The following is a 141,348-nucleotide window of genomic DNA, read 5'->3' as shown; positions in this document are numbered from 1 at the left end:
TTTTAAATCCACTAACTAATTTTTCTATAATATAAATATAATTACATAAAAAAAAATCTAGATAATTGGATCACTATCCATTGAGCACATTCTGACTAGGTTAGCACCTGCCCAAAATATCAATCATTTACAATAATCTTTACACTTGTAAAAAAATTACAAAAATTATTCACCAATCGCACCATCTTGTGCCACACATTCTTCATATTCTTGTATCAGAACATCAGTATAATTTAGTTGTTTATATTTGAAATCATCCCAATCCTTCAAGCATATTAGTGCTTCTACGATATCTTCATGTAACCGGTTATTTCGATCACTAAAAACTTCTTTGCATGCCCTAAAACTAGACTCTGATGCAACTGTAGATGCAGGAGGCGTTAGTAAATCATGCTCCATCATTCGAACGATTGAATATATTCAACCATTTTAAATAAATATCAAGCTCTTTAACTTCGATACTTCATGAAGAGGATTGTAATCGATCTCTATCTCTACGCTCAATTACAAGTTTCCTCCAAGGGCTTATTGGTTCATTTGATGAAGGGACACTAAATTGAGCATTATACATTTCTTCATAATGAGAAAACAAATCAAATATTTGGTTAGTAACAAGATCATACAAGTCATTTGGGACGGAAAGATCAAGATTTTGATAAATATGTGTTAGTAAAATAACAGTCCCTTCAACTCTTTTCCTTGGATCCAAACATGAACCTAAAGTATATAAGGGTGAAACTTCTTGCCAATATTTTCTGAATATTATTTCCATATGATGTAATATATTTTCATAAATTTCCGGCGACCTACATGTGACAAATGCTTGAGACATGGTATAAAATTCGTGTAGTAAAATAGATATAGGATGGTAAATGTCCGCAAACACTCTAATAGATTTATAAAAGGTTTCTAAGAAATCTACAAATACATTACATTTACCGAAATCGCGTTTTTCTAAATTAAAATCATTTGATGCATTTAAAAATCAAGAATAGGCAATTCATAACCTCTATATGACTTTAACATTAAATAGGTTGAGATCCAACTAGTAGGTTCATCTATCATAAATTTCCTCGGTTTTAAATTATAGCCTTGACATATGTTCTCGTAATGTTGCCATCTAGAGCCACAAGTCATAATATTAGCAAGAGCATTCGGAAATTTTCCAATAAACCCCAATTCTGGGTCTCTCGCGATAGTGTCAATACCATTTTCCACAACTACATTAATAATATGACATGCACATTTAACATGCAATGGTGGTCCATTATGAGAATTTTTCATACCACAAGTGTTAAATAGTTCTATTGCACTTGTATTAGAAGTAGTATCATGGAAAGTAATGCACTTAAAGTAAGTTGATATATTTGATTACCTTTAAGAGGATGTTCGCACAAACTAAGAGCAATAATTCTATTGCATATTGACCAAGAACTATAGGATCAATATAATGTGCTGTAAGACATAAATAACGATATTCGTTGCAACCTAACCATATATTCGAAGTAAAACCAATTCCGCCTTTGACGTTTTTAAGTTCATTAATCACATCAATTTTTTGCTTGCGAAATTGATTCACACAATCTTGCCTAGCGGTATTTTGACTAACCTTACAAAATAAAGGTTGAACATAAAATTTTAATCCAATATTCTAGTCTACGATCTTCGGCAAATGTAAGAGATTGTATATAAATGGCTAACCTTTCCCTCATTCTACATTGGTTATAGCTAAATTTCTTTAAGTTACATTCAGCTAAATGTCTTCTTAAAAGAGTATTTCCTCCGAAAGAGTTCGAAAAATCTTTTCTACCATCATTACAAAATGCTCTCATTTGTTTTACTCCATCAATAGTTTTTTCTTCTAACGTAAAATAATTCCATACTTCCAATGCGTTTAACTTTCTTTTTTTAATAGAAGCTGCATCAGGATTATCTACATTTACCCCCGATGGCTCATCGTGTGTTATAGATATAAAATCATCACTTTCAGAATCTCTAACATTCTCAACATCTAAATTTTCATCCATATTAAATCTAGTAAAAAAAAGGAGAGTAAAAGTAGAGAATGTGATAAATACCTCGACCACCGGTAATCAAAATGGATTTAGAAAAGGGAGATTTTATAAGCAATGCCTTTTATTGTTAAAGGCAATGTATTTTACTAGTTTGACTTGGTCAATTCATCACGACCAAATGTAGTTAAAGGCAATGCCAACTTTGAAGGTTAATCTCACCGTCTCACCAAAAAGTTGTCGGCAGGTAATCTATCTTCTTTCTTATTCTTCATCTTCATCCTTTCTTCTACTGCATCTTCCTCCTTCCCAATGGTCTAATGAGTAATATGAGTATATGACGAAGAATTGATTCCAAGTTCAACCATTACTCGGGACAAAAAAGTTGAAAGAACCAAAACCTAAAATCTCCTAAAACATGAAGTATAGTAACCTAGTAAGGATCATATTAGCTTCTTCTTCTTCCTTCCCAACTGTATAATGAGTAATATGAGGAAGAATTGATTCGAAGTTGAACCATTATTCGGCTCAAAAAAGTTGAAAGAACCAAAACCTAAAATCTTGTAAAACAGATCTAGGTAACATTTTCTTAATATTCTTATATAGACATAGTTGGCATAAACAAGTCTGCGGTCTGACATTAAACTTGAAGCTAATCAAAACAGAGTACAAGTTGGGTTTTGAAGCAAAGTTTATGAAAAGTCATTTGTGCAGGAAAACCCTAGAAGTAAACGTATCCAAACTTCTGTATACACTCAAGGGCTTGCCTAAATCAAGCAAACTTATGTTCTATGATTCGAAGAAACCATCCGACAAAAGAATTCATCAACAAATTACATGTAATAGAAGAGTAGATTCCCCTCAGACAACCGACAATTCAGGAGTTGAGGCATTGCCTTTTAAACACACATTGCCTTTAATTAAGATAGGAATTGCCTTTAGCGAGATTGCCTATATCAACTATGGGCATTGCCTATAAAATTTCCCTTTAGAAAAAACAAATTGGATTAGAACACTTGAAACTCTTGTAGAAAAGTTAAAACACTTGGGAAGTTGGATGGGTAAGAACACTTAGAATCTTGAAATCCTCTTGGAATTGTTGGAACACTTGTAATATAATGGGTGAAAACTACAATTTTAACAGCCATAAAAAGGCTACTTTTTTTTTTTGGAAGTCGACTACGATGTACGTATGTCGTTACATTTGGCACTTGATACATCATAGATGTGATAAGCTCGATAACCGCCCACTCAAACACTAACAGAACCGGACCTATAGCCCAACAAGACATGGCATAAAGCCCAACAACATTATTTATACTTTAATAACCCCAATTCAAATAACCAAAGGCTACTTAGAGGGGTAAAATTAGTAAAAGTTGGCCCAGCTAGCCATTGGGAACATCCAAACGGCTAAATGCTAAACGGGTCAACTGGGCCAGGCCGGTCCGGGCTGTTAAAAGGCTCTACGGGCCGGCCTGCAAAACATTTGTAATGACCCGTTTAAGTGGCCAGACGACCCGGCTCTTGTCTCAATGATTCCAGGAAATAAAAAAGAGAAAAATTCATATTCTGATCTAAAAGATATCAAGAATTTCTTTAATCGGACGGTTACAAATTGCACATGACCCACGGTTAAGCAAAATTTCCCTTGAACAAACCCTACAAAAAGTGTGGCCACATGGAATAAATGCTGCACCCAGTTTTCTCTCCATACACACGCAGCACACTGTATCATTACCACCTACATTACTTTTCCTCTCTTTTTCCTTCTCACAATCTACACCGTCCGTTTCTTGTATCAATTTCATCAACGAATTTCTCAACGGTGTAGACGGAGTACTGGTAGTTAATACTGACCCGCCACCACCTCCCACCGCTCGGATATTACGTTCAGCGGCCAATGCCGTTCCCAAATTCATACCGGACGCCACCACCGGAAACTCACGAAATCCACAAACTAGGTTTGGACTGTTCTCTACCGATACCGGGATCTCACCCACTGTCATAGACCTAAGAGTTGAAGTGGTTTCGGAACCCCAGTTGGCTCCACAACATCCAATCATCCCTTTAAACCCTAATTTTTCTTTCAGATTCTTCCACACTCTTCCTCCAGTTCTTCTTCCTTCGCTACCCATTTCTACTTTTTCTTCTTCACTCAAATGATTCAACTGAGTTATTGTTTTCCTTTCTCTCTCTAGAAATGCCTACAAATTAACACACAAAGATCGAAACGACAAAAACAGGGATAAAGAGAGATTTGAGGAGAACGGAAAATCTAAACAGAGAAAGTGAAAATGAAGAAGAACCCATTAAAGATGATGAGAAATCTGAAAATGGGTTGAAGACTTGAAGATGATTGAAACTGTAAAAAAAAAAAGTCTAAAAATGATTTCTCTTTCTTTTTCTTGCCAGCTCTGTCTTGGACAGAACAACGTTTTGAATTGTAGTCCTTTGAAGAGCGCAAAAATCAAAAACAAAAGCTGAACAATAAGATATACAAATTGGAGCTCTCTTTACAGGACAATTCATAATTTAATAGTAATATTTTGACCTTTTAATGTAATTTTTAATTCTATCGAGAAGTATTTGGATCATTAGTGTCACTTGGATTATGAATAGCCTTAGCTAAGGGAAGTTGCCCCCTTGCCCCCTTCACATTTTGTTAATATAACAGGTCACGATTACTGCCGAATACAAACTCTTACAACAACGGGCCTACAATCCAACTAAACTATGACCTAAAGCCCAACTAAACTACGGCCTAAAGCCCAACAACATTATTTATGCCCTTCTCTGAGGACCGAACCGGGACCGCCAGGGACCTTTGGAGTATATGTCAACACATTGGACCACTTGGCCAATCAATTTTTGACTTTTTGTTGGGCTTTTTAGTTCTACTAATATGAATTATTTCCAGTTGTCCTGATTTATGACCAACTAAAACATTTGGTGTATGTATTTATCTAAGGGGTTATTTCCCAAATAGTCCCCAACTTTGTGACCTGCTTCCTGTCTTGCCCCCTACTTTATAAAAAATACCCAGACGACCTCCTTTTTCAATTACCGTTATAACACCGTTAACCAGTCATCTTTTGTCTCTCCTCCATCTCATCACCTCTCTCGGCCACTTCATCTTCTCGCCACCTCATCGTCTTCACCAACGAAGGTCGTCGGCCGACCAATTTTCTGGTCGACGACCTTCAAACATAAAAAAAAATATTTTTTTTCTCTTCCCCTCTCTCTCTCTAAAAAAACTTTTTATTTTTTTAAAAACCTCACCTCTCTCTAGATGAGGTTTTAAAAAAAATTATGTTTGAAGGTCGCCGGTGAAAACGATGAGGTGGCGAGAAGATGAAGTGGGAGAGAGAGGTGATGAGATGGAGGAGAGATAAAAGATGACTGGTTAACGGTGTTATAACGGTAATTGAAAAATGAGGTCATCTGGATATTTTTGATAAAGTAGAGGACTAGGCAAGAAGCTGGTTACAAAGTTGGTGGCTATTTGGGAAATAACCCTTATCTAAATATCTTAACTTCACCTACGAGACCGTGGTTCAGTTAGTCAAAATCAACTGTTAATAATTTCTTTCCATTTTTAATTTTTTTTTTTTTAAATTTTCTTTCGTGTTTTCTCTTTCTTAATCGTTGTATACATCTTCCAGAATAAGTCGCCGACAACAATTAGACGCCACCTTCATAAAAACTTTTTCTCTCTTTATTTTTCTTTAACTTAATTACTAACCTGATTGAAAGCTTGAAACACCGAAGCTTCATGTTTCGAAAGCTTCAAATTGAAGTTTCAAATACAACTTCCTACCAAAGCTTCACTAGAAGCTCTGCTCTGAAGCTTTAATCGAAGAAGCTTCAGAGAGCTACCATTAAAGCTTCAAACCAGACTTCTGTTGTGAAGCTTCAATCAAAACTTAGAGAGAGAGAGATGACTATGGTGGTGGTGAGAGGAAGAGGCGGAAGAAGAGAGAGATAATAAAACATAATAATTGAAGATCGCTGGAAGGATCGATCGTGGTCGGCGACTTATTTCTACAATTTTATTCGACGACTAAGAATGAGAAAGTTCATGAACAAAATCCTTTTCAAACTAAGGGTAAAGATGAAAAGAAACCGTTTGACTAACAAAATCATAGTTTTAAAACCCAAATCAAAATGTTGGACAAATATGGAGGTCGAATATTGCAGTTGGTCACAAATTCGTGGTTAAATTAAAAGTAACCCTTCATTAGTATATCAAAAAGAAAGTTGGCCAAAGGCTCAATTCCCTTTTGTTAACAATATTATTTTCTTAAAAATATTTGTTTTAGGGCACTATTAGAACATTTCAAAATATTCTTCACATCCAAATTTATTATAGAGTCCATTTTTGGAGTGTTTGGACACCTGTTGTGACGCCCCGTGTCCCAAAATAGACACGACCACGCCCCGGCAATTCACAGACGAGACAAAAATCCGGCAGAGTCTCCTCTGTAAATCGAACCGGTCGTACCTGTAAAACCTGTCATGCAAACCATACATTCGCATATACAAGAAAAATAAACTAAAGCGGAAGCTAAACAAACTCATCTCAGTTACGGGTCGAAAGCCGAACCACAAAAAGAACTATAAAAGCCTCTCACACAATGATACAACCTATAAACAACTCTAAGTGTTATATATATACATTTTAGAGTTTGGTTTCTGCAATAAATACATAACTTGGAAATAACGAAAAACCATATAAAATGACATAACTCCACTAGCCTCGTCAGACAAGATCACCGGCTGGAATATGATGGGTCATGAAAATGTCCCATCGGAGTCGTTTAAATTAGTCGAGTTAGTTCGTTTCGAGTCTTTATTTTAATAAAATGGTTGATTTTCTTGATTAAGTGTCTTTTGCAGAGTTAGGTGTGAAACCGGTTAGAAAAGGATACAAAGGGTATTTTGGTCATTTAGAGTCGAGGATATTTTGGTAATTTGGCGAAGTTAAGTGCATGGATGAAAAGTAGAGGTCGAGACGAGTCCGTAGGAGAAAACAGAAGTCAAATCGGAGTCCGGATGAGTGAAAAATGCAAAGTCAAAGTCAGGTGCATTTGGTCAGCTTTCGGTACAATGTCGGACACTATTCTGGCGCGCGGTACACCAAGGAACACGTGGCGCGTTCCGGAGGTCGTTGCATCTAATTCCCGTATTCTCGCTAAGCAACAAAATGAGACTTAAGAGTGTGATCCAATGCATCCCGTTGCAACTTAGTCCGGTGGTCCCGATCCAACCTTTTAATCTCAGCCTCTCCCTTCCGCGTTTTTGAGATCGGACGGCTGCTGTGTGTCCCGTGCTTTATTGCGTATTCCGTGCACACGAAGCAGTTTAAAGACGGTGATCCGGGACACGTGGCCTTGTATCGTCTCTCCATCTCCGTGTAACCTTCATCCGACGGCCTCTGTGAAAACCGTAACTTTAAACCGTGAACCCGGCTATAGCCCAGCATCCGAATGCCCAACTAACCCTAGCCGCCAGCCCTATTTGAATTATTTTAGGGTTTTGCACTTTAATCCCTAAACACTCCAAAAATGACCCTCTTTTCTCCCACTATTTACCATTTTAACCCAACTAAAAATCCTAACTCTATATAAACACTTTTAGAAGACCAACCAAAGGCCTTCCTCTCCCCTCTTAGCCTCTCTTAGCCTCCTTTTCTCTCTACCTCTTCTCAACTAAAAACCCTAGCCACCATTCTTTTCTCTACCACCTTCATCTTTTCTCTAGATTTTCTTTCTCCTTCTAATTTCTTCTTCTAACCTTCTAATTTCTCCATACCTTCTTCTCTAAAATCTCTTCTTCTTTTATCTCTTTTCTAAATTTCTCTTCTTTTATCTTCTAATAAGCTATTATTTGGAGTTTTGGGCAATATTCTTGATATACTTGGAGCTTAAATAAATTGGACATCAAAATGGAGATACATGGGAGTATGGATTGTGAACATTCTTGGTGATTTCTTTCCATTAATCTTTTGTAATTCCATTTATTTTATGAATTCAATGAATATTATTTTAGATTCCATGAGTAGCTAAATTTTGTATCTAGGGTGTAGAGGAAACCCATATTTGGGCTTATTTTGAGATATGTTATAAATCAGTGAATCCTTATTTTGAGCTTCAATGCCTATTGATTGTCATTTCATGTTGATTCTATAACCTTATTATCATTCATGTATTATAATTAGATATTTCATGCTTTTATTGATTTATTAGATGAGATATGCCTTTTAGATCTTGAATGATAGTGTAGGAAATTAGTTTTATATGGTAGTCAATCATACATTCTTGATTTTGAATTGTGTTATTAAAGAATATATTCCGAAATCTAAATTATTTATTATGTTAGATTTTGAGTTATACATGAGAAAAGGGATTTGTTAATTAATGCATGTTTTAAGTAGTCCATTTATGTGGTGAAATCGAAAACACCCTAGATTCTTCTTCTCATCTTGATTTAATTCTTATTAGTCTATTAGTATTGCTTTCTTTTTTTTTCATAGTAGTTTCCAAATCAAATCAAAAGTTTGAAAGGGGGTTTAATTCGAGATTTAGATAAAATAGCTTGTCCTTTGGAACGAAACTCGACTTATTAGAAATACTATAACTTGACCCCGTATACTTGCGGGAATAGACCTATTTTTAGGCCTATCAGAATACACACTCCGCCTCGAGGCTACGACAAAGCACCTGCACACTGACAACTAGTAGGGGGTCAGAATACTCACCGACACGAGTTATTCTGGTAGAAGACCAATCCAAAACCCATCACGTTTTCAAAAGTTCATTTAATAAGTTGTAAACATCGTGACAAAACGAGTTATCAAACCAGTTACCATATATACTATATACAAAACCGTTTTCCTTAATCTAGCAAGCAATAGCAGTGATTAGCTGCCTACCCATGGTGCGCTCCCAATAAGAGGAGAGTTCCTCAGGAGAACCTAGAGTGCGTTAGATAGTACCAGCCCATTTATGGCACTAGCTAATGCACTACGTCGAAACAAATGTTCATAATGTTTTATGAACCATAATATAATGTTATCTTATTTTATAATACGCTACATAAAAATGGTGAAATCAATTTTTCATGTAAAAGACATCTGAGACATTTTTTTAGTGGCTTGGATATTAGCCTATTTTGGGCTTGCGAATGAATTTAGTTTAGGGTAAGAATTGAACCCAGGAGTCCAAAGCCCAGCTCGGAACGTGCAAGTCCGACGAGCAAATAGACTGCCTGAAGCCTGTAACGGATACTACCCGCCATACTCTTTCTAGAAAAACTTTACCCAAACCATAAACCCGAGTTAAAGGCCCAATCGACGTTACTCGAGTCACAAGGCCTACCCTGAGGGGCAAGTGGGTAAAGTTTCGCTTCGGGCCTCGAGGGGCCAAATGGTCCCACAAGAAGACTAAAACGGAGGAATTAAAGGCCTTGATTTCTTTTAGGATTAATTTCATTTTAGCCCTCAATTTGTGACTAATTGACCGTTTTGGCCCAATATGTGTCCGACAGTTCGTTTTGGCCCCCAATTGTGTCCTACAATTCGTTTTGACCGTCAATTATGTCCGACAGTTCGTTTTGACCCTAATTATTGGCAGACATACCAATTTTACCCTTGTGGCATTTCTGTAAATTTCTATTTTTTTTCTTTTTCCCATTTTCTACTTTCTCCTGTCTTTGATAGTATTAACTCTTTCATGAATATTAAATTTTTAACTCTTCAATTTCTTGTTTTTTTTTCTCTCTCTCTTTTCTCTTTTCCCGTCGGCGACATAACATTCTTCAAATTAAAGCTCACTAGCGAGGAAACCCTTTGTATCAGTGAAGGGTTTTAGATTTGACGAAGAGATTCGTCAAATGACCCTAGTTTATGAAGTGACCCTAGTTTATGATATGATCATCAAGGATTAATTCTTAAAATCTAACCTGAAATGAGCAAAAGAAATTCGAGTCAAATCAGTCAAGGATTGTGGTTTTTAGGCAAAAAATAATTCTAAAGAAGTTTCAAAGCTAAATCTCAAAATTAGGAAATATGAAAAAAAAAAAAAAAAAAAAAAAACTAAACCTTCACATGTAGATATGATTTTGGTGTAATAATCCTTCAACAAATGGGTTACTGTTATATGATGTGGCTGCCCAATTGCAAGAGGTAATGGTTGCCCATAGAATAATATCCTAGTGTATTTAGAAGGTGCCCATAAGATTTCCCTGTGATGTTCTAGTTTGCTTTGAGGTGAAGCAATTTATTTGCCACCTAGAATGAGGTGGGCGATTAACATGCTTCCTCATTCCAACTCACTTATTTCACTCCAGCTCATCTCTTTCCCTCCTTATCCAATTGGAGTATATATATACAAACTCCACTATTGTTTTCTTACTACTTGAGACTTGAGAATCAGAGTGAGTTAACAGTGAGTAATAAAGCTAGTCTTTGGAGGATCATAAGCTTATTTATCTCTTAGTCTTTCTAGTACATTAACTATATAATATAGTTATAGTGTTTCAAATCATTCTTCTCTTTGTCTATTACCTTACTCTACGTTATCAGCACGATAGTCTCTAGTCGTGATACAAAGGAGATTCCATCCAACTCAAGGAGATTATCAAATCCACAGGTAATTCGTAATTTTCAAGTTTAATATGTCGAATCTGACAAGTATTGATTTTGCAGCCCTTGACTTATCGGGAAAGAATTATATCACATGGAAGCTTGAAATCGAAGCACATTTAAAAGCCAAACAACTTGATAAAACAATTTGCGATGGAAATAGTGAACCTCTTTTCAGACGCTCAGCGGCCCTCATTGTAATTCGCCATCATTTATGTGAAGAACTCAAATCCGAATGCTTATATCAGAAAGACCCACTTGTATTATGGAAATGTTTAGAAAATCGATACGGTCATTTAAAAAAGGTTATTTTACCGAAGGCCCAGAATGACTGGATAAACCTGCGGCTACAGGATTTCAAAACAGTTTCTGAATATAATTCTGTCTTAGTTAAAATAACTACAAAATTAGGTCATTGTGGTTACCCAGTTTCAGAGGAACAAATGCTAGAAAAAACGTTTTCTACGTTTCATATATCAAATATGAATCTGCAAGAGCAGTATAGAAACATGAATTTTAAATGTCATTCGGAGTTAATTTCATGTCTTCTTGTAGCAGAACAAAATAGAGAAGTAATCATGAAAAATCAAGAAACCCGTCCAACGGGATATACTAACTTTTCATAAACTTATTCTACATCCGTCTCTACTGAAAGACGGGAACAGAACCATAAGGGTCGTGGTCGTGGCAACTACCACAATAAAAATTTGGAGGAACATGATCGTGGTAACGATCAAAATAAAGATACCAGAAGTGGTGGTTACCATTCTGGGGGGCGCGGTCGTGGCAACGACCGAGGCCGATGGGCAAATAACTCGGGTAACATATACAAGCCGTATAATCGGCAAAATAAAGGAAAGAAGGTGGTAAATGAACCTTCTGAAATGAAGAATCAACCCTGTTTTAAATGTGGTATGACAGGGCATTGGCAAAGAACATGTAGGACTGCTAAACATCTAATAGATCTTTATCAAGCATCCTTGAAGAAACGTACTGCCAATGTAGAAACAAATCATATGGAAATCGATGATTCTTCATATAACACAAGATTAGAGGTATCTGACTATTTCACTGACGATGTTGAAATATATCTTACTGATGTCAGGACCGAGTCAAAAATCACAGATTACGGGATTAATCTGAATACCGGCACATCGTTGTTGCAATACCCCACCGAAGAAAAGGATATCTATGATAATGGATATGAAAATCTTACTAATAATGAATTCGATCAATTACTCGATGATGAGTTTGACGAAATGATTGATCGAATTCGTAACTCTCCTTAATAGTGTTTTTATAATATTTTCAGTTCTTGTAAATTTTGTATTATATTAGTGTTTTATTTTTTTATAGCAATGTAATATATATAAAACTTTACATGTTTTCTATCGGTATCTTATGTTTATTCTCATGTTCATTAAGGTATGGATTCTAGAAGTACATTTTTGAGAGATGATGAAGATATTTGTCTGGCAGACAGTGGAACCACAAATTCCATCTTTCGAAGTAAAAAGTATTTTTTGACTCTGAAATTGTTTAAGGCTAATGCGATTACTATCGCTGGTTCATCTAGTCTCATTGACGGCTCTGGTAGAGCAATTATAATATTACCAAGTGGTACAAAGTTAACCATTGACGATGCATTGTATTCGAACAGATCTTTAAAGAATCTCTTAAGCTTTAAAGACATACGTCGAAATGGTTATCATCTCGAGACTAGAGATGAAAATAATGAAGAATATTTATATATTACTTCAACTGCTTCGGGCCAGAAGCATGATCTCGAGAGATTGGCGACTCTCTCCTCTGGATTGTATATTACAAGGATAAAAACAGTTGAATCTTATGTTGTCATAAACCAGAAGTTTTATGATCCAAGTGTGACAACACTTTGGCATAACCGTTTGGGACACCCAGGATCTACCATGATGAGTAGAATCATTCGAAATTCTCAAGGACACCCACTACAGAAACCAAAGATTCTAATAAGCAAGGATTTTGCTTGTACACCTTGCTCATTGGGGAAATTAATAGTAAGACCATCTCATACAAAAGTTCATATCGAATCTCCTAAATTTCTTGAAAGGATCCAAGGAGATATATGTGGTCCTATTCACCCACCATGTGGACCATTTCGATATTTCATGATATTGATAGACGCCTCTGCTAGATGGTCTTATGTTAATCTTTTGTCTACTCGTAATAATGCATTTGCAAGGTTGCTTGCCCAAATTATTAGATTACGAGCTCATTTCCCTGATTTTCCGATTAAGTCCATACGCCTTGATGGGGCAGGCGAATTTACATCAAAGGCTTTTGATGCGTACTGTATATCAGTTGGTATTGATGTTGAACATCCTGTAGCTTATGTTCATACACAAAATGGTCTAGCAGAATCATTCATAAAACATATACAACTGATTTCACGTCCAATGTTGATGAAAACCAAGTTGCCAGTTTCTGCATGGGGATCTGCAGTATTACATGCTGCTGCTTTGATCCGCCTACGTCCTACTGCGAATGGTCAACATTCTCCTTTGCAACTAGTTTTGGGTCATCAACCAAACATAACGCATTTGCGTATTTTTGGATGTGCGGTACACGTGCCGATTACACCTCCTAAACGAACAAAATTCGGACCTCAGCGGCGTCTGGGGATATATGTTGGTTTTGATTCACCATCTATTATCAGGTATCTAGAACCTACGACAGGTGATACTTTCACCGCAAGATTTGCAGATTGTCATTTTGACGAAACAGTTTTCCCGCCATTAGGGGGAGAAAATTCGTTTACAGTGAATAACAAACAAATTGAATTGTGTTGGAATACACAAAGTTTATCTCATTTTGATCCTTATACAAATCAATCTGAGCTAGAAGTAGAAAGGATAATACATTTGCAAGGCATCGCAAATAATCTACCAGATGCATTTAATGATGCAGCAAGGGTAACAGAATCATATATCCCAGCCGCTAATGCTCGTGCACGAATTAATATTCCTGAAGGACCAGGAGAAACTTCTATAGCGAATGAATCATCTAAAATAAGTCAGAAGCGTGGACGACCAATTGGTTCTAAAGATACTATTCCTAGAAAGAGGAAGAACCAATCACAAAATAATAGTTCTTTAGAAGAGACTATTAATGATACACCCGCACTCTCTGAACAAATACCCCTTGAAGAGGGTAAAGCCCTTGATGAGGCAGAGATACAAAACAGTGAGGAAGTCTCTATAAATTATGGATGCTCGAAAGAAGTATGGGACCGAAATGAAACAATTATCGACGAGGTATTTTCTTTTACAGTGGCAACCTCAATTCTGAAAGAGAATGATGATTATGAACCACGCTCTATTGAGGAATGTCGACAAAGACCTGATTGGTCGAAATGGAAAGATGCAATTCAGGCAGAACTAGATTCACTCAATAAGCATAGTGTTTTTGGACCAGTGGTCCTTACACCCAAGGATGTAAATCCAGTTGGGTTCAAATGGGTTTTTCTAAAAAAGCGAAATGAAAATAATGAAATCGTTCGCTACAAAGCACGACTTGTGGCACAGGGTTTTCTACAAAAACCTGGGATAGATTATGAAGAAACATATTCTCCTGTTATGGATGCCATTACATTTAGATATTTAATCAGTCTAACCGCTCAAGAAGGACTCGATATGCATCTACTAGATGTCGTTACTGCATATCTATATGGCAATCTAGATACTGATATTTATATAAAGGTCCCTGAAGGATTCAAGTTACCTGAAGGAGAACCACGTGTCATGTATTCACTTAAACTTAATAGAGCTTTATATGGTTTAAAGCAATCAGGGCGAATGTGGTACAATCGTCTCAGTGAATACTTGACCAAGGAAGGTTATGTAAATGATCCGATTTGTCCATGTGTGTTCATTAAGAAATCTAATATTGGATTTGCTATCATTGCAATATACGTTGATGATATAAACCTAATTGGGACAGTTGAAGATGTCTCAAAAGCTGCAGAATATTTGAAGAAAGAATTTGAGATGAAAGATCTTGGAAAAACAAAATTCTGCATTGGTTTACAAATTGAGAGAACTACAAATGGTATTCTTATTCATCAAAATTTATATACTGAAAAAGTCTTGAAAAGATTTCACATGGACACTTCATATCCTCTTAGTACTCCAATGGTTGTCAGATCTCTAGATACTATAAAAGATCCTTATCGTCCTAAAGAAGATAATGAAGCACTACTTGGTCCTGAAGTACCATATTTAAGTGCAATCGGTGCTTTATTATATTTGGCTCAATGTACTAGACCTGACATTTCTTTTCCAGTAAATGTATTAGCCAGGTTCAGTTCGGCACCAACAAAAAGACATTGGATGGGTGTGAAACAAATTCTTCGATATCTTCGGGGAACTACTGATATGGGATTATTTTATCCAAAGAGTCCATCCAATGGTTCACAAGTAATAGGATACACTGATGCAGGGTATCTCTCTGATCCACATAAAGGAGTTTCACAAACAGGTTATGTTTTTACTAGTGGCGGTACAGCTTTCTCTTGGCGATCAAGTAAGCAAAGTATGCCTGCTACATCTTCCAACCACTCAGAGATTATTGCTCTTCATGAAGCTACTAGAGAATGTGTATGGCTAAGGTCCATTATTAGCCATATTAGAATATCATGCGATATTTCTGGAATTACAAAGGTACCTACCATTATTTATGAAGACAATGCGGCTTGCATTGCTCAAATCAAGGAAGGATATATTAAAGGTGACAGAACGAAACACATTTCGCCTAAGTTATTTTTCTCGCACCATCTACAAAAGAATGGAGAAATTGATATTCAGAAGATTCAATCATGTGAGAATTATGCCGACTTGTTTACCAAGTCTTTGCCTACTACGACTTTCAGAAAATTAGTACAAGGCATCGGAATGAGAAGCTTGAATAACCAGATGGTGTAAATCTACACCAGTCCATGATATGATTTCCATCAGGGGGAGAATAGTATCACGTAAAGATTTTCAAATCACTAGTACTGGATGTCTACGCTCTGTACTCTTTTTCCTTCGTCCAGTTTTTATCCCAATGGGGTTTTCTGGCAAGGTTTTAATGAGGCAGTATATTCATATCCAGCACTACTCAGAAACTCTTTTTCCTTCATCAAATTTTGTCCCGGAAGATTTTTCTAACAATGTTTTAATGAAGCAATTATTTCGAATATTGGTCATCCAAGGGGGAGTGTTATATGATGTGGCTGCCCAATTGCAAGAGGTAATGGCTGCCCATAGAATAATATCCTAGTGTATTTAGAAGGTGCCCATAAGATTTCCCTGTGATGTTCTAGTTTGCTTTGAGGTGAAGCAATTTATTTGCCACCTAGAATGAGGTGGGCGATTAACATGCTTCCTCATTCCAACTCACTTATTTCACTCCAGCTCATCTCTTTCCCTCCTTATCCAATTGGAGTATATATATACAAACTCCACTATTGTTTTCTTACTACTTGAGACTTGAGAATCAGAGTGAGTTAACAGTGAGTAATAAAGCTAGTCTTTGGAGGATCATAAGCTTATTTATCTCTTAGTCTTTCTAGTACATTAACTATATAATATAGTTATAGTGTTTCAAATCATTCTTCTCTTTGTCTATTACCTTATTCTAGTTACACTTTTTTTGGGGCTTTTCATGGATTTAACAACCTTCAAGAGATTGAGATCTCAAATTAAGGTTTTTTTTAGAGTTAATTCCTATATGGCCCCCTACTTTGTGACCAGCTTCAAATTTGGCCCCCAAAATTCTGTAAATTCAAATATGGCCTCCTATTTTTAAGTTAATGTCCTAACTACCCTTCCTTTAAATCTTTTTTCAAAATTAAAAATAAAAATAAAGTCATAATTCCACCTCATTTCCCTCTCCACCACACATCTCTCTCCATGTCAACTCTCTCTCTCTCTCCACATCACCTCTCTTTCCAACACACCTCTATCTCTCTCCAACTCACCCCTCTCTCTCTCTTTCCAGCTCACCTTCGTCTTCTTCGATTGAAGTCGCCGGTCGGAAAATTTTCCGACCGGCGACCTCAAAAAAAAAAATTCTCTCATCTCTCTCTCTCTAAAAACTCCGGCGAAGGGGTCCCTTCGCCGGAGTTTTTAGAGAGAGAGAGAGATGAGAGAAAAAAAAAATTTGGGAGGTCGCCGGCCGGAAAGTTTTCCGGCTGGCGACTTCAATCGGAGAAGATGAAGGTGAGTTGGAGAGAGAGAGGGGTGAGTTGGAGAGAGAGAGAGGTGAGTTGGAAATGTGGAGAGAGAAAGAAGTGTGGTGGAGAGGGAAATGAGGTGGAATTAAGATTTTATTTTTATTTTTAATTTTGAAAAATGATTTAAAGGAAGGGTAGTTAGGACAATTACATCAAAAAAAGGGGCCATATTTGAATTTACAGAATTTTAGGGGCCATATTTGAAGCTGGTCACAAAGTAGGGGGCCATATAGGAATTAACTCTTTTTTTATAGCTTTAACAACCCTCAACAGATGTGGATCTCAAATTTTTGATGGATAATAAGGGCTATTTCTCGAAAGGCCCCCTACTTTGTGACCAGCTTCCCGCGAAGCCCCATACTTTATCAAAAATATCCTGAAGGCTTTTTTTTCGTTACCATTAAATGCCCGTTATTCTCTCTTCTCCATCTCATCACATCTCTATGCCACGTCATATCCCTCACCACATCATCATCTTCTCCGATAAGGTCGTCGGCAGACCAAAAATTCCGGCGACCTTCATACTTAAACAAAAAAATTCTCTCTCTCTCAACCTCACCTCTCTCTTCTCCGTCGAAGATTGTCAGCCGGAAAACATAGCAGAAATATATATATTTCTCTCCTCACTGTTAAAAAAAAAATATATTTTTCTACTCACAAACATTTAACGGTAACGGACACTTCTACCACCACCAGGGTAACAAAATCTCCACACTGTACCTCCACTACAACCACCACGCCCACCACCATTACTAAAGTTCAACACCACAACCACCACCATGGAATTGTATTTTCTTTATTACATTAGTTGACACTTCTACCACCACCACCACGATTATGAAACCTCCACCATTGTATCTCCACTATCACCACCGCAATTACTAAATATCTACCATTATACCTCAACTACCACCACCATCACCAACCCAATCACCACCATTACTAAACTTCAACCACCACAATCACCATCAAACCAAAACCAACACTATAACCATAAACACCGAAAAAAAAGGATGAAATTTCTTTAAACTATTTTTTCCAGAGAATCGTTTTCTAATATTTTTTGCCTAAAAATAAAGAAATTGAACAACCTACTAATTAGTCGAGTTCCGAACTCGCTGAACCACTTAATCGAGAGGTCGACTAAGGACCGACGAGGGCTCTCCTCAAACCTGAGCCGATTTTCGAGTAACTCAACTAACTCAACCAGATCGTTCGATTCAGACTGCTAGTTGTGAATACAAGTTTCATGTTTAAACCTCACATTATGTGCAAAGAAAATGTAGAAAGTTTTGACATAAATTTTTTTTTATTGTGAAACGCATATAGGTCACATTCTTCAAACTCACATCGGGCCTCCGAAATCTCAGGAACGATCCCGCCGACTCATTAGAATTCTTAGTTAAAGGATTTTAGGTTAGATTTGAGGTTTGTTAAACCTTACCACTTTTTCATCCCCACTTTTTCAGCAACATGGGAGAAAGGGATATGAAGGGAGAGATAAAACAGAGCAAGATAATAAGAGGTAAGCTGTATGAAATCTTTTCAACAAAAAAAAAAAAAAAAACCGTATGAAATCTTTTTTTTTTCTCTATTCAAATCATACATAGTGGTGTTCCTTAAGCGAGACTTCCAGCACAACAACAACGGAAGATATCAGTATCAACATCTATCCGAACGCCCAAACCCAATAACAATCCCACTCCCACATTTAACACCCATGGCCCCAGTCTCAGACTTTAAGAAGGAAAAAGAGCATTTGTCTTTCCTAAAACTAACCCAAATCATTAGTCCATGTACATATTTACTTATATTAGACGTGGTTGATTCATTTCCAACTCATTTCCTGTGTAACCAACAACTAAGGATAGTGGTGTTTAAGAGGTGGGGCCAACCCGGGACCGACCCGGTCCATACGGCCCCGTCGTACGAAAAATGGGCGATGTTGAACCGGGATCCTTCGGGTCCCGGGGTTGACCTCTATTTTGAGCCCGGGGGGCCTGGCCCTGCAAAAACCTGGAGTGTGGCATTTTTAATTTCCTTCTTTTTAAAAAAAAAAACTGTTGGTTTTGAAAAAACTTGTTTTGGTCTCTCTTTCTAAGCAATAGAAATTCTCTAAGTTTAGGAACCATTGAATTAAGATTTCTTTCCAAAAGAAATCATTCCTTGAATTTAAAATTTAAATCATTAAAAAAAAATCCTCAAGATTAGGAACAATTGATTTAAGATCCCAAATACACGTTAACACATGGTTGCCTAAGTGATTTAAAGTGTTGACATAAACTCCAAAAGTTCCTGGAGGTCCTAGGTTCAATCCCTAGAGTGTGAAATCCTTGGGTTATTGAATTTGAAATTATTAGGGTATATATAATGTAGTTGGGCTTTAGGTCATAGTTTGGTTAGGCTTTAGGCATGTTCTTGTTAAATTTGTCAATTCTCATGTTTATCACATCTTTGATGTATCAACACCATTGTAATGCCTTCATCAATTCTCGTGTTTATCACATCTTTGATGTATCAACACCATTGTAATGCCTTCATCAAAAAAAAAAACACCATTGTAATGACTATCGTACATCATAGTCAATTTCCAAAATACAAAAAAAAAAAAAAATCGAAAATATGTGTAAAAAAAATTATCCCTAAAATCATTTCCAAAAAAAAAATCATCCTTAAGCCAATTAATGCCACAAAATCATTCATGAAGTCATTCCCAAAATTTTTAGAGGGATTGGGCCATTGGTCCAAAAAGGGGACCAAAATGAAAATCCCACCCAAAGTTGCCTAAAAATGAAAGGGAGTTCCAATGTGTCAGTTTGGGGGTCAAAATTACGTAAAGGGCCCTTAGAAAATAAAGTATTTACCGTTCATGCCATCGAAAATTACAAAATTGCCATTGAAAATTACAAAATTGCCATCGAAATTTCTCGGGAAAAGATTTTTTTTCTGAAAAATAATCTGACAACCCGTCCATCAGAATGTGTACTGTTTAGAAATTTATGGAACTGCCACCGAAAAATTCCCAGGAAACGAAATTTTTTTCGGGAAATTATTTTATTTACTGGAATTTTTTTTCTGTACTAGACATTTTTGCTGGGCGGGAATTTGAAATTTCGTAAAAAAATTTGAAAATTTGGGCGGGAATTTGAAATTTAGTTTGAAAATTTCAAAACTTCGAAAAAAAGATTTTGTGACCGGGAAATTATTTTATTTACTGGAAATTTTTTTCTGTACTAGACACTTTTGCTGGGCGGGAATTTAAAATTTTCAAAAAAATTTGAAAATTTGGCCGGGAATTTGAAATTTCGTTTGAAAATTTCAAAAAAATATCAAAATTTTCAAAATATCAAAATTTCGAAAAAAATATTTCGTTTGAAAATTTCAAAAAAATTTGAAAATTGGAATTTTTTGTGTACGGGAAATTATTTTATTTACCGAAAAGAGATGGTTTGCTGGGCGGGAATTTGAAATTTCGTTTGAAAATTTCAAATTTTCAAAAAATTTTAAAACTTTGAATTTTTCGTGTACTGGTAAATTATTTTATTTACCAAACATTTTTTTTTTCAGGAAAACGTCAGCATGTCCCGTCCAAGGGCAAGAGGGGAATAAAAAAAAACTGACATTTGGACCTGCAACTAATTTTTGGGCAAGAGTGGATTTTTTTTGGGTTTACCCCCAGATTTTGGACTGTTAACTCAAAAATCTAAATTTTTACCTACATAAAGCATGGGCTATTAATTATTAATCCTAAAAAAAATCTTTCAAAAAAATCATTCTTAAATCATGGATTTATATTTATTAATTATACTTTTTATATTCTAAAACTTAATAGTATAAAAAAATGCAGACTGACTTGGCCCGAGTCAGTTTTCCGTCTCAAGCTGGGCAAAGCCAAAGATATAGCCAACCCGAGTTGAGGTCCGACACCAACACGACCCAGCCTCGGCCCAGTCTGGCATTTTAAACACCACTAGTCTATGGGCTATTAGATCTCCTCTCAACCTCAAAAGTCAAAATTAATCAAGTTTACGTGTCAATTCATTAATCGCGAATTGAGAATTTCATATTTCCAATTTCTGCATTTTCCCCCTAATGTTTAAGTACCAAGAACCAACCAATTCAAGATTCTTTCAACAAAAAAAAAAAAAAAAAAAAAAACCAATTCAAGATTCTCTCAAATTTCATTAACAACAAAACCCTCACTTCTCTTTCTTCACAACCCTAAATTCAACCACCAAATTTAGGATCAAATATGGCCACAATTTCATCTTTCAATTCTTCCCTCACAAAATCATACTACTCAATTTCACCTCCAAATTTCCAATTCTCTTCCAAGAACTCCCTAGTAATTCCAATTCCATCCAAGAAGGTATTTCAGTTTCCAAGATTTTCTGTCTTGGAATTGAACCGTTCACGATTGATTTACCCAATCAGAGCTATTGAGAACGAGGAATCATCAGAACCAGAACAAGAAGATAGTGGAATTGCAACAGTAGTAGCAGAGGAACCAAAGGTGGAGATTAAAGAAGATAAAGAGATTACTGATCTGAAGAAAGCTTTGATTGCTTCACTTTATGGAACTGATCGTGGGTTAAGAGCAAGCAGTGAAACTAGGGCTGAAATTGTCGAACTGATTTCTCAACTGGAGGCTAAGAATCCAAATCCTGCTCCAACTGATGCCTTGCCACTTCTCAATGGAAAATGGATTCTCGCGTAAGTATTACTAGTTCTAGTTCTGGTTCTGGTTCTAATTTCATTTTTTTTCAAGGTTCTCTTACGGAAGAGAAATGCTATTTGGCCCGAAAGCGGAGTCGGCGGGCATTCGTTACTCTGGATGTTTTTCTCTCCACATAGACAGACTAATGGGAGTCGGCCACATCAGCTTTAGGCCTGTAGTTGTCCTCTTTTTCAGACCAAAGGATAGAATATTGAAGTACTGAGAACCAAATCGGATTAGAACTGGAAAATGGTTTCAGATTTAATCAGTTTGGTTTTGAAGTCAATTAGTGATCATTGACACCCTTAGAACAATATGTTATTTTTATGTGAGCTTGAGTTTACTTGTATGTTTGATGTTTATAGGTACACGTCGTTTACTGGATTGTTTCCGTTGATGGCGAGTGGAACACTGCCACTATTGAAGGTGCAGGAGATTTCACAAATTATCGACTCAGAGAATTTCACTGTTCAGAATTCGGTTCAATTTGCAGGACCTTTGACTACAACTTCATTGAGCACCAATGCTAAATTTGAAGTCCGGAGTCCTAAGCGTGTTCAGGTAGAATTTGTGAACCACTTCTATTTTCCATGTGAGCAAAGCCAGACAAGTCTATAACGTAAAGTTTACCCTAGACCTAAACGAGATCAATAGTTTTCATTTTCGGGTTAACTCTCTCACTTTTTTTTATGGACGATTGGTTCTAATTTAGGTTTGGGGTGAGTCTGGTTTTCTTTTTTAGCCTTTTCTACCAGTTCTCTTTCCAAAGTCAATGTTGTTTATAGAAATAAAACTGTATGAAATCCTTTATATGGAGTTCAATCTCACCATCTTTAAGATTTGCTAGAATTTTGTTCAAGTTCCTAAACTGTCGAACTGAACTAGCTTTCTATTTGATTATAACAACTCGGTCCATTGGATCGTTTGGCCCTCAAATTTGCAGTAGTGGCTTGAGCTTACCTTATCCAACCTACCCAAATTGATCTTACATTTCAAAATTTCCTCTATCAAATGTTTTTCATGATCTTTGTTTTCCATCAAATGACTTTTTAAAACAATAGCAGAGTTAGATAATAAACTTTGTTTGCCTATAACTCTCATATATTATTTGTGGTAGGATCGTCTGGAATAGTATTTATAAATTTTGAAGGATATTAATTCTCATTTGTTTAGACTTGGTGTGCAACCGCTTATCCGAAAAAACCCTATTCTAGCCTCCCATAGGTGTAGACTTATTTCAACACAGCATTATTATTTTTTTCTAATATTGAGGAATTCTTTCTTTGCAGATAAAGTTTGAAGAAGGAATAATTGGGACACCCCAATTGACAGACTCTATTGTGTTACCAGAGAATGTAGAGTTTCTTGGACAAAAGATTGATTTTGCCCCTTTCAAGGGTTTAATCACTTCCATCCAAGATACTGCATCATCTGTCATCAAAACCATCTCAAATCAACCTCCATTGAAGATCCCTATCACCTATGACAATGCACAATCGTGGTTGCTCACTACATATCTCGACGATGAGCTACGTATCTCGAGAGGAGATGGTGGAAGTGTATTTGTCCTCATCAAGGAAGGAAGTTCCCTACTTACACCCTAATGATTTACATCTTATGTTTTTGTGAGAACTATACATAAATACTCAATAGGATTTTATCCCATACTAGTTTGCTATAACATGAAGAAATAAGAGGTGTATTTATGCCTAAAAAGTGAGGATTGTCAATGGTGTCATGTACTCATGTTATCCAACCGATGAACAACCCTAATTGTCATGGTGTCATGTTATAATTTTAGGTTTATATTTTCATGCACATTGCTTGCCTTGTGTTTTCATGCACATATATTTCTTTGGGGAAAGGTAAGATAGTTTTATTGAGAATCCAAACAGGGATGGTAGTGCAGGTGGTTATCTATCCCCTGCACATTACAAAAGCAAAGAAACAAAGACTATTCCATGGGGGTTTTAAGCCTAATCATGGCATCCCAATCTCTTGTGAACCAACTAAAATGCGTTTTACAAATCCAATTCTGGTTAGCCCAGTAAATAGCTTTTCCAATTCTTTGTACAATGTCTCCACACTATTATCTTTGAAGAAGTTAAGAGTATTAGATGCCTTCGTTGTTGCATTGAGAAAAGGCGGACAGGTTTTCAGTCTTTTCTCCCCTTCAGCGAGTTCCTTTTCACTGTGAGTAAAATAATAGAAGAATTTAAACCAAGGTTTTTCGCAAACATAAGTCGATAGACCCATCTATTTGTAATTTAGTTTGCAGAACTAGATAATTGCAGAACTAGATAATCTATAGTTTGTTTTTGAGTGGCATCATACGTTCCCAAGTTTTTGAATCCATTCTCATTCATAGTCAGTGAATGTGTTGGATGATTCTTTATATACCCATTCTTTCTCTATAGAAATGTTTAGTAGTGCAATTTGTTCATTCCAATTTTTGGAGAACACTTCAGTGATAAAAGCTCATTCTATCATATTCTATGTTACCTAACTATTTAGGTTAGAATATGGGTTCTTTACCTAACTCCCCTAACACAATTGGTAATTGAACTTACCCGTTGTATTTGTTATTTTGTTACAATTATGTGTGGCTTAGAGGAACAAAATCATAGATTAAATAATTTATAGACAAAATCAATCTCTACTCATCATGTTTTTAACCAAATTAAACAATAAAGTAAAATATAACGGTTACTAGGAATCACATTAAGTTTCCGGATGATCACATTTGTATAATTTCAGACAAATATAATAAGGTCAAAGAATAAGTTTTTTTTGTTGAACTAGTCAAAAGAGTAAGTTAATTACTAACTCTTGAAGTGAATAACAAGATTGTCATTCAATGATAAGGTAAGGTCAACATAATCTTATTTTACTCAAATAAAGAGAAAGAAGAAAAAAATCACCACAAACTAGAAGATTTTGTCAAAAATATACAAGTAGATTCACGTACCAAAACAATTTTCCTGTGATATACAATCTCTTACAAAACTTAAGATCTCTTACCTAAACAAAATCTAATTTTACTACTAAATTGTATCAATTCAATCAAATCCATAAAACATTGGATACCTATGCTAGACTTGTGTATTATTGTACCATATACATCCTAGTTCCTACTATGTTTAGCCCACACCCACACCCACACCCACACCCACACCCACACCGACCCACACTTCAACTATCTCTCTCTCTTGCTCCTCCCTTCAACAGCCAAGTCCCACCACCACCATCCCCTTCCGGCCTTCCCTCCTCCTTTTCCCTCCCTTTTCTCCAACACATAGCCCCCCTATCTCCCTCCATCTCCTCTTTTCCCTCTTCTCTCTCTACTTCTCTGCATACATCTCCTTTCCTTTCAATCCAAGCAAGCAACTCTCTTCCCTCTCTCTCTCTCTCTCTCTCTCTCTCTCTCTCTCTCTCTCTCTCTCTCTCTCTCTCTGTCTCTCTCTCTCTCTCTCTCTCTCTCTCTCTCTCTCTCTCTCTCTCTCTCTCTCTCTCTCTCTCTCTCTCTCTCTCTCTCTCTCTCTCTCTCTCTCTCTCTACCCTCCCTCACTCAACTTTTAATGTATTATTCCAAGAATCATTTCTCCATTCATCTTCCCCTTACAAACTTACTCCATCTCTAGCAAATGCATCCCACCACCACCACTACCACTACTCCTCCATCTTCACCACCACAACCACTAACCCAAACCCTAGACCTCATCAACCACCTTATCTCTCTTCTCCTTCTCTCATCTCTCAACGTTAAATCCTTTATCGGACGGTGGCAATCTCTTCGCTCTAAACTATCTCTTCTCAAATCATCCATATCTGAAATATCTGATTCCCCTCACTGGTCTCAAAACCCTCTCCTACAAGATTTACTCCCTAACCTTCTCTCTTCTCTTCAGAAAACTCATTCTCTCTCTCAACAATGTCAGAACGATCCTTCTTCTTACTCCACCGGAAAACTCCTCATGCAAAGTGACATTGATATGTCCTCCGCCTCTCTATCTGCTCACCTTCATGACATTGATTTGTTGCTCAAATCCGGCGTTCTTCGTCAATCAAACGCTATTGTTCTTTCTCAACCTGGTCCTGGTTCTGGTAAAGATGAATTAGGGTTTTTTATCCGAGACCTCTTCGCTAGACTTCAGATCGGAGGGATTGAGTTCAAGAAAAAAGCTCTTGAATCGTTACTTCAACTTCTTAAAGAAGATGATAAAGCTGCTATTTTGGTTGGAAAAGAAGGAGATGTGAGGTATTTAATTCATTTACTTGATTCAAATCATCATCATTCTCTTCGTGAACAAGCTTCTGTTGCTATTTCTGTTCTTGCTAGTTCTAGTGATTTATCAAGAAAATGTGTTTTTGAAGAAGGTGGATTAGGTCCACTTCTTCGTCTTCTTGAATCTGGATCTTTATGTATGAAAGAAACTGCAGCAATTTCCATTGAAGCAATTACTGCTGATCCTGAAAACGCTTGGGCGATTTCTGCTTACGGTGGCATTCCTGTATTGATTGAAGCTTGTCGATCTGGATCGCCATTGATTCAGACTCATGCCGTTGGAGCTCTGAAAAATGTATCAGCAACTGATGAAATTAGAGTCACTTTGGCTGATGAAGGTGTTGTTCCAGTTTTAGTACAGTTATTGATTTCTAGTTCTAATGATGCTCAAGAAAAAGCAGCTAATTGTTTATGGATTTTAGCTTCAGCTGGTGAAGATTTTAGGGTTTCAATATTACAAGAAGGGGGATTACAAAATCTTCTTCAATTACTTAAAGAAACTTCAAATTCAGATACATTAGAACATATTTTGAGATCAATTTACGCACTTTCTCGATCATCTTCAACTCTAAAAATACTATCTTGTTCAACTTCATTTATTTTACAGCTTTCCGATCTAATCAAGAATGGAACTTTAGTTATCCAACAAATTTCAGCTTCAATCCTCTGTAATCTATCTATAACAGATTTTCAGAAACGATCGATATCAAATTGTATGGGATCATTGGTAAAGATGATGGAATTATCAAAACCAGTTGGATTACAAGAATCATCAGCGCAAGCTTTGATTTCTTTGTTATCAGTTAGATCGAATCGGAAAGAGTTAATTAGAGATGAGAAAAGTGTAATGAGATTAGTTCAGATGTTGGATCCTAAGAAGGAACAAGTTTCTAAGAAGTTTCCGGTGTTAGTGATATCTGCAATTGTTGCTAGAGGTAGTCATCGTTGCCGGAAGAAGTTAATATCAGCCGGAGCTTACTGTCATTTACAGAAACTAGCTGAAGCAGATGTTGCCGGAGCTAAGAAGGCATTGCAAAGACTCGCCGGAAGTCGCCTCAAGAACATCTTTATCAGAACTTGGAAGGAGTAACCAAGAAAGATACTAACCCCACAAGGTAATTTACACATCATTTATGCGAAAATTAGTCGAAACTTCTACTAAAGATTAGGTTTGCACGAGCTCGCATAAAGTAAAGTTGCACAAATTAGCACATATTAGGTTAGAGTTGCACAAAATTTGTACAAATTTGCACAGTTTGAACGATAGGTTTTCACAAGAAACCAAGCGTAAAGAATTATTGACATGACATGTCTTTTTAACTAAAACCGACATGAAATATGATCTTGACCAATTTTTGTTTAGTTTTACATTTTAGTACTCCAATAATCAATATGTTTGGTTGCCGCTTCATCCTTAGTTAAAGGGTTAATTTGATATACCCCCCTAATCACTAATCGCAAAGAGATACTGATGACCCGTCTGTACATTTACACCTCTAAGTCTAACCGAAGAAAGGGTTTGGCCGTCTGGTTGTCGTCAGACATGTCAGTAAACCCTTCATGTGAGGGGTGTATATGTACGTACCGGTGGCCCGTCTGTACATGTAGCATCTCTCTTAACTCTGTCTTTTTATGTGTTTTGTATTTACAGATATTCAGTTTGGACTTCTTTAACTACCACTGCCTAGAGAAGAACCTTCTCCATTCACATCCAATGGCAAAAAAACAAAAAGAAGATGAAAAAACTACACTTTTTTCTATACAACCAAGAGTTTTTATTTTATTTTATATTATCATCACTAGATTACAACCAGAGAGAGAGAAAATGAAGGGATTTCTGGTTATTCTAATGTAATATGAGATTACAGTCTGATTTTTTTGGGTTATTCAATATGAATAATCTTATGACTAAAGCAGTAGCAGACATAGGATGCAGCTTTTTCTGTTTTTTTGGAAGTGTCCACTTTCTTTTCCTTTTCTTTCTTTTTCATTTCAATTGCTTGATAAAAGTTGTAATAGTTTAATGGTTTTTTTTTTTTTTCTTGTTTTTGTTGTTGTGTGAGAATGTAAATGAAAGAACATCTTTACATCTTGTAAAAGATATGTTTTCTTTTTTCATTGGGAAGGTTATTAGGTAGGAAGGAGCTTTTTAGAATGTGTAGTTGTGTGGATCTTTTTGTAATAAAGTTTGACTCAAATTTGTGTGGAATTTTTTTTATATTTTTGTAATCTTATGAGAAAGCTTGAGCCTTGACATTGTTTTTTTTTAATGTTGGTAGGTGGGTGATTCACCCATTAGCAAGTATTTTAGGTAGGGAACTAGTGTAAGAAGAACAAGGCTACTAATCTGATAGGGGGACTCCCCCGCATACTTCCCGGTGTACTATCTCTAACAAGAAAAGTGTTATTTTAGTCTTTCCAAAGACTGAAATACTCCTTGTCTTATTAGTCACCTCAGCAGTGAGGTATGTCAGGGAGTAGACGGGGAAGTACCCCGATCATTTTCAAAACGTTATGTTTTGGTCAATCTTTCAAGCCTCGAACACTTTTAAGAATTAAGAAGTAAATGAAATAGATTATTTGTGGGCACGTAACAATGTTGACCGCTTGGAGAGGAATTCTCTATACGATCTTATGGTTATATGTTCAACTTTGTTTTTATTTGTACTTTTAGGCTTCGAGCTAACCACAATATCCAAAGGTCTAGGCGAATGAAGATACTCAACCTGGAAGTGTGTCTGGTTGTCGGGACTTCAAAGTAATTAATTGCACTTAAACCACGAGGAGAGACATACATATTACCGTTTAACTAAAGTAAACTTCGCAACTTGCTGTTTGTATGGACATGCTATCACTTAACTAAAGTAAACTTCATAACGGGTTGTTTGTTTGAATGGGAAGAAAATCATGGACACACACCCCCTAAACAAAACAATTTGGTATACCAAATGAAGAATCCATGGTGCAGTTGGAGGAAAACACAATTGAATATATAATGATGGCCCCTATAAGAAGAGGACAACAACCTCACATGGGGGGAGATTGGATTGGGCAAGGGCCAGGGAAGGGTAAATGGAGTAATACTTTTGTTTGGTGTGCTTTCTCTCTCCTTCTAATAACTTTCAACCTCTCTCTCTCCCTCTCTACAGTCCATACTTGGTGATGGATTTGGTGTTAGACTTGTAGGCACACTACCTAAAGAGAAGCAACAATAGAGTTTTCTTTTACTCATATATCTTGTACTGAAGAAAAAGGGTTCAAAGGGTTCTTCAAAGCAACTACAAACACAAGCTGTAAAGCTTCCCCACTCTCTTACCAGCCTCAGGCCCTCTGACATAATTGTATCTCCCTTCCATCATTCACTATCCATCACTTTGACAGTTACTCAATAGATGAGAGAATTAAATACTGGAATCTAAACAAACAAACCTGAAAATGACAAGCATGAATTAGGTCATTTAAACCCTAATCATGCTCCCACCAATATTGGAGCTTGTCCATCTGATTGGATAGGGAAGTTGGTTAGTACCTCACTGCCTCACCAAATGAGTAAAAGAAGATCAAATTACATTTGGATATAAGTTCCAATAACAGTCCTCCTCAATATTGGTATGTAAGAATTCTTCTAACTTAATATGTCAACAAATTGATAATTTTCTTTTTGAAACTGATGACGATATACGATAGTCATCTAATTCAAACCATGAAACCCACTTCTGAGAATCTGGGGCATAGTGTTAACATAAACTCCAAAATTCTGGAGGTCCCAAGTTCGATTCTCAAAGGAGGTGAAATCCATGGTTTATTGAACTTAAGCTATTAAAGGTATAAATAATGTAGTTAGATAGGCTTTGGACCAAAAATTTAGTTGGACTTTAGGCCCGTTTATTTCAAAGTTTAATTCGGCGGTGTTCGTGCTTATCACATCTTTGATGTTTGCCATTTGATGACTTTTATAGTCACTTTCTAAAAGAAAATAACACAATTTCACTAATTCATAAATGGAAAGGGTTGAAGGTGCTCAACATTGTTGATACAGGTGCCCTACCACAACTATTTCAGAAGGTAGAACACTTGAAAAGATAACAATATTGTAGGTGCCTAACGATACCCTTCACGGATTCCTACCTCTAGCCATAATGGAATTTATGATCTTGGAGTTTATGGATAAAGGAATTCGTGATGTCCGAATTTACATATAGAAATATAGATACTTCATGGATGGGAAAATGGATCTAAATTCACTTTTATACATATAAAAGTGTATACCCAACATTTATTTTGAGTACGGGTGCTTCTGTAAGCGCCTCTTGTTTTTACTCTTGGGTCACTCTTCTCTTGGCACTCTCAGTGGGTTTCAGACTACTTGCTCTTGGATCGCCTTTCTCTTGGCACTCTCTGTGGGTTCGGACTGAACAATTCGAGACCCACATACAAAACGGTTCGAGAGCATTCCGAAACCTGCAGCTGCAGCCACAAAAAGGGGAGTCTAAGACCCACAAACAAATCCTAGTATGTGTTGTTCTGTCCATTACAGATTCCACCAAGTTAGAGTGCCTTCAGATTGCTATAGGGCGCTAAGAGAAAGGGGTGGCGCAAGAGCAAAAAAAGAGAAGGCGCTTACATAAGCGTCCTTTGAGTTTACCTATTATATCCCCCATCGCCTTTGCTCACTTTGTGTTCCCGCCAAAAAAGAGGAAAAAGAAACGATGAACAACAGTAGCAGTAAGAGGCGCGGAGGAGATGCCCCTCCACCGTCTACTCAGCAACAACCACCGCAGAAGCGTTTCCAGCCACAACAGAACCACCAGTCAACGATGGATGAAGAGGAGATGGACGAAGATGTTTTTTTGGAAGAAACCCTTCTTCTTAAAGACGAAGGAGAAGCTCTCTTACTCCACCAAAATGAAGAAGAACGTCTTCGTTTCCTTTCTTCTCGCATCTCCAAATGGAAGCGACCACCTTTATCTCCGTCTTATCTCTCTCAATCAGAAAACATCAGTTAGTAAAACCCCCTTTCTCTCTCTCTCTCTATTCATCTGCAATTTGATCACTCTAGGGTTTCTCAATTTTTTTCATTTCATAACATTTTCAGTTTTTCAACAATTGGAAATTGATTATGTGATCGGCGAGAGGGATAAAGTGTTGCTCCGTAATTCATCTGGACCTGCTGCCATTCTCAGAATCTTTGGAGTTACTAGAGAAGGTTTGTTATCTCTCCCCCTATCTCTCTGTAGTAGAACTGATTCTTTGTCTTGTATGTGTTTGGCTGGAACTTAAGAAGCTCCTTTGGGTTTTTTTTAGGGCATAGTGTTTGCTGTCACGTTCATGGCTTCGAACCTTATTTTTACATCAGCTGTCCTCCAGGAATGACCCCAGACGATATCTCTATCTTCCAACAAAGTCTTGAGGTATAATTGTTATGATTAACAAATTTTATCTTTTTATTTGGCCAGTCCAAGGAAGTTCTTCTGGCTGGGTGAAATGCATGTTTATCGTGTTACTTGAGTAAACTTAGTTTGCAGTCTCGAATTGGGGGGTTCCCTATTTGTACTTCAAAAATGTGGAGTGAGCGATAATTTGGTCTTTAGAATAACTAACTGAACTGAACTGATGTGTGACATTGTCACCTTTATTAGAGTAGCATCCGCAAGCTCAAAACTCCTATTGAATTGCTCAAGGAAGTGCTTGCAGTGTCTAAAATTTGCACATTCAAGTGTTTGAGTTGAATGTGATTGCTGAGTAATAATATATCATGATCACGTACTTAGACAACTGAGGGAGGGAGTAGAACGTCACTTTGAATCCTTTGTTTTGAATGTATATTGTATTTAAGCTGCTAGATCAGTATGTCAGATGGGAACGCATTTTGGTCCTCTGGCATCTGTTTTGTTTCTTATGCTGTTGTTCATTTAATAAATGTTGAAAAGTTCATTCTACCTTCAGAGCTTAGTCTCTCAGAACCATATATGAACGTGCAAAAAGGGGATTATAGTTTACTTATGATGACTTTTGTCAAGTTATAAAGTAATAGGAGACTTAACATAGCAATAAAAGATTGATTCCCTACAAGCCCATTCCAAAGGTTGTTTTGCTTGGACTTAAAATTTGGTCGAGTTATATCCCTCCTAGAACCAGTTTTATAGTTTGGGCAGCGGTCTTGGGTAAGCTGCCCACGGTAGATAATCTTCATAAGCGAGGGATGCTGATCCCGAACTGGTGTATTAGATGCAAGAAAAGTGGGGAATCTATTAATCATTTGTTCCGCATTGTGAGGAGGCCTCGAAGCTTTGGTCTTTCTTCCTTCGTTCCCGTGATTTCTCTGGCTGTCTCCCTTATTCTTTAGCCCATATCCTGGAGCAGTGGGGAAGGTCCCAGTAAAGAAAGTAAAGCGTGTTTTATGGAACCTGGTTCCTTTTTCCATTTGCTGGTCTATTTGGAAAGCGAGAAATGACGGTATTTTTAAGGACTCAAGTTCGTTGGTTAGGGTGGAGGTGGAAGATGTGCTCGGCGTTCTCTTTTCTTGGAGTAGAAGCATAGGATGGGCTAGGACGTTTCTTATTTTGATTTTGTTTCGAGTTGGGGGGCTATCCTTAGATAATGTAACTTTGTATAGTCCCCTTTTTTTTTTTTTTTTTTCTGTTTTTCTTTTCTATTCTTTTTCCCCTCTTGTATCCCTCCTTTTGCTTTCAATATTAATTCAAAGTTTAAAAAAAAAAAAAAAAACTGAAGTATCTCCTTATCTTGAGAATGATATCCTGGCGCTGTGAGCTATATAGTTCTGTCAGGTTTTCTTGGAATTGTACTAATCGTGCTTGGTGGTGCTTTCAAACAAGGCAAAAATGAGGGAAGTTAGTAGGAACAGTGGTGTCCCCAAATTCGTCCAACGGATCGAAATGGTGCAGAAGAGGAGCATAATGTATTACCAGCAGCTGGAATCTCACCCTTTCCTCAAGATCATAGTTGCTTTGCCAGCAATGGTTGCCACCTGTCGAGGTAAAACTCATTAATTACTCTTTATTATATTTGTCAACGACATGTTATCTTTTGAGAGTTCTATACATGGTCGCTAAAGTCAGTATTTATTCCTTAATATCTTGCTCCTTTTAATATTTGTGCTTGACAGGCATCCTCGAAAGGGGCTTACATATTGATGGTGTTGGTATGAAAAGCTTTATGACATACGAGAGTAATGTTGTTTTTGCTCTTCGTTTCATGATCGATTGCAATATTGTTGGTGGCAATTGGATTGAAGTTCCTGCCGGCAAATATAAGAAAACAACGAGAACAATCTCTTATTGCCAATTGGAAATGGATTGCCTGTATCCTCATGCATTAGGTTTTTAGATGTCATGTCCTTCAGACAAGATACACTAAATAGTATTTTTTTTCTTTTGAGAAACTTTGATACTTTACATCTATTCTAGATATTCAGAATTAATCAGCCATGCACCAGAAGGGGAGTACTCAAAGATGGCTCCATTCCGCATATTGAGTTTTGACATCGAGTGTGCTGGTCGCAAAGGACTTTTTCCTGACCCTAGCAAAGACCCGGTTATTCAGGTTGAAGTCTTTCATTCTTATACAGAATTTATATTTTGATATAATAAATATTTTTTGTATTATATATGTTATCGGTTTTGTGATTATAATCTCACAGTCTATTTCTAGGTAGCAAATCTAGTTACTCTACAAGGAGAAGACCAGCCATTTGTGCGCAACATCATGACCCTTAAGTCATGCTCACCAATTGTAGGTGTTGATGTGATGTCATTTGAGACAGAAAGAGAAGTTTTGCTTGCTTGGAGGGTAAATTTTTTCTCATTGTTCTGTAAATATTAAGGATTATTTGTCATCATGACCATTAAGTCATGCTCTCCAGTTGTAGGTGTTGACATGATCCATTTTCTTCTAAAAGATTTTGTCGAAGTTTCACTAATTTTCTTGCCATGGCAATAAAGTCTACATCATCATCTTTCCCTTTAAAAACAAGGTTATATGTTATTTTGGATGATAAATGACAAGGTCGTTTATTTAAGAGATTGTACAAGAGAAACAAGAACAACGTCATCTTTTTCCCCTTCTCATCCAGTTCACGTGAAGTCGTGAACCTAAAACGCTTAGTTTGGTACTTTGATATAGCAGGATCTAATACTAAACACTGCAGGATCTTATTTGCGAAGTGGACCCTGATATTATCATTGGATACAACATCTGCAAATTTGATTTGCCATATCTTATTGAGGTATTTGTAGTTCTTTTTTCCTTTCCCTATTGAAAAAAGTTTCTATCATGTGGAGCTGGTGTTATTTTTCTCTCATTACATTTTTTTCTGCAAAGATAAGCAAGTATTTGGGATTTGTAATTCTATTTTTACCTGAGCTAATTTAAACAAAATCTTTGATAGAGGGCGGAGGCCTTAAATATACCCGAATTCCCGATACTTGGTCGTATAAGGAACAGCAGGGTTCGTGTCAAGGACACAACCTTTTCCTCAAGGTTAGTCTTCCTAATAATTTTCTTATTGATTGTTAACTCTAGCTTATACAGTTTAGGTCTGGTTTGGCTGTTTCTATTACTTTTTCGGCTACATCAGGCATCAACAACCATGTTCTTAGACTTTAGGGGTTGCAATCAGCAGAATTAGTGGCATATATGTTCTTTTCGGTCTCATTTCATAATTATTGCTTCCACCTCACGCTAAATGGACTTTTATTGGAAAGTTTCTGTGAAGATAGGACTTATATGCAATTGAGGCACGATATCTTATGAAACTTAAACTGGTACTTGTGGTATTGTAGGCAATATGGAACTCGAGAGAGTAAAGAAGTATTAGTGGGAGGGAGAGTTCAATTTGACTTGCTTCAGGTTCAGTTTGCTAAACTCTTCTCCTAAGGTTGTTACCTTTTCATGATGGGACGTACATGTGGTGGCATCTTCCTTTTACTTGTAACCGGAACAACTTACATGATATATTTACTGCAGACTATGCAAAGGGATTATAAGCTAAGTTCATATTCATTGAACTCTGTTTCGGCACACTTTCTTGGAGAACAGGTGATGCTTCGGGCTCAGCCTTATTAATCGCCCAAATTTTGTATATATTTAGATGACAAGTAGCTCCATTTTCAGCATGTTAATTTATGTAATCAATGTTAAACAAAAAAAATGTTTTCCCGCCTCAAGGCGTTTTGCTTTGAGAAAGTGAAACGTGTTCTTGAGGAGCATGCCTCGATAGCAAAAGGCGTGCACTAATTATTTTAGAAAATAGATACCACATTTATGGAAAAGGATAAGAAAATAGTCTTTTTCACTTTACTACAATAATGTTGGTACTCCTTATGTTGTATATACTTAAACAATCATTATACGTTTTTATATGCGTACGCATCGAGGCGTGCCTCGAAGTGTACGCATCTACTGCGTGCCTCGAAGTGTACGCATCTACTGAATTTTAAAACATTGTGGGTAATACTTAGGTTGGCGCAAAGTTCCCAAATACTCTACTGCCCCTTGTGTACCGCGTTTCTGATACCTCTTACCCTTTTTGGGTGGATTCCGGTACCCCAGATTTGGTGTGCTGGAATCTCCAATCATAATTAACCTAATTTCTTAATAAAAGTCTTTAAGCTAAACTAGTTGAGTTGTTAACTAATAGAGTTTTTGTTTAACTAGTTGACATTTCAAGTTTAATAGAGATAAAATGGCAAAGGGTAGATGTATCTATTCCATGTGCACCATAGAAAGTTGATTGTCTAGTAAAAATAGATCAAATCGTACCGGACCCTAAAATCTAGTTACTCGATATTCACATGGTAGCGTATAGCCCTACCGGCACTGGAGCGATCCGCGTACCAGGTGACATTAGGCTGGCATCGTTGTAAAGATCTCTTGTAAATCCACAAATCTTTTTATTCTCCTCCCTCTACTCCTGTTGTACATTACATGGTGTCAGAGCATTTGTTTAATATGACTAGAAGTTATTCTCTCCTGTTTCTAAGTCTTTTGCACATTAGGAACTAAGAACCTGAACACTTATTATGTTGGACAATTACCTTTTCTGTTTTTTTTCCTTTCTTATTCCTTTCATTCTACTATGCTAGTGCTCTACATCACGAGTCGGTGTTTGTGTGGGATAATTTGGAGCATTTCACCAGCTATTCGTTAGAGATATCAAAGATGATCGTCAAATTTCTGTTGGAAGGGATCTTACCCCAATTACAGGCTCGTAGCTTAATTGACTACGATAGAATTTAAGATTACATTGACAATTTATAGCATAAGCATGTAACATGAAACGAAATTTTTAATAATCTATTACCTATACCATTTGTTGTGGTTGCTTTGCTCTACAACGAGTCTTGAAGCACTTTTGTTTTTTTTATTCTTGTGCTTCTCTAATTTATTAAGATCTTGCATATGTGGAACTTATATTTATTTATTATTATCTTCATAAATTTCGTTACTTTCTATGTTGATACATTAATCTGGAGGGCAGAAAGAGGATGTACACCACTCAATAATATCTGATCTTCAAAATGGAAATTCAGAGACTAGGAGGCGACTTGCTGTCTATTGCTTGAAGGTGTGTAAATGATTTTCAATAATATCAATGATCGATTTTCAGTGTTCACAGTTGTTTCAGTGACCGATGATATTATATTTATTGATGTAAACAACACGAAGCAGTGATACAGTTGACCTAAGAAAGTATTTTTAGAAGGAAGATATTCGGTTTTATTAGTTTTGAATTCGATTACATTGTGAACATGTTTTTCTCATTAATGACGAGGAAGTTTTCCTATACAATGAGCACCTTGTGAAAACTTGATGTGTGAAAAAACTAAATGTCGCCGTTGACATTACAAGAGGACGTCATTGGACCTGTAGCCAAAAACAAGTCTATCATCCCAAAGCATGAGAGGCTGCATATTTCTCGTATTTGTTTTTCTATACTGGCATGTCAAGAGTGCATCACAGTTAGCAAAAGAATCCTTGAACGTGAAACTTGAATACTCAGGGAACTGTGATGTCCATAGAAATTGAACCTGTGTTTTTATTAGGACTTCTTTGCTTTCAAATACAAATTATTTATCTTAAAGCCGACTTATTTGCAAGCTGCTATACAATTAAATACCTGTTTGGACTCGTGGTGATGAGTTTTGAGATATGTTGGTCTAATGTAAAAGTATTGGCTAAAAGCATGTCGCATCTATAGATACTTCAGAGACCCATTTGTTAATTTTGTACCAGAGCATTTTTAGAGCTCTAGCATGTTTTCTTTGTTTAAAGTCTGTCTTAGCTGCAAACATTCAATCACGTAGAATACTTAAGTCGCCGCCCCCACTTGATTGACAGGATGCTTATCTTCCTCAACGCCTTTTGGACAAACTGATGCTTATTTACAATTATGTAGAGATGGGTCGAGTAACTGGTGTTCCCATTTCTTTTCTGCTTTCACGAGGGCAAAGCATAAAGGTAACTGTCTTGAGCATATGAAGTAGATTCTTTTGTTGGTGAATTATGAGTTACTTATCTTCTACAAAAATGCAGGTTCTTTCTCAACTACTTAGGAAAGCAAAGCAGAAGAACCTTGTTTTACCTAATGTCAAAAAGCAGGGAGGTGGAGAAGGAACATTTGAGGGCGCAACTGTAAGTCTATAACTACTTCATTTTTGTTGGATACTGTACTTAATTTTTGAATGTACTATCTGCAGTTCCACACCTAGCATCATAGGACAACCCTAATTAACGTCAATTGCCTTCCTCTTGCCCGCACTAATTGTATATCCTTGTCTAGGCATCTTAGGTAAGAATTATCTTTTATCTCTGAGATGTCCACAGAACACTCTGTGAAAAGTCAACAGTTGCTGACTTATTTGTCTAAGAAAAATAGAATACGTTATATAGAATTATCTGGTCAGTTGAATATTCAGAAGAACTTGTTAAGTTAAATTGAAAAATTGATTTTTAGTTATTTGATATTATTAGATCTTGAATTTTGAAGAACTTCATAATTCATATCGTTTGTAGCAATCCAGGAAATAATTAATCAGGATATATGTAGTCTCTTGTGAGCTTGCACCATAGTTAACTCGTTCCTTGCTCTGCCATTTTTGGGTCTTCTTTGTGCGATGTTCCAAAGTTGAATCTATACTAAGGCATCTAAATTCTTGAAACAATCCTATACTTCTGTTTTTACATTATATAGGTTCTTCAACTAATTCGTTCTATGCTAGTCAACACACATTTTCTCGTGATTCATTCTTTTGTCTATAATGTGTAAAGTCGAATCAATACATAATTAACTTGTTTAATGCTTTTAGTACAAATTCCTATCTCCAAGGTAGTTCTTTAAGTTTTTACATTATATAGGTTCACATATTTTGGTCTACCCGATACCTTTACTATTCTAATTTACTTTAAGAAGTCTCTTAAAAATTATTTAGTTGAAGTAGCTGATCTGTAGATTATAATTATCTAGATATATTAGATTAGATATGTAAAGCTATTTGACTATGTGCTATAATCTACTGAGTTCTATATCAGGTTTTGGAGGCGAAGACGGGTTTCTATGATAAGCCCATTGCGACACTGGATTTTGCGTCTTTGTATCCCTCAATCATGATGGCATATAACCTTTGTTACTGCACTCTGGTAAACTTTTCTTTCGACCATTGTAAATACTCTTAACTACCGAATAACAACATTATAAAACTGAAAGATAGATTTGAGTTGAGATTTTAAGTTTACTATCTAAGTTTGTGGACATTGCTATTTTAAGTCAACTTGAGGCTTTATACAACTTTTTTGGACTTAACAGGAACAAATCTATGTCTAATGGTACTAGCTTAGAGATGAAGTTAAAGTTCGGCATCTATGTGTGAAGTTTTATGCTTCTTACATCTTTTGTTTCTTGATTTGTGCCTTCATGAAGGTAACTGCTGAAGATGTTTGCAAACTTAATCTGCCACCAGAGAGTGTAAACAAAACGCCGTCTGGTGAAACATTTGTCAAATCAAATCTACAGAAGGTATAGCCCTGCTGGTGTTTTGTTTTAAAAAAAATTAACGCTAGGAAACTACTGATTTATGTTGTTTCAAATTGCCAATTGCTAGGGCATTCTTCCAGAAATTCTTGAGGAACTATTGGCTGCTCGTAAAAGAGCAAAAGCAGATTTGAAGGTAACTTTTCCTTGATACTAGAACATTTTAACTAATTGGTTAAATAGCGGTTTGATTAATAATAAGGTTTAGGGAGTCATGTCAGATAAATTTGACTTTGCCTGGTTATAGGAAGCAAAGGATCCTCTGGAGAAGGCTGTTTTGGATGGGCGCCAGTTGGCCTTAAAGGTAAAACTTATATAAGCTATTTCTACCTCTATGGATTTTTCCCACTTGTCCCCATGTTCTTTTGTTTGATATAATAGGTTAGGATACAGACTATCTAACCTTCAAACGTACTAGGTTTTATCTATCTAACATAGAATTGTGTGAGTATCAATAACTGATACCTTGAAGAGTGGCCAGAACGGAATACTACTGAACAGTGAACACATACTTTTTCTCGTCTGAGTTATTAGATACGCCCTGTTTTCCTTTAACTTTTGGAAAAGTCATTTGAACATTATAGACAAAAATACGTTAACATGGAGTGCTATTATGCCCTAAGCCATGTAGCAGTGTCGCCAGTAATCGAGCTGAGTTTGGACTGGTGAACTCAGCTGTTCCCTGGTCCTCCTTTTTTTCCTCTTCACATTCTTTTGTGTTGTATATGTAACTCGAGGGCGACAGCAAAAAAATGATTATGTATCAAGAAATTATATTTATGAATATACAAGTATGAATTATGTATGTGTGTGTATGTATATGTATATGCATATTATACGAAATATGCTTTACTTAATTTCTGCCGCCGTGACTTCTGAGGCATTCAACTGCCTTTCGGCATGGTACAAGTGCAAACAAGATATAAATACAAAATCTCATTTGTGCCCATTGACATGACAGTGAGTGTCCATGATAGGGTTTAATACGTTGTTTAATTTTCCAGATAAGTGCAAACTCTGTGTATGGGTTTACTGGAGCTACAGTTGGCCAATTGCCTTGTTTGGAGATATCTTCTAGTGTGACGAGCTACGGTAGATATACTTCCAGTTTAGCATACCAATCTAAAAATGCCTATTGAGTTTTGAGTGGTCTTAAAGTGCATTTTGCTACATCTGAAGGTCGACAGATGATTGAGCACACAAAGAAGCTTGTAGAACAGAAATTCACAACACTTGCTGGCTATGAACACAACGCTGAGGTACATTATCGTCATATTCTTTTTGGTATACAACATTGCTTTGCTTCGTTAGTTGAGTCGTGTGACTAAAATGAAAGCCAAAAAGCTGCCACGACATCTATAAAACTCGCTTAGGCTTAAAGTGCAAAGTTAGGCCTTACAAACTAGAAGAATAATTGATATAGTAGATCAGTAGATTGTTGTCTTGTAGAACAATTCAAGTAACTGTAGAAGAGTGGTTGTTGCGGAAGAGATGATCAGGCTTCTTTGGGGAAGAGTCGAGAGGAAGAGAGAAGATTAGGTTGGTTTCGGTTTAGGGGAGATGATGAGAAAAGATTAGGTTGGTTTCGGTTTAGGGGAGATGATGAGAGAAGATTGCAGAAGAAGAGTGATAGTTTTAAGAGAAGAAAGAATGAGGAGGGAGGTTAGTGGTGGTTATAGGGGTGGGATGGGGGCCGAATACTGAATTATTGGGATAAGGCTTCCTAGCCTAGACTCAATGGATGAGGAATATTCTTAAATCTTAATCCTTAGCTTATGGCTGTGGTGCTTAGACGCTTGAAGTTCATCGGGGTCAGGCAGGACCTGGGTATACGAGATGCGGGTGTCTTAAGCAATGTAACAGGGCTTGTTCGGCAGTATGAGATGTTCGAACAGGCCCATATGGACTCGGTCTTGGATAGAACCTAAGTTCGGCACACTTATATCATCGGGTCGGTCGGGTTGAGTCTGCGGGGCTTCTTGTGCCCCTGGGCTCTTGCAGACTCGGGTACCCATGATGGTTTTCGGGTTTCCCAGCTTTTGCTCCACCCCTACCTTAGCCTAGAGGTTTGGAGGCGCAATATCCTCTTATTGCCTCAAGGCAGGCTTCAGGCGTTCGCCTTGCCTAAAGTGATTTCTTTTGCTGTATCTGAATTTATTAGGGTTAATTCCAATTTGACCCCCTAAAGATGACCAACTGACGAAAATGGCCCCCTAAAGATGACCAACTTCTAATTTGGCCCCCTTTTTTATATTTCCGTCAATCAACTGTTAGTCAACTTTAACACCAGTCTTGCTTTTTCTACCCTTCTATTTAAAACAAATAACCTCTTTGCCTTTATTCACTTTCTTTGCCGGAAAATAGTCGCCAGCGAATGGTGGATGGCGACCATCAAGAAAATAAAATTGTTTTTCTTATCTTTTTTTTGAGCAGTTATCTTCTTATATATACCTCAGATCTGGGATTTTTTCCTATCTCTCTTTTAACTCAGATGGTGATTGAAAATCTTGATTTTACCGTCAGGCACCATATTCAATATGAACAGTTTTCTCGTTCAGATTAATCGTTCTATTAGATACTGCCGATGATTCCCATGTCTTATGCTCTTTGTATCTTCATCAATTCTAAAAAGTTCAAGATTAGATACAAGTTAGCAAACTATATCGATCTTGATATGGCATTGTACAAGTTTACAGATTCATCTTCCACCAGAATGATTCAAAAGTTCGGTTCTTTGAATGAAAAAGAGTTCTTGAATAAACTTGGTTGTAACAAACCCCATAGGAGAAAATTATAAATAAAAAGTTAAGTAAATCAAGACAGAGAGCAATAATCACCTATTTTGCCTTCTTTTTGGATCATTCTTTGAGTTTTTGAGTGTAATGTCCCCAATCATCAAATAGGGAAACCAACAACTCTTCATTGATAATTCTTTTAGCTAAAGCCTTCGTCGCCGCTTTTCTTCGTCGACCAATTCTTACTACTAAAAAATTCAATCAGACAAGGAATCAAATTCTTCATCAAATTACGACCAATAGAAGTTCCATCGATTCCAACAATACTACTGTCAAACCTAACAATGCCAATTTAGGTTTAAAACTTTCACTCTTTAATAATTTCACAAATTTAGGGCAAATCTCTTCAATTCTACTTGTTCTGGATCATCAACAACACCAATCGCAAAACCTAAACAAAGTGATGAAACAATATAAAGATTATAATCTTGTTCGATTAATAGAGGTTTCATGAATTCTCTGATTTAAAAGATGGATAGGCAAATCCTTGATTTGGGATATAGATAGAGAGAGAGAGAGGAAAATCCTTGATCTGGTATATATATATATATATATATATATATATATATATATAATGAAGAGAGAGAGAGGCAAATCCCAGATCTGGACATATTATATATATATAAGAGAGAGAGAGAGAGAGAGAGAGAGAGAGAGAGAGAAAAGGATATAAGAAGATAAGGGAAAAAATTTTATTTTCTTGATGGTCGCCATCCACCATCCGCTGGCGACTATTTTCCGGCAAAGAAAGTGAATAAAGGCAAAGAGGTTATTTGTTTTAAATAGAAGGGTAAAAAAAGAAAAAGCAAGACTGGTGTTAAAGTTGACTAACAGTTGATTGACGGAAATATAGAAAAGGGGGCCAAATTAGAAGCTGGTTCATCTTTAGGGGGCCATTTTGGTCAGTTGGTCATCTTTAGGGGGCCAAAATGGAATTAACCCAATTTATTATTACGTAAAGGCCAGCGCTTTGGGGAAAGCTAAATAGTTTCCGGGGTGTGAAATTTTAAAGGGAATATGTAGAATTTTAGAAATTTTCCGGGGAAATAAAAAAAACACTCCACCTCACCTCACTCTCTCTCCACCTCACCTCACCTCACTCTCCACCTCACCTCTTTGTCTTCTCCGATTAGGTCGCCGGCCGGAAATTTTTTTTTAACTCCGGCGAAGGGAAACACATTCAATTTTTTTTTTAACTCTCTCTCTCTAGAAACTCCGGCGAAGGGGTTTCCCTTCGCCGGAGTTCCGGTTTGTTGAAGAACAAACCGGATCTGGCCTGTTGAAGAACATACCGGATCTGGCCTGTTGAAGAACAGACTGGATCGGTCCGTTCTTCAACAGACCGGAACTGGTATGTTGAAGAACAGACCGGAACTCCGGCGAAGGGAAACTCCTTCGCCGGAGTTTCCAGAGAGAGTGAGTGGAAATTTTTTTTTTCATGGTCGCCGGCCGGAAAATTTTCCGGCCGGCGACCTAATCGGAGAAGAGAGAGAGAGAGAAGATGAGGTGGAGAGAGAAGTGAGGTGGAGAGAGAGAAGTGAGGTGGAGAGAGAGAAGTGAGGTGGAGAGAGAGAGCTGAGGTGGAGAAGCTATTTTGCTTTCCCCCTAAATAAATTTGTCAAACAAAATTGACCAATTTTTGACCAAGTCTTCACACCCCGGAAACTATTTAGCTTTCCCCAAAGCGCTGGCCTATGTAAATTAGTAACTTGGAGTTCAGGTTCAATGTTCTGTATGATCTTTTTATCGGGCACTTTTATCCAAAACATTGTAGCATCGTAACTTCTTGTTATTTACAATAATTTTTGAAATGCTGAATAAAATATTTTCATGCAAGAGTTATCTGTAAAACATATGTTTTACGTTTTCCCCATGTAAATGCTTGATATTGACTCCACTAAATAATCTGAGTTATTTGTTCTTGACGCGCAATATGTTTCTATCTCAGGTTATTTATGGGGATACTGATTCAGTAATGGTGCAATTTGGTGTGCCGACTGTCGAAGCAGCAATGAACTTGGGAAGAGAAGCTGCTGAATACATTAGCGGCACTTTCATCAAGGTATTTTGAAGTGTTTCAATTTCTTTTTTCAAGCAGTTCTCTTCTGATAAATCCAAGGGTGAACAATTATCTAAATGGCTTTGGAGGCTGGCCAAGGAGGATACAGCTTTGTGGAGGAATATTATCGCAGAGAAATATGGTTTGGTGCAAGGGGGTTGGGGTCATAAACCTATCAAGACTTTGTTCGGATGTGGGGTCTGGAAAGGCATTGTGGGGATTGCCAAGGAATTTGAAAAACTTACTAAGTGGAAGCTAGGTGATGGGCGTAACATTAGATTCTGGCATGACATTTGGTGTACCCAAGTACCCCTCAAAGAGAGATACCAAGCTATATACCATATTGCCGTGTCCAAGGAGTCCACAGTACATGATGTGTTCGATTGGGACCATGATACTTGGGACATCAAGGCTAGAAGGAACCTCAATGACTGGGAAATTGAGGTGTTTGCTAACTTGATGGATCTGCTCGAACAGCATAGGCCGAATAATGAGGTTGACACCAAGATTTGGATTACAGAAGACGAGGACGACCTGTCGGTGAAGAATTGTTATCGTAGGATCAAAGCTAAGGGCTCGAGCGACAAAGATTTGGTAAACTTTAAAGGGCTTTGGTCTAATTCTATCCCTCCGAGAGTGAGCTTTGTCCAATGGGCTGCAACCTTGGGGAAATTGCCAACCTTGGATATCTTGCAGAGGTGTGGTATGAATCTCACCAATTGGTGCGCGAGATGCAAATCGAGTGGGGAGTCTATTAATCACCTGTTTATTCATTGTGAGGAGGCTAGAAAGATTTGGGTTTTCTTTATCCAGGCAGCGGAAGTACAGTGGTGCTCTCCTTCTTCGCTGCCTAAGCTGCTAATCCAATGGAGGAAAATACCACACAAGAAGCCTAGGAGGGAGATGTGGGTGATGATCCCCGTAGCAATATGTTGGTCCATTTGGCTAGCTAGGAACTTAGGCATTTTCAATGATTCTCCTAGGAGTCTAGTGGTCGAAGTGGAGGACGTCCTTGGTCTTCTCTTCCATTGGAGTAGAAACAACCAGTTCTTTTGTACATTCTTTTCCCCTTCAATATTAATTCAAACTTTTCAAAAAAAAAGGGTGAACAATTTAAAAATGGGTCCTCATGCATTAGATAGAGAATGCTAAATTTTCTTGATTCCGTTCCCAATCAGATATTCTCGATTCTGAATCGAATTGAACCATCCTATTTGTAGTTATCTCTTCACAGGCTCCTCATATGGCACTCGGACTTCGTTTCTACCATAAGTTTATTCATTTGTTTTGTATCATAAGTCAATTTATTTTCTTTATGTTTATTTTGTTGTATGATTGTTGAGGGACTATCCTTTGTCTGTGTAGCCTATCAAACTGGAATTTGAGAAGGTTTACTATCCATATTTATTGATAAACAAGAAGAGATATGCTGGATTGTATTGGACAAATCCGGATAAGTTTGATAAAATGGACACTAAAGGTGAGCTTCTTAGGATATGAAGCATTTATGCTTCCCTACTTTATTGCTAACATTTTATCCATTTTTTATCTGTTTGCCAGGCATTGAAACAGTCCGTAGGGACAACTGTCTGCTGGTGAAAAACCTAGTAATTGAGTGCCTAAACAAAATACTAATTGAGAAAGACATTCAAGGTGCGATTCAGTATGTCAAGAATACCATCTCTGATCTTCTTATGAATCGCATGGATTTGTCACTATTGGTCATAACTAAGGTGAGACGAGATATCTTGTGCCAAAATTTGATGCAGTTGTGTTCGTTAAACTGTTCAAATTTTGAAATTGGCTACCTGTTTAGCAACTTATTTCATATTACAGGGTCTCACTAAAACAGGAGATGATTATGCCGTGAAAACCGCCCATGTTGAATTAGCTGATCGCATGCGCAAGGTCGGTTTGATTTGAAATTCGTTAATATTCAATTGTTATATATACATAAACACCAATACAAGTTGTATTTGGCAGTTATATGGGTTATAGATTTTTTGAGACTAAATTTGTTTCCGGACAAGTTTCGGTGCGTGAACCAAAGGGGCCCTCAAATCTTAAAATATGAAAAATACCTCTCAAATCCGAGCTCCTATATTCCCTGTAAAGTGGAAAGTCTGACATCCACTTAGAAACTCAAACACATGAAGTTTCAGATGCATCCCTATGGGTACTAGAGGCCTCTCATGTCTCAGTAGCCATGTATATAAGGTATTGGTTGTTAACATACTAAGGTTTCAATTTTCAAAAACTAAATAGTAGACATATTCCAGATCAAAAGTTTGAGGGAGAAAAGGAAAATAAATCAATTTAGCTGCTTCAAGAGTGAATGAGGAACTTGGTTAAGTAATTCGATATTTGAGATCAAAGTTATTGTGATCCAGCAATAACTTTTCTACGATGGATCCTAATTGTACCATCATTATAGATTGGAAATACTGAAAACAATACAATAGTGTAAATGTACTGTAAGTGGACAAACTATATCTGTGGACTCCGATTAAGGAAATTATTTTCTGGTCTTGGTTATTCATGATCTTGCTCCAAGTTGGATTTCATTTATTTTCTGTCTCCGTAACGAACAGCGAGATGCTGCTACCGCGCCTAATGTTGGAGATCGTGTACCCTATGTCATCATTAAAGCTGCCAAAGGTGCTAAGGTAATTGGTTACTTTATGATAATCTCCATCTGTATCGTTTTAAAGCTAGTTTGTAAACTTAATTTACCAACTTAACAGGCTTACGAAAAATCAGAGGATCCCATCTATGTGCTGGAGAATAATATACCAATAGACGCTCAATATTACCTCGAAAATCAACTCAGCAAGGTTAGTTACCTACTTATTCAGCAAGGTTAGATATCCAACAAAAATATCTGATGGCAATCTAAAGTGCTCAACCTTTATGCTGTAAGCAAATGCCATGTTGTAACTTCAATCCTAACTTGACTTGATAAATAAGGAGGGAACTGGAAGGAAGAGAAAAAACAATGGCTGCATTAGAGAATGACTAATCCAATAAACTAGTCCTTCTCTAATTCATTTTGGAAACTGCAAAGGCTGTTACAATTGAAATTTGATGTTAATGCAAGTGGAAAAACAAATAAATTCAATACCTCTTTAAATGAGCAACATGTTCCGTTCGAAGAATAGTAATAAGGAAATTCAATATTTCTTTAATTATTTTGTTCCAAGTTCCATCAGAACTTCACGAGAATGACAAAGAAGCAAATGCCAGTAGAAAATAAAACTGTGAAATAAATCTAGAGAACGTAGAGTAATCATATCTGCTATATCTCTAGAGGAACACTCTTCTTTCAATTTCGTATTCATCTTTAAATTTTATGCATCAGGTAAAAACATAAACTTCAGACTTTCATCACCGTTTTACTTTTGTTAGGCACAAACTACACTTGCACGTCAAGTTCCATGAAATGTTGTGTGAATGGTGGTAATTATTAAAGAAACTGTTGTTACAAAGCTGGCATACAATGATACAATAAATCAAGAATCATATTATCTAATACGAAGTTGTTAATTGTGGTGTATAGAAATGAATGTTAATGGCATTTTGTTAGAAGCCCATGTAAAGATGTAAGAGGTTGTATCAGAATATCATGGTTAAATGTTAATTGACTTTATTTACTAACAAATTTATAGCATGTTTTTAACCCATTCAAGATCGACTCAGTAAGGTAAAGCAATTTTTGAAGTCTTAACAATGACTTATGACAGTCAAACTGTGATTTCCATTTATTAAAAAAAACAGTGATTTCCACCTGTTTACACCCGAACGATCACTGACTTCTCTATGAAGGTGTAAATTCAATGAGAAGGCCTTGACCACCTAAATCCTGCAATCAATTACTGACACTCCTGCTTAAGTGACATACTAAAGAGTGCTGGGGATGCATCCTTCTGAGAAAGAAATCCAGATGATTGGATCTATCATCGATGTAACTGTAAACCTAATTCGAGTACCCAGCTCGGTAATTCCAGCTAGGCACCAAAGTTTAAGGTCCTAGCCTAGCCAATGTGATTAAACTAATATACACGTTGAGGTATTACGAGTAAGAAATTTATGAAGTGGGCACCAACATAAATGATCGTATTTATTGTTCTGTTAACTGTCATTTTCTTTACTTGATTATTCTCATGAGTCATGAACTTCGCATTGCAGCCACTTCTGAGAATATTTGAGCCCATTCTCCCGAATGCGAGCAAGGAACTTCTCCATGGAGATCACACAAGAGCTGTGTTTATACCAACACCTTCAAACAGTGGTATTATGAGGTTTGCGAAGAAGCAACTAAGTTGTCTTGGCTGCAAAGCTGTCATAAGGTTTTATTTCTCCCTCTCTCTCTCTCTGATCACTTTCTCCTTCTATTTCCATCAAAAAATGAACTATAACTTCGCAAAAATGACTTGCTCCCTTTTGTTTTTAATCTTAGGAGCCTTTTAACTGTTAGGCTCTTTTGCTCTCATCCTACTCCATAAAAGATGCCAACGTTTTGCCAAAACATGTTCCGCATAGGTGCCAACTTGGCAACCAAATTTGCGAACACCTTAGGGAGGATATTAGAAACATCAAACACTTCACTGTGTATTCACTTGTCTAATAAAAAACATCTTGACATTTATGGTGTTGTGGGTCTTTTACATACGTCTAAATAAGAGAATTAAGAGTTTGAAATCTGCCTAATACTACTGAACATTGATTAGAATATTGACACTTTGTGTTTGCTACCAGTAATGCCGAACAAACATTGTGCAAACACTGCAAGGGAAGAGAAGCTGAGTTATACTGCAAAACTGTAGCCAATGGTAATGACATCGCATAATCACTATCTCCTCTTTCTTTCTAAAGCACATATTATCTCATAGGAGACGCCCCATTTGGTATCTAAATTCATTTTAATGAAATGTTTTGAGTATGAAACTGTGGTGATTTATTCATGATTTCTATAGTGGTGGATCTGGAGATGCTTTTTGGGAAGCTATGGACACAGTGCCAAGAGTGCCAAGGCTCTCTTCACCAAGATGTGCTATGTACAAGGTAATCATCTTCTTTTCCCTTTTTCTTATTAGCTTGTATTGTGCTTGGTTATGTATATATGCTTAATATTGTGTTTGCAGCCGAGATTGTCCAATATTTTATCGAAGGAAGAAGGCGCAGAAGGACATGGCTGAAGCTAAGCTGCAGTTGGATCGATGGCAATATTAAGATAAAATCCAACTTCATGTCTGTCTGCATATTGGTTTAGAACTCTCAAGTTTGATGGACGTGAAATGGTTCGCCAACAGGCAACTGGTTGGCCCTAGGGAAGCTCGTGTTGCATATCTGTACTTTTGTAATTGAGCAAGTTGTAGTAATAGTAGGTTGGTTTTTCGTCCATGGGTAGGAGAATAGATAGGGGTATTCCTTTGAAAGCAAACAGCCAAGCAGATCTGCTTTTCGATGTTTGGGCTAGGGTTGTGGGTGCTAATTTTCTGAATTGGATTCTGCTGTAAAAAAATCAATCTTTTGATTTGCCATGTCTTAGTTCTCCCTTCAATTTCAATTTCTATCTAATTATAACTTTTATTTTTTCTCCGATTTTAACTTTGATTTCTTTTCTAACTAAGAACATCCAAAACGCTTTAAGGCGTAGACATGAAATAAAGATCACTAAGAACTCGGTCCATATTCTTTAAGACTTGCTTTGTTAATAGAGTTCATATGAACACAAACTAGTTATTTCGTATATGTCTATTGAGACTCACCAATATAAGCAAATTGTTTACCTCTCAATTTCTTTTAAAGGAATCCAACATGCCTAATGGGGATCCCACCTTAGCCCCTCCCTAGGGTAATATGGTTGTTTACAAAGTATGACCATTATGAGCGGCCACTCTCGCGGGTGAATCTCAGCAGGTGGCACCTCTATAAATCTTGTCCAGACACATCACTCGACCAAAAATCCCCTCGGAGAGTGGTCATACATACTATTTCACTTCCGCTCTCTAAATCTCGTTCAATCACATCGCTTCGTCGGGATTCCCCTGGAAGAATGGCGAGACATACTATCTGTGCCGTTTCTTTGCGTTGTAGAGGGGTTGTAGAGAAAGATGGTCGGAGATAAGAAAATTTCATCATGGAATATGAGAAAAGAAAAAAATATTGGTAGCTAGCAATGGCAGTTTGGCCTCCAACAATTTGGCTCAAATTAGAGTGCCCCAAATGTTCTTGCCCCCAACAAAAATGGTATGCCCCAAAGCACCGACCTTATATTTTTATTTTCTTGGTAAAACCTTGAGGTTTACGGTCTTATTTGAAGCAGCTTCAGTCATTCGTCTTCTTTGTTTTCGTCTCTCTCTCTAACTTCGATGTTTTAGCTCTGAATCCAGCAACTTCTTCTTCTCTACTCAACTTTCTCTCTCTAGCTTTCTTCTCAGTTCTAACCAAGCTACTTAAGGTATCTTCTTCACTTTCGCTCTCGAAGTTTACTTCACCATCTTTCTGATTTTAGGTTCTTCTTCTCCACTCTACTTTCTCTCTCTAGTTTTCTTCATCATTTTTCTGTTTTAGGTCTTCTTCCTTATTTCTTCTTATGCATTCTTTTAAATTTCTTTAGAATTATGAAATTATTAATTTCTTTAGTGTCTGAACTAGATGCGTGAAAGAAAGTTTTAGGTTTATTAATGTTTAGGTTGAATTCATAAATGACAATTTCAGAAATTTCCACTTTATAGTTTATAAATGTCTTGTTGTTATATGTGTGAATCTGAATTTCTTGTATTGTAATTGTCAAAATTGCATTTTTATACATATGAAAGTTTATATATGTGATCCAATCAAGGAATTAAATTTCGATTTGTATTGAAATTTCGGTCGGTCCAAAAGTGGAAACGTTTCGTGGAAACGTTTCGGTCTGTGTGGAAATTTTACATATCTTTGAAAATGATAATATTCTTATTAACGTCTATTTAGTATTAAATGTTAATATCGTAGGGGCCTAATATGCAATAAAATAGTTAAGTTGATGGCCTAAATTGAAAATTTCACACCTAATAACCCTAAGACAGTTAAGTTAGGGGGTAATATCCAACAAAACAGTTAATTTAGGGGGTAAATTGCATTATATTTTAACTATTCTGTAAGCTTGGAGGGCTATATTTAGTTAAGAAATTTCTTAGGAGTTAAGTGAAAAAGATCATTTTGGGAAAATAAAAAATCAGTTTGTAGGTTCTAAAAATGCCCCTCCAAAGTATTATTGGCACTCCAACAGGGTAATGGGACAGTGGGGAGAACGGGTGCGCATAATCTTTTGCAGGGGTGGCTTTAGATTTGCTTTTAAGGAGTCAGGAACCCTAGTCATCCCGTACATTCTTCTTCTTCTTCTTCCCGCGACACTCTTTCTCTCTCTAAGGTTTCAAGTCGATCTTGAAATCCTTAAACATTTCATCAAACCTTCATAAATTTCGATGGTGAAGGCGAAAATCATTGAGATCAACAAGAAATTTTGAAGAAATAAATCAGCAAATTTGAAGATTACGGTATCTAATTCTGTTTTTACCATATTCAAGTTTCTGTTTTAGGTTAGTTTTGGATTTCGACCGAAATTCTTTAAATTTCGGCCAAAATCTTGCAAGAAATCTTTGTAGGTTCCCTTTCGTGTCGGCTGTTGCTAAAACCGAAATATTTCGTCAATTTCGATCGAAATATTTCGACATTTTATTCCTTGGATCCAATTAGATCCGACTAGACCTCTATTAAATCCGACTGGTCGCTAGTCCCTTGTTGGCCAACTAGTTCTCGTTTCCGATTTTTCTAGATTAGCAGGTTCTTGGCTGGGAATGCTTGAGTAGGACAAACCGGCCCTGTGGATATGTTTGTCGAAACGAAACAATTAGAATTAGGTTAGGTAAACTGGAATGTGTATTAGCCATATAGGATATCTTCCAATTGAGGAGATCCTTCGACCCGAGACGAAGAGAAAGAGGTATCTATTTTATTTAGTTATTCAGTTAAACCAATGATTTGTTATTGCAGATACCAACAGCCATTTCACTAGGCATGCATTTTTTTTTCTAATGGATTTACATGTTTCATGACTGGATCTTTTTGTTGATGAAGTGAGCAATAGGCTTTGTTTGTTCGCCGTTCAAGAATTCTTGTTTTGACAGTTCATACTTTCATACATAGTCTTTTGATCCAAGATTTTGATTCAGCAATGTTTCATATTATGTTTTTAGAAATAATGTAAATGCGAATTGTCATACGTACGTTGTTGTTGTTGTAATTCCACATTTGGTATACAAGATTTTAGGATCAATTTTGTAAAACGAGTTGTGTTTTACTCCATGCCAAAACGCATTTACACCACACACTTAACTGACTATTCAACTTCTCAACAAAATACCAAACTTTTGACATCATAACTAACTCCCTTAAAGTTTCACACCCCGCGATGATAAGGTTCCAATTTAGCTTTAGTTAATTCAATATGGTGCAGCTTAGGGGTGAGAAAATTGCCCATGGGCCCGAACCCTCCCACGGGCACCCGACCCCAACGAGGATCATAGACTCCCTCGCCCGTCACAGGCACAACCCGCCCGGCCCGTCAAGTTTTGGTGGGCAGGCTCGGGTTAAAACCTCTACCCGAACACCCGCCCATGCCCGCACCCACTAAGCGTCACCCAATGATATCCGACCAAATTACATCAATTTTTTTGGGTTGATGAAGCCCAACATTCCATGTTCACAAGCCTAGTTGAAATGGTAAACAATATATTTAAGGGCAATCATACAAACCCAATGCATTGCTTTGCAATGACCCAAGAGAATTCCTAGTGGGTTAGTGAAGTCGTGTGCTTGGCTTGAAGAGAGCAAGGAGTGGGATAAGTTTGTATTACCACAATCCAGTGAGAATCTTCATTAGGTTTCAATGTGGGATTAAATTCCCAAAAGGAGCAACACAAATAACTTATAGTTTCAGTCTCACATTGGCTCTTTAGAATTAGGGAAGGTGTTTGGAGACTTTATAAAATGAGAGGAAGAAAGTTTTTTCAAGTCATGGGCTTACCAGATCGCCCATACCCGAATTACCTGATATTCTTAATGGGCAAGGTAAATTTCAAAATTGTCCGACCGATTAACCCGCTTATCCTAATAGCCATTGAAGTTTGGTGCCCGACCCGCCCAACCCGATGCTTCAAGTGCCCATGGACACCCACACCCGCCCGATTCCCACCCTACTATAGCTATATGCCTATATCTCCTTTCTTCAAGTGTAATGTTTTTATCATTTGAGTACTTGCATTCTTTCATCCTCGATGAAAGTAAGATATCCTAGAGTTGGATTATGTTGCCAAACTATTTTCTTAACCTTTCGATTTAGCAAAATGTTGTTCGAATAATCAAGTTCCCTTACTCTTTTTTCACCTTTTTAAAGCAAATGAACTTTTACTGGAAGAAATAGTTCTTTACTTTTTGTTGCCAAACAATAACTAAAGGAAGAAAGAATTATGACGAAAAGATCTCTTTTTAGGTTACCTTTGGAGTCAATTAGTGTTGTAAGTTACCCCTCAAAGGTTTTACCTTACCACCCTGAGTTTAAGCTTACCTTGATGCTTGAGCAGGATCCTTAGTAAAAGAAATGGCGCCACTTTTGCCGAGCAGTCAACCTTGGGTAGAGAAATAGTATTTCCTCTCCTCTCTCTCCCTGTCTCTCTTTAATTTCATCGATGACACTGTTTTACGTCCATTAATCTATTCTCATTTGTTTGTTTTGTCAATTTGACAGTCGGCCAAAGCGAGTGAAGGATGTTGCACATCAAGATGAGGTGATCAGAGTCCTCACCAACACTCTGGAAACTACTAATGTACTTCCCTTAAACCTTTTTTAGGGTTTCTTTGACCAAGTTTTGATTTATCATTTATTATCTTTCTTTTTGAAAAGATTTTTCTTCTTAACGTAACAAGGGAAAGTGGTTTTTCCTTTTATATAGTGCCCTCATATGCTCTTCTATGGACCTCCGGGAACCGGCAAAACTACTACTGCCCTCGCTATTGCTCATCAGCTCTTCGGGTACCCACCATCCTTTAAACTATGTATACATATTTATCATTATAGATCGAACTATATTTATATGATTATAAACAAAAGCAGCAAAATTATTGCAATGTACAACAAGTATTTGCATGGAATCAACCTCTATCTCTTTTCTTTCTCTTAAACAAATTTTTTTTGACTTGGGGATCAGCATGGTTTCGGCTTGGTCTACCCACGGTCCTTATCTGATCCACGAGTTAATCAAATGGATTGGGCAATCCCAAACTTGTATTGTTTTAGTAGAGCTTTGAGGAAGTGTCTACTAGCTACCTAGGAAGGGTAAAAGGGTACTCATTTAAGTACTATAAAAACCTTGCCTGTAAAATCAACCCACAATTTTCCCCAATCAAGTTTATTTTTCTGCATACCTTCTCTCGATCTTTCCCTTGGTTTCACCTCAAGAGATCAAGGCTTCAAACACTGTTGAGAGAAGGTATGTATCTATGTAATATGTATATGTTATAGTGCCTCAAAAAGGGTTCAAAGACGTGGAGAAGCATATTGAATAGGTAAACCACTAGTTTATAATATGCTTGAACCATGTATGTCTGCTCAACTTACATTCCATGTGACATCTTCAAATCATGTGTATGAGTTGTTATAAATTTGGTGTATGCTTGTAAAGTTAGAGTTGACCGATTAATGCAAAACTGAAGTATATCTAAAAGTAATTTATTATCAGTAGATATGCTTAATGTTAAAAAGAACAACAGTTATTCACTTACTAGCAATTATTAGAATAAATTGCTCCAACATAAATATATACAGATATTTGCCAAATCGATATGTTAGTACTTCATGGATAAAAGTTGGCCCGAAAGTCTGAAGTCTCAACTCTATCAACATTGACAAACCTTACTAACTCACATGGCATAGCTGTAGTTCTGCAGTTCTAGGATATTATACCTTCTTTCACTCTATATAAAGAGTAACAGTCTTTTTAACATTTCTTCTTTTGCAGACCTGAACTTTACAAATCTAGAGTGCTAGAGCTAAATGCTAGTGATGATCGTGGGATCAATGTAGTGAGAACTAAGATCAAGAATTTTGCGGCTATAGCTGTTGGTTCAGCTGTTCGTCATGGGTAAACCTCAGTTTTCACCTTTTTCAGTAGAAGCTGCTAACTTTGTTTGTGTAGCTCATTTACTTTCCCGTGTCTTCCTTTGTCAAATTTTAGGGGTTATCCTTGTCCGCCGTACAAGATCATTATCCTCGATGAGGCTGATTCAATGACGGAAGATGCTCAGGTATGTTTGGCATATAATGGTTTGTTGGAGTTTGTATGACTAGTCGATTACTTTTAACCCATGCTGTGCAGAATGCCTTGAGACGCACGATGGAAACATACTCGAAGGTGACAAGATTCTTTTTCATTTGTAACTACATCAGCAGGTGCCTTCTCCTCCACCCAACACTGTTTTGTTTGTTGGAAATATTTATAACGTAATCTTGCATCGTAGATTTACAAGTTTTTATTCTATAGGATCATAGAACCTCTTGCTTCTAGATGTGCAAAGTTTAGGTTCAAGCCACTTTCTGAAGAAATCATGACTAGTCGAATCTTACACATATGTAAAGAAGAAGGCCTTAATCTGGACGCTGAGGTGCCATTCTCTTTAATTGTAATCTTAATTTGTGTTAAAGATTACTAGCTTTAACATCATATACTTATTCACATGTCAATGTAGGCTCTATCAATGCTAAGCTCTATCTCTCAAGGTGATCTTCGTCGAGCAATAACACACTTGCAGGTAAGATTTCGTTTTTACTGATCAAGTCTTGAATATTAATTGATAACATATAAAGCTCATGTAGCATTTTCACGTGCTTCCATTGCTTAATTACATGTTTTCGGAAATAGTTCAAACAGAGGCTATGAGTTGCAAACATGGTTTGTCGGAGATTCTGCGTTGTGTTACTGTACGTGAACTCTATTGAAGAGTTTAAGATAATCAAAAGATTACGCTGATCTAAGGCTTATCTTAAGGGTTATCATTAAGGAAGAAGGGGGGTTGTGCAGTGGATGCAAGTAGGGTGGAGGGCAAATATTTTGTCGATATAATCCCCAAAAGATTTTTCTCTTTTCTGTACTCGCATGAGTTTAATTGTACCGTCGACATGACCACTAAACAACTGATGACTATAGGATGAAAAGTAGAAGAGGAAAGATAGATTTTAGAAGCTTATATCGATTTGAAATTTCCCTCTCGATTCTTTAAATTTCATCTATAGAAAGTTTCCGGCCAAAATTTCATTCGCAGCGATCAAATTGTAATATGAACAGGGAGGATATATTTATATAATGGTAAATTTATTATGTATTTCTTTCAAATTTATTGTAAGAACTAACGGTTTCCTTTGTCTTAAGTAGTTAACCATAGCAGAATCTTGAATTTTGATTTTTAGCTCTTTGACTAAGGTTATCATCATTTCTGAACAGTGTAAAACTCATGCTTTTCGATAAATTCCAGGGTGCTGCTCGCTTGTTCGGATCATCTATTTCTGCACAGGACCTAATTAGTGTATCTGGGGTAAGAGTTTTAGACTCTTTATGACTCTCTCGATGCCATTATTAGCTGCCCGTTGAGAATGGTCAGAAAGCGCTATAGTTCAGCTCATTCTATAACCTTCATTTTTATTAGTCGTTATTCTTTATGCTTCTTTACCATGCTTTCTAGTTGTTAAACCTGGCTATAGTGTTAGTTTAACCTCAAGTCTGCCACAATGCTACATCATGTTGTGTTAGAGCATGATTTTTCCAGATCCACCATCTAATGCGGTGGAATTCTTAAGTTATCCATTCTTCTACTACTACAGTGAGATCAGGGAAATTGCTCCACTATAACTGGGCGCCTTCATTATAATTGGGTGTATAACAAGGCTATTGAGGATTGGCCTTTATGCATCTGCCTTCAATATTGCCTTGGTTGATTTTCTTTTTCATTTCCTTATTTAATGGTTGGTTCTTCGGTTTTCTGCTTCTATTATGTTTCGTTCACTGTTCCACATCAAGCTATTGAAAGTAATTAACTTAATCAATGAGGAGCTTTTAGACTGTGGAGCATGAATTACCATTCTGCAGCTTCAAAGTGGCTTTAAACTCAACTCTCTTGAGGCTAGCCTGGAGGCTATTTGAGATATTTTGCCTCAAATACTGAATTAACCTTTTAAGAAACTGATCCGCACACTTGAGGCGCATACTTCTTCCAGCCATATTTGGAAGTTTGGAGAAGGAATGGTATATTGGTATCCCTTAAGAACCTCTCATCCACTTATTGCATTTTCTGTTTTGATGTGATTCTTGTAATTATTAACAAAACAAACTAAATAGCCTCTTCAGATTGATTCTTCTCATATTAGTTTGCTACTTGTCATTATTTCGCTTATAGTTTCCATTTCACTCTTCCTGACGGCATCTTAATATACTAGGTCATTCCACAAGATGTTGTTCAGGCGCTACTGGCAGCATGTAGAAATGGTGATTTTGATTTGGCAAACAAGGAGGTTAATAATGTGATTGCGGAGGGATATCCTGTTTCGCAAATGCTTTCACAGGTTAGGCCTTCTGACTTGTATTTTTTCTCACAGTTTTCCTCTTTGAATATTATTGCAGGCATTGCTGCTAACATATATTAGCTTCAGTTGTTTGAGGTGGTGGTTGAAGCTAAAGACATAACAGATGAACAGAAAGCAAGAATCTGCAAAAAATTTGGTGAAGCAGACAAGGTATGTGCCTTCTACCAGCATCACCAAAACGGGACAGATAATCAATTAATCCTGTGGCCGAAGGCCAAGTACCTCAGCTCCATTTCTTGAAATTATTTTACTGACTTAAATTTATAAACTATTTCGATCAAAATGTTGCTCGGATTAACTATCATGGTAAAATTCTCCGAATAATGGTTCTGATATTCTGCATCATAGCTCTTAACTTGTTTCAGTTCTTTTCATGATTGATCTGCCTGTGTCTTTGTATCATATACCATCAATGTTAGGTTCATTTTACTTCTTATCCCCTTTAACTTTTTTCGTTTACATAGGATCTTTGAGTACACATTTGTTACTAAGCTGAGTGATTTATTGTTTTTCTTTTTGCATAAATGAATTCTTCAGTGTCTAGTTGATGGGGCGGACGAGTATTTGCAGCTGATGGATGTTGCTGGCAATACGATTCGAGCTCTTTGTAACATGCCACAGGAATTTTCTCAAGAATAGCAAGATAAGAGTAAACCTCTTGGTTATATGTCCCTCTTGCCATTCCATCTTTTGAAATGGGAATTTTAGTATATATCAATGATGTAATCTATAGACGTGTTATGAATTTTCTTAAGGCGCATGTCAAGTTTTAGGCGGAGCCGTTACATGGCAAAGGAGTTCCTATTTCAGTTTAAGGATATTTTGGAAGTCTGATATTTGTGTCAGTGGCAGTTGTTTTTAGAAAATGTGTTTCTTATTTTCCATGGGTTCTATTTTATCGGCCACATGGCAGTTATTTGTGATAAAACAAAAAAAAACTCTCGAAAATGACATTTTGGTAACTGGACCGTCTGGCAAGAAAAAGAATAGAATCGAAATTTTATAGGGAAAATTGTTTAAAATCGGTAAAAAGAGTTTGAGAAAAGAGAAAGTAGTGATGAACCATAAATAACATTGAAGAAGAAAAAAGACATACCGTCGATATGACAAAAAATCCGTTCAACGTTCTAAAATAGCCCCCAAATCTATATTTTGTTAGTTAACTTTAACAAGTCACTTCTTTCTTTTATTGCCTTGTTACGTTTTTTTTTTTCATTGAATGGGGTGGACGATAAAAATCATATTAAATCAATCTTTGGGTGATTTTATGATATTGTCGATAATTTTTTTTGAATTGTGAATGTCTCGAACCCTTGACTTCTAAGGTGGAAGGTCAAATTTCTTACCACTCCAACTAAGAGTTGTTGGTATGTCTGATAATTTTTGTTTATAAGACAGTACATGGTTTAAAAACCGTATTAGAAACGATGCTGATAGGGGGACCCCTTGGTACGCTCCCTAGTGTACTCTTAATAAGAAAGGGAGAATTTATAATTTTTTCACAATCTAATAAGAAAGGGAGAATTTATAATTTTTTCACAATCTGAAAAGACTATAAAAATACCAAAATAACCCTTATCTTATTGTCCAACTCAGCTCTGGAGTGTGTGAGTACATCAGATTTTTGTATTAGAAATATGATTTAATGGTTGTCATTATCTAATCTCTAATGAATTATACATTCTACTCTTGATTACGTGAGGTGCCTATTGTCATCGCCAAAATTTCTTTTAGGGTATATGTAGCTAAGTATTACACACTTCGAAAATGGTCGATACCCGTTCTTAAACTTCTTTAGTTCTATATTTTTCTCCTCTGATTTCTTTTACTACTTATTTATGAAAGTCTTAGTGATGGATTTAACTAAAAATAATACAACTACATAAACCATATTAATTGATCCGTTCATCCACTCCTGACATTAAAAGCACACAAAACACAAATAAACTACTCCACTAGATAGAAACCAGAAACACCATCTAAACCTAATACTCATAACCTAGCATTCATTACCTATATATCCTAATAATAGAAAGAAAACAACACCAAGGCCCGACTTGGTTCAAGGGAGGGGAGAAACCCCAGCACCATTGCCACCACTACCACCCAAGCCACCGAGCCCGCTAGCACCACCGAGCCCGCTAGCACCACCGAGCCCGCTGGCACCACCGAGCCCGCTCGCACCACCGAGACCGCCGAGGCCGCTCGCACCACCGAGGCCGCTAGCACCACCAAGGCCACCACCGAGGCCAGCTCCACCAATAACTCCAGCTGCTCCACCTACTCCACCACCAACGCCAACACCACCAAAGGGTATTCCACCAGCAACTCCACTAACACCGCCAAGTCCAGCAAAGCCACCAACTCCTCCATAAGTTATAAAGTTTTTCTCATCCTTAAATTCATGACCAGGGGTTTGTGTACTTGTAGTTGTGGATATTGGCTCACTTTTATGAACTAGTACATCCTCATTGCTAGCATTAGGCACTATTCTTATTGCATTAGTACTTTGAGTACCAACTAACCCAATAAGAACAACCACCAACATGATTATATACCTATCCAGCTTCACCATTCTCTCTCTCTCTCCTCTCTGTTTTCTCTCACTGTAGAAGTGATCACTATACTAATCCCTAACTCTCTTGGATCTCTAGCTACTACAACTAGCATATGTAATATGTACTTGTATATATAATCGATGGGAGTGGTAGCCTGGCTGGTAGGGGACAGTTACAAATATTAACTAGGGAGTTTTAAATGCATGCAAGTCTTCGTGATCTGTATGCATCCTAGAAATGCAGAGAGAGAGAGAGAGAGAGAGAGAGAGAGAGAGAGAGAGAGAGGGTTAAGGGTTAATTAAGTTGTGAACAGAGTTACTGCATTGGAACAGAGCGAAAGATCCAGAACATTCAATCCTATGTACTTATTGAGTTTGCCTTATAGGTACGTAGTCTAAACTAGTCATTAAGTTTGTTGTTTGACCATCTCTGTGACCCAACATTTATTGGTTCAACTGCTTCCTCCCTAAATCAACTTCAAACTATCACTTGGGAATAAAACATCTCCAATATATGGGACGCTATTTGGAGGTTTTGTTAAACAACCGTCTCGAATGATGATCTATTCGGGCTAATCACCCCTCATGATGATTGATCATATCCACGTTTGTTGCCAACTAGTCAATGTATGGGATAGACGACCATGCATATGTGGTCATCATAAAAAACGATGTCTTATCAATCACAACAAGTCCTCAGTCGTGTACTGCTATGGTCATCCAAACTTATATAAGCATATCAGGTTTGCGCTAAAAGGAATTGATTGTCATCTTTTACACCCAAAGTACTTTTGAATCATTTCCTTAAATCTACAAAAAAAGTCACATGATTTGGGTGTTCGAGTGTCTTCTTCATTCTTTGGCAAAGCATATCACACTTTTGAACGTCACAACCACCGATGGATCAACGTGTCGAGTTCCCCCACTATCTTAAGGGGAAGGGTTATTTCCCTAATAGCCCCTAACTTTGTGATCAGCTTCCTTCCTAGCCCCTAATTTTATCAAAAATTTTCAGATGACCCTTTTTTTTTCAGTTACTGTTAGAACACCGTTAACCAGTGATCAACTCTCTCTCCTACATCTCATCACCTCTCTCTGCCACCTCATCTTCTCGCCACCTCATCATCTTCTCCTGCGAAGGTCGCCGACCGGCCAATTTTCCGGCCGGCGACCTTCAAACACTAAATTTTTTTTTTCACTCTTCCCCTCTCTCTCTAACACTCCGGCGAAGGGAAACCTTCACCGGAGGTCTTGTCTGTTCGTGAGAACACATCCGGTCTGTTCTCACGAACATACCTCTTCTGTTCGTGAGAACAGACCGGGTCTGTTTTCAAGAACAGACCGGGTCTGTTTTCAAGAAACCTGCGGCGAAGGTTTCCCTTCGCCAGAGTGTTAGAGAGAGAGAGGAAGAGAGAGAAAAAATTCCTTTTATAAAGTAGGGACTAGGCAGGAAGCTGGTCACAAAGTTAGGGGATATTAGGGAAATAACCCCAAGGGGAATGACAAGATCTTGGTACTCCACCCTACTTCCAAGAACCATTGGGTCTAGCCCAGAACAAAAAAGAATCATTGAAAAACTTCTAGCTTATATTCGGAGATGAGATGAAGCAGACTCTACGTCTGAATGGTAACATCACCAAAACATCTATGAAGAAAGGGGTTTGAACAACAGTTTGATTCATTACATAGCAAAAGAAGAGTCTGCTAATTTGACATAAATGATTGGCAAGGTACAAACTGTTATAGCACCTGAAGAAAGATCATGGGAAACCAAACAAGGGGCACAAACCTCAGCCACAGCAAGATCACTCCAAAAGAAGAGAGAGATTAGAAGTTCAACATCAGACTAATATAGAGTAGTTGAAGCGAACAAGACCGAAGTACAACTAATATACCCCACTAACTAGAAAAAGAAAAGAGATCTTAGAAGTATAATTCGGGGCACTAACCTGAATCAGTGATTTGTGAAACTGAGGCGAGATTCTTCTTTGACCCCGGTACTTGATACAAATCTTCAAGAGTAAAACCTTCGACATTCGAATCAATAACCTTAACACTGAACTAACCTTCTTTTGTTACAGGATGTAATGAATTATCAGTTGTCACAATTACCCGCTTTCACGAATGACGACAAAGATTTGAAAGTAGTGTAGCATCACCAGTAGCATAATGTGAGCAACCTGAATCAACGAACCAGTCCTTTTAAAAAATATATGGTGTTGGTTTTATCGATACTTGTTCCATTTTGGTGCATAATAGAATCCATGTTCTCCGGGTTATTTATAATCTCAATAAAAAAAACAATTATCCCACTCTGGATCATCAACATCAGTGGTTTCTTGTGCTACATTTGCGTCTGATTCTGTAATCTTAACAAGACAATTTGGCATAAAGTGCTCTGGTTCGCTGCACCTTTTACAAAATATTAATACATAGAAAAAACTTGAAATGTAGAACAAACTCTGACTAAGTCGGATTTAAGAGAGGTGATTGCACTAATTTGTAACGTGTATGTGATAAACATGATATCTATAGGTCTTTCTATGTCATTGGAAAATTTTCGATTATATGTGTTCATCCTATGAACTCATTGTATAGGTATACATAGAATTAGAGCATCTCCAATGCAAAACTCAAAAAAACTCTAATTAGGTTATGTGTCAGGTCTCAATTGAAATTTTCTTTCCCATATGACTAACTCAAATCCTTCTCCAATGCAACACTCTAAGAAACTCTAAGAATTACACACGTCACATATACATTTAATAAGAAAAATTAGTTTCATTGGTCGCACAATTTAATTTGATGACTTAAACACTTAATACTGATCTAAAAATTGGAGTTTTCTTAAAATTAATTGTTCCCCGTCTTAAGATTTCAATTGAATTTTCCATAGGAGAGGATATATCTTAAAAAAAAACTCTAAAATCAAGTGTGTTGAGTCTTGCATTGGAGATGCTCCGACGATCAATTAGCTGCTCATATCAACCTCAAGTGTAAGGGTCAGGTTTCTCTCTCTCCCTCTCTCTGTCGAGGGGTTTGATTATGACAGTCTACTGTTTCATAATTCAATTTTATCTCCCTTTGTCATAGGTTAGGCTGGTCTTTCTTTGTGGAAATGATTTAAGTTTCACTAGTTTGGAATATAGATGATTCTTTGTGTATTGGAATTTTGATTCTGAATTTAGAAAGGAAGGGTTAATTCAAACTTTGGATGATTCCCCTGAATAAATGAATTATTGTCATAATCATGCAAATTTTCTGAAGCTTGGACTTGAAAAAAACCCAATAATAGCTACTAGATTGCTCAAAGCCTACTCTAACTCTCGAATTCCTCTGTTACTAACTTATGCCCAACAACTGTTCGACCAATGTCCCATTAAAGATACTTACTTATGGACCTCCATCATCTCAGCCTACACTAGTTCAGGCAACTCTTATGAAGCTCTTCGTCTCTTCTCTCAAATGCTCCTTCAACCCACACAGCCTAATCATTATGTTTATGCCACGGTCGTCCGAGCCTGTGGATCCACTAACCCTTCTTATCTTCACTTTGGAAAATCGGTTCATGGTCGTCTATTTAAAAGTGGGTTTCTTCCTAATATTGTCATCCAGACTTCTCTGGTTGATATGTATGCTAAATGCAGCAAAATACATTATTCGCTTAAAGCGTTTGACGAAATGCCTGAAAGAAATATAGTATCTTGGAATGCAATGATTTCGGCGTATGTGCTCAATGGGATGGAAACTAATGGTTTGGAGCTATTTTATAGGATGAAATGTATTGAATATCAAGTGCCTGATGAGTTTACCGTTTCTACTGCTTTAGCCGCTTGTGCTAGGATTAATGATTTAAAGTTGGGAATTCAGGTTCATGCTTATCTGTTGACAACGGGGTTAGAGGGAGAATGTGATTTTGCAGTAGGTAACATGTACTTCAGGTGTGGGGAAGTTTCATCTGCGGAGAGAGTTTTCGCGGGTATAGAAGAAAATGCTGGTAAAAAGTGTGAACTTCTAATGATTAAAGGGTACATCTTTAACGGCAGACATTATGATGCGTTAAAACTTGTTGCTTCTGGTAGTAACATTTTTGAAGTTTTAATGATGGATTTTACTGTATTTGCATCTATTCTAACTGCCTGTACGGATCTATCGTTGCTTAGGATTGGAAAGCAGGTCCACGGACTTGCAGTTACTCTGCTTGGTTCTTACCAATCAGAGGAGGATGACATTGTTGTCATTGAAAGTGCTTTGATCAATATGTATTGTAAGTGCTCTAGTGTCAGAGAAGCGCGAAGTGTCTTGAATAACTCTATCCACGGTCCTAGTGTTTCCCACTGGAATTCAATGATCTCCGGTTACATTTATAATAATTTGTTTGAAGAGGCTAAAAGGAGTTTTGACGAAATGCCCGTGAAAAATGTGGTTTCTTGGACAGCTTTAATTTCGGGTTATGTTCAGTATGGATCACCCCATGAAGCACTAGTAGCGCTAACCGAGTATTACCGCAAGGAAGATATGCTCCCAATGCAGGGGAATTGTATTACTCTTACAACAGCTCTAGAAGCATGTAGTGTTCTGACTCTGTTAGAGCAGGGAAAACAAGTCCATGGAAAAGTTATTCGAACAACAATGACTGCAGATATTAACAATGTATATGTTGGAACTGCACTTGTAGACATGTACTCAAAATCAGGTAATCTAAATTATGCAGAAAAAGTTTTTGAGAGGATGGCGACAAAGAATGTGGTGTCCTGGACATCAATGATAACAGGATATGCTGTTCATGGACTTGGTTTCCGGGCTCTTGAGGTTTTCAAGGGAATGATTGAACTAGGTATTGTTCCAAATGAAGTCACTTTTGTTTCGGTTTTAAGTTCTTGTAGACATTCTGGTTTGGTTGACGAAGGGATGAAATACTTTGAACTAATGAAAGACAAGTATCAAATGGTTCCTAGGGGGGATCATTATGCGTGCGTAATTGATCTACTGGGACGCGCAGGGAGGATGGATGAAGCATGGAGTTTGTTAGAGGAAATAGAAGAAAGGGGAGGGAGTACTGAGTTATATGGTGGATCAATCCGTGGTGCATTATTAGGTGCTTGTGGTATTCATGGGAACGTAGAGATGGGTAGTAGAGTGGCTAAGAAAATGTTAGAAAAGGACGAACAGGTCTCAGAAACCTTCATTACACTTTCAAATGTGTATGCAGAGGCTGGGATGTGGGATGAAGCATTTGAAGTTAGAGAAAGGTGGAAAAGCAACCGTTGTAGTGTTGGAGATGCAGGACAGAGTAGGATACATATTCCCGTTAGGACTACCCAAGCTAGTGTTCCAGTAAATAATAGGTGGTTCACTGATTCTGAAACTTCCCTGCAGAAATAAAAGAGATATTGGGTCTAATGTGCCCCATTTTTCTGAGATCATCCACCGTTGGAAGCTTGTGAAGAACGACAACTGAAATGGTAAAACAAATCCTCATTGGAATGGGATTCCATCAAACAACCTCTCGAAGGGTAAAAGTATGTTTTTTTTTCTTGCTGTGTTAAGCGTGATGATAAAGGTTTTGCACATCCTGGAAGGTTTCAGAAACTCGTACAGAATTATTCCTAGTTTGTATCATTCCGAATATACACCTGGCAAGAAAAGGGGTTTACTAAAGAGGTAGGACTTTGTTGTTGAGTGATTGGTAGCCCATTCCAGATAACAATCTTCTGCAAAGTCAACTTCAGAGATCCTATCATATATTTCTTCTCTGCAGTAGAGGAACATGCATTTTTTACTGTACTTTTTGACCATTGATATACTTTTGACAGGTTGATGTTGACGATGACCCAGCTGAAGCCATAAACGACGGAGAAGACAGTTAAACTGAGGTGACCTTTAGGTGTTTTTTGTAGTATTCCCACTTGTCTTTGTTTATTAATTTTGCTTCAGTACTGAAAATAAAAGCTGTTTACAAACAACTAATATTACATGTACTCTTGGTTTGCTTGTCTAGTTTCCTAGATATCTTACCTCTGTAAAGGGTGTAGACGTGTAGTAGACTCAAATGACCTTCCACTGAATGTCTCACCTGAGATTCTTCAAGAGAGTCGCATAGTAAGTACATCCCTTATTTGTTTTTTCATTCATTTGTTTCCATCCACTTCATGTTGATGATATAACTGTACCTTGCTAGGTTTGGATTACGAGGAAGCGGTTGGTTCGCAAAACCTTTGATGTCATATTGGGTTTATCTATGAGTGGGAACAGAGATGTACGTCATTATTTTTCCATTGATTAACACTAAGCTCATGCAAACCCGTAACAGCTATTTTTCTTGTTTCTGTTACTTCGCCACAGGATAACGAGAAGTTCTGGGAGAACTTCGGCAAGAATCTGAAGTTGGGTTGCATTGAATATTGCGAGAACCATAAGCGTATTGCTCCACTGCTTCGGTTTTTCTCTTCCCAGAGTGACCAAGAAATGATCAGCCTATATGAATATGTTGATAACATATTGCCTGAGCAGAAGGATATTTACTACATTGCGTATTACAACTGCAAAGAATGCACCTTTCGTAGAGAAACTTATCGAGGAGGGTTTCGAAGTATGATTTTCTTTTACTTTCAATTTATATATCTAAATTTTGATAAACAGTTTTAATTATATATTCTACTTTGTCTACATAGACTTCCTTTGATTTGTTTTACCTAGGTGCTGTTTTTGGTGTATCCCATCGATGAGGTTGCTATCCAAAACCTGAAAGCCTATAAAGAGAAGAACTTGGTGGTCCACAGGAAGAAAAGATGACTAATACTCTCGTCAATGTTACTTAAGGTGATAAAAATGACGAGAAGGTGAAAGAGATCAAGCAAGAGTTCGGTGGAATCAAAATGCATGTTGTTAGGGTTTAAGAACATGGCTCCTAACCCAATTTGTCATGTTCGCACTAAACACATTGAGGTGGACTATCACTTCCTTTGTGATTTGGAAAGTTACTCATTTGACACATTCTGGCTCTCGAACGAGACGACATTTTTACTCAAGAGCTTTATAGGGAATCTTTTTCCTCCGCGTGACAAGCTGATCATTCTTTCATTTCATCATCTCGAGGGGTCATGAAGTTATATAGTAAGTAGTATTGAAGAAAAAAAATGTAAACCGAGTGGACACCCTTGCCCCACATCTTAGAAGGTGTAGACGTGTGGTTATGGTTTTATGACTAACGGTTTAAGAGTCAAATTTTGTTAAAGTCTTAGCCGACTTTCTCTTTGTAATAACAAACTCTAATTCAGCTTATAAATAGAGTTTTAAATCAATGTAATAAGAATTGATCTCATAGTTTTTATTTTATCTCAGGTAGAAGTACTAAGTACTAACTATATAAAACAAAAGACCATATGTATAAAAAAATGAAGTAGGGCCACTATTCTATTGCTATTTTGAATGCTTCTCAGGTATTTATAGGCTTGTATAAAGAATCCAATAGAACTTCATTGACTTTAACTGCACAAAGAGCAAATGTTTATATGGAATCCAATATTGTTTCACAAACCCTAATTGCAGAAATTGGGGTACTAGTGATATAGCCCAAGAGAGAACATCTAGTACTTGTTACTGCTCAGTACTTAATTCTCTTGTGCCCTAATGCTCAAAGAAGCAACCAACTGTTACTAATTCCTCTACATAAGTAGAGTACAAGGCTCTGTCAATAACTGATGCCCATATGCCCTGGGCTCCTTATTTGTTGCAAGAAATGGGGCTTCCACTCTATTATCCTTTAGTTCTATATTGTGAGAACTTAGGGGCTAAAACATGGCTTCTAACCCGTGTCGTGCTCGCACTAAACACATTGAGGTGGACTATCACTTTCTTTGTGATTTGGAAAGTTACTCATTTGACACATTCTGACTCTAGTCGACATTCTTACTCAAGGGCGTTATAGGGAATATTTTTCTTCTGCGTGACAAGTTGATGATTTTTTCATTTCATCATTTTGAGGGGTCATGAAGTTTTATATAGTAGTATAAAAAAATATATATATAAACCGAGTGAAAACCCATGTACCAAATCTTCGAAGGTGTGGTTATGGTTTTATGACTAACGGTTCAAGACTCAAATTTTGTTAAAGTCTTACCCGACTTTCTGTTTCTAATAACAAACTCTTATTCAACTTATAAATAAAATTTTAAATCAATGTAATAAGTTGATCTTGTAATAAGAAGGGAGGAACTAAAGGGCCCAACGAAGATGTTGTAGCCCCCGGATTATACATTCTCACAAGTGTATGTAATCCGGAAGCCTACAACATTTTTGCGGGGGCCTTTAGCCCCACTCTTATTAGAATTGATTTCTCATAGTAGTTTTTATTTTATCTCAGGTAGTTCTAACTATATAAAACAAAAGACCATATGTATAAAAAATGAAGTAGGGCCACTATACTATTGCTATCTTTTTTTTTTTTTGATTAAGGATATACTATTGCTATCTTGAATGCTTCTAAAGTGTTTATAGGCTTGTATAAAGAATCCAATACAACTTCATTGACTTTAACTGCACAAAGTGTAAATGTTGATATGGAATCCAATATAGTTCATAAACCCTAATTGCAGAAAATGGGGTACTAGTGATATAGCCCAAGAGAGAGCCATGTGACCTAGCATACAAACAAACAAAGCCTTATGTTTATATGTGGAACCCTAGTAGAGTGGAGTGGCAAAAAGAGGCAGGCAAACAGAATCTTTTTGCAGACTACCTCTACTCTTGTTGGACTAGTTACTACCTCCAAAATAAACTATTTTAACCTTATTTAATTATTATCAATGAAAATGCTAAATCCTAAAATATCATCATGGAGGAAATGTACTTCTATCTTATTACTTCAATATTTAATTACATATTCTTGTTTGTATTATTTTCCATTAATAAATTTTAAATAACATAATTTAAGTCTATTTTAATTGGTGATAATACGAATGTTTCTCTAATCCGAAGAGTAAGATTTGTGTTTCGATCATCCATGTGTATCGTCTAAAGTCATTTTTTTTTATATTATCATATTTCTCTACATAAGTGATGTACAAGGAAAGATTTCAAAGTGGGGGTTACAACCATGATTTGAAAATCTTAACTTCACTTTCAATATTACACCCATCATTGTGTTTGAACTCTATTCACATCTGATTTCTACTCTTGTGGCAATCATAACAATTTAAATATATTACAAAAAAAAAAAATTTGAAAGTGACTATCAAGATTCAAGATCACCACATTTAAGATTGGAATAGGGTTGAGATTCATCATAATAAGTACTTTAAATTTGAAAGTAAATTTCATAAAAAATAATTACTAATATTTCAATGATACTGATTTACATTAATCGTGACGAAAACTAACTTCAAAATTAATAATAACAAGAATAACATTACCCAAACATCTAGAAAACCGAAAAGTGCAGAAGTATACTACTTGCAACTTGGTGAGTCGTTGATCTTGCATACCGTAAAACTACATACACATCATTTAAAGATCAAAAGTTCACATAGCGCGCTAGAGAGTATACTTCCACGCTTTGTGGGATGCTTAGAAAATTGATAAACTTTTGCTAAAATCCATTAAGATAATGAATTTGAACATAATCTAAATTAAATATACCCCTAGAGAACATCAACAAACTAATTATTCTACTCTTCACCACCAAAGACAATTCCATCATTCAATATCCTGTGGGGAGTTCACATTTTCCAAACTCTGCAATCACAAAAATACTCAAGGGTTAATATCAAATTCCAAAATAATAAAGGCATGTTTTCCAAAAAGCTTGTAAGAGAGAATGCATCATTAGGGTTTAAAGGGATACCCTACATATACCCCACCATAAGACCCCAACAAATTTGACTGAAAAATCTAGATATGGATGCCATCCATTAAGCAGTGAAAGTTTACATCTACCCTAATTTTGTGGGTAATGGTGTAGGTTAAGGAAGGCTGTGTTTGGCAAGCATGAATAGAATGTATAAAAGAAATTCCAATTCCAAGGCTGGGTTTGCGATTATTTTTCTCATGGAACTTTTACCAATTCTATTCAAAATCAAATCAAAGAGTAGGAGTTTGTTATTTGTGAGAATAGCATTCTTTTCATGCGAACCAAACACGACCTAAATAAGCAAGTTAGCAAAAGAGAGAAGGTTAAGCTAAAATACTCACTAGGTGGTTGTGTGACAACATAAGCGGCCCCACCAAAATAACAAGTACCCATCGAACGGCTATTCTTCTGATAATAGCTATTAAAAGCAAATGAAGCATGAGCTTCAAGTGTATTAGGATCATAACACGTGGCACCAGGTTGAATCGAACGGCAATCAGCACCATCACCACAAGCAAAATCAAGTGCAGCTTGCAATTTCTCTTTCCTAAATTTCCCATTCGCCACACACCATGTTTGCCCTAACGAAGAACTCCTCGAACCACTCCCACCACCATCAGAACCACCGCTGACCGGCGAACCAGTACCGCTGACCGGCGAACCAGTACCGTTGACCGGCGTTGACTGACTTTTCCCACCCTTCCATGCCTTCAAACCTTCTTGTGTTAATGGAATATTATACACTTTCTGTTCATTAGGGTAAAAAAGTCCATAGTTTCTCTCAGAGGTTGGTCCTGGTTTACTATTCTCATTGAACAGAGCAAACAAATAAACATCAAGATCTTCTTTAGGTTTTAATGGAGTTCCACCTTCAGCTAGTACTCGACGAACTAGGTTTCCATTATAAGCAGCAGCATTATCTTCTGTAGCACCAATCTCATTCTCATCACCATTTGAAGGCCACCCAGTTTCAGATACAACCACTTTCAAATCATCATATTTCAAAGCAGAAATTGCAGCATAAACTGCATCTAATTGAGCATCAAAAAGATTGAAATAACGAAGTCCATTACCTGAATCAACATTACCTGGGTTTTCACGGAAAAGTGCATAATCTAAAGAAATCACATCAGAATTTCCAGAGTAAGCGAAAAAAGGGTAAACATTAACCATGAGATATGATCCAGTTTGAAGAAGAAAATCAAACATGGGTTTGATTACTGGTTCAATTAAATCTGTTTTAAAAGACCCAGATGAAGATGGGTATGAAGATTGAAGAGCACTTAAAGCTATTGGTGAAGAAACTTTAATGGAAGAATCAAGATTTAATTTTGACAAAGCTAAATGAACATTTTTCATGGCGGGTACTAAAAATTTTGTAGTATTTTTAGGATCTACAAAAACCTCATTTCCAACAGCAATGGTTTCGATTTGGGTAGATGGGTAGAAATCAGCAATGTTCTTCTGAACCCATGAGAAAGCAAAAGCTTGTTTTTTAGCACAAGAAGAAAGAAGTTCATTAGGTAAAGCAACGACGAGTTTGATGCCTGAACCAGAGAAAGCTTTAAGAACAGTTGGATCGGTGTCGTAGAGTTTAGCTCGATTGATTCCTTGAGATTTGAGTAGTTCTACTACTTTATCTGGTGATGGAAGATTATTTGCTACTCTTCCATAGTTTATTCCGATTAGACCTGTATCTGTAAACATTTAAAACAGAGTTAAAGTTATCAAAATGTTACAAGAAACAAGAGAGAGAAAGTAAGAGAGTTCTAGAGAGAGAGAGAGTATAGACCTGCAAAAGCTGTGGATATAAAGAGTAAGAAAAAGAAGGAAATGCTAGTGAGATGCCTCATCTTTCTTGGTTTTAGTGAGAGAAAACAGAGCTCTCTTGGGTTTTTTTTTAGTGTTGTTTTGATGAACTCTCGTTTTAGAGAGAGAAAGAGTGTTTCATTAGGTAAGGTTGAGTAATGGAGGATTTTATAGAAGAAGTTTAGAGAGAGAAAGAGTGTGTGATGTTGGCGAAAGTAGGGGGATGACTGTTAATGGAAGAAGAAGAAGAGGTCCACGATTAAGCAGAAAGAAAGAGGGAGAAGTCGTTGAGAAAATCGAGGAGGTTATGGTGGGCCCGGTTTTCTCTTAACGAAATAGACGGGCCGCCTCCCACTTTCCCAAGGAAGCGCCTATAAAACGGAGCATTAAGTCTCAAAGATGGCTTCGAATGTCAACAGAAAACCTAATTTTTGGTTACTTGTTATGGTCTCTTCAAAATGCACAAAACTTGGTGTACAACATTTCAACACTCTAACTATGTACATTTTGACAAATTTAATTACTTTAAATAGTATAACTTTTTTTTTACACAATGTAAGCATTCATTTAAATGATATTTTCTTGAAATTGTAGTCCAATTTTTTTTACATAATATCAATTAGACTAGGGGTGGTAGTCTGGCGGAGCTCAGGCTCCCATAGATACCTCATGTCCGAGATCGGGCGTTCTGGATGGCCTGTGTCAAAGACTAGTGAATTTAGTGGGTGGATTGGAAGGGGACAATACCAAAATCTTATTGCACAAATCCTATAATGGGTACTGGAGTTTCCCAAATACATCAAATTGGATTGACCAAATTGCATTGCCCATCCTTTGAATGATCTATTAATATAGAATTTCACCAAATTCTGTTTCCCACTCTCACGTGATCGGAATAATATTTAATTTGCTCATGGTGCCTCATAATCCAAACAATCATATTGTCTCATGAAATAAAAAAATTTCCTACATTTTGGATGTAGTACATAAATTGTTATTTATCGTACATTACTTGTCCATCGGCAAAACTATATAAAAAAAAAAAAGATAGAAGAGCAAGAACATTATTTCTCTATTTATTAACCTTCGCTGTAATTATAATTCTGGGTACTACTACTGGGTAGACTAAAGGCTCTTGAACGGAAGATAAATGAATTCTAGCTTAATAACCCAAAATTAGTAAATATGTAAGTTCTGCTAGATAAGTGGACACAACTAGGAAATGTTTGGTACTTGGTAAATAGTAATAGTATTAGTAGGTGACCAAAACAAGAAGAATATGGTCCAGCTAACATTCTAGTCTTCAAACCAATTTCATGGAGTAATAGTTTTTGGGAAGCTCAACTTTTTGTCCAGTTTGGGTATCAGGTTTACCGTCCAGAACTGGACGTCGGTGAGACTTAATTGGGTCGTATATGACAAAATGAAATAATAAAAGTACTATTTGGATTAAGGAAATAGAAGTAGTAATTAAAATAGTTATGAATGAGATTCTTCTTGTTTGTCATTGGGGTACTCCCACTTTCAACATTCGCCTAGGTCATGGTGTTTATAGGAAATCTAATCAACCCTCGTATTAGATTAATCAATCATCTACTACACCATCAACCAGATCAAACCGTCAGAAAGATGAGTATCACTATTCACACTTGACCAGGTCAATGATCATGAACCCACCATTACCTAGATATCTGACATTGTTGACTTTGATCTGATTACTTACCAATCCAAACAAACTTAATTACCCACAAGAATGACCTCCTCTGTCCTCACTCAACATCTATTTATTAAAAGGGTTATTTCCCTAATGGCCCCCTACTTTGTGACCAGCTTCTTGCCTGGCCCCCCGCTTTACGAGAAATACCCATATGACTCCCTTTCATTATAACACCGTTACTCTCTCTCTTCCATTTATTTTCTCTCTCCTCCAACACGTTTTCTCTCTCCTCCAACACGTTTTCTCTCTCTGCCACATCTTTAAAACCAGCCAACTCATCATCTTCTTCGGCGAAGGTCGCCGGTCGACGACCTTCAAACTTAAAAAAAAAAAAATTATTTATTTCATCTCTACTCTATCTCTCTCTCTCAAAAAAAAAAAATTCACCTCCTCTCTCTCTCTAAACTCCGGCGAAGGGGGTTACCCTTCGCCGGAGGTCGGGAGACCTTGATCTGCTCGAGCAGACCTTCAAGGTCTCCCGACCTCCGGCGAAGGGTAACCCCCTTCGCCGGAGTTTGGAGAGAGAGAGAGAGGAGGTGAATTTTTTTTTTAGAGAAAGAGAGGAGAGATGAAATAATTTTTTTTTTTTTAAGTTTGAAGGTCGCCGACCGGAAAATTGGTCGGTCGACGACCTTCGCCGGAGAAGATGATGAGTTGGTTGGTTTTAACGAGGTGGCAGAGAGAGAAAACGTGTTGGAGGAGAGAGAAAAGAAATGAAAGAGAGAGAGTAACGGTGTTATAACGGAAGGGGGCCATATGGGTATTTCTCGTAAAGTGGGGGGCCAGGAGGGAAGCTGGTCACAAAGTAGGGGGCCGTTAGGGAAATAACTCTTATTAGAATAATAGTGTTATTTATTGTGAGAGCATATTTAGGGTCAGTTTGCTACGTGAGAAAATCAAGTTAGAAAATCGATTTTCTAAAAAGTGTGAAAATTGTACAAGATATTTTATCCCTTTTTATATGGGAAAACCCTTTTCTCACTCACACGCCCTAAATTTGCGCTCTTTCTCCTCTTACGAGGGTACTTGTGTAAATTCTTTACCCATCCTTCTCTCCCTTTCTCCTTCTTTTTCGGCTGATCATTCTTCTATCTCCCTCTCATTTCTCTTGGAATCATTACTCTCTCTCTGGAATCATTGTCAACACAAGGGAATTTTAGGGTTTTGAATGATGTCTCTCTCTGGAAGCTCGACATCTATGCGTACGAATCTACACTTTATCTAAACACTCACGAATAAAGGTAAAAAAAATTTCTCAGATTTCCACCATTAAAGGATTAACAACCACAAGACAAAAAAATTTAAAAAATCAAGAACAAGACGAACAAATTATAACCAAGAACACATAGAAATCCTAATTCAACATAGCTTTGGGTCAAAAATGAAGAGGACGAACAAATTACAACAAAAAACAAATGAAAACCCTAAAGCTTTGCCTCAACCGACCTTTGCTTCGATCGAGTTGTGCTTTAATCAAGCTGAACAAACTGTAAACGATTTTGAGAAGAGAAGAAGCTAGCTACTCTGCTTTTTAGTTGTCGATTGTCGTTCTTCAATCTTCATTTCCCTCTTGCTCTACGCTTTCTCTCTTTACCCTTAGGGTTTGTAGAATTTTTGTAGTATTTGGGGAAGAAAAGAAGCCGAAATTCTAAAGGCACTCCTCAATGCTTAACATGATATAACCTTCGAAAGACACTCTCCTAATTTTTTCAAATTCCCTATCGAACATTTCAATTTTGATTTCACATTTGAACAACTTGATTTTATTTGCCATAAGAAAAACTTGGTTTTCTTTCTCGTAAAAAAATTTGGTTTTCCCATCCACATATTTTCTCACGTATCAATCGGACCCTAATGCAAAATTCAAAATCCTTTTTAGAAAAGGGACAAAAACCCTCCTTTTGTCCTCCCTTGCAATCTCCATTCCTTATGTGGCAAATAAAATAATGGATATTTTAGTCTTTCCTCTTTTTCTCCAAACATGTGAAAAGACTAAAATATTCTTCATAATATATTTTTACGTCTTTTTGGAGTACAAGGCAACGACGCCTACATTCTCCACATCTCTTCATTATACGTTTGACCAGACATGCTCGAATTAACCCTCACCTATTATTTGCAGATGATTCTTTTATTTTCAGAATATATATGGACAACAACATTATATATCTGAAACCTATTTTGGATACATATTCGTCTTTTTTTGGTCGAAAAATTAATTTATCAAAATCATCTATCTTGTTTAGCAAAGGTGTTTAGAAGATTATCGTCGTTTTCTTTGATGTTAACTTAGTGAACCCAGATGAAAAATATTTGGGTAACTTCATACTCCTTCCACCGAAAGACTAATTTCTATGAGTTTCTAAAAAGTTTACAACTAAATTAGAAGTGTGGAAACGGAGGCTAATTTCCCACGCAAGCAGGGGTGTTCCGATTTCGACTATCCTCTCATCCCACTCTATCCACATCATGATTTTTTGTCTTCTTCCCGAAGGAATTATTTTCAAACACTACAAAAAAAAGGGCTCATTAGGGACGGACATAAGCCGTCCCAAGAATGAAAAAATCGTCCCTAATAGTTTATTGGGGACGATTTGAATCTGTCCCCAAAAGCGGCGTCCCAAATAATATTGGGGACGGTTGTAGGGACGGATGGCATCTGCCCCGAAGCTATTTTGGGACAGTTTTTAACTGTCCCTAAAAATTGTGACGAGAATTTCTCCTCCTTAGCATTTGGGACAATCAATATCTGTCCCTAAAAATTTGACGGGAATTTCCTCTTTTTAGTATTTGGGACAATTAGTATATGTCCCTAAAAATTTGGCCGGAATTGCCTCTCGTTAGCATTTGGGACAGACAATATCCGTCCCTATAAGATTGGCGGCAATTTTCTACTTCATGTACTTAATATAGTTAATATTCGTCCCTACAAATGTGACTAGGAGTTTCCCATACAATAATTAGTGTATACAAGAGGGAAAATTTTACTATAACCAATATTTAATAAATATTCACATCAAACATGTTTTGAGAAGCCCCTGAACATATTCACAAGTCTGGACGAGAGAAAAGGTCAAACCAAAATAAGAGAATAAAGTAATACCTCTTCCATAGGAAGATAAAATTCTATTAAAAATAAACTACCCTAACTTTATCCTCCATCTTGCTTCTCACGTTGTAGGAAGATAACATATTCACATAAACTACTCTAACACCATCCCAGTAGAGCTCCATCCAATCCCTATGTCATGGACAAAAAACAAAAGACAGCGAAAGCTATTAGTTTATTCCCTTTTTCTAAATTAAGACACGGCAAATAATACAAACATATTAAAACTTCTATAAAATTGTTAAAAGAGCAAACATTCACACACAAAATCTTCTTAAAAGCGGTAGCTTCATAATAAGTTCGTGTTTACTGTTCTTGCAATCTAACGAGCATACTCTCATGGGTATTTGGAGTTCTTTTACATAATAATGTTTCATATTAGGTGTCAAGATCATGTAATACTGCATTAGTTCTAGAACAATGGTCTAATTCAGTAAAAGATAACACCGAAACGTACGGCGACGTAGCAGCAGCTGCAGCCCATTGGCCTGCTGCGACGCAACAACAACTGCAGCCTATTGGCATGCTGCGATGCAGCAGCAGCTGCAGCCCATTGGCCTGCTGCGACGCAACACCATCCCCTTGCCCTGTTCCATAAGATTTACATTGTTGCGATTATAAAGTTGTGATAAAGTGGGCCGTGAAATTGTGGCATAAATAGCATTACCAGTCAAAGTCACTAGAACAAGTTGAGTGGACAACGTCATTGTCTAACCAGATGTATAATGGAACCACATACTTAAATGACATGTTGAGGTTAAGTTTCATGCCCCATATATTTTGGTTTCTCAACACAATCTTATTTTTATGATTATAATTATAGATATCAAACAGAACAACATATACGAAATGAAAGTTTTGTTTTAGTACAAGTAGACAGATTGTCTTCTGAAAAAGTAAGTATATGTACTATACTAATTACCTAATTGATAAATGGTTCACTCATATGCCTATTTTAGTTCTCACTTTATAATCATCAAAGATGAAGTTAATTCACTAGTTGTAGCTAAAATCAACCCTATTCTATGCAGTAAACATGTACAAGGAAACGGAAAAAGGATCAAGATACCATCATCTAATCTACCTATTGGTATGTGAGTATAGTGTCTTTGTTTTTTCAGAGAGAGATTAATTCGGATGTCCTTTAATTCATTCAAGACTTGAACAAAATGGAAACTAAAGAAGAAGAAAGTCATTGAGTTTCAATCTGGTATTAACTATTCAACAATACTACATACAACAAACAGGACAAAGTAGTAATATCCAACTATAACACTTCCGCATGCTAGGTCGCCGCTTCGCTAAAAGTGTGGAGACAATTTCAGTATCCACTTTTTTCCCCATCTTTTAAAGCATTTCTTTGAATAATTCAAGGCTTGTACAATAGTAATACATTAGGATTACCATATGTTAATAAGGTAGTGTAAATGAAGTGTGACTATTTGTGTGATAGATATTATACTACTAAGAAGAGAAGGTTACCTCATGCTAATCAGAATGTGAGGATGACCTTGGGTCGTTACGAGAACTTTCAAATGAGAAGCTAGGCGTAGAGACATGTAGCTGCAAAACGATTACATAAGTCATTAATATCAGTTGAACTGATCACTACATACTGAATTATAATTCTATTAAGAATCTACCTCCCCATCGCGAAGACGTTTAAAATAAGCCCTCATCTCATCTAATTTCGCTTTTGTGCTATTGAGTTCTTTTTTCATTTCTTCCATTTGTATCTTCAAGTTTGAAGTATCTTCGTTGCTCTTACGAAATTCAACTTTGGATGATTCTCCCCAAACTTTTTTTGGGGTGCCTTTTCCATAACACCGAATAAAACCTCTACGTTCAGGCCCCATAACCTTAGCAAATATGCTATTTTATCCATTCTTATATACAGGCAATCCTTCTTGAATAGCTCTGGTCACTAGGTCTCTCATTTTTTCCTTCAAATATTGAAATTACTCTAAGGGTTATAGATTAGTTCGAATATGAAAGAGATAACATAAGTTAATTTTATCATTACCATATTTTCCCTTGCTTCTTCTGTGATTGGTGTACCTTCCTTCTTTGTGTAAGTTTTCATAAACACTTCTACTTGAGATGCTGGAGTACCTGATGGCATCTCTCTTTGCGGATCTTCCTCTATCTATAAAATTCATCATGTTAGTATGGAAATATATTAGAGAATAATAAATAATGATTCTCACCTCAATGGCGTGTTTTGCAAAGTTCTTCGATCCACTAGTATGACATGTTTTTAGTTTCTTCCTGTTCTCTTTATTTTTTTCTGCCTTAGCCTGTCATACAAACAAAAACAATGACGAAAACAATTCATTATCAACATTAACAATACGTACAAAAATAATAAATCATTACCGTTGTATCTCACAACTTACTACAACTTTTTCATCTGCCCAACGTTTTATCGCTTCCCTCCATGATTCCAAGGGAATTTCCTCCGGACAGTTCCTAAATCGTTCTCCGAAAGTGGAGAATGGAGTAAAATATTTCCGCTTCATTTCATATTTTTCATCCCTCCAAGCTCCATCTAACCTATCTTTCACCCATTCAATTCCATTGTCTGGAATGATAAAGTGTTTTTTGATGTTGCGGATTGCTTCTTCCTTGTTTTCTTTTGGCATCACTTTCCAACTAATCACGTGAATGGGTAAAATATTGAAATCCCTACCAATTTTTCCAACAAACGATGATAATTTCTTTGAGTTTTCCTTAACTGGTTTCCCGCGATACCAAGTAATTGGTAGTGGAACAACTATTTTCCCCACCCAATCGAATTTTGTTGCGCCTCTTCCTTTCCTATAAGTAGTTTGCTCTTCATGCTCGGCCATCTACACTGGAAGGATAAAATAAAAATTAGAAAGAGATAAAGATACATATCTAATAAGAATCAATACAACATTATAACATAAAATATAACTATTATCAATCAATAAGTAACTTCAAGATAAGGAAATAATTAAATATTAAGTATCAAAAAATTAATTATTATTCCACGAATTAATAATAAAATAAACATGAAGTGCATTCAAGAATCAAAGTCATCATGATCATTTATATCTTCTTCATCTAAATCTTCGTTTTCATCTTCGTCTTCTTCCTGTTCAAGTTCGCCTTCGATGTCATATTCAATTTGCTGATTTACTAGAGGAGGAACACCCTCAATTGTTTCCCCCATCACATCCTCCCTGACCAAGTTCACATTTTCCTCCCACGAAACACCATCTCCATTTTGATTACCGAAGGGATCATAGTCAGAAGCTAGTAACTCTTCATCTTCACCCATATCAAAGGTATCTCTAGGCTTATTCTTCACGACCACATGCCAATCTGACTCTACTGAATCAAAAAACTTGTTGTGCTTGAGAAGCCAACACATATGGTTCAGTTTTTTGGGATGATGATGTATGAGTGAAATTGACAAGCGTGAATCCATGTTTGTCGACCTTTAATCCTCGCCTGTTACATCTACCCACTCACACTTGAAAAGAACATATATACGTCCGTGAGGATATGCCACCTCTATTATATCGATCAAGCGCCCATAATAAGTTATATCTGATTCGACAGGTTGTTGGTCCTTTGAACTTGCAAAATTACAAACACTTGCAATAACTGCAACACCGTTGTTTTGTGCCTTGGAACCGTAATCCCTTTGAACGGTTTTAAAATGAAGCCCACCAACTGTGTAACCAGTGTATCTTTTTGCTGAAATAAAAGGGCCTTTAGCAAGTCCATCGTGACCTTCTACTACGGGCAGACCTGCCTCTAAATAATCTTTTATATACTCTTTAAACCAAGCTGCAAATTCCTTTTTATGCTTCTTTTGGAGTCGATGTTTAGGCAATTTTGGATATGCCATTCTAAGAAAATTGTTGTGTTCACTGTAAGAAAAACGATGTTAATATTAAATAACTACAGTAATTGCAACATCGAAAGTAACTTGCCTATGTTTAGTTTAAACCAACTTACTTTAATGCTGTAGAAATATTATCATCATTGAACAAGACATATTCATGTATTTGATCTCTTTCTTCTTGGCTAAGAATAAATCCTTCGACACTTCCAATATGACAGTCATCTACGTACCTAGATGGTCTGGTTAGTCGTGTCTCAACATCCTCTAAGTACCTTGTTACAAATGTCAAACATTCTTCTATCATGTATCCTTCTGCAATTGACCCTTCAGGTTGAGCCTTATTACGCACATACTTGTTTAAGGTACATAAGAGTCTACATTTATAACAAGAAAATTTTTTATAACATAACTATTGACATTATTTAAAGTATAAAAAGAATAAAATATTTAGTCTAAAATAAAATACCTTTCCATCGGATACATCCAACGACAATTAACTGGGCCACCTAATTTTGCCTCGGACGCCAAATTGATCGGTAGGTGCATCATAATGTCAAAAAATGTCGGCGGAAATATCCTCTCTAGTTTGCAAATAATGAGACTAATGCATTCCTCCAATCTTGTAAAATCTTCTGGTTTACCTACCTTTGTGCATAACTCGCGAAAGAAGGCACTTAACTCTATAATGACCGAAGAAACTTTATCCGGCAAGATATTTCGAACAGCTAAAGGTAAGAATTGTTGCATAATTACATGACAATCATGACTTTTTAAACCAATTATTTTGCCTTCCTTAACTTTTATGCATCCCGAAAAGTTTGAACAGAACCCGTCTGGCACTTTCAAACTTTTCAATACCTTGCAAAATGTTTGTTTTTCACTTTTAGTCATTGTATAACAAGCAGGGGGTATATACCATTTTTTCTTATCCACAAGCCATTTTGCGTGAAGCTCAGGTTTGATCCCCAGTTGTTCCAAGTCATGTCTCACTTTCAAATTATCTTGATAACGTTTCTTTTGGCCCAAAATAGTGCCTAAAATGCTATCACATATATTCTTCTCTATATGCATGACATCTAGGTTGTGTCTAAGAAGAATAAATGGAAAATACGGCAACTCATTAAGTATGGGCAACTTCTTCCAATTATCTGGAAACCCAGATACTACTCGAGCTTTTTTTCTTTTAGGTCCATTAACTTCCTCATCTAAATTACTTTCAGAAGGAATTTTCCAAATTGGTGTGGAATTCCTCTTAGTAGTTCTACTATTTCTATTCCTGTCAAAGGTACCGGGGCTTCTCTCATTTCGGTATTTCCATCAAAATCATTCTTCAGTCGTCGAAAGTTATGATCCATAGGCAAAAATCTACGATGGCCCATGTAACATATTTTACCCCCATTTTTTAGATATTTACTGCTTGTATCTTTACCACATGTTATGCATGCTAAGTACCCTTTTGTACTCCAACCAGAAAGCATTGCCAAGCCTGGATAATCACTAATTGTGCAAACCACTGCTGCACGCATTTTAAACATTTCCTTCCTTGCTGCGTCATAAGTATCAACCCCATCTTCCCACAATTCTATCAGTTCGTCAATGAGAGGTCTCATGAAAACATCAATATCATTTCCAAGATTCCTAGGACCAGGTATTAACAAAGACAAAATCATATGAGGTTGCTTCATGCACAACCATGGTGGTAAATTATAGGGCATTAATACCACCGGCCATGTGCTATGTACAGAACTCATATTTCCAAACGGATTGAATCCATCTGTTGCCAATGCTAGTCTAACGTTCCTGGGATCAGCAGCGAAACTCGGATATACTTGGTCAAAGTGTTTCCATGCCTCCCCATCTGCCGGATGTCTGAGAACCCCATCTTTTGTGCGGCCTTCCTCATGCCATCTCATGTCTACTGCAACTTTAGACGTCATATACAAGCGTTTCAACCTAGGTTTTAAGGGAAAGTGTCGCAGAATCTTTGCAGGAGTTTTTTTATGTGTAATACCGCTCTCCTTTACATATCGAGAAGCATTACACACAGTGCAATTTTCTAGATCTGAATTTTCCTTCCAAAATAACATACAGTCATTTGGGCATGCATCAATTTTCTTATAATCTAAAGCCATATCCGTAACAAGTTTTTTGGCTTGACTGAAAGTCTCTGGCAATGTACACCCTTCGGGAAATGCCTTCTTTAGCAATACAAGTATGTCTGTGAAAATTTTATTGCTAATTCCTCCAAGACATTTGAGTTGCCATAACCTAAAAAGAAATGACAACTTTGTGTAGTTTTTACAACTCGGATACAACTCAGTTTTAGTTTCCTCTAACAAACTATAAAACTGGGCGGCATCACCATCAATATGTATATTATCGGTTTCTTCTGCATCACCATCTATATCATTGCCCACATTTTGAAACCCAAATGCATCGTGCAACATACCTTCTATGTCGTCACCTCCCTCCCCATTGTTCTCATTATTATGAGTCAACACTTCGGCTTCTAAAGTAGGTGTCTGATCAGAGTTCTCACCGTGAAAATCCCACACCTTATAATTGCTCATAATTCCACGACAAATTAGATGCTCGTAAAGTAAATTTCTATCGACGTACTCTACATTAGCACAATCTATGCATGGACATTTTACAACTCTTCCATTAAAAACTCTTCCATGTGTAAAGGCATGTTCGATGAATGCCTTTACACCATCACGATATTCATTACTCGTTCTACGTTTTTGCATCCAACTCTTATCCATTTCTGAAAAAATTAACAGTTGAACACAACCACTGCTTTATCAAACAAAGAGAAATAGCGGTGCACAAAGATGAAGAAGAAATCCCTATACATAAACAAATATATTATTTCAGAAATTACGTTAAAGAGGATGATGTGAATCTTTACCTAATTAATTCCAGAAAACACGATTAAAACTCCTACGGCGAAACTCTACAGCTTTGAGATCCGCTACAAGTACTGCATTTGAAATCATAACTATTCAATTAATTTTTAATCAAAAAAAATGAAGCTGGTGAAGAGAAAATCAATGTGAAGAAAGAAGCATCCAATATTGTAATCAAGTGTAACAAATAAACTTGAATCATTGTCTCATGCACCGTGATTCGTCTCAATGGTTGATCAAAGTCTCAAACTGATTTTAGTCCATTGAAGCCATACTACATACATAGAAATTTGGTTTTTGATTATGAAGTTCTAAACTTCATTAAACGACACATTGGAAAAACTCAAAACTGAAGAACAAATAACATATATCAGATTTCAGAAGAACAAATAAAATTTCAATTCAATCACTAACCAAATTACAAAAAAGTGCATAAAATAATTTTCTTTAAACTCATCTACTTCATTACCATGTACTAACACCCTGCTGATATAGATGAACCCAAATAAGAAAAAATCAACAACAAAAATTTAGACATAGATGAACCCTACTGAACTTAATCAAGTTTCATTCATAAATAAACAATTGATGTTCGGTATGTAGTGATGGTTAAATCTGAGTTATAACCACGAATTTTTATCGATTTCTTAGTTTGGAGTTAACAAAACAACATGAAGATAACAAAAACCAGGAAGATAACAAAAAATAGTAAAACCAGGAACTTTCTATCGATTTCTTGATCAATTCAGTCTTATCATCTATTGATAGCAGTACAACATGAAGATAACAAATATACTTTGATTTCACCTAACTATAAACTTTTGATTTCTAATTTTGAAGAAGAAGAAGAAGAAGAAGAACTAACCTGGAAAAATCAAATTGAATAAAATTTATGCAAAATTGAATCAGGAATTATATCATAACTAGTTAGTTGCTTACTTTGAAGAAGAAGAAAACGAATATGAAGAAGAAAGACAACCTGATCGTGGTGTTTCAAGAGTCGTGGAACTATCTGACCTGGTTATACACTGGAACTGAATTCCTTTTCTGCAAAAACGAATTAGGGTTTCATGTTAAACCAAAATATTAACTGATTTATTTGAAGAAGAAGAAGAAAAACAAGAGGATGAACATTATTCTAATATTGAAGTCTGAACTGATTTTGGGTCTATTGAAGTCAAACATACACAGACTAGTTGGTTTTCGATTATGAAGTTCTAAACTTCATTAAGCAACATATTGAAAAAGCTCAAAACTGAATTGGAAATAACATATATCAGATTTCATAAAAATAAATAAATTTCAATTCAATCACATCAACCAAATTACAAAGAAGAGCATACAATGATTCTCTTTAAACTCATCTACTTCATTACCCTGTACTAATACCCTACTGATATAGATGAACCCAAATAAGAAGAAATCAATAACAACAAAAATTTAGTTATAGAAGAACCCTACTGAACTTGATCAAGTTTGATTCATTAATAAACAATTGATGTCTGGTATATAGTGATGGTTAAATCAGAGCTATAACCACAAATTTTTATCGATTTCTTAGTTTGAAGTTAACAAAACAACATGAAGATAATAAAAACCAAGAAGATAACAAAAAAATAGTAAAACCAGAAATTTTCTGTCGATTTCTTGATAAATTCAGTCTTAACATCTATTGATAGCAGTAGAACATGAAGACAACAAAAATACTTTGATTTCAACCACCCATAAACTCTTGATTTCTAATATTGAACAATATGAAGAAGAACAACTAACATAGAACAGTCATATTGAATGAAATTGATGGAAAATTGAATAAAACTGATGCAAAATCGAATTAAAATTGATGCAAAATTGAATCAGGAATTATTTCATAAATAGTTCAGAAGAAGAAGACAATATGAAGAAGAACAAGAACCTGGTCGTGGCAAGAGTCTGGAACAATCTGAGTTTGCTTATAACAAATTAGGTTTTCTGCAATAACAAATTGGATCAGGTATATGCATTGGCAGAACTGAAACTGTTTTCTACAATAACAAATTAGGGTTTCATCTTACTCCAAAATCTTTATTGATTTCTTTGTGGAAGAAAAAGAGGATGAACACATACCAGAGGTGCAAACCCTAGAAGTAGAATGGAACCCGCGCCCAAGAGAGAAAGATTGAAGAATCAAACAAAGGAAGAACACACCTAACGTGTAGAAGAAGGAGGAGAAATTTCCTTCTCTGCGTTGAGAAGTGCTTCCTCTTCTCTGTAATTTTTTGTTGAACCCTCTTCTCTCTGTACGTGCTAAAGAAAAGAAGAGAAAGAGAGAGAGAAAAAAAACAAAAGGAAAGAAAAGAAAAAGAAAAAAAACCGAATTTTTTAGGAAAAAAAACGAGGGAAATTGTTTTGCGCCATTTTTTTATTTGACCCAATTTTTGCGCCATCTTTCTAGTTGTGCCTAATAATTTGTCCCTATTGTAATTTTATCAGGGACAAATAGTGAAAATTTGTCCCTATCTTTAATATATTAGGGACAGACGTAAAAATGTATGTCCCTATTGGCCCTTTTTTTTGTAGTGAAATAAAGCGAATTGATATAAACTTCTGTTGGGGTCATGCAAACTCTTAAAAGGGACTCCACGTCATCGACTGAAACACCATTTTATAACCAAAATTTGAGGGTACTGGTTATGACATTAGAAGCTTAGGACTGGTTAACAAATCGATGGTAGTAAAACTTACATAGTTACATGCATGTTTCTCTCAGACAAATCGGATTTTGGGTTAGAGTTATCTCGTCAAAATATTTGGGTTGTCATAGTCTTTGGATAGTTCATCGTAAACCGTTGCCTTGATTACCTAGCACAGTATGTTAGCGACTCACCCACTACTGATCTATAAATTTCACTCGCTTATTAGTTTGCATTAGGTATAGCTGATTCAAAAAACGTCAATCTGGTTATCATTTAGGAATTAGAGATTTGATGCTAGATCATGTCTGAATGAATGATTTCTGGTTCTTTGATTTCCGTTCCTGCTACTGGAAACCTAAGGAAAAATCTGCAAAGAGTTCGGAAATCTCTCTGACGCGTAAGACAGTCAGATTGCCCTTTGTAGTTAAAGATTGAGTATTTAATGAACCTTGAAGTTCTTGTCGTGAACTTACCTTCTTCGAGATGATTCGGTGCCCTTTTATAGGTTGTTTTGGATCCATTATGATAGACGGTGAGATTGAGGCGGTTGAGATCCACCCTTCGGGATTAAGACTACTCTTTAGTAGACATGAGATTTAGGGTTTTCTCTTTGAGTTTTATCTCGTATCTTGAATATTTAGATGTACCTATGTTCAACCCAAGTTAATTAGACTCTTAAGATCTTAACCGCCTGAGATCTTTAGGAAGATTTGGGTTTAAGTCGCTAAGCTTGCGGCAGACTTCTGCCCTTTCATGTTCAGGCCTTAAGGCACCGATCTTGCTTAACGCGAACCCCCAACCCTCCTTACGAATCCCAGGGTAGACCTGATTGTGTGTGATGCAGGACAGGGTTCAAACTCCTTAGATGATCTTGCAAACCTCTCGATTTTGGGCTTAGGTTGCGAACCTCTTAGGTCTCAGCTGTCCTGTTGCCTTGAGAAGGATTGACTTGTTAGACTTTTCTTGACTTATTGACGATAGTCAACTGGTGGCCATTTTATGTTCATCAAATACAACTATAAGTATTTTTGCTGAACCTTCGATCCCAAATCTACTTTCGTTCTTATGACATCGGGCAAAAGGATGGCTGAAGGAACTCTCTCAGGTCAGGGATCTCTTTGTAACGCGCACAAAATTACGAGATATACCACTCATCAGTGGATTTTTCTATCCGGACACAAGAGAAAGAATCCCTAGCCTTTATGCCCCTCAGTCAGACATCTTAGACTCTATTGTCTGGTCTCCAACCACAAGCGGTAAACGCAGTCGAGCACCAACGGAAGCTGATTTGGTTTGGCTCCCATTAGTTCGACCATTCACATGTCCAAATCAATTGAAAAAAAATTAAATATAAGTGGGGTGGGAGATCCACCCCAAATATGACCGTTAGAACAACCCGGGCTGGGGGACTCCCAACCCCACCGGGAGCCCAGCCCCAGGGCTGGCGGGTTGGGCGACCATGTATGGGGCTGGGCTCCCATACACTGGATTTGCCCTTAGTATTTAGAGTAACAACAAGAGTCGAATAGGTCATTGTGGTGGGTAGCGTAAGTTTGCAGCAGCAATCACAGGAGAGGAGATAAATCCATTTATAAATAAATTATCCCACTTTCTAAAGTTCAATCTTTAATTCTTTCTAGTAGAGAAGAAGAAGAAGAATTTGAGAAAATGTCAGGTGCACCGCCGAACCAGGAGGAAGACAAGAAACCTAACGATCAATCTGCTGCTCATATCAACCTCAAGGTTAAGGGCCAGGTCTCTCTCTCTCTCTCCCTCTCTCTAGGGTTTTGATTCTCACTGTCTACTGTTTTATAATTCGACTTTATCTACCTCTGTTCTAGGTTAGGCCAGTCTTTCTTGTTGGAAACGGTTTAATTTTTCACTAGTTTGGGATATTAGGGTCTCTCTATAGAACGCATGAAGTAATGGTTTTATTGTTTTGTGAATTATTGAACCTATATTGATTATTGATATCCTTTCAATGAGAATCTTATGTTTAGGGTTTCTTTGATTAATAGGATTTTCAATAAAACTTTTTGTGGTATATATATCTTTTTTAAGTTCAAGTTGTCTACTTTCAACCTTTTCATATTCATTGCCAGGATTGTCTTGGAAAGATTTTTGTGGGCTATATAGTTGGTCTCGGCCGAGATTCCGAGTTGGGGTTTGGCCGAGTTTCTCGGCTATCTCGGTCGAGACAGACGGAGACCCGAGACAACGACTTTTATTTTTTTTTGGAAACTTTAATTCCTAATATTATACTACTTATTTTATTGAACTACTACTAGTCATTATGGAAATTGAAGATGATGACTATAGTACTACTAGTTATTAAACTTATTGGTTATTGAATACTTATGAAGTACGAACTTCGTTACTTATTTTATTGAACTATTGAAGTGAATTATCATAAGATTTCGCTTATGATGAATGATTGGAGTAATTTTTGTGTTTATAGTCCGGAAAATTATGAAGTAATGAAGAGCCAGGGAGTTAAACTTATATTTATGATTAACTATACATGTTGTCTCGACCGAGATCAACTACATAGTTTGTGGGATTGTTATACCTGATTAGATTCTCTAGTAATTGATTAGGGTTTTAACTTGGAACTGTCTTATTCTGAGCTCATCCTAAACGAAAGTAAGTTTCCATCTTCATTTCAGCAGTCTGGAGGTATTGTTTAGGGTTTTTATGGTCACATATTTGTTCCATATACTAATTTACTGAATTTAGTACTTGTAATTGATTTTATAGCATTTTAGTATCATTGAATATTTCTTCTCTTAGAGTTTTGATTGTCACTATTTGTGAAATACCGAAGCTACACGCTATATCTAAAAGGCGCTTGCTCTTTAGATTTAACTCCTTTTTACTGAACTTCGATTTCGGATATTCTAGATAACTATATTTCTAGTATATCATTTATTGAGAGATTTAGTTAACTAATTTATTATGTATAATGTATCTCACGTAGCGAAATTCTATAATATGTGATATCTAATTATTTCCACTTTGGCCCCACGGCAACTTTCACCCTTTGCGATCTTGTATTACTATGGTACATCTTGCATACATTTGAGATTCTTGTAATGTTTTACTGTAACCAAACGAAGAAACCTGTATCTCTCTTGACCTTGGAATAGAACTAGTTCTATTTCATAATCTTCGTTTCGAAGAATGAACTTCATACATGATTGTAAATTTTGCACAAATTGGGCACCAAGTAGTTGACTTGTTTGGTGTTGTTTGGATATAGGACGGGAATGAAGTGTTTTTCAGGATCAAGAGGAGCACTCAGGTGCGGAAGCTAATGAATGCATACTGTGACAGGCAATCAGTTGATTTTAACTCAATTGCTTTCTTGTTTGATGGACGTAGACTTCGAGGAGAGCAAACTCCCGACGAAGTAATAATTTGCTTTTTCTCTCTCCTTTGTACGTGGAATTTTCTTTGATAGCAAAGTACTTGATTTGTGATCTTTTATGCAGCTTGAGATGGAGGATGGGGACGAGATTGATGCCATGCTGCACCAGACTGGTGGTTCTGGTGCCTAGTTATATCAGAATCTAGTCGTTTTTGTAAAAAAAAATATAATGATTTTAATACGCCCACAGTAGCTAGGTATCTATCTGTTTGCTTAAATGCGAATTTGAACTTTGGAATTGATGGATTACTGTTTTAATGCCGAGGAAATATCGGAGTTTACGTTATGTTCTGGATGTCATTTTTGCTGTTTCTTTAGTTTCTAAGTTTGCAGGATTTGTGCTGTCACTAGCTGTGTTCACTCACCTTCACCAGAATAAGTGAAATCTTCCAATACCATGTTTACTTGCTTCATGGGCCTCTTATTCGTTAATATCTTTTTACCAAAACTTTGAAGTTCCAGAGCTTTCAAAGTTTTTATAACTTTCAAGAGATCTGGCCTCTAGGGCATAAAAAGTGTTGGAACTTGAAAGTTTTGGAATTATGAAGTTTTGAAAGATGAAAGTTTTGAAACTCTAAAGTTTTAGAATCTTTAAAGTTTTGGAACATTTTAACTAGAAGCTCAAATTCCTGATACTTTTACTGTTTGATCTTTCTAAGTTGAACTACAGTTAAAAATGTACAATTGTAGTACTCATTTTTGAGGTACAAACAATCAATTGTAGATCACTTTATCTATTTAATTACAAAATTGTCACCGTCTTCCCTACTCATCTTCCACGGACCACGGTGTTCTTTTTCCCTTTTCAATCTCCACTGACGGAGAAGAACACAATCTCCACTACTGAAAAACTTGTGACTGTTACTAGTCCTAGAAAATTTAAACTTTCGCATTCAAGATCATGATGGTCTTAGGTTAGCATATATTTTAACTAGAGAGACATTTACAAATCGTTTTTTATGAAGTTCATACACAGTGAGTTAGAGGGCGTTTATTTTTCGTTGCTTTTAAGTGCTTGAATTTTGTTTTTATATTAATTCTAAATGTTACGAAAATGTGAAATTGTCTATTTTAACCTTAATGTAATTACATATTAGCATTTCATACTAATTCATTAAGCTCATGAGTTTAGGTACAAGAGAACTACAGTTTATGAATATTGTGTCAAATATATTAATTGCAAATAATTAAGAATTAGGGAGGAGGAAGAGATTGTGTTGTATCATGGAGTTTGGGTGTTCCGTGATTAGTGAAGGAAGAGATGCGAAAAAACTAAAGAGAAAAACTTAGGTGAAGGATGAGTGAAGATGGAGAAGAATCATTGTTAAAGTCGTAAAAACATTTTGTATTTTATCAATTATTTAAGATTTTCTTTTTAGCTATAATTATATTGGTAATTATTGTACGAGAAGAAGGAAAAAAAGTGTATTTTTTAAAAGTAAGTGCAAAAAAATAAGCTCCAACCTAAACCTTACTTTTTTACATTTACTTTCCCAGAAGAAGTGGTTTTCACTTATTAAGTGAAAAAGAAACACACGACCTAAAATTGTAGGCCCACACCTAATAAGTGAAAACCACAAGTGTGAAAATCACAAGTGCAAAAATCAAACACCTCTTAGTACAAGTTACAAATCCTTACTGCACTTTGCTACCGTCTTTTGAAGTAGAAAAAAAAGGAAGGCGATGGAAGAGGCTTTCCAGGATGGTACCACAAAATCTATGAGACAGGACAATCTCAAGTTCCAACTATGATTGTGCTCTGGATCTCATGAAGGAGGTATGGGATGAACTATGCGAGATTACTCCACAGAAATAGAGGCAAGAGATTCATGAGGCTATTGATGTAGAGAGTCTCTTTGGGGTAACTAACCTTATTCCTGAAAGAATAACGTCAATTGGTATTTGTTGATATAAATTAGAAATTAACATTTCCCCTCTCAAGGTATTGAAATTAGAAACCTATGACATGGTTTATTTTAGGAACATGGGCGGAGTCAGGATTTTGTTCTACACAGAGCCGACTTAAATAAAATTTGCGTATTAAATTTGTATTTAGAAGGTATCAGTGCTTGCAAAAGATAAATACTCTTTTTATTTAATTACAATTGCTTCATACATTTAATCATTTTATGATAATTTCTTTTATTTTTCTACTAATAGGCATGTCTAGGATTTGAGAAGCGAAAGAAATTTTTTAAGTTAAATTTGAGGTAAAAAAAAATGAAATAAACTCTTTTGTCTTACAAAGTAAATGAAACAACAAATAGTAAACATTCTAAGGTAGAAACATGAAATATATGAGAGAGAAAGATGAAGTGAAAGAAAGAAAAATAAAATAGGTAAAGACGACCATGATCAAAAGAATGGGCGCTAAAAAAGAAGTTTCGACAAAATTAAATGCCAAAACGACAATTGGTTATGAATAAGAGTAAAATGATAACTCCTATGTAAATAGGGGACCAAAAAATAATTGTTCATTTCAAACAAGGTAAGTTCAGAAGTGGGTCGAACCCTTGACGTAATAAGCGTTGGGAGTTGCCTTTACGATCCGGGCTAACTTACTTTAGTGATTTTGGTTAGGTTAGAAACTTATAAGAACAAACCTAGGTTATATCCATTTTTGATATGTGGCACCATTTTTTTTCGAATTCTGGCCAAAATTTTATGATCCCGCCCATTAGTTTGTTTCAATTCCTTCTTCCTTCTTATTTATACATCTAGAGGTTTTAAACATCTAAAAGTTTTCGGTTCTTCTTTTTCAAGTGAATGGATTCCTTTAATGTTTCTTTTTTAGGATCGATATTTTGAGTTTTTTTCTCTCTCTAAAAGAAGATCAAAGATCGACAAAATATGATTCAGAAGATCAAGGATCGTTGACAATTTATGATCGGTTGCGTGGTTAGCTTCTTATTAAGAGATTTCTGAATGAAATCTTTGATTTTTCTGGATTCATGGATCTTAAAATCCTGAAATCAAGATGTAGGGTTTCTTAATAATTAAATCGAATAACAACAAATCTGGTATCTTTAACACATATTGTAGATCTCTATTGATTTGGTCTACTATTTCTGTTTGTGATCAAACTTTGATTTATTTGTAAGAGGTTTGTAAGATCTGTTATTTTTTGGGTTATAATTAAGAGTTGTGTGAATGAATTCCACAATTTTGTAGATCCCTGAAGTTGTGAATGAAATCAGATCTATTTCACTATATTTTATGGAATTTTTCGAACCTAGCTCATATTGGTTTTCGTGAATTTGTGAATGAATCTTTTTAGGGTTAATTTTGAGTGAAAATAAGTAATGTCCAATACATTACAAAAACGTCCTATTAATTTTCAGTGAAATAATTTAGGGTTAATTTTGAGTAAAAATTTTCCGGTCGGCGACTTTCGTCGGAGAAGGTAATGGTGAGTTGGAGAGAGAGAAAAGTGAGTTGGAGAGAGAGAGAGACTGAGTTGGAGGGAGAGGGGTGAGTTGGGAAGAGAGGTGAGGTGAAGAGAGAAATAGGTGACGTGGAGAGACATGTGTGGTGGAGAGCGAAATGAGGCGGAATTGATGTTTTATTTATAATTTTATTTTGAAAAAATATTTAAAAGAAGGGTAGTTAGGACATATACATAAAAAAATGGGGTCATATTTGAATTTACAGAAAGTAGGGGGCCATAAAGGAAGCTGGTCACAAAGTAGGGGGCCAAATAGGAATTAACTCAAATTTTATTATGTACCGTAAATAACAAAATGTCTTATAAATTTTTTTTTTGAAATAGTTTACCCTTTGAAAGGAATGCATAGGAAATTTTATTATGTATTGTACATAACAAAATTTCCAATACTTTCTTTTCAGAAAGTGTCCAGTACATAACAAAAGGTTGCGACTTTGGGGAATAAAGGAAAATCTCAGAGGAATAAATTCTCGAGGGAAGCCACGTTTCTTTGTACATTCTCCAGGACATAATTTTTTTAGGGTCCATGGTTTTAGGCTCAAAATAAAATCCAAAAAGGGATTACGGACCAATCTTCCCAGAAAAGGGGATTTTAGTGTTTTTCCCTTTTGGACCCTATTACCCACATATAGAAGAAACATTGTTGATACATAATGTGTTATGTAGGACACATATACAAAAATGAAATGAATATGAAACTTTAACAATAAATAACACGTTATTTATAAAACAAAACAAGAATCAATAAACAGAAAAACACTGTAACTTTGACATCTAGACATACCTTAACTATACTAAATGTGTTTTTTTGTATGAAATATGCGTAATTCATACTAAATAACGTGTATATTGCGAAACAGATAGTAAGCTTGAATTCAATCGAAAAATCTAAATAAAATAATATAGAAACCTTGATGGAGGTTTTCGGTGGTGGTCGTCGTCTTCACTACTCGGTCATTGAAGAAAGTTTGTTCATTCAGTTACGGAAGAGGGTTTTCAGTTTTAGAGAGAGAAAGAAAGAGATTCAGTTATGGGATAGAAGATTGGAGAGAAAAAATCTGAGAAAAAAAAGAAAATGAATTTTGGGATTGATTTTCAAAAGTGGATTTTTTCTCATATAAAAAGTTATAATGGGTATTATGATTAAATAGAAATCATAGAGATCTGTTTTTCTATAGAAATGCGTCCATTTGGACTAGATATCCGTTATAATTATTATTTTGCCTTAAAACCTTATATTAATATTAGGGTGGACTAAATATGTGTTTAGGTGTAGATTTGAGAACTAAGAACCCAAAAATTAATTTTTTAATGGGGAATACGAAATATATTAACAGTTAACAATTAGTTTTAAGTAATAAATTTTTAACAAATTTTATTTCAAGTCCTTCCCTTCTTTCTTCTCCCCCCCTCTTTACTCTTCTCTGAACAAAAAAAAAAAGCAGCGAAACCCATCTTTCGTCTCCCCTCTTTATTCATTTCCAATTCTAAACCATAAAAATTTGTGTGATTTCTCTTTCTCTATCTATCTCTTTAAAAATAAATCATCGTTTCTCCTTCTAGAGAGAGAGAGAGAGAGAGAGAGAGAGAGAGTTTAGGAGAGAGATAGATAGGGGTAGAGAGGATCGTCAAATGAAGGGGAAAACCTTAAACAAGAATAACGGTAACAGTAGTAGAGGGAAGATAAAAAGATGAAAGGTGCATTTTCTAGTCATCTAACAAAGCAGTTCCCCTTCTACCAAGCTTCTTCTTCTTCTAACGTTTCTAGCTTTCCCTCCATGGAAACTGATTGCTATGCCTTTAGAAAGTTTCATTGAAAACAATAAGTTTCCTATTAGGGTTTATTGAAAATCCAATCTTATTCATATTTATTTCTTCATTTCCCATCTATTAACCAATAAAAAAATCATATGCTACTTTACCTTGATCTTTATTATGAGTTTCATTTTTTTTTTCTAATAAGATTGTTAATTGACTAAGGTGATGTTTGTTTTTTTATTTTTTCAGATCTGAAATCTGAATTGGAATCAAATTCAGATTTCAGAAGTTTGTTTTTTAATTTAAGAAAATCTGAAAAATTAGCTGAATTGGGCCAAGATCTGAATTGACTGAAAAAGAGCCCACATATTTCAGACTTCAATACAAGTCTGAAATGGAAGCCCACAATCTGAAAATAAGCCAAATGACAAATATACCCTCATGAAAACAATAATATACTTTCCAATCTCCATCTTCAAATCATCGACCACCACCACTACACCACCGACTGCCGACCACCACCACTACACCACCGACCGCCGACCACCACCACTACACCACCGACCACCGACCACCACCACTACACCACCGACCTCCGACAACCACCACCAGAAATAAAATAAAACACAAACAAAGGAAAATCACACATGGAGATTGAAGGTAAAAGATGTAAACAATTAAACTCTGAATCCATTAAAAATCAAACATGCTTGAAGGTAATGGAAGAAGACCACCTGAACCAACTCTCCTCATCAAAGTAAAACTTGAAAAACCTATTTCTCTCTCTCTACAACACCATAAATTTAATAATACCCACAACACCAGTTGTTGTAGTTACTCTTCAAAGAAACCCTAGATTCATATTTTCCTCTAAATCAAAGCGATTTTCTAACGTATTGGGCTCTTGATTTGGGCGATTTCCCATATAGAAGGTGATATTTTCCTCCGACTAGCTTCAGATCCTCCATTGAATTTTGACCCTAGATTCAGATCTTCAAAGAAACCCTAGTTGTTGTAGTTACTCTTCAAATAAACCCTCGATTCATATCCTCCTTTGAATTTCGATCAAGACTGACTGGTTCTTCATTTCATGGGGAAGTGAAGAGGTTGTAGAGAGAGGAAGAGGAAATAGGGTTTGTGTGCTAAGGGAGTAGAGGCGGGCAGATAGAAGGGAGATAAAAGAAATGAATTAGGGTTTTGTTTTATTTTTATTCAGATGAGGGAGGGCTTAGGGCTTGTTTGTTAAAAATATGAAGCAAGGGTGATAATGTCAAAGTACGATTTCAGATTTAATGATTCAGATAGGGAAAACAAACATTCTAACTTCTGAAACAATTACACAAATTCAGATTCAGCCAATTCAGTTCAGGAAATTAAGATTCAGAAAATTCAGATTCAGACAGTAAAAAAAAAACAAACAACACCTAAGAAAGATTTACTCAAGAAGAAGAAAAAGAAGATGTATTTAATAATTTTTAATGGTTATCATAATTTTTAAGATTGTTCTTGAAAAGTTTGGATTTTTAGTGTCAAATTGAAAAGAAATGCAAATGTTTTTGTCTCTAGGTTTAATGAGTGAAGATTTCCAATATCAATCGTATCGCCATTCTCCAAAATTTGTTTTTTAAACTCTCAAAATTAGAAGCCCCGTCGCAATAAAAAGAAACAAAAAAGTCAGTCTCATTTGACTAGTTTTGGAAAAAAATCTTTATCTCCGAAGATTTTTCTTTATTCTCCAAAGTCGCGGCCTAATAAAATTCCCCGTATATAACAAAATGTTCAATAAAATTTCAGTGAGACAGTTTAAATTTTGGAAGGAACGTATAGGAATTTTTATTATGTAATGTACATGACAAAATTTTCTGTACTTTAAAGTGTCCAGTACATACCAAAATGGCCATTACATAATAAAATGTCCAGTACATAAAAAGTGTCCTATGAATTTTTAGTGAAATAGTTTATATTTTGGAACGAATTTATATGAATTTTTATTATTTACAGTAAATAACAAAATGTGTTACAGAGTATAAATTTTCAGTGAAAATAATTTATGTTTTGAAAAGAATGTCCTTAAATGTTCATAATATAAGAAGAGAATGTTTGAGACAAGGAAAATAATTAAGATTGAGAGAGAAAATATGTTTTTAAAAAAAAACAATAGAGATAATCATGAAATAATTTCATTGAAAATTGCGTAAAAAATTATATTTCATTCTTTGTAAGCAAGGAATTAAATCAATTAGGTAATCAAGAAACAAGTCAATGGGGTAATTAAGAAACAAATCAATGGAAACTACAAAAAATGAGGAAAGTATAGATTGAAAAAGTAGAAAACCTGGAAAAAACGTGAAAAGAGGGGAAAAAACTGTTGAGATTGAGAGAGAAAATATGTGTGGAAGAAAATAAAAAGAATAGAAAGAGAACATTTGTAAAGAAAAATCTCGAAAGTGAAAAAGAAATCTGGAAAGAGAATTAGAGTGAAAAAGTAAAAGAGTAGGGGGAAGTTTGTAAATGGCAAGTTAGTAAATTTTACAATAGTAATTCAGTGAATTCGTGGAAAGTACAAGATTGCATGGCACGAAAATTAATTTTTGAAGTCCGAAGGTTGTTTCCGTCATATACAAATTTATGACCCGCTTCCCGCGTAACCCCTTAATTTATCGAAAATATCTGGATAACTTCCTTTTTCCGTTATCGTCAAACATCAGTTCTCTCTGCCACGTCACTCCTCTCGCCACCTCATCATCTTATCTGATAAGGTCGCTGCGCGATTAAAATTTTCGGCAACCGACTGGCGACCTTCATACTTACAAAAAAATCTTTCTTTCTCTTCTCCTTCCTTCTTCATCCATTCTCTTCTTCTCTTCTCTCTCCTCCTCTTCTTTTCGCTCTCCCCCTCTCTTTTTCACTCTCTTCCTCTCTCTTTTCACCCTCTCTCTCCATTGTGGTCGGCGAAGGGGGGGGGGGGAGCCCTTCGCCGATCGTCGGTCTGAAAAAACTCACACTTTCGAGATCTGAGTTTTCAAAGACCTTCTTCGGTCTGGTTTCCCAGACCGACGACCGGCAAAGGGCTCTCCCCCTCGCCGGCTAGAATAGAGAGAGAGGGTGAGAATAGAGAGGAAGAGAGATAAAAGGAGATGAGGAGAGAAAAAAAGAGGGGAGGGAGAGAAAAGAAAAAGAGAGAGGAAGAAGAAGGAAGGCGCAGATAGAGAGATTTTTTTAAGTATGAATGTCGTCGGTTTTTGGATTGTAAAGTTACTTAGTTGGAAGCTTGAGGTGGCATCAACAAGCTTTTGGTGTCAACTACTATGTGAGGTGTCAAACAACATGAAACACCTATTGTGAATGAGACATCTCACCTTGGTGACAAGTCTCTTAGCAATTGATGTGGCCATCTATCAAGAAGACACCATGAGCTTGTGAGACACCTCATTTGTTGAGGTGTCCTCACCATGTTTCTCCTCCAACACTATAAAAGGAGATGAAGATCTTCAATTCAAAAGCATCCCATCCATTCCATCTCATAAGCAAGCCAAATGAAGAGAACGTGAGTTAGTATTAGAAAGAGAGTTTAGTTTCTTCTAAATACTTGTCTTCCCTTTGGTAAAGAGAGAGTTGATAGTATATCTCCTAGAATAAGAGAGAGGTTGCTCATATATTTTACGCAACGCAAACCCACACAAACTTCAACGTTAATATGGCAGTTGAACAACTTGGAAAGGTAAGCATTATAAGGTACGATATCTCTGTTATCAACATGATGACCTTTGACGGTATACACTTTACCGGTATCACGACGACGATAAATTGGATAACCATCCACATCTATTGTTGTCGACTCAGTAAACATTCGTGGAAACCGTTTAGTACATCTTCCATCTTCCATACAAACGGCATGTTTGTCCCGAGTATCGCATGGTCCATGCACCATACAACTCTTTATAGTTTCGAAAAGTAGAGGATCTTCTTTAGGATCTGGAAATTCAGCTGAAACCAACCTATCAATTTGATCAACCGTACGTACCTTGTCGGATTGCCGAAAAAAAAATCAATGCATGCATATGAGGCAATCCACGTTTTTGAAATTCAATGGTAAAAACATGACCGACTGTTTGACCTAAGATTCCATGTTTTTCAATCAGCTTCATTAAATGTTTTCTTTTTAATTCGAACACACGTGCAACTAAATCAGGCCTATCAAGGGAAGTTTGATTGGGAAGAAGTGCTGACGTGATTTCTGGCCAATGAGGATTCGCAGTCATTGTGATGAACAAATCGGGATGCTTGTTATAACGTGTGATTGCTAATGAATCCTGATAAAGTTCAAACATCATTCTTGGACTACCAGTAAATGAAGAAGCTAATATAAAACGTTGACCAACTTGATGTGGTTCCAATCCAGATTCCTCAATACCAGTGAGACCCTTGTAAAGTTCTGCACGAAGTTGGGCTTGGTTTAGCCGATAATATGTCAATCGATTTTGCTCTGTTGCTGCCCAAGCATCTACTAAAAACTCTTGGAGTAATTTTCCGGCCTTTAGAATTGTTGTATACTCTGTTGGTCTATCAAAGCATCGATAACTATACCACTGCATTTGAGTTAATCGATTAGCTGAAGATTTGTTGTTTATGACATCCCACTGAGTTAACGTGGGATCCCAACCAAGCTCGCCATATGGAAACAATAAAACATAATGTAATGGAAGATAAGCAGGATGACATTCATTTATTTTCATTAATCCATTGCCGCCTTTTAGGTGGATAACAATATCTCTCATTCCACTTTTTTCCGTACCGTCCCCTGGCAGGATAACAGCAATTTCATCTGTTGATGGCAAATTGTAACGACGTCTATCTGTTGACGAATTATAATGCAAGTATGCTGGCAAGGTCTCATTTGTTGCATTCGATTGCATCAAAATTTCATAGGCCTGAGAATATACTCTTACAAACTTTTTATTTTGAAGTAAAACATCTTGAATTACTTTAAGAACACCTACTTCGAGGCGTGGATCTCGACGTTTGCGACAATCGATTGTAGTATTTGGATGAAAGATGTAAAGTTGGGCGTAAGAAGCCTCCAATCCTGCTTCAGGTATTAAGGAACCTGTACGGTGTCGTAGCTCACCGTGTATAGTGAATGATGTAGGCCCCCTTCCATTTAACACTCCTGGCTCCATTGTTGACCCCAGACTCGTAAATGCATTTGATGCGTTATACTCTCTAATGAATTTTCTAAAGTGCTTTGAGTATGCATCGTTGCCATCATATAACCCTTTGAGTGCTTCAGGTGGTTCAATAAGTAAAGGTAATTTTATTTTTCCTTGCAAACAACATGTCCCGAACAAAGGTCTTCTGTTGGATGATTTTGTTAACTTTTCATCTTTCCAGTGCAATGCTTTGCAAAAAGGACACAAAACATCCATTTGACCCAAGAAATAACGTTCTTCATGTACATGTACCACCGGAAGCACTTCTAAATTACTAACCTCAGTAAGACCTGGTAGTACGGTGGTTGGCCTACATAATAAAATAGTTTATATAATTAATCTTAAGTAGTAATTAAAACAGAATTATTTTATAGAGGTGGATAGGATTTATTACATGTTATGTACCGTTGAGGATGTCCTTGGCTCAAAAATTGAATGTTGCCTAGTTGTATCCACCTCATTCGGAACATCATGTACAGGAGAAATGGTAGGTGATCTTGTTATAACACTTTCAAAATCAACATTTAAGTTCCTTGGTGGAAGTTCAGAATGTATGTCCAAACAATCAAGACGTGGAAGTCTACTTTGCTTAGTAGCCTTTGGTAGAGCGGGTTGAGCAGCAAGTATGTGACTTGGAATGCCTAAGTGAGGTAAAATAATGTTGGTCGAATACGTCTCGCTTTGTGGAAGAACTATTCCAGTCGGTGTTATAGAGGGGAAGTATTTTGGTGTAAATTGTATTCTGCTAACGCGCTGCAATTTCTCCCTATCCCTTCGTAATCGTTGGGCAAGTGCACGTTTTAATATGACATTTGTTCCAATATTTAAGGAAACCTAAATTAACAGAGATGAAGCATCTTATTATTCTTTGTAAAGTAAATATGACTAAAAAATCATTAACAAAAATAAATAAGTGAAGCATATAACCCATATGTGTACCTGAGATGATATTGATAGCCTTTCCTTTGTCTAAGTTTTTAGTCTTTTCTTTTACATGTGATTCTTGAGGCGCAATATTTTCTTTCTCTTTCTCTTTCTCTAAAAGTTTGATCGTCTTGACAGAGTTCGTTGGCTATTTAGGGGAAGAAACCTCAACGTTTGGTATAGTAATTAAAATTAAACTTTATATTATGCTCACAACTTGATCAATTAAATGTTTGAAAGCCTACCTCAGATGATATCGCTGTAGACTTTCCTTTGTCTATATAAGTCGCCTTTTCTCTGACGTTTCTGGGCTATTTACATCATGAGATGTCCATATTAAGTATGAATAGTTTGAAAAGATTAGTTAATGAAAAATCAAATATTAGATGACTAAGATACCAAACCTCCATATTGTGGACTGTGACCTGCACTCCGTTTTTAGTTAACAATCGAATCTGCACAAAATTGTCATAAGGTTGGAAAATAATAACTTGTAAAGATTAGTTGATTAAAACTGTTGTAAGTCTCTATTACCGTCTCATCCACGTGGGAGTCGACCTATTTGAAATGAAAAATAATATTTGTTAGTAGAAATTTTTTTTGTCAAAATTAATTATTATACTAAAAGATATATTGTACCTGCCCGTATATTGAGAGGTTTGGAGATGAAGAGTTCCTGAAAATGCCATAGTACTATCTCTTCCTTTGATTCTCGGTCATGTTGAGAGATCTATAATGACATGTAATTTTACGGGAAAAAATTTAGTTTCAATGAAGAGTTAATGTAACCACTTAATGTGCATAAGAACCTATAATGACTGCAATAAATTGGATATGTTCATCAAGTTATGCAATCAATCAAGCTCAACCATCAATTTCAGAATAAATAAGGGTTCATTTTCTTCCTTATTTTTATTGGCAGAAATGTACTGTAAACTCAAACTACAATTCAAACACATAAATGTCTATGATTTTTTTCATATTATTTTCGTAAACTCAATTAAAGGAATCATAATTAACGGAAACACAACATCTTGACGTTACAAATCTGCTATACACCTGAAAACAGTTGACTATATTGTGAGGAGATGAAGGAAGCTAAGTAAATGATACAGACATAAAATTCTTGCACAACAAATGTTTGGTTGTTCTTAAACTTCAATCCTGTAAAAAAGACCAACAAAAAGATGGATTAGAACTGTAAATATGGGGTGATACACTGAAAGATAACCCATTTTGAGTTTAATCTAAACGACAACAAAGGTAAGAATCATACATAATTAAAAAGATCATAAGAAAATGGCATACGTGGTGCCGCTATTATGCGAAGAAAAAAGCTAAACTACAAAGGCTTAAGTGTTACTGAAATTAAGATTGATATATAGAGAAGTTATTTTAAGATTTTCTCAGAGTAAAAAAACAAACATGTGAAAAGTGAAAAATACACAGAGAAAGGGATGAATACATGTTTCACAGCAAATTATGTTTCTTTTCTTAAGAGGGTAAAAAGAGCAAGAAAATCAATATAGAAAGGGAAAAAGATACCATTAGTAACCTGAAAAAAAGAGTTCACAAAAAAAACTCGAAGAGATATTCGCAACCTGCATAAAGAATTCTATCTAATGGAGTTCTATAAATGATAACCTAAAACAAAGAAACTGTCTTTTCATGGAAAACACTAATATTCGTTCTCTTTCTGTCGTGGAATCGTGTTTGTTCTAATCTCCAGGTAAGTGAATGATCCCAATTCAGATCTTCAAGCTCTGATAAAATTAGAGATTAGTTAGTCAACCCTAAAAACTCAAAACTAAAGCAGTTTGATCAACCCTTTTTCCCCTATTTACAGTCTGATGAACCCTAAAAAAAATATCGGCAAGATATAACTTGTGATTGAAAAATATACCATCGATGCAAAGAAAAATAATGAGAGACAAATAAACTTGAAACATGCAGTAAGTGACACAAACCGATAATAAAAATCTGTACAAAGTACAAAATCTAACATTTAACAGAAAAGAAAAGAAAACATATAACAAAATTACCTTGAAGAATTTCGTTAGTACATACCTTTAGCCAATCAACTATCTTTTAGTATTTCCTTAACACATGCTTCACAGAAAGAGAAGGAAATGAATTAGATGGACAAAAACAAACCATTATCCACTATCTTTTTTTTTTGATGAAATATTATCCACTCTCTTAGCAAAGCCAAAACGAAAGATTTAATGAGAGACACACTGAAATTGAAAAACAAACCAATAGAGTTGTAACGTAAACCCGTTCAGAAATTGAATACGATCAATCAAGTTCAAACGAAAGAAATAATGAGAGACTCACTTAAAACTAAACCCAAACATTCTCAACAATTATCACCACAATGAAGATTGTTAGTTGTTCATCTTAAGGCTACTAATAAGGAACCACATTACTCGATCAAGAGATCAACTCATATATAGATCATCAAAACTAACACAACAATTATCAAAAGTCCTGTGTTACCTAAATAAACCCACATACAACCACAAATTCCAAAATGAACAACTTCAAAATGAGTCAATCCCTCTTGTTATTCACTGTTAACCTACAAACCTTTTTGAATGTTAACCTTACAACTTCAATGTTCACAATAAAGATTTATGTAATAAGGAATCACAAATCATACTTAACCTACAAACCATTTTGTATCAAAAATAGTTTTGTACCTACTTAACCTAAAATCTGATTATCAACTAAACCTTAAATCTGATTATCAACTAAAAATTGATGAACCTAAACCCAAACTATACAACCACAAATTCCAAAATGAACAACTAAACCTAAACCCAAACTATAATACCACAAATTCCAAAATGAACCTAAACCTAAAAACACACAATCTAAATGAGTCAAACCCCCAAAAAATTTCCCACCAAGTTAACCTAAAAACTGATTAACCTAAACCCAAACTATTAACCCCCAAAAAATTTCCCACCAACTTGAAAACCTGAGAGAGATAGAGAGATGGAGAGATACCTAACTCTCATGAAAACATTTTTAACCCAAACTATTATCATCTCTCATAGAAGGAAACTCGAAAACCTGAGAGAGATAGAGAGATGGCGAGATACCTGGAAGAGAGATGGAGAAAGATGAGAATGAGCCGTGAGCGGGAAGGAGAAGAGCGGGAGTTTTAGAATCAGAAAATGAAAAAAATGAATAAAGAAAGGGGAAGAAAATGGCATCTTTTGGGAGGTGCTCTTTATTATATTCTTAGCCTTAAGATGAAGCTCAATTAAATCTAAACCATCCAATTTTAGAAGCCCCAATTTCAGCCACTTGATATAACTCATGAGACTAAATCTTGGCCATTGGGAGGAGGGAAAAAGATACCCTCCTCCCTTATAATATAGATATTTCAACACTCCCCCTCAAGTTGGTGCATAGATATCGCACATGCCCAACTTGTCTACTATTTTCGAAAATATTCGACTTGAAACTGCTTTGGTAATAACATCAGCCAATTGATCTTCAGATCGGACCTTTGGTAACTTTACAATGTTGTCTTCCAATTTTTCTTTAATAAAACATCGATCCACCTCAACATGTTTTGTTCGGTCGTGCTGGACTGGATTGTGAGCAATATCACATGCTGCTTTATTGTCACAATATAATTAAATTGGTCTTTCAGAAGGATATCCTAAATCATCCAACAAGAGTCTTAACCATAACGCTTCACATATGCCATCAGCCATTCCTCTAAATTCAGACTCTGCACTTGAACGTGCAACAACGTTCTGTTTTTTACTTCTCCATGTAACAAGATTTTCACCAACAAAGGTAAAATATCCTGCAGTTGATCGCCTACCATTTACTTCCCCGACCCAATCTGCATCAGTATATACGTCAATAGTTCGACAACTCGAATTTTTAGTAAACAAAATACCTTTTTCAGAAGCCGCCTTCAAATATCTCAAAATGCGTAAAACAACATTCATGTATTTTTCACCGGGATTGTGCATAAATTGACTAACAATACTTAACGCATATGCAAGATCTGGCCTTGTGTGCGCCAAGTACATCAACCTTCCAACCAGTCGTTGATATCTTCCTTTATCAACCGGTATCTGATTAGGCTCCACTGACAACTTTAATCCTTCTTCGACAGGTGTATCAATCGGCTCACACGCTGACATACCCACCTCATGTAACAAATCAAAAGTATACTTTCTTTGGGATAAGAAAATTTCATTACTAGATCGAGATACTTCAATTCCAAGAAAGTATTTCAATGGACCAAGGTCTTTCATCTCAAACTCTTTAGATAAGTAATTCTGTAAAGCCTTTCGTTCTTCAGGATCATCCCCACTAACCACCATGTCATCAACATATACAATAAGTGCTGTGAGGTTTCCTTTTTTATGCCTTTTTGTAAATAAGGTATGGTCAAAATTGTTTTGGTGATAATCGAATTCCTTCATACCCTTTGTAAACCTTCCAAACCACGCTCTTGGTGATTGTTTTAATCCATACGATGATTTTTTTAATCTACATACCTTCTGGTTATGTATTTGTGGTATCTTGCATCCTGGTGGAAGGTCCATATAGACTTCTTCTAATAGTTCCCCATGCAAAAAAGCATTTTTTACATCAAATTGTTGTAGTGGCTGATGGGCCTAGAAAGTTTCCTAAATAGGTCACCACCCACAAGTATACGGGCGTCAAGTGATAATTCCGGTAAGTCCGGTTCGTTCCTCAGAGACTAGTTAAATTTATTCTAAAACTAGGAAATAATAAGATTTTGAAAATGGTTTTGATTTTGGTTTTAAAATAAAATATATAAAATATTAAAACGAATAAAAACGAAAATGAAAATGAAGTCAAATGGGGGAATGATCTAAGGATTCAGAATCTATCCACGGAACAACTCTAAAGGTGAACTAATGAGTCAACGAGTACTTTTATTACTCAGGCTTTAAAACATGAATGGTCTAAAGTCTGGAAGATATCTTCGTTAAAGTGAGAAAAACTAATAATATATGCACAACTTTCTTATGTATTCATCGCCCAACTATTATGCATCAACCAAGAAGTATAATCCATCAAAGATTTAGTCTAAGCATGAAATATCAACTCTAGAAGCATGAATAATGAAGAACTAATCAATCATCAAGAAAGAAAATGCAAATAGGACATGAACAACCAAAAGATTACTCGACTCAAAATTTAAACACACCTAGAAAGTAGATAACATAATGGATTCCATCAAACACCCTAGATAAAAGACTAACTACTCATAATCATCAAATGCAGTCTCATCTCAAATCATCAAAATAACAAGAAAGATAGGATAGAGTAAACCAAATAGGAGATTTGTTGATGATGAAGATGGTTTCACACTTCTCTGTAAATATCAATTAAGGCTCATAGATGAAGAGATAAATGTAATCTCTTTCTCTGTCAAAAACTTAAAGAAGAACGACAAAGTGATGATGAATAAATCTCTTTGTTCTCTGAATTTCTTTTTCACTCTCTCCATACAAACTCTCTGTTCTTTCTGATTCTCTCTCTCTCTCTCTCTCTCTCTCTCTCTTACTAAGAACATATAAGAAAAAGAAGATACAGACAGGACCACCTCTCTCTCTCTACAATTCTTTCTCTCTTAATACTCTTTCTCTCACTAAAAGATTACAAACAGAAGAAAAAGAAGAAGAAGAAGGATAGGTGATGGTGGTTTCTCTGTCTAATCTTTCTCTCTCTCTAATAATTCTGATTTAAGTGAGCTTAAGAGAGGATGATTTGATCCCCCAACCGAGATGATCTTATGATGTTCTCTGTCTCTGTATTTATAAGAGAAACTCGTTCCAACTATAATCTTTGAATATATCTTCTCCATCAAAGATGCCTCAGCCGAAATCATATCTTATATCCTTCTTGCCATCTTCTCTGTTTAGAATAGGGAAATGATAGAGTGACTTAGAAATTGGTACTTAGAGGGTGACATATTTCCTCATTTAGAAATAAAAGCGGTCCCCACCGTAGTCAAACTTTGAAAAAACCTTGTCTTTTAGTGATTCCACATCAGCTGGGCATTAAAATGCCCAAAAAATTTGGGCTCTCTAGCATCTCCCGTTTAGAATATCTCAATCAATCCCTCTTGATTCTTCATTTCCTTTCTCTCTCTAGATATAATAAAATCTCTAACAGTAGAGAAGATTATTCCAGCCGAGCTCCCTCTCTATAGATTCAAATATTTTAACAATAACTCCAACTCCTTCAATCCTTCTCTTGATTTTATGTTCTCATTCTTTCTCTCTTTAAAGATTTCAGAATTTTCTCTCTCTAAATAATAAAATCTCTCTCTCTTTCCATGTTTAGAAAAATCATCTTGCTCATCTTTCCTTCCTTCTCTCTCTGTTTCTCTCTCTAGATTTTAATTTCCAGCTCTAACTAAGAATATCTTCAACGGCCTTCTTTCCATCTCTGTAAACCCTGTGTTTAAAGAGAATTCTTCATGAGTCTCTCTCTCTCTAAATATCTTTAGCTCTCTCTCTCGGTCCCATCTTGTTATGAAATCTCCAATCTCTCTCTCGGTTTCTGGAAATATTTGAAAAGTTGGGAAAGAGGGAACCGAGATGGAAGAAATTTAAATTCCCTCAAATATGGACGGGTTAGTTGCTGGCTATAGGAAGATGATAGGGTGTTTCTCGGGCAAGTTAGTAAGCTTGTAACCGCAGCTTAAGATGGCTCCACGTGTTGCTCAGATGACCTGGTCGCTAGATTTGAACGAATAAAGCGCGGGAGTACAGTGGAGTCTTGCGCGCGGGTAAACACGATCATGTGTTCCAGAATATCCCCGAGTACAACCATAACAAACTGAATATAGCCCACCAACAATCCGAGCCGTCAGATTGGTACCATCTTGTGCGCCATGTGTTATTGAAATCCCTAGGTTGACCTGATTTTGACCACAACTTTGACTCGCTCTATTTCGCACATCCGGACTCCAATTTGACTTCCGTTTTCGCTGGTGGGCCCGTCTTGGACTCTACTTCTCACCCGATAATCAACATTGACCATATTACCAGAATATCCAAATGACCAAATTGCCCTTTTGTGCGTCTCTATCTCGTTTTTCACACTAAGCCCTGTAAAGATACCTGAAACAGAAAAACAAGCAATTTATCAGAGTAACGGCTCGAATTGGACCAACTGACCTAAATTAAGAGATTCAGATGAGGCATTTTCATGACTCATCAGTGGCCAATCTAAATTTGCTGCTAACAATAACAAGACGCGAACAGTGTTGATTTTTGCAACTGGAGCGAATGTCTCTGTGTAATCGACTCCATAAGTTTGAGTGTAGCCTTTTGCCACTAGTCTCGCTTTGTAACGTTCAATTGTACCATCTGCTTTATACTTCACTGAATAAATCCACCGACATCCCACTGGATTTTTATCTTCTGGACGATCAACTAGCTCCTAAGTGTCATTCTTTTGTAAGGATTTCATCTCCTCATTCATAGCTGCTCTCCATTTTGAATCAGATAAGGCTTCCTGTACATTGTTAGGAATATGTACAGTAGATAATTGATTTACAAACGACTTATTTGATTCTGACAACCGATGATCTAATACATACTGATTCATAGGATATTTGACTCTACGAGACAGCTCAGGTTCATATGTCGGTTTAGGAATACCTCTGTTTTGACGCGACGGTAATATTTTCCTAGGTGGTTCGGAAGGTGCTTCAGGAACATCCTTGACAACTGATTGGTTTGGTGTATTACTAACCCTTGGTTCAACGACTTCAATTGGAGGTGAATCCACAATTTGTTCAACGATTTCATTAACACTGTCTTCCATTACCGATTCAGGTGTTGGTAATTCTGGAATTTCAATTTTAGCTCTACTTATTTCTTCAGGAATCAAATTTACTTCAATATTAGATCCAATTTTGTTCTCTTCTACATGATTATCCGTTTCTTCATAATCAAGAGTCACAATTTCCTGCTTAGTTTTCTCCCCCTGAAGTTCAGACTCAGGTGAAAAATACTTAGAATCTTCATGAAAGATAACATCCGATGTAACAAACATTCGTTTAGTTGGAGGATGATAACATCTGCACCCTTTCTGATTTGCACCATACCCTACAAATACACATCTTAATGCCCTTGGAGTTAATTTTGTACGTTGATGCTCATGAAGATGAACAAATGCTACACACCCAAAGACACGGGGAGGTAAATTTAAAACTGTCGGAGAAGTTGTAACATCTGATAGAGCTTGAAAAGGAGTCTTAAACTCAATAGTACTAGATGGTACTCTATTAATTAAATAGGTTGCAGCAAGAAGTGCTTCTCCCCAATAAGATAATGGCATATGTGCTTCGATCAACATAGCCCTGATAACTTCTAACAAGTGACGATTCTTTCTTTCAGCGACACCATTTTGTTGAGGGGTATTTGGACAAGTAGTTTTATGAACAATACCATGAGAAACCAAATAAGTTTGAAGTTCATGATCCATATACTCTCCTCCGTTATCACTACGAAGTATCTGAACATTTGCATTGTACTGAGTACTAAACAGTTTATGAACCTTCTGAAACAATAACTTTACCTCACTTTTAGATTTCATCAAACACACCCAAGTCATCCTAGTACAATCATCAATAAAGGTAACAAACCACCGTGCCCCACCCAAAGTAGGAACCTTAGATGGACCCCAGACATCGGAATGTAAGATCATAAAAGGAGTTGGACTTTCATTTAAATTTAACGGAAACGATGCACGATAACTTTTTGCAAGTGCACAAACATCACATTGAAAACTTAAAACATCGCATTTAATAAATAGCGATGGAAATAATTTCTTAAAATAACCAAAGGAGGCGTGCCCCAGACGGCGATGCCATAACCATATTTCATCTTTATTTTTTATTTCAGAATTGTTCACTACTAATGCCTGACGCAGTTTATTAGAGCTTTTAGATACTAAATCAAAGTAATACAACTTTCCTCGCCTAACACCATAACCAATTGTTTGCCTTGTCCGGATGTCCTTAGAGACACAAAATTCAGGCCAAAAGATGACAACACAAAATAGAGTGGTGGTTATTTGAGACTTTGATAATAAATTATGATCTAAAGATGGGACAACCAAAACAGAGTTTAAGTTCAATGTGTTCGTTAGAGTTATAGGTTCTTCCCCTACAACAGGGGCTGAGGTGCCATTGTTGACCAAACGCGGTCTTCTTCTCCAACAGAATCTCCCTCTCTCTCTCTACTGTTTCTCTATCTGTTTCTATTTCAATATGAATCAGCTAACACATGGAAATTGAAATTGAAGATTGTATTATATAAAGAATTAAATTACAATCCTCTCTCTCTATATACAAATCACTCTCACTCTCTGTTTGTGTTTCTCAATTTCTACTCTGTTAGTACTCTCTCTCACAAAAAGAACTACACAAGAAGAAGAAAAGAAGATAGATGATTCTCTGATTTAGAAAAGAGGAATAAGAATACAATTCGGAACTCTCTCTCCCCTTCTCTCTCTAATATTTCTGTTTAATTGAGCTTCAAAGAGGATTTGATCCCCAAAGATGAGATGATTCTCTCTGTCTTTATGTCTCTGCTTTTATAGAATTAGAGTAAAATCCAATCCAATTCAGTCCCTGGTTTCTTTATCTAAGATTAACACAATCAAATCTCTGTCTCTATACAGAACCGAATCCATGTCTCTCTAGAAATATCAATTTCTCTTATTACTCTCTGTAAATAGCAAAGAGAGAATCTCCAGCTATCTCTCTCCATATCAAATTCTTTCCTTTCTATTGAACAACTCATCTATTTCTATTTCAATCTCTTCTCTGTTATATCCTTGATTCCATTATTTGAAAATCTCCAGCTCTTCATCTCTCAATCCAATATATCCAGCTAAAACCGAGTCCCTCTATATAAACAAGGATTTTTGAGTTTAAGGTCCAAAAATAAGGAGGGTAATTAATCATATATCCACTCCTAAATCAATAAATAAAATAAAACCAAAATAAATAAAAAAATGTAAAATAAGTCCAAAAATTCACTATTTGGTGGGCCCCATGCATCAATCCTTTGATTTTCTCTCATTTTTGCCCTTTCATAGATATTTTTTAACCATTGGTAAACCAAAGGTTTGTGATGGTTGAGTTAATACAATTGTTCTTTCCATAAATTTTATGAAAGAATATTTATGGTGGATATTTAATGTTAATCTTTATTTCCAAAACTTATATTTTTCTAAAGTAACCTACCAAATCAATAGATATTTACCTAAAATTAGTTTCTCTCTCCCAAAAATCAGTTTCTCTTTCTGTAATTATATGTTCTTTGAGTTCAAGAAAATATATTATTTCCAAAACTGATATTTGTCTAAATTAACCTACCAATTCAATGGATATTTACCTAAAACGAGATGCTCTTTTCCAAAAATGATTTTCTCTCTCTGTAACTCTATGTTCTTTGAACTTCAAGAAAGTATGAATTTGTGATTTACTTTTTATTTCTACCTCGATCCAATTAGACATCTACAAATTCGTGTGTGAGGTTAAAAAACAAACTATTTTTCTAGCATCTTACTGATTCTACTAGCATATTTTACATTCTACTAGCATCTGATAATTGAATTTGATAAAGTAGTTTAAAAAGCCAATACTATTTCGTTAACATCTTATTGATTCTAATAGCAATTTTTACATTCTATTAGCATCTGTTGAATGAATATGAATACAGTAGTTTAAAAAGCAAGAATATTTTGCTAGCATCTTATGAATTTGTTACAGTAGGTTAACAAATACTTTTTCTAAAGTAACCTACCAAATCAATGGATATTTACCTAAAATTAGTTTCTCTCTCCTAAAAATGAGTTTCTCTTTCTGTAATCATATGTTCTTTGAGTTCAAGAAAATATATTATTTCCAAAACTGATATTTGTCTAAATTAACCTACCAATTCGATGGATATTTACCTAAAACGAGATGCTCTCTCCCAAAAACGATTTTCTCTCTCTGTAACTCTATGTTCTTTGAATTTCAAGAAAGTATGAATTTGTGATTTGCTTTTTATTTCTACCTCGATCCAATTAGACATCTACAAATTCGTTTGTGAGGTTAAAAAGCAAACTATTTTGCTAGCATCTTACTGATTCTACTAGCATATTTTACATTCTACTAGCATCTGATAATTGAATTTGGTAAAGTAGTTTAAAAAGCAAATACTATTTTGCAAACATCTTATTGATTCTCATAGCAATTTGTACATTCTATTAGCATCTGTTGAATGAATATGAAAACAGTAGTTTAAAAAGCAAGAATATTTTGCTAGCATCTTATGAATTTGTTACAGTAGGTTAACAAATACTTTTTAGTAATTAAAATATATTATGTGAAATTGTTTTTGTTACATTTTCAGTATTTTACTAGCATTTTCTTGATTCTGTTACCATCTGATATGAATTTGTTACAATAGGTCGATTCTAATAAAATTCTATGCTGGTAGAATATTATCGAGTCGAACAACATTTTTAACGTTTGTTTTTTCTTACTCTTCACTACTGTAGATGATGAATGAAACCAGCAATCGATTCTCTCTCTCTCCCACTCGATGCTTTTGCCTTTTTCACTCGGTTTAATTCGGCGTCGATGATGAATGAAATCAAAACCTAGTTCGTATATTAGAAAGTGACGATGCTCTCTCTCTCTCTCTCTCTCTTCGGTTTGATTTTGACCAATTCTAATATAAATATAAAATAAAGTATTCTGCTAAACGAAAAAGGCAACTATTTTTTCGGAAGGAAAGTTTATTTTTAAGGAAATCATTTAATGAATCTCTAAATATTATGGTATATTTTATTTTAGGTTATTTTTTTTAACTTAGAATAGGTTAGGTAGTAAAAAAGAATGAGAAGATAGACATGTAATTTACTTTGAGTGGATTTATTTTCTATTTCAGATTATCTTTGGTCTCTAGACTCATTGATCATGCGATTTTGGACATAAAACACATCCCCCGTATAAACAATCTCCTATCTCCAAAAATCTCTTCTTAATTTGCCTTTCATTTCCATAGTTAATTTGTCTTTCTATCCTCTACAAAATTTCCACTCAATCTCTATTATTTCTTTCTTTGTTTATTCGAAATATACACAGAAATTGAGTTGCTCTTGGTTTTCTCTCTCCACTGTTAGGAAACTTGAAAAGGAATAAAATCCTTAAGTTTCTTTTAAAAGGAATCAAAAAAGAAGAAGAGGATAGGCACTGACTTGTCATCGATTTAATTGTTGGCTACTTTTTGTGCAATGATTCGCTACATCGCTGCCTATTGAGATGAGAAGAAACAGTCGTCCGATCTTACCGCTCGTTTCAAGCTCCGTTGGATTTCCGCCACCAAGAAAGAAAGAAAAAGATGCCTTTCTTTCTTTATTATAATATATGAGAGAAAGTGGGAAAGAATAGATTTCCCATAAATTTTGGGATAAGATGTTGCTGGTGGTTGATTTGCTGGCTCGGTCAAATAGGGGCTGATTTTGTGCTTCACCGTATGAATAATTAAGTTGCAACGCCACCTTAGATGCCGTCACGTGTGAAAATAAAATCTAAGTCCCCATCTCCTTCAGATTTACGCGGGGGAGTACGAAAGTATGGATTACCGAAGCACCTAATCATGTTCTCAACATGAATCCCGAGCATTGTCCCACGCAACCCACTAGTTTATTTCTCGCCACATGTCGTCTTCATACTCGTTAGTCAACTTAATTGGACCAAGACTTTGACCTTCTCTATTCTTGCTCGTTCGGACTCCGTTTTCACTTCCGGTTTCGTCGATAGACTCGTCTCGGACTCTACTTTCACATGAGCACTAATATACACAACATACTTTCTTAACACTTTCTTAACACTTTCCTTGGGTATAATTCTCTCCACTTTGCTTCATGCCTTATTCTCAGGGTTCTAAATGATGAGGTTCCTATCTTCCTCTAGTTGACATTGTTTTCAAGTTTCTCAGACTACAAGAGAAAGGTTTACTTCCTGATGACATCCCTAGTGGTTGTAAAATTTGAACTCAAGAGATCAAATGAGTTCTTCTTTCAATATTGCGAGGTTGAGTAGCTCTTCATTCTACTCAGAATTAGCTCAGAAGAGATCACTCAAAACAACAAGAAAGGCTCAGAATCTCACATGGGTTAAGTCTCCACTAATGATCGATAAAGTTCTCTCAGAAAAGTCTACTCTTCACCTATCTAACACTCACATGGCTAGTGCACAGACAACTTCAAGACTCGAAATTCATGGAAAAACCTTTAGCAAACGGATATTACAACCAACTAGACTCTGTGACCATTAACAACCAAAAACAACTAGACTCACATTTTCAATCCAAAAAATTAAAAATTTTGAACCCTTTTGAATTTTTGAAATAAGGACTTACCAAATAAGGACTTACCAAAAAATTCAATCCCCTATCCCCAAACTTAAACTGAACATTGTCCTCAATGTTCTGAAGACTATGCAAAAAATAACAGGGTGGAGGGAAAGATATTACCTGATTTCAATGTCCTAACCATGGGTTGCCTCCCAGAAAGCGCTAAGTTTAACGTCTTCAGCCAGACGAAACAGATGGCTCGAAAAAAATAGAAAGAATTAACCTATTGGATTACAGATATGTGATTAACTGTAAACCAATATTCGATATATCTGTGGATCTACCCAAAACACAAAGTTTTCAGTGAACGATAGTCTCACATTTTTGTGAATTGTTGATAATGCATGTGAGACTATCAGATAAGAAAGGCAATCCCCAAACTTAGACGACATTAAGGTCGTTAAGTTTGGTACTACACCCGAAATAGTATAGACCTGGTCAAAAGGGTCTATGTATAAATGTAAAAGTGGGTGAGGAACTGCAAAAATGTCTAGACTTATTCTCGAGGGACCATATGCATTAACATCTAGAGGACTCTCAGGGTCAGGTGAACTTATACTCTTTTGGGCTGTCATAGACCACCCTATTGGTTCCCCCATAAATGGAGAGGACTCTAGGTTAAACTGACTGGAACCTTCTTCCGATGATGGTTGAGGTGCCTCTAAAGGTGACAGTATAATTGGCTCTGAGATTATGAGGAGTTCCGCTTTAGCTTCCCACTTTGCAGTATCCAGTAATGGGGTTGAATCCAATAAATCATTCACGTCATTGATACTGCTCTCCTCGTCAAAATCTAAGTTAAAATGGGCCAACAATGCTTCCAACGGGTCAACTGCTAGAATTTTTGGTAACAAGGGAACCATTTTTTTCTTTTTCTAAAAATATATATATTTTTTTTCTCAAAACCAAGGAATCACTACGAAGATCATATAGGAAAACAAGCACAAAAGTACCCACTTACAGGAGATTCGTGGGTGATCAAAGAATTACCTCCCGTTCAAGACGGGCGATGATGACCTCTGAGGACGACCCGGGCACTCTTCCCTCAAGTGTTCGAACCCGAGGCTTCGTTTGATTTTTCGGTTACAATTTAAAAGCCCTCTAATTTAGGGTCAAAACTTTAATCCAAAAATAAAAACTAGAAAGTCTAAAGTCTCTCTTTCTCACCAAAATAAATACAAAAAAATAAAAACTGTAAATTTCTTATGAATTTGTTACAGTAGGTTAACAAATACTTTTTAGTAATTAAAATATATTATGTGAAATTGTTTTTGTTACATTTTCAGTATTTTACTAGCATTTTCTTGATTCTGTTACCATCTGATATGAATTTGTTACAATAGGTCGATTCTAATAAAATTCTATGCTGGTAGAATATTATCGAGTCCAACAACATTTTTAACGTTTGTTTTTTCTTACTCTTCACTACTGTAGATGATGAATGAAACCAGCAATCGATTCTCTCTCTCTCCCACTCGATGCTTTTGCCTTTTTCACTCGGTTTAATTCGGCGTCGATGATGAATGAAATCAAAACCTAGTTCGTATATTAGAAAGTGACGATACTCTCTCTCTCTCTCTCTCTTCGGTTTGATTTTGACTAATTCTAATATAAATATAAAATAAAGTATTCTGCTAAACGAAAAAGGGAACTATTTTTCCGGAAGGAAAGTTTATTTTTAAGGAAATCATTTAATGAATCTCTAAATATTATGGTATATTTTATTTTAGGTTATTTTTTTTAACTTAGGATAGGTTAGGTAGTAAAAAAGAATGAGAGGATAGACATGTAATTTGCTTTGAGTGGATTTATTTTCTATTTCAGATTATCTTTGGTCTCTAGACTCATTGATCATGCAATTTTGGACTTAAAACACATCCCCCGTATAAACAATCTCCTATCTCCAAAAATCTCTTCTTAATTTGCCTTTCATTTCCATAGTTAATTTGTCTTTCTATCCTCTACAAAATTTCCACTCAATCTCTATTCTTTCTTTGTTTATTCGAAATATACACAGAAATTGAGTTGCTCTTGGTTTTCTCTCTCCACTGTTAGGAAACTTGAAAAGGAATAAAATCCTTAAGTTTCTTTTAAAAGGAATAAAAAAAGAAGAAGAGGATAGACACTGACTTGTCATCGATTTAATTGTTGGCTACTTTTTGTGCAATGATTCGCTACATCGCTGCCTATTGAGATGAGAAGAAACAACCGTCCGATCTTACCGCTTGTTTCAAGCTCCGTTGGATTTCCGCCACCAAGAAAGAAAGAAAAAGAAAGATGCCTTTCTTTCTTTATTATAATATATGAGAGAAAGTGGGAAAGAATATATTATAATAAAGAAAGATGCCTTTGTCAAATAGGGGCTGATTTTGTGCTTCACCGTATGAATAATTAAGTTGCAACGCCACCTTAGATGCCGCCACGTGTGAAAATAAAATCTAAGTCCCCATCTCCTTCAGATTTACGCGGGGGAGTACGAAAGTATGGATTACCGAAGCACCTAATCATGTTCTCAACATGAACCCGAGCATTGTCCCACGCAACCCACCAGTTTATTTCTCGCCACATGTCGTCTTCATACTCGTTAGTCAACTTAATTGGACCAAGACTTTGACCTTCTCTATTCTTGCTCGTTCGGACTCCGTTTTCACTTCCGGTTTCGTCGATAGACTCGTCTCGGACTCTACTTTCACATGAGCACTAATATTGACCAGAATACCCTTGTCATTAAAATGACCAAAATGCCCCTCAAGTATGTCTTTATCACGATGTTTTCGCATCGAACTCCATAAATGAGACCTGAGAAAGAAAATCAAATAATTCATCCGAGTAACTGCTCGAGTTGGACTAACTAACCCGAGTTAAGAGATTCAGATGGGACATTTTCATGTCTCATCAAACATCCCCACACTTAGAGTTTGCTAGTCCTCGAGCAAAACTAGAAAAACAAAACTAAGTCATTTCACCACTTTCGTAGGGAATCACGATTGCACTTAGCACGTGCAACAAGCCGTTAAACCTCTAGGTTACCCTAGAGGACGAGTTTTGCCTCGTGAGGGTTTGCAGTGAATTTACCCACAAAATTCAAAATTTTCAAAAATCCAGAAGGGTCTAAATATGATAAGGACTAAAAATGTATATCCGGTAGATTTTCGAAAGTTAATAGAAATGAAATCCAAATCGACCAAACCATACAAACGCTAAAAATCCCTTCACTAGTAATCAAGACTCGAAGTGCACGTGACCAGCCAATATGAGCATCCTTTCGGTTCAGAGCAGACAAGACTTTGGTTACTTTCTCGACACATTTTGCCTCGACTGTTGCCTCCCGGTCATACACTTAAAAATTAAAGTCACTCAGAAATAGTTCACTCAATGTGCGAGTATGAGTACGAAGAAAACTCGACACATGAAAAAGACGGACTAAAATTTTGTGGACGGCTGATCTCAAAGAAGGAAACAACCACTAATACGGAATGGGGAAGCTAACCAACTCTTCTCACCTGATCAACTATCTAACAATGCTTCCTAGAGGTCAATAGACTATAATGATGAACTAAGACTCTGAGAACTCGACGTCTTCAAATCTTCAAGAACTACTTCAAGGGATAAATACTCAAACACTACTAAACAAACACTTTTCCTTTTTCTCTTTTTTCTTCTTCTATTTTTCTCTTTCTTTTTTTTTTTGAATACGCTTCTGGTAATCAAACTCAAAATACACAACATACTTTCTTAACACTTTCCTTGGGTATAATTCTCTCCACTTTGCTTCATGCCTTATTCTCAGGGTTCTAAATGATGAGGTTCCTATCTTCCTCTAGTTGACACTGTTTTCAAGTTTCTCAGCCTACAAGAGAAAGGTTTACTTCCTGATGACATCCCTAGTGGTTGTAAAATTTGAACTCAAGAGATCAAATGAGTTCTTCTTTCAATATTGCGAGGTTGAGTAGCTCTTCATTCTACTCAGAATTAGCTCAGAAGAGATCACTCAAAACAACAAGAAAGGCTCAGAATCTCACATGGGTTAAGTCTCCACTAATGATCGATAAAGTTCTCTCAGAAAAGTCTACTCTTCACCTATCTAACACTCACATGGCTAGTGCACAGACAACTTCAAGACTCGAAATTCATGGAAAAACCTTTAGCAAACGGATATTACAACCAACTAGACTCTGTGACCATTAACAACCAAAAACAACTAGACTCACATTTTCAATCCAAAAAATTAAAAATTTTGAACCCTTTTGAATTTTTGAAATAAGGACTTACCAAAAAATTCAATCCCCTATCCCCAAACTTAAACTGAACATTGTCCTCAATGTTCTGAAGACTATGCAAAAAATAACAGGGTGAAGGGAAAGATATTACCTGATTTCAATGTCCTAACCATGGGTTGCCTCCCAGAAAGCGCTAAGTTTAACGTCTTCAGCCAGACGAAACAGATGGCTCGAAAAAAATAGAAAGAATTAACTTATTGGATTACAGATATGTGATTAACTGTAAACCAATATTCGATATATCTGTGGGTCTACCCAAAACACAAAGTTTTCAGTGAACGATAGTCTCACATTTTTGTGAATTGTTGATAATGCATGTGAGACTATCAGATAAGAAAGGCAATCCCCAAACTTAGACGACATTAAGGTCGTTAAGTTTGGTACTACACCCGAAATAGTATAGACCTGGTCAAAAGGGTCTATGTATAAATGTAAAAGTGGGTGAGGAACTGCAAAAATGTCTAGACTTATTCTCGAGGGACCATATGCATTAACATCTAGAGGACTCTCAGGGTCAGGTGAACTTATACTCTTTTGGTCTGTCATAGACCACCCTATTGGTTCCCCCATAAATGGAGAGGACTCTAGGTTAAACTGACTGGAACCTTCTTTCGATGATGGTTGAGGTGCCTCTAAAGGTGACAGTATAATTGGCTCTGAGATTATGCGGAGTTCCGCTTTAGCTTCCCACTTTGCAGTATCCAGTAATGGGGTTGAATCCAATAAATCATTCACGTCATTGATACTGCTCTCCTCGTCAAAATCTAAGTTAAAATGGGCCAACAATGCTTCCAACGGGTCAACTGCTAGAGTTTTTGGTAACAAGGGAACCATTTTTTTCTTTTTCTAAAAATATATATATATTTTTTTTCTCAAAACCAAGGAATCACTACGAAGATCATATAGGAAAACAAGCACAAAAGTACCCACTTACAGGAGATTCGTGGGTGATCAAAGAATTACCTCCCGTTCAAGACGGGCGATGATGACCTCTGAGGACGACCCGGGCACTCTTCCCTCAAGTGTTCGAACCCGAGGCTTCGTTTGATTTTTCGGTTACAATTTAAAAGCCCTCTAATTTAGGGTCAAAACTTTAATCCAAAAATAAAAACTAGAAATTCTAAAGTCTCTCTTTCTCACCAAAATAAATACAAAAAAATAAAAACTGTAAATTTCTTATGAATTTGTTACAGTAGGTTAACAAATACTTTTTAGTAATTAAAATATATTATGTGAAATTGTTTTTGTTACATTTTCAGTATTTTACTAGCATTTTCTTGATTCTGTTACCATCTGATATGAATTTGTTACAATAGGTCGATTCTAATAAAATTCTATGCTGGTAGAATATTATCGAGTCCAACAACATTTTTAACGTTTGTTTTTTCTTACTCTTCACTACTGTAGATGATGAATGAAACCAGCAATCGATTCTCTCTCTCTCCCACTCGATGCTTTTGCCTTTTTCACTCGGTTTAATTCGGCGTCGATGATGAATGAAATCAAAACCTAGTTCGTATATTAGAAAGTGACGATGCTCTCTCTCTCTCTCTCTCTCTTCGGTTTGATTTTGACCAATTCTAATATAAATATAAAATAAAGTATTCTGCTAAACGAAAAAGGCAACTATTTTTCCGGAAGGAAAGTTTATTTTTAAGGAAATCATTTAATGAATCTCTAAATATTATGGTATATTTTATTTTAGGTTATTTTTTTTAACTTAGGATAGGTTAGGTAGTAAAAAAGAATGAGAGGATAGACATGTAATTTACTTTGAGTGGATTTATTTTCTATTTCAGATTATCTTTGGTCTCTAGACTCATTGATCATGCGATTTTGGACTTAAAACACATCCCCCGTATAAACAATCTCCTATCTCCAAAAATCTCTTCTTAATTTGCCTTTCATTTCCATAGTTAATTTGTCTTTCTATCCTCTACAAAATTTCCACTCAATCTCTATTATTTCTTTCTTTGTTTATTCGAAATATACACAGAAATTGAGTTGCTCTTGGTTTTCTCTCTCCACTGTTAGGAAACTTGAAAAGGAATAAAATCCTTAAGTTTCTTTTAAAAGGAATCAAAAAAGAAGAAGAGGATAGGCACTGACTTGTCATCGATTTAATTGTTGGCTACTTTTTGTGCAATGATTCGCTACATCGCTGCCTATTGAGATGAGAAGAAACAGTCGTCCGATCTTACCGCTCGTTTCAAGCTCCGTTGGATTTCCGCCACCAAGAAAGAAAGAAAAAGATGCCTTTCTTTCTTTATTATAATACCAAATATAGAAGCGATATTTGAGTATTTAACTTTGCTCTTTTTCTCCGCGTTTAATATTTTCTCATTGTAATTTTTAACTTTTCAGATCGTCTTAATATATGTGTAGTATTCTAGAAGTATAAGACGTAATTATCTTAAGGTATTTAAGGTTTAATTTGAGCCTACAAAACCATTTGACGTTCTTAAATCTGTTAAGAAAATATATTTCTCGCTACCGTGATGCTCATTACAACATAAATGATGAAATTTTCCCATACCATTGCTTGACGAACATACTTGATTTACCACGTGTATCTGAATCAACATCAGCCGTGTCCTATCAATCCACCATATACAAGAAAATCACGAAACTTATTCAAAAATATGAACAACAATTTACATCGAAGTAAATAGAAATGTTCCTTTTGATCAAATTATCTTGTTTGACATATATTGATATAAGTATGTTAGGATTCTGATTAAAAATTTAAGGATCAAAATACCTGAAATCGAATAACATTTATCCATTTGTTACCTGTGGAGTATTTTTTTTACTAAAAGGGAAAGATAAAATAAGTTTTTCAGCATAAAAGATCGAGTTAACGCAAGATGCTAATTAAATGAAGTTCTTAGACCGATGTTGTTAGTCCTATTTATCCATCCTATAGATGAAAATCACAAATTTTGATCTAATATATGCAAACTAAGATGTACTCCATGACGATCAAAGTAAACAAAACTATTTGTTGTGTTAAATTATCTTGTTTGACATATATATGCAAACTAATATGAACAACCATGACGATCAAATAAAAACCTAAATCTAATTGTTACTTAATTAGGTTAAACTCCTGAAAGTGTCATATGTTCAACATAAAACAAAACACCAACAACATTTATAGTAGCTTCATTTAACGTTGTTCATGATCCAAAAGCTCTTTGTGGTATCTCAACACACAGTTCGTGACATTTACCCATTCACCACAAAATGAGTAAAGATTGAAGATAGAATGTTGAATATAAATACTATCATTAAAAAATAACCAATTTACGAACATGGGTTTGAATATATTGCACTTGTTTAATACATCTAAAACAGCAAAAGGGAATGTATAATTATTAGGAAAAACTGAGTTTTTAAGTATATTGATGTAAATGAAAATGATGTTTTAAGATAATTAGAGTGAGAGAAAGATCGAATGAGAGAGTTACAAATAAAACAAGGATAGAACATGAGAAAGATATAAACTACAAGTGGAATTATGCAAGAACGACTTATGAGAAAATATATTTACCTGGTAAGTTGGTTTATCATGAATAAGCTCTATGTAAACCAAAATTACAGTCAACGGTCTAAAGAATGAACAAACTAATTTGTATGTAACATTTAATCAAGGAAATTCCAACCATAAGTTCAAACAAATGGCTAAAAATTGAAGAAGAACACGTACTGAACTTAATTTGTGGCAACTCCATAACTAAACTGATTAATTTCTTAGGAGGGCATGATAATAAGTGAGAGTTTCAGATAAACGAAAAGTAGTGAAGAAGCTTGCAGAGAAAGAAAGAAAAAGGTTGCGAAAGGCGATGAATTAAGAAATTACACTGCGGGAGAACCTTGTAGGGGTGTCTTTTAATTTCTTCGCAAGAGATGCACACTCTTGATTAAAGAACAAATGATATCTCTAGTGATCCTCCTATAACAAATGGCTTACCCAGTTTTAGTTTCTACCTTTTACTTGGCAAGCTCCTAATTTTTAAAGTTTCAAGGAATCTAATGCTTGCCACATTTTCAACTTTAACAAGTTCATAGGTCAAGATAAATTATAATGTTTCCATACATGTTGTTCATTTTGCCAATGTAATTTTAAATGTTTCCGTACTTGGTGTTCATTTTGCCTAGACTATATTACAAAACAAAATGGTCTAAAACAACAAGAAGAAAAAGCTTAGTATAAGAAATTTTAATTGCGTTTGTTGTACATAACAACTTTGCTAAACTAAGAGTCTCACTCACACGGTAAGATGGGTTTAAGATACGACTACCAACCTGGATAATCCTGCAATGGTAGGAAAACAATGTTTAGTATAAGGAATTTAAAGTGCAAAAAAGCAAAAAAAAAAAAAAAAAAGAAAGATCATATCTTCTTTATGTGGCGGCTAAGTTTACCTCTACAAAATTTCAAGTAACTGGCCACACACTCTATCGTCTTCCCGTTGTACATCTTAGTAATTGAATCCTTCTCTACGAGTTAAAGTGGTAAGCCTAGTGGCGGAGGATATTAACAAACATATTTAATCTTTAAGTTAAAAAATGATAAATTCGAATTGAAAATCTTGATATATACTTCACTGGTAGGATCTCTATTTTTCTTATCTACATACTTCAACTGTAACAAAACAAGAAGCTGGAGGATTTGGTGCCAAGAAATTCGAAGAAAGAATTGTCATGCATGCAATGAATCAAAGATCAATTTATTTCACGGGAGAAAGGAGAAATAGAAATTGTTCACTTGTTCGTAATTTTTTGTCATTCTAAATTGGCGATGAAGAAAGTTTTGTTAGTGTGACTTTGAATACTTGAAAATTGTGTTTAATTTTGAGGAGAAATGGAGTTAGGTTCCGAACTCTCGGATTTACAGATTTGGGATTCATGAGAGAAAAAAAGGAAAAAAAACCAAAAAATAATGACAACGTGGAAATTTGATTTGTGAGAAATAAAAATGGTTTACCTGTTGGTCATTTTTTGTCATTATAAACTGGTGATGACGACAGTTTTGTTAGTGTAACTTTGACTACTTGAAAATTATGCTTGATTTTGAGGAGAAATAGAGTTGGGTTTCAAACTGGGATTTACAGATTTGAGATTCATGACGGAGGAGAAAAGGAAAAGATAAAAAACCAAAGAGTTGTGACAACGTGGGAATTTGATTTGTGAGAAGTGGGACATTTGAGAGAAATGAAGGACCTATACGGTTAAATTTTACTCGAGGTGGCGTATTATACGGTGTGATTTATGAAAGTCAGAAAATAGAGACATTAGTCTCGCAGCATAAGAGTTAACTCGATCAAACATATGTAATTTTTTAGGATTTTTAGTTCATATCATGTTATACATGGAAATCAATTATTATTTCAAGGTTCTTACGAGTTAATTAGTATTAATTGTACGACAACCTCTTAGTATTCTCCTGTAGAATTTTTCACATGAGTTGGAAGCCTTGACCCTATTATCATTATTTGTTCATGCACCAACAATGAAATTTGTAAGTCATCGATTAAAAATTCATCTAGATCTTTTGACTCTTCAATATAGCATTCGACATAAAAGGGATTTGGAGTTATCGATATAACAACTTTCCATCAGAATAATTTTTTCACTTCGAAATTTTCCCAAACAGACTGTGCAAAGATAGAAAGATGTAGTGAGCAATTTCAAATGAAGTTTTATATATGAGAAATTTCAAATGAAGTTTTATATATTCTAAAATCCAAAGAAACTAAAATGGCTGGTGTTTCAAGATGAAAAAAACTAAGAGAGAAATAGACAAATTGGAATAAAATTTGATATAATGTGGGAGGAGTAAGTAGATATTAAAATGAGAAATAATTACAGTGAAATTAAACTAAGGGAGAAATAGACAAATTAAGATAAAAATTTGATATAATGTGGGAGGAGTAAGTAGATATTAAAATGAAAAATAATGGAAGAGGGAGAGATAAAGATGGAGGGTTAATAATTATTAAGAAATTATAAGTAATTTAATTCATGTCCTAATCACATAATCACATATCATAGTTCCAATCATATTAATTTTGTCCTAATCACATATCCTAGTCACATTCTTTTGTATTAATTGTGTCCCAGTCACAAGGTAGATATTAAAATGAAAAATAATGGAAGAGGGAGAGATAAAGAGGAGGGTTAATAATTATTAAGAAATTAAAAGTAATTTAATTCATGTCCTAATAACATAATCACATATCATAGTCCCAATCATATTAATTTTGTCCTAATCACATATCATAGTCACATTCTTTTGTATTAATTGTGTCCCAGTCACAAGGATCTGTTTTGTATAATAGATATGAGAGAAAGTGGGAAAGAATAGATTTCCCATAAATTTTGGGATAAGATGTTGCTGGTGGTTGATTTGCTGGCTCGGTCAAATAGGGGCTGATTTTGTGCTTCACCGTATGAATAATTAAGTTGCAACGCCACCTTAGATGCCACCACGTGTGAAAATAAAATCTAAATCCCCATCTCCTTCAGATTTACGCGGGGGAGTACGAAAGTATGGATTACCGAAGCACCTAATCATGTTCTCAACATGAATCCCAAGCATTTTCCCACGCAACCCACCAGTTTATTTCTCGCCACATGTCGTCTTCATACTCGTTAGTCAACTTAATTGGACCAAGACTTTAACCTTCTCTATTCTTGCTCGTTCGGACTCCGTTTTCACTTCCGGTTTCGTCGATAGACTCGTCTCGGACTCTACTTTCACATGAGCACTAATATTGACCAGAATACCCTTGTCATTAAAATGACCAAAATGCCCCTCAAGTATGTCTTTATCACGATGTTTTCGCATCGAACTCCATAAATGAGACCTGAGAAAGAAAATCAAATAATTCATCCGAGTAACTGCTCGAGTTGGACTAACTAACCCGAGTTAAGAGATTCAGATGGGACATTTTCATGTCTCATCAAACATCCCCACACTTAGATTTTGCTAGTCCTCGAGCAAAACTAGAAAAACAAAACTAAGCCATTTCACCACTTTCGTAGGGAATCACGATTGCACTTAGCACGTGCAACAAGCCGTTAAACCTCTAGGTTACCCTAGAGGACGAGTTTTGCCTCGTGAGGGTTTGCAGTGAATTTACCCACAAAATTCAAAAATTTCAAAAATTCAGAAGGGTCTAAATATGATAAGGACTAAAAATGTGTATCCGGTAGATTTTCGAAAGTTAATAGAAATGAAATCCAAATCGACCAAACCATACAAACGCTAAAAATCCCTTCACTAGTAATCAAGACTCGAAGTGCACGTGACCAGCCAATATGAGCATCCTTTCGGTTCAGAGCAGACAAGACTTTGGTTACTTTCTCGACACATTTCGCCTCGACTGTTGCCTCCCGGTCATACACTCAAAAATTAAAGTCACTCAGAAATAGTTCACTCAATGTGCGAGTATGAGTACGAAGAAAACTCGACACATGAAAAAGACGGACTAAAATTTTGTGGACGACTGATCTCAAAGAAGGAAACAACCACTAATACGGAATGGGGAAGCTAACCAACTCTTCTCACCTGATCAACTATCTAACAATGCTTCCTAGAGGTCAATAGACTATAATGATGAACTAAGACTCCTGAGAACTCGACGTCTTCAAATCTTCAAGAACTACTTCAAGGGATAAATACTCAAACACTACTAAACAAACACTTTTCCTTTTTCTCTTTTTTCTTCTTCTATTTTTCTCTTTTTTTTTTTTGAATACGCTTCTGGTAATCAAACTCAAAATACACAACATACTTTCTTAACACTTTCCTTGGGTATAATTCTCTCCACTTTGCTTCATGCCTTATTCTCAGGGTTCTAAATGATGAGGTTCCTATCTTCCTCTAGTTGACACTGTTTTCAAGTTTCTCAGACTACAAGAGAAAGGTTTACTTCCTGATGACATCCCTAGTGGTTGTAAAATTTGAACTCAAGAGATCAAATGAGTTCTTCTTTCAATATTGCGAGGTTGAGTAGCTCTTCATTCTACTCAGAATTAGCTCAGAAGAGATCACTCAAAACAACAAGAAAGGCTCAGAATCTCACATGGGTTAAGTCTCCACTAATGATCGATAAAGTTCTCTCAGAAAAGTCTACTCTTCACCTATCTAACACTCACATGGCTAGTGCACAGACAACTTCAAGACTCGAAATTCATGGAAAAACCTTTAGCAAACGGATATTACAACCAACTAGACTCTGTGACCATTAACAACCAAAAACAACTAGACTCACATTTTCAATCCAAAAATTTTGAACCCTTTTGAATTTTTGAAATAAGGACTTACCAAATAAGGACTTACCAAAAAATTCAATCCCCTATCCCCAAACTTAAACTGAACATTGTCCTCAATGTTCTGAAGACTATGCAAAAAATAACAGGGTGAAGGGAAAGATATTACCTGATTTCAATGTCCTAACCATGGGTTGCCTCCCAGAAAGCGCTAAGTTTAACGTCTTCAGCCAGACGAAACAGATGGCTCGAAAAAAATAGAAAGAATTAACCTATTGGATTACAGATATGTGATTAACTGTTAACCATTATTCGATATATCTGTGGGTCTACCCAAAACACAAAGTTTTCAGTGAACGATAGTCTCACATTTTTGTGAATTGTTGATAATGCATGTGAGACTATCAGATAAGAAAGGCAATCCCCAAACTTAGACGACATTAAGGTCGTTAAGTTTGGTACTACACCCGAAATAGTATAGACCTGGTCAAAAGGGTCTATGTATAAATGTAAAAGTGGGTGAGGAACTGCAAAAATGTCTAGACTTATTCTCGAGGGACCATATGCATTAACATCTAGAGGACTCTCAGGGTCAGGTGAACTTATACTCTTTTGGGCTGTCATAGACCACCCTATTGGTTCCCCCATAAATGGAGAGGACTCTAGGTTAAACTGACTGGAACCTTCTTCCGATGATGGTTGAGGTGCCTCTAAAGGTGACAGTATAATTGGCTCTGAGATTATGAGGAGTTCCGCTTTAGCTTCCCACTTTGCAGTATCCAGTAATGGGGTTGAATCCAATAAATCATTCACGTCATTGATACTGCTCTCCTCGTCAAAATCTAAGTTAAAATGGGCCAACAATGCTTCCAACGGGTCAACTGCTAGAGTTTTTGGTAACAAGGGAACCATTTTTTTCTTTTTCTAAAAATATATATTTTTTTTTCTCAAAACCAAGGAATCACTACGAAGATCATATAGGAAAACAAGCACAAAAGTACCCACTTACAGGAGATTCGTGGGTGATCAAAGAATTACCTCCCGTTCAAGACGGGCGATGATGACCTCTGAGGACGACCCGGGCACTCTTCCCTCAAGTGTTCGAACCCAAGGCTTCGTTTGATTTTTCGGTTACAATTTAAAAGCCCTCTAATTTAGGGTCAAAACTTTAATCCAAAAATAAAAACTAGAAAGTCTAAAGTCTCTCTTTCTCACCAAAATAAATACAAAAAAATAAAAACTGTAAATTTCTTATGAATTTGTTACAGTAGGTTAACAAATACTTTTTAGTAATTAAAATATATTATGTGAAATTGTTTTTGTTACATTTTCAGTATTTTACTAGCATTTTCTTGATTCTGTTACCATCTGATATGAATTTGTTACAATAGGTCGATTCTAATAAAATTCTATGCTGGTAGAATATTATCGAGTCCAACAACATTTTTAACGTTTGTTTTTTCTTACTCTTCACTACTGTAGATGATGAATGAAACCAGCAATCGATTCTCTCTCTCTCCCACTCGATGCTTTTGCCTTTTTCACTCGGTTTAATTCGGCGTCGATGATGAATGAAATCAAAACCTAGTTCGTATATTAGAAAGTGACGATGCTCTCTCTCTCTCTCTCTCTTCGGTTTGATTTTGACCAATTCTAATATAAATATAAAATAAAGTATTCTGCTAAACGAAAAAGGCAACTATTTTTCCGGAAGGAAAGTTTATTTTTAAGGAAATCATTTAATGAATCTCTAAATATTATGGTATATTTTATTTTAGGTTATTTTTTTTAACTTAGGATAGGTTAGGTAGTAAAAAAGAATGAGAGGATAGACATGTAATTTGCTTTGAGTGGATTTATTTTCTATTTCAGATTATCTTTGGTCTCTAGACTCATTGATCATGCGATTTTGGACTTAAAACACATCCCCCGTATAAACAATCTCCTATCTCCAAAAATCTCTTCTTAATTTGCCTTTCATTTCCATAGTTAATTTGTCTTTCTATCCTCTACAAAATTTCCACTCAATCTCTATTATTTCTTTCTTTGTTTATTCGAAATATACACAGAAATTGAGTTGCTCTTGGTTTTCTCTCTCCACTGTTAGGAAACTTGAAAAGGAATAAAATTCTGAAGTTTCTTTTAAAAGGAATAAAAAAAGAAGAAGAGGATAGGCACTGACTTGTCATCGATTTAATTGTTGGCTACTTTTTGTGCAATGATTCGCTACATCGCTGCCTATTGAGATGAGAAGAAACAGTCGTCCGATCTTACCGCTTGTTTCAAGCTCTGTTGGATTTCCGCCACCAAGAAAGAAAGAAAAAGAAAGATGCCTTTCTTTCTTTATTATAATATATGAGAGAAAGTGGGAAAGAATATATTATAATAAAGAAAGATGCCTTTCTTTCTTTATTATAATATATGAGAGAAAGTGGGAAAGAATAGATTTCCCATAAATTTTGGGATGGTGGTTGATTTGCTGGCTCGGTCAAATAGGGGCTGATTTTGTGCTTCACCGTATGAATAATTAAGTTGCAACGCCACCTTAGATGCCGCCACGTGTGAAAATAAAATCTAAGTCCCCATCTCCTTCAGATTTACGCGGGGGAGTACGAAAGTATGGATTACCGAAGCACCTAATCATGTTCTCAACATGAATCCCGAGCATTTTCCCACGCAACCCACCAGTTTATTTCTCGCCACATGTCGTCTTCATACTCGTTAGTCAACTTAATTGGACCAAGACTTTGACCTTCTCTATTCTTGCTCGTTCGGACTCCGTTTTCACTTCCGGTTTCGTCGATAGACTCGTCTCGGACTCTACTTTCACATGAGCACTAATATTGACCAGAATACCCTTGTCATTAAAATGACCAAAATGCCCTCAAGTATGTCTTTATCACGATGTTTTCGCATCGAACTCCATAAATGTGACCTGAGAAAGAAAATCAAATAATTCATCCGAGTAACTGCTCGAGTTGGACTAACTAACCCGAGTTAAGAGATTCAGATGGGACATTTTCATGTCTCATCAGCAGTAGAGACATATTTATGTGAAGATTGGTTTATGGTTGAGACCTGTCTATAATCAAAAGTCATATGATCTGTAGCACCAGAATCAATTATCCAAGTACTATTCGAAAATTGTGTAGACATATTTAAAGTCTTGCCTACATTACCTGTAGTGGCTACCGTCGATGAAGCTTGCTTAACAATTGGATCTACAAGGGTCTTCTTAGAGTTTTTCTTTCGATTATGATCCCACCATTCTGGATAGCCTAATAGTTCATAACAATGACTTTTGGTATGACCAATTTTGTTGCAGTGAGTACACTTATAAGTAATTTTGTCAGATTGACCAACAACTTTAGCAAAATTTGAATTTGCCTTATTGAGAGTCATTATTGCGGAAGCATCAGTTGCCCTTCACTTTAGCTAAACCTGAAAAACAAGATGAAGATAAAAGGCTCTTCTCTTTCAATCAATATAAATTCCCAAACAAAAATTTAAGACTTTTGGCTCTGGTACCTAGTTGAAATTGATCAAAGAACTTGTTTTATTCCTTGATGGATTACAAAAGAAATGTAAGACTCTATTTATAGAGTTACAATACTACTAGTTTCTAACTTTACAAGTTTCTAATATTTTACTAGTTTCTTAATAGTTTATACTAATATATTTACTAGTTCCTAATTCTTATTAGTTTCTAGCTTTTGAATTGTGGTCTATCTTTATCTTCAGACCAAATAACATAGAGGTTCATTTCACGTGAAATAGCAAAGAAAAATATTAAAATTCGAAGGCGATGTATCATCCACTGTCGGATGAATATTATAGAATGAATCCGAGCCGCCAAAATTGATATTTGACTTTATATTCATTAAAACAACAAGAGTCGAATATTTTATTGTGAAGTTTGCGGCAACAATCACTGTAGAAGAAACAAATCCATTTTATAAATCAAAGGTGATAGGGGGACTGCATGTGCATATTTTATAGTACACTCCCTAGTAGAACAAGATATATTAATATTTTGATACTTAGTGAAAAGACTAAAATACTCCTTGTCTTATAGATGGAGAGAAGACAGGAAACAACAAAACCATTTTCTATATAAGTTCATTCACTCATTCATTCATTCATTCATTTATTCATTCCAGTAGAGAAGAAGAAGAAGAAAGTTAAGAAAATGTCAGGTGCACCGCCAAACCAGGAGGAAGACAAGAAACCTAACGATCAATCTGCTACTCATATCATCCTCAAGCTTACGAGCTTTCAGGTCTCTCTCTCTCTCTCTCTCTCTCTCTCTCTATAGGGTTTTGATTCTCACTGTCTACTGTTTTATAATTCCACTTTATCTACCCTTGTTCTAGGTTAGGCTGGTCCTTGTTGGGTTTTTATTTATAAAACTTGTTGTTGTATATGGATCTTTTTTGAGTTCAAGTTGTCTACTTACAACCTTTTCATATTCATTGCCAGGATTGTCTTGAAAAGATTTATGTGGACTTTGTTTGTCGGATGATTATACCTGATTAGATTCTGTAGTAATTGATTAACTCGCGCGTAGGGTTTTAACTTGGAACTATCTTATTCTGAGCTCATTCTAAATGAAAGTAACTTTCCATCTTCATTTCAGCAGACTGGAGATATTGTTTAGGGTTTTTATGGTCACATATTTGTTTCATATACTAAGTTACAGAAGTTTAGTATCATTAATATTTGGAATTTTGTGAAAAACCGAAGTTTTACGGTAGATCTAAAAAGCGGTCTCTTTAAATTTAACGCCTTTTTAATGTACTTTGGTTTTGGATATTCTATATAACTGTATTTCTGCGATAGTACGATATACAAGTATATCATTGATTGGGCGATTTAGTTAACTAATTTATTACGTATAATATGTGGTATCTAATAGTTTCCACTTCACCCCGCCGCAACTTTCACCCTTTGCAATCTTGTATTGCTATAATACATCTCAGTAAGATTCTTGAAATGTTTTACTCTAACCAAACGGTGAAACATATATGTCACTTGACCTAAGAAAAAAACTAGTTCTATTTCATAATCTTGGTTTCGAAAAATGAACTTCATACATGATTGTAAATTTTGCACAAATTGGGTACCAAATAGTTGACTTTTTTGGTGTTGTTTGGATATAGGACGGGAATGAAGTGTTTTTCAGGATCAAGAGGAGCACTCAGGTGCGGAAGCTAATGCATGCATACTGTGACAGGCAATCAGTTGATCTTAAATCTGCTTTCATGTATGATGGATGTAGACTTAAAGGAGAGCAGACTGTCGACCAAGTAATAATTAGCTTTTTCTCTCTCCTTTGTACGCGGATTTTTATTTATGATAGCAGAGTATTTGATTTGTGATCTTTTATGCAGGCCAAAATGGAGGATGGAGACGAGATTATTGTAATGAGGCCTATGGGTAGGCCTATGGGTGGGAATTCAGCCTGGAAGCCCGAAACCGATCCGGAACGCCCGAGTCCGACGAAGAAACGTGCAGCCCGAAGCCCGAGACGGGCTATGCCCGCCCGGCCCGTTAAGTTTTGGTGGGCGGGCCTGGGCTCTACAAGAAAATGCCTTGCCCGAGTGCATAACCCGAGTACATAGCCCGAAACATATGCCCGATTCATAAGGTCCGTTTGATTAGAGATGGATGGTCAGATTTAAATATTTAATCTTAGGGTTTGTAGGGTATTATTGATGGAGACCATCTTCCTATTGGGCCTCACGACCATGGTGATAGTGGGCCTCACGGTTAAGAAGCTACATTAGCGTAGTTTCTATAATTAAGTATTTAGGGTTTCCATAATTATGAGTCTTAGCAATCAAGGAAAGTATTATTAGTAGTTATCTTATTTCCTTAATTGAGTCTATCTAGGAAAGTACAATCTCTATATAAGAGAAGTCTAGTCTGTCTTTGTTAACCAGATCAGAGAATATTATGAATCAAGTTTATTGTTAATCAAGTTTATCGTTTTGTTCTTTACTTTATCAGTTTAGTTACGTATTTTATCAGTTTATTTACGTATTTTATCATTGTTATAATGGTGGATTCCATTACTTTTACGCTTCCGCAACAATCTACATCAGCTGGTATTCAGAGCTTTAAGAATCTGGGAACAGATAATTTTTTTTAAATACATCTCATCTTGAATGTTGGAATAATATTCCGCGTTTAGGTTGGGATCCTTTAAGAAATGCACAACAACTCTATGTTGATCGAAAAGATCAAAACAAAATTAATGTCGATTCCAAAATTCCTATGTTTGATTATCAATATCATATAGATTTTTGGATTCAACAGATGGAAGATTGGTTTATAAACCAAGAAGTCCATGACGAAGATAAGGTTTTTGTCATCGAACAACACTTGTCTAAAAGAGTCTATGAAAAATTCAACGAGATGTAATGGAGACTCATTGATCAAGGAAAAAAATTCGTCGACGATTGGACTACATTGAAAAGCATCTTTAGGTATGTTTTTCTTCCTTTAGATGAATACTTATCTTTTATAGAATCTCAAATCCAATCGAACAAATTATTATCCGAAATTCCTTCGACTACCATGGTCAATATTATTGAAGGAGAGGTTTTTGATAAAAAAATCCTAGTTTTTCAATAATGGAGGAAGAAAATTTCGATGAGACAGATCAAGAAGAAGAAATTCAACTGACTATCACAAGCTCGAATAAGTTGTTTGATCCATATATGATTCCGGGAGACGAATTAGTTGTGTCGAATCATAAAATAATTTATCCTCCATTGATTTCTTCATGGCTTTCAACTTCAAAGAATCATACAAACCAATCTTCATGGCCATCCATTGTTTTTCCAAGAACAAGACAGGTTGTATATGTGACCTCTTTCGTCAAACTAAAAGACGACGGGCGATGTCGCAATTTACTAGACGTATCTACGTTGGTATTGCTTTTGCGAGTATCTTGGCAATATATGTTTCACATTATAATTGGTGATATTGTCAATATTTTTCTTCTTCGGATTTTCGACAATTTTCGTGAAAAGTGGGAACTAAGGATTGCCTTCAAACTCGTCGTCGAAGTTACCTTCAACATCGCTGATATATATCCTCATTACTTGGACGATCCGCTTTATGACAACACCAACTTGGGGGCAAGTTGTTCCGCAGCGGGGGAGTATGATGGAGACCATCTTCCTATTGGGCCTCACGACCATGGTGATAGTGGGCCTCACGGTTAAGAAGCTACATTAGCGTAGTTTCTATAATTAAGTATTTAGGGTTTCAATAATTATGAGTCTTAGCAATCAAGGAAAGTATTATTAGTAGTTATCTTATTTCCTTATTTGAGTCTATCTAGGAAAGTACAATCTCTATATAAGAGAAGTCTAGTCTGTCTTTGTTAACCAGATCAGAGAATATTATGAATCAAGTTTATTGTTAATCAAGTTTATCGTTTTGTTCTTTACTTTATCAGTTTATTTACGTATTTTATCAGTTTATTTACGTATTTTATCATTGTTATAATGGTGGATTTCATTACTTTTACGCTTCCGCAACAATCTACATCAATTATAAAAGGCTCTTTACTTGGCTGCCTTTCCAGTTTCCACCGCCCACATTGATCCAGAGAGAGGGAGGGAGACAGAGAGACAGAGAGAAAGAGAGAGAGAGAGAGAGAGAAAGACGAAAACCAAAGCATGAAAACGTAGGTGGTGTGTTGTTGGTTGAAGATAAACTATCTTTACAAATTTGGAAATGAAGAACAATAATCATATTACTATATGTTTTGCTTCTTAATCATCTTTTTCTTGTACATTCTTCTTGTATTCGATCTCTTTTAAAGTATATATTTTTGTAGATTTGTAACTTCTCTTTGTTTTTCATTGTTTGTGAATATGTAGTTTTTGTCTCACCTTCTCTCTTTATATTTCTCTGTGTATGTTTCATATCTTCTCACCCTTTATGTATGAAGATCTAAGAAAACATCAAAGGAAATTTGTCCATCAAATATGATATCGGATCCTTTTTTGCCAAGTGCTTGTAGAGATCCTTTCTCTGTTTTATGGAAGTTCTTTTTTACCTTTTAGTGTTTGATATTCTGTGGTAAAATTTTATTTTTTTATATTTTAAAGTGAACGGCCCGGTACCCGCCCGCCCGAAACCCGTTAAGCCCGTCGTGGGTTACTACCCATGGCGGGCAATGTGCAAGAGATCTTCTATTTTACCCGGCCCGAACCCGCCCGACAAGTCTGCTGGGCATTGATATTCCCTACCCGAAACGCCCGAGCCCGGACTTGAAGTGCCCATGGGCGCCCGAGCCCGGCCCGTTTCCCACCCCTACTGGAGTCTCAGGTGTATAGTAATATCAGAATCTAGTCGTTTTTGTAAAAGTTATAATGATTTTAATACATCCACAGTAGCTAGGTATCTACATGTTTGCTTAAAAGCGAAGTTGAACTTCGGAATTGATGGATTATTGTTTTAATACCGAGGAAGTATCGGAGTTTAGATTATGTATTGGATATCATTCTTGATGTTTCTTTAGTTTCTACGTTTGCAGGATTTGTGCTGTCACTAGCTGTGTTCACTCACCTTCACCAGAATAAGTGAAATCTTCCCATACCACATTTACTTGCTTCATAAAGAGCTTCTTTCTAGTGACCAAGTGACAGGTATAGTGCAAATGTCATGCACAAGATAGGTATTTAAGTATCCGACCGTGTTGCTGTAGATTTAGGTTGACTCCACCTCTTTTTGCAAGTTCTCTTTCGGCTCAAAGGCATGTCGGCCTAGAAACAGTCCGAACAACACCACAGAACCCCTTTATTTTTTTTTTTTGAGAAGAAATATCCAATAAATAAATAGCCATTACAATAGGTCCAAAAATATAAGAAAACAAAAAAATCAGGACCCAAAAGTAAGAAGTTAACGACTAAGGATGACAATTACATAGATCTTAAGTCAAGGAGTGATGCTTGAGAAGCGAGGAGGTGAGCAGTTCGGTTACAAATGCGTCTACAGTGCATATATGTTACGTCGAACTTTTCGGCTGTAGCACGTAGACGCTCTAGATCGTTAAGTAGCCGCCACGGGGCTACTTCCTCGTCGTTGGATAGGAGGGCAATTGTGGTACTTGAATCACCCTCTAATATAAACTGATTTAGCCCTAATTCTTCAGCCAAAAGAAACCCTAGCTCAAAAGCTTTAAACTCACTGTGGAGCTCTTCAGCCAAAAGAAACCCTAGCTCAAAAGCTTTAAACTCACTGTGGAGCGGCGACATAGGATCGAAAATGATGGTGTTTGTGGCAAGAATATCTCCATTAGAGTTTCGTGGGACAGCTGCTGCAGATGATGGTGTTTGCGGCAAGAACCCCTTTCTTTTGCACGCTTGTCCAATACCTCCCATTTTTAAACAAGCTGTACCAATGTATCACGAACCAGGCTGTCAGGAATCTTCAATCGTAAGCTCAAAAAACCGGAAAAAAGGCACTAGGGGCTAGATGCTAGGCAAGATGTCGCCGGACCAGTCATATTTCATCCGTTTTATAATTAAACAAAGGTATAACTCGTGCTCGGCGGGCAAGGACGATTTTATCAAGTGAGGTGCGTACGCGAAAACAGATTTAACTATATCTGGTCGACCAAAATCTTCCATTTTTGGGTAGTTATTTTTATACTTCTAAGTAGAAAAAAAAATCATTTCGGAGTAACAGAAAAAAACATCACTTAACAGTAACGTAGCCAAACAACATGAAATTAAAGAGGAACATCAGTAAGCAATAACATAACATACTATCTCTTTAAAATTGACACTATTTGGTTTATTCAAATTTAGTTCAAACTTTCGTACAGTTTAATCAGCTTGGTCGATCAAAAGCTTTAACCAAACTTCACTGTTGTTCGACCAAACCTATACATTCAAATATGTTCAGTCAGACAACACCTGGACAATAACAGTAAGTAATTATTGTTATCAACTACAAAGAGAAGTTGTAGTGATGCTTCTAACAGTAAAGAGAAACTGAACGATATATGTCAAACTAAAGATGATTTTATATAGTAAAAATTAAATTCATTCAATAAACATTGAGCTGAGAGAGATAATATTAAAAGTATAAGCCATCAAGGAAATTAAGCAGAAGTTAACAGAAAAAGAAGAGGAAGAAAGAAAAATAAGGAAAGATTAATTTACCATTGAGCATTCTTTGAATGAAAAAAACAGTGAAGTCAGAATAAAAAACTGAACCAAATGTTAAACTTAAAGCTACCCACGAACAAAAGAAACAAAAAATTTAGAAGAGAGAAAAAGGAAGAAATTGAAGAAGAGAGAGAGCAGAGTAATTTTGACGGCGAGAGAATCAAGAAAAAGTTTACCAACCAAAGAAACAGTTTGTTCTGGAAAAATTTTTATCAGCAACTTCAACTACGATCTCAAAACCGAAAAAATTATAGAAAATAGAAACAATTAGAAAGATAATAACAAAAGAATTACAACGAAGACATCACTTTCGCGCATATAAATACCATATTATAAAGATGAAACTAAAGAAACAGTTTGACATCAAGATTACCCTTCATAACAAAAGAAGAAGTAGAGTTATAAACTCAGTTTGAAACCAAATTGATTACCTAGGAAGCAAACCCAACTTAAAACTGTAGAAGTAAAAGATTTAGAATCTAGAACAAAACCAAATATTTTTCAGACACCTTACACACTATTCTCTGCACTAAAACTAAAAACAGTAAAAATTCAGTCAAAGATTTCTTCAAACACCTTAAACACATTATAAAAGACACCAAGAACAAAAGTAACCCCAAAGAGAAAGAAGTCAGACATTTCTTCTTTCTATTTAGGCTATATAAATTGTTGAAGTTGCATCTAATCTATATGAATCACGAAGATAAAACTACATTGAGCAAGAAAGCTGAAATGAGATAAATCCTTCTTGCTGCCATTGCATTTAATCAGACAAAAACTATCCTATATATTGTTTTCATTGCATTTAGTCTATAGGTATTACGAAGATAAAATTACAATGAGCAAAAAAACATCGACTTAAATTCAATTTCATCAGACAGAAGCTATTAAAGTAGAAAATAAAACTATTAATGTAAAAGATAAAAAAATTAGATAACCTATAGGTAGTAATGACTGGGTCTATTTATGGTTCAAAGACCAACTGACGTGAACATTAAAATTTAGATAAAAAATAGAAGAGAAAACCTAACATTAATTGAAGCGTGAAGCAAATTGTCAACTATCTTCTGACGAAGAAATTCGATTCTTTTCCATGTTTCGGAGAAGAATGAAGACCTCATAGCAAAAGTTAAATGAATAATCCATAGATTAAATGCATAATCCTAATTTCCAAGTGAACATACAAAAATTAACAATAACCTATACAACTACCCTCTCCATCTTTGTCTTCTCAATTTTTATTTGTAAAGTTAGAATGCATCCTGACCTGGTGAAGCAAACACTTGCACACAAAATAATATTTTCAAACCATGATAAGAAATAGAGAAGGTCAGTATAAATTTAAAAACACAAACAAAACTAAATGTTAAAGAAAGTACAACATGCTCAATTGAAGACAATAAACAATTTGACCTTATAAAAGATGAACTAAGCAAAACAAATAATCTAAAAACATAAATGCTAACAAATTAGTAGAGGACATTTAAATGAGCTTTATTTGTGGTTTGTGAGAGTAAGATATGTTAGAGTTGAGATTTAAATATAATGAACAAAACAACCATGATTCTGAGATATAAAACAAAGTACTAACTTCTAGACTACAGAGAGAGGAAGAACGTATTAAAGAAAGAACGAAAATAAGTTAGAGAGAAAAGATAGTGAGAAAAACTTGCAAGCAAGTGGTAATGGAAGTTGAAACCCTTCAATTTTGAAGAAAGTAAGTAGAGAAACCTTAGAGGAAGTTTGGTTGAGAGGGAGGTACGAAAACCCTAGATCTAAGAAAATTTGATTTTGAAAAAAGAAAAATTGGAATTGTTAAGCCCAAACCACTTAGTTGGCGCCTGCACCTAGCCTTTTCGGCACTAGGCGGTTCCCAGTCACCGACTTAGTCGACTCCCCTACTATGTGCCCTAGTCAATCCGCGAGGTGCAACAGGAGTATCACGGGATAAAAAGACTGGCACAAGTCTTTACTCCGTCATAGGCGGCTCTTGTCAGTTGCCTTTAGGCTTTCGGAGTTGTTTAAAAATGTCTAAAAAGATGTAATACTACTATTTGGTGTGAGAACATTGTTCTGGTCAATCATCTCCATTTACTGACATGAAACTATAGCATAATTATGGTTTATTTAGATATCCAGGATTGGGGGTACTATTACAGACTGGAAACTGCAACTTAGACTATATATAATATATATACAGGGATTTAAATAACCTACAAAATCCGACCCATCTGCTGCTTGCGCCTTCGCGATTTGTACTCCACGGATGCTATTTGTCCTTGCTGGAGTTCCTTCTTGCTTCTTGTTTCTCTTTTGTTTGATGAGGAATTCTGCAACAGAATATTAACTTTGTCAATTCCTTCCGTTCACAAATATTTACACGTCTAATTAGAGAAACTAAGTGGTTCTTACCTGCCATGGATCTTCTTTCTTGATTCCAACTGTTTCAATAATAAACAATAACCAGATCAGCAAAATACAAAAGAAAATAAATTCATATCCATTGAGTAGTTCTCTAGCACTTTCTAGATATATCTGCATTTCCGAATTCATAAAATACCAATTTCATAATTTGATCTTTGTTTATGATGCAAAGAGAAGAACAAATCCGTTTGAGTCGGGGCCAAAATTGTGAAACAAAACTGAGGAATAAGCGAAAAAGAATTTCCCGAGGAAACAACTTATGTTTACTTACGACTTATGAGTGACAAACAAATACTGAATTACTTGTATACACATGAGCAGTAACGAGCAATTTTACCCGATTTTGAGCAACAAATCTCTGTGCACGACTAGAATCCATGAGCTGCTGTCTTTCAGCTAAATGGGATACTCTCAAGAAGAAGTCCTGGATATGATTGTAGGTGCTGCAGAAGATGCGCATTACCGAAAAGGAAAACCAGTCAGATGCTTCAACTAATAATAGTTAGAATCAAAAAAGATTAACAGGCAAATGTTGGAGTTAAACTCAGATTCAGAAGCATAGACAAACTGTCGTTTTTTTTCTATTAGAAGGGTATTCATTTTCCGAATAGCACATGACATAGTGGCAGTGACGCGGCTGAGAATTTGGGGGGCCAGTGCGAAATTTATTTGGGGCCCTTTCTCAAAGATGTTAAAGCATAAGATAGAATTTTACATGTATGCACTTAGCCAAAGTCCAAAATGAACCAAGTTCGATACAAAAAAATTATCTAACATAGATCTAAGTTGTGTATTCCTTCTTCCAAATATTTGTAACCAAAAACCATACACATTGAATTACATTTTTTCCACAAAAAAAAATTGCTCACTCAGAAATCTTATTTCTCAAAATAACAAATAATTGAGACACCTTCAAGTCCTATAATCACTAGTCCAAAGGCATACAAACAAAACTAAGACTAGTTGATTATCCAGAACTAATAGACGTTGTTGGTATTAATTGTCCGCTATAATAAGGACTTAGAAAAATAAATAAAAACTGACAAAATAGAGTATTGAACTTGTGACTTCATGCTTGTTGTACAAGATGTTTATCAACTAAGCTACATCTCTTTTTCTGAATTATTTCAGACTATCATGTTATTCCATTTAACTTGGTATCTAGGGGCAGTAACTCTTTGAAAAAAGATGTGGTTTGAGGGGACCCGGAGCGAGAGCACAGGTAACACCCCCTCAAACACGTCCCTGCATGATGGTGTGCTACTTTTGATAACATTTTTCACGCTACCCCTGAGATCTAAAATAACAACTTTAACCTTGTATGGGAATGTATAAGTTCGAGAACATAAAGCTAGTAGATCAAGTTCATCGGAGACGGTGAAGCATGTCTCACTGTTTTCATGTTGAGACCTTCATTGGAAATAATTATGAAGTACAAGATAAAAGCTAGTATGAGCATACCTCAAACGATGCCTATTGCAGGTAATGAAAAAGGCAACAAAACCATTAATAATGCTCCGAGTTGCCCGGAAAACCTGCAGAGAGGAAGGTCATTAAAATATACTATGAAGGATGTCAAATATGTGGTGTTTACGATAGAGTTCAAGGATAATACCTGGGAGAAAAGGTCATTCCAAAGAGAACGCCATAAAGAAATCTCGTATGTGCTTATTGTTGCCTCAGTAGCTGACTTGAGCTGGAAAATGCTACTTGCGAACAACCAAGTTTCTCTCAGAAACTCAAACAGGCATGAAGAAATAAATGCTACAAAACTTGCCACTGCTAGAACTAGGCGGATTGGGGCGTATAATATTTCCCAAAGAGCCCAAAATATCGGATATACAATCATTGAAGCTGGAAAATAACAAAACCAAGAAATCAGACTTTTTAAAGCAAGATATAACCAAAAATGCTGAATAACAAACAAATTACAGAAAATGAAGTTTTCCACATTTTCTTATAACATACCAATGC

At 36.0% G+C, this 141,348-nt stretch overlaps 15 protein-coding genes and 2 long non-coding RNA genes across 31 annotated transcripts in view; 8 read left to right on the top strand and 9 right to left on the bottom strand.

Moving 5' to 3' along the window:
• Positions 1-3,585: 3,585 nt before the first annotated feature.
• Positions 3,586-4,533, bottom strand: LOC147555930 (uncharacterized). Its single transcript, XM_086663650.1, has one exon. The coding sequence runs from the start codon at positions 4,148-4,150 to the stop codon at positions 3,590-3,592; it is 561 nt and encodes a 186-aa protein (XP_086519776.1). The 5' UTR covers positions 4,151-4,533; the 3' UTR covers positions 3,586-3,589.
• A 6,155-nt stretch (positions 4,534-10,688) lies between these two features.
• Positions 10,689-11,945, top strand: LOC147555929 (uncharacterized). Its single transcript, XM_086658550.1, has 2 exons — positions 10,689-11,155; positions 11,312-11,945. The coding sequence occupies exons 1-2, from the start codon at positions 10,689-10,691 to the stop codon at positions 11,943-11,945; spliced, it is 1,101 nt and encodes a 366-aa protein (XP_086514676.1).
• A 9,119-nt stretch (positions 11,946-21,064) lies between these two features.
• LOC147555928 (plastid-lipid-associated protein, chloroplastic-like) lies at positions 21,065-23,342 on the top strand. The gene is made up of 3 exons (XM_086663648.1): positions 21,065-21,622; positions 21,992-22,187; positions 22,916-23,342. The coding sequence occupies exons 1-3, from the start codon at positions 21,162-21,164 to the stop codon at positions 23,228-23,230; spliced, it is 972 nt and encodes a 323-aa protein (XP_086519774.1). The 5' UTR covers positions 21,065-21,161; the 3' UTR covers positions 23,231-23,342.
• A 1,219-nt stretch (positions 23,343-24,561) lies between these two features.
• LOC147555926 (uncharacterized) lies at positions 24,562-28,272 on the bottom strand. Its single transcript, XR_015235062.1, has 2 exons — positions 25,185-28,272; positions 24,562-25,066 (listed from the first exon to the last, which is right to left on the bottom strand). It is a non-coding gene; the product is annotated as an uncharacterized LOC147555926 (long non-coding RNA).
• Positions 24,811-28,120, top strand: LOC147555927 (uncharacterized). The gene is made up of 2 exons (XM_086663630.1): positions 24,811-27,026; positions 27,563-28,120. Exon 1 carries the CDS (start codon positions 25,271-25,273, stop codon positions 26,999-27,001), a length of 1,731 nt encoding a protein of 576 aa, XP_086519756.1. The 5' UTR covers positions 24,811-25,270; the 3' UTR covers positions 27,002-27,026; positions 27,563-28,120.
• A 1,845-nt stretch (positions 28,273-30,117) lies between the features above and the next one.
• LOC147555925 (DNA polymerase delta subunit 1) lies at positions 30,118-49,400 on the top strand. The gene is made up of 30 exons (XM_086663644.1): positions 30,118-30,912; positions 31,007-31,117; positions 31,216-31,322; positions 32,748-32,907; positions 33,038-33,233; positions 33,339-33,474; positions 33,583-33,720; positions 34,079-34,156; positions 34,319-34,410; positions 34,713-34,779; positions 34,897-34,968; positions 36,410-36,496; positions 37,270-37,389; positions 37,465-37,563; positions 38,461-38,568; positions 38,849-38,944; positions 39,030-39,095; positions 39,207-39,263; positions 39,964-40,051; positions 40,139-40,218; positions 43,703-43,816; positions 45,179-45,293; positions 45,374-45,546; positions 45,650-45,721; positions 46,405-46,479; positions 46,558-46,647; positions 47,999-48,159; positions 48,569-48,642; positions 48,787-48,874; positions 48,955-49,400. Exons 1-30 carry the CDS (start codon positions 30,621-30,623, stop codon positions 49,040-49,042), a joined length of 3,300 nt encoding a protein of 1,099 aa, XP_086519770.1. The 5' UTR covers positions 30,118-30,620; the 3' UTR covers positions 49,043-49,400.
• Positions 49,401-50,085: 685 nt separating this feature from the next.
• Positions 50,086-58,370, top strand: EMB1968 (ATPase family associated with various cellular activities (AAA)). 3 transcript variants are annotated; one of them, XM_086663646.1, is made up of 13 exons: positions 50,086-50,273; positions 53,440-53,500; positions 53,604-53,682; positions 53,809-53,888; positions 54,874-54,996; positions 55,090-55,159; positions 55,231-55,304; positions 55,396-55,516; positions 55,601-55,663; positions 56,384-56,443; positions 57,342-57,467; positions 57,555-57,638; positions 58,026-58,370. In XM_086663646.1, exons 2-13 carry the CDS (start codon positions 53,457-53,459, stop codon positions 58,125-58,127), a joined length of 1,026 nt encoding a protein of 341 aa, XP_086519772.1. In that variant the 5' UTR covers positions 50,086-50,273; positions 53,440-53,456; the 3' UTR covers positions 58,128-58,370. The 3 variants fall into 3 exon arrangements, with proteins under 3 accessions (XP_086519772.1, XP_086519771.1, XP_086519773.1); XM_086663645.1 differs by lacking the exon at positions 50,086-50,273 and adding an exon at positions 51,180-51,354; XM_086663647.1 differs by lacking the exon at positions 50,086-50,273 and adding an exon at positions 51,411-51,800.
• Positions 58,371-59,323: 953 nt separating this feature from the next.
• LOC147555923 (uncharacterized) lies at positions 59,324-60,375 on the bottom strand. Its single transcript, XM_086663628.1, has one exon. The coding sequence runs from the start codon at positions 60,061-60,063 to the stop codon at positions 59,551-59,553; it is 513 nt and encodes a 170-aa protein (XP_086519754.1). The 5' UTR covers positions 60,064-60,375; the 3' UTR covers positions 59,324-59,550.
• Positions 60,376-61,508: 1,133 nt separating this feature from the next.
• Positions 61,509-67,349, top strand: LOC147555922 (pentatricopeptide repeat-containing protein At5g27110-like). 2 transcript variants are annotated; one of them, XM_086663627.1, is made up of 7 exons: positions 63,117-63,181; positions 63,242-65,709; positions 65,862-65,921; positions 66,047-66,147; positions 66,227-66,304; positions 66,391-66,637; positions 66,745-67,349. In XM_086663627.1, exon 2 carries the CDS (start codon positions 63,277-63,279, stop codon positions 65,428-65,430), a length of 2,154 nt encoding a protein of 717 aa, XP_086519753.1. In that variant the 5' UTR covers positions 63,117-63,181; positions 63,242-63,276; the 3' UTR covers positions 65,431-65,709; positions 65,862-65,921; positions 66,047-66,147; positions 66,227-66,304; positions 66,391-66,637; positions 66,745-67,349. The 2 variants fall into 2 exon arrangements, with proteins under 2 accessions (XP_086519752.1, XP_086519753.1); XM_086663626.1 differs by having other exon boundaries at positions 61,509-65,709.
• Positions 67,350-69,360: 2,011 nt separating this feature from the next.
• LOC147555921 (glucan endo-1,3-beta-glucosidase 12-like) lies at positions 69,361-72,118 on the bottom strand. The gene is made up of 3 exons (XM_086663625.1): positions 71,688-72,118; positions 70,237-71,592; positions 69,361-69,780 (listed from the first exon to the last, which is right to left on the bottom strand). The coding sequence occupies exons 1-3, from the start codon at positions 71,746-71,748 to the stop codon at positions 69,746-69,748; spliced, it is 1,452 nt and encodes a 483-aa protein (XP_086519751.1). The 5' UTR covers positions 71,749-72,118; the 3' UTR covers positions 69,361-69,745.
• A 4,271-nt stretch (positions 72,119-76,389) lies between these two features.
• Positions 76,390-85,754, bottom strand: LOC147555919 (uncharacterized). Of its 11 annotated transcripts, none has more exons than XR_015235068.1 (11): positions 85,423-85,754; positions 85,232-85,287; positions 84,296-84,363; positions 83,319-83,390; positions 78,927-79,384; positions 78,738-78,827; positions 78,554-78,676; positions 78,174-78,473; positions 78,013-78,093; positions 76,988-77,117; positions 76,390-76,662 (listed from the first exon to the last, which is right to left on the bottom strand). XR_015235068.1 is itself a non-coding variant. In XM_086663640.1 (9 exons), exons 5-8 carry the CDS (start codon positions 79,377-79,379, stop codon positions 78,019-78,021), a joined length of 741 nt encoding a protein of 246 aa, XP_086519766.1. In that variant the 5' UTR covers positions 79,380-79,384; positions 83,319-83,390; positions 84,296-84,363; positions 85,232-85,287; positions 85,423-85,691; the 3' UTR covers positions 76,390-76,662; positions 78,013-78,018. The 11 variants fall into 11 exon arrangements, 3 of the variants coding, with proteins under 3 accessions (XP_086519766.1, XP_086519767.1, XP_086519768.1); XR_015235071.1 differs by having other exon boundaries at positions 78,927-79,379; positions 85,423-85,676; XR_015235066.1 differs by lacking the exon at positions 76,988-77,117 and having other exon boundaries at positions 85,423-85,691.
• On the bottom strand, positions 79,499-80,782 carry LOC147555920 (uncharacterized). Its single transcript, XM_086663643.1, has 2 exons — positions 80,521-80,782; positions 79,499-80,432 (listed from the first exon to the last, which is right to left on the bottom strand). Exons 1-2 carry the CDS (start codon positions 80,709-80,711, stop codon positions 79,997-79,999), a joined length of 627 nt encoding a protein of 208 aa, XP_086519769.1. The 5' UTR covers positions 80,712-80,782; the 3' UTR covers positions 79,499-79,996.
• A 1,729-nt stretch (positions 85,755-87,483) lies between the features above and the next one.
• Positions 87,484-89,704, top strand: LOC147555918 (small ubiquitin-related modifier 1-like). 2 transcript variants are annotated; one of them, XM_086663637.1, is made up of 3 exons: positions 87,484-87,746; positions 89,251-89,400; positions 89,483-89,704. In XM_086663637.1, the coding sequence occupies exons 1-3, from the start codon at positions 87,660-87,662 to the stop codon at positions 89,546-89,548; spliced, it is 303 nt and encodes a 100-aa protein (XP_086519763.1). In that variant the 5' UTR covers positions 87,484-87,659; the 3' UTR covers positions 89,549-89,704. The 2 variants fall into 2 exon arrangements, with proteins under 2 accessions (XP_086519763.1, XP_086519764.1); XM_086663638.1 differs by having other exon boundaries at positions 87,524-87,734.
• Positions 89,705-98,556: 8,852 nt separating this feature from the next.
• Positions 98,557-101,412, bottom strand: LOC147555917 (uncharacterized). Its single transcript, XM_086664078.1, has 5 exons — positions 101,395-101,412; positions 101,160-101,210; positions 101,001-101,066; positions 100,226-100,665; positions 98,557-100,141 (listed from the first exon to the last, which is right to left on the bottom strand). Exons 2-5 carry the CDS (start codon positions 101,163-101,165, stop codon positions 98,632-98,634), a joined length of 2,022 nt encoding a protein of 673 aa, XP_086520204.1. The 5' UTR covers positions 101,166-101,210; positions 101,395-101,412; the 3' UTR covers positions 98,557-98,631.
• A 296-nt stretch (positions 101,413-101,708) lies between these two features.
• Positions 101,709-104,002, bottom strand: LOC147555916 (uncharacterized). Its single transcript, XR_015235259.1, has 3 exons — positions 103,863-104,002; positions 102,798-102,864; positions 101,709-101,919 (listed from the first exon to the last, which is right to left on the bottom strand). It is a non-coding gene; the product is annotated as an uncharacterized LOC147555916 (long non-coding RNA).
• Positions 104,003-130,946: 26,944 nt separating this feature from the next.
• LOC147555915 (small ubiquitin-related modifier 1-like) lies at positions 130,947-135,361 on the top strand. Its single transcript, XM_086658549.1, has 4 exons — positions 130,947-131,036; positions 131,917-132,063; positions 132,148-132,205; positions 135,312-135,361. The coding sequence occupies exons 1-4, from the start codon at positions 130,947-130,949 to the stop codon at positions 135,359-135,361; spliced, it is 345 nt and encodes a 114-aa protein (XP_086514675.1).
• A 3,642-nt stretch (positions 135,362-139,003) lies between these two features.
• The window catches only part of LOC147555914 (uncharacterized), a 6,413-nt gene continuing 4,068 nt past the window's right edge, over positions 139,004-141,348 (bottom strand). Inside the window, exons 6-11 of the mRNA XM_086663636.1 lie at positions 141,343-141,348; positions 140,990-141,228; positions 140,836-140,909; positions 139,712-139,817; positions 139,363-139,391; positions 139,004-139,280 (exon numbers count right to left, since the gene is read on the bottom strand). The exon at positions 141,343-141,348 is cut by the window's right edge and continues 954 nt beyond it. Of these exons, the coding sequence (XP_086519762.1) occupies positions 139,220-139,280; positions 139,363-139,391; positions 139,712-139,817; positions 140,836-140,909; positions 140,990-141,228; positions 141,343-141,348 (515 nt within the window). The 3' untranslated portion in view covers positions 139,004-139,219. The remainder of the gene's footprint in view (positions 139,281-139,362; positions 139,392-139,711; positions 139,818-140,835; positions 140,910-140,989; positions 141,229-141,342) is intronic.

Source organism: Eschscholzia californica, unplaced genomic scaffold (assembly GCF_041429995.1).
Source record: "Eschscholzia californica isolate CP2 unplaced genomic scaffold, dmEscCali1.0.p SCAF_2, whole genome shotgun sequence".
Classification (NCBI taxonomy): domain Eukaryota; kingdom Viridiplantae; phylum Streptophyta; class Magnoliopsida; order Ranunculales; family Papaveraceae; genus Eschscholzia; species Eschscholzia californica.
The sequence above is the reverse complement of the archived record's forward strand: the minus strand, read 5'-3'. Positions and strand labels throughout refer to the sequence as shown.

Coding starts and splice junctions, on each gene's coding strand:
- LOC147555930 (XM_086663650.1), bottom strand. CDS start 4,150: ATGGGTAGCGAAGGAAGAAGAACTGGAGGAAGAGTGTGGAAGAATCTG.
- LOC147555929 (XM_086658550.1), top strand. CDS start 10,689: ATGTCGAATCTGACAAGTATTGATTTTGCAGCCCTTGACTTATCGGGA. Junction 11,156..11,311: donor AATATGAATCTGCAAGAGCA/GTATAGAAACAT, acceptor CTCTACTGAAAG/ACGGGAACAGAACCATAAGG.
- LOC147555928 (XM_086663648.1), top strand. CDS start 21,162: ATGGCCACAATTTCATCTTTCAATTCTTCCCTCACAAAATCATACTAC. Junction 21,623..21,991: donor AATGGAAAATGGATTCTCGC/GTAAGTATTACT, acceptor TGATGTTTATAG/GTACACGTCGTTTACTGGAT. Junction 22,188..22,915: donor GGAGTCCTAAGCGTGTTCAG/GTAGAATTTGTG, acceptor CTTTCTTTGCAG/ATAAAGTTTGAAGAAGGAAT.
- LOC147555927 (XM_086663630.1), top strand. CDS start 25,271: ATGCATCCCACCACCACCACTACCACTACTCCTCCATCTTCACCACCA.
- LOC147555925 (XM_086663644.1), top strand. CDS start 30,621: ATGAACAACAGTAGCAGTAAGAGGCGCGGAGGAGATGCCCCTCCACCG. Junction 38,569..38,848: donor ACCTTTGTTACTGCACTCTG/GTAAACTTTTCT, acceptor GCCTTCATGAAG/GTAACTGCTGAAGATGTTTG. Junction 48,160..48,568: donor GGCTGCAAAGCTGTCATAAG/GTTTTATTTCTC, acceptor GTTTGCTACCAG/TAATGCCGAACAAACATTGT.
- EMB1968 (XM_086663646.1), top strand. CDS start 53,457: ATGGCGCCACTTTTGCCGAGCAGTCAACCTTGGGTAGAGAAATA. Junction 55,664..56,383: donor GAGCAATAACACACTTGCAG/GTAAGATTTCGT, acceptor GATAAATTCCAG/GGTGCTGCTCGCTTGTTCGG. Junction 56,444..57,341: donor ACCTAATTAGTGTATCTGGG/GTAAGAGTTTTA, acceptor TTAATATACTAG/GTCATTCCACAAGATGTTGT.
- LOC147555923 (XM_086663628.1), bottom strand. CDS start 60,063: ATGGTGAAGCTGGATAGGTATATAATCATGTTGGTGGTTGTTCTTATT.
- LOC147555922 (XM_086663626.1), top strand. CDS start 63,277: ATGAATTATTGTCATAATCATGCAAATTTTCTGAAGCTTGGACTTGAA.
- LOC147555921 (XM_086663625.1), bottom strand. CDS start 71,748: ATGAGGCATCTCACTAGCATTTCCTTCTTTTTCTTACTCTTTATATCC. Junction 71,593..71,687: donor TATATCCACAGCTTTTGCAG/GTCTATACTCTC, acceptor AAATGTTTACAG/ATACAGGTCTAATCGGAATA. Junction 69,781..70,236: donor TGTTGTCACACAACCACCTA/GTGAGTATTTTA, acceptor TTGTGATTGCAG/AGTTTGGAAAATGTGAACTC.
- LOC147555919 (XM_086663640.1), bottom strand. CDS start 79,379: ATGGCCGAGCATGAAGAGCAAACTACTTATAGGAAAGGAAGAGGCGCA. Junction 78,677..78,737: donor TTGCAAAACACGCCATTGAG/GTGAGAATCATT, acceptor TGAATTTTATAG/ATAGAGGAAGATCCGCAAAG. Junction 78,094..78,553: donor AAGAAGCAAGGGAAAATATG/GTAATGATAAAA, acceptor ATCGTTTTGCAG/CTACATGTCTCTACGCCTAG.
- LOC147555920 (XM_086663643.1), bottom strand. CDS start 80,711: ATGATAGAAGAATGTTTGACATTTGTAACAAGGTACTTAGAGGATGTT. Junction 80,433..80,520: donor AATATTTCTACAGCATTAAA/GTAAGTTGGTTT, acceptor TTTTTCTTACAG/TGAACACAACAATTTTCTTA.
- LOC147555918 (XM_086663637.1), top strand. CDS start 87,660: ATGTCAGGTGCACCGCCGAACCAGGAGGAAGACAAGAAACCTAACGAT. Junction 87,747..89,250: donor ACCTCAAGGTTAAGGGCCAG/GTCTCTCTCTCT, acceptor GTTTGGATATAG/GACGGGAATGAAGTGTTTTT. Junction 89,401..89,482: donor GAGAGCAAACTCCCGACGAA/GTAATAATTTGC, acceptor TCTTTTATGCAG/CTTGAGATGGAGGATGGGGA.
- LOC147555917 (XM_086664078.1), bottom strand. Junction 100,666..101,000: donor CTACAGCGATATCATCTGAG/GTAGGCTTTCAA, acceptor CTGTTAATTTAG/GTTTCCTTAAATATTGGAAC. Junction 100,142..100,225: donor TCCTCAACGGTACATAACAT/GTAATAAATCCT, acceptor TTTATTATGTAG/GCCAACCACCGTACTACCAG.
- LOC147555915 (XM_086658549.1), top strand. CDS start 130,947: ATGTCAGGTGCACCGCCAAACCAGGAGGAAGACAAGAAACCTAACGAT. Junction 131,037..131,916: donor TCAAGCTTACGAGCTTTCAG/GTCTCTCTCTCT, acceptor GTTTGGATATAG/GACGGGAATGAAGTGTTTTT. Junction 132,206..135,311: donor GCCTATGGGTAGGCCTATGG/GTGGGAATTCAG, acceptor CTACGTTTGCAG/GATTTGTGCTGTCACTAGCT.